The sequence below is a fragment of the Megalobrama amblycephala genome, linkage group LG11 (genome assembly GCF_018812025.1).
Source record: "Megalobrama amblycephala isolate DHTTF-2021 linkage group LG11, ASM1881202v1, whole genome shotgun sequence".
In the NCBI taxonomy this organism is placed as follows: Eukaryota; Metazoa; Chordata; class Actinopteri; order Cypriniformes; family Xenocyprididae; genus Megalobrama; species Megalobrama amblycephala.
Genome location: NC_063054.1, coordinates 3,795,373 through 3,916,907, shown reverse-complemented (window position 1 = coordinate 3,916,907; position 121,535 = coordinate 3,795,373). Strand labels below are relative to the sequence as shown.

Below are 121,535 nucleotides of genomic sequence, written 5' to 3'. Positions count from 1 at the left end.
GGTAAGAGCGCGTCGACTGAGTTAAACATTGATTACATAACTTGTTCAAACTTCACTTGTGCATTCGCGTCATTTTGTACAGATAAAACTTATTAATTTTATTAAGTATAAATATCTGATTATTCTCATAAAGGATGTGTTTCGTTGAGGTAAATAACCCACAGAGCTGATGATCATCTATAGCTTCAGTGCGAGCGCTCAAAAAGACAAAACATTAATATGATTGGGACTGTCTTCTTCTTATACATGATATTATAATCGTATATACTTGTAAAATAACGTTGTGAATTATTTGGGCTTATTTGCTGTGTTTCGGAGTTTCAATGAGGTTACTTCAAGTTCATCTGTGCGTGATTTTGTGCAAATACTAGTTGTAATATTATTTTATTTTGTATTAATATCTGGATTATTTTATATAGGATGTGTTCCGTTGATTAATTAAAAAGTTGAAAGTTAATTAACTTTCAGTTTATGGGTTTTTTTATTCTCTTCAGCTTCAGCGTGCGCAGCTCAAACAGCAGTGATTAAGTCATTAAAATGTTTAACGTTACTACACAGTATTATTAAAACTTTAATATTTCTTTTAGAAAACGAATGCATTATTTTTAATAACTAGCTCTTATATTCTAGTATTATTTTCATCAACACATAGTTTGATTAATAATAAGGATCATGAACAATAACAGATTTTTTTTTGTATACAATAACATCAATAACAGATTCATTTTGATAACAGTATTATTTGAGCTGCGCGCGCTGAATGAACACCCGTAAACTGAAGCGCTTTGCTAGAAGGTTAATTAACTCAACAGGACACATCCTATGGTAATTCATATATATTTATACAAGCTATACATAAAATTACAACTTATATTTGCACAAAATCATGCACGCATGTACTTGAACTAAGTAATGTAGTCAGCTGGTGTCGTGAATTTGTTCATCCTGTAACACGCCGAAACACAGCAACTAGAATTCATAATATTTTCAAATAAATCAAATAAATTTGAAGTTCTGACGACTGTTGAAACGGCTAACAGCACCACATATCCAAGATCTATTATAAACTTGTTGTGAACCTTCTGAGAGCGTTTTGTTGGCCTTCCTCTGGTAGTTGTAGCTGCTGTCACCATAGACTTAAACAGGGCGCGCAGCTGTGACCGGTCCCAAATATGGCGGCGGGCATAGCGGAAGTGACGTCTTTGAAACCCATGTATATGCACGGAGCGTTCTTTAGAACTTCCGCAATAATATAAGCCAGCTCGAGAACTTCCGGTGAGATGTCACTTGCTGGTGTGTTGAGCATCAGCAGTGTAATACTTAGTTTATAATCAGAATATAGTCACTTGAATAGTCAGGCATAGCATAAATTTAGTTATTCAAACGTAAAACGACAAAAAATAAATAAATAAATAAAGACGTAACACAGTGTTCCTCCTCAGCTAAATTTAATTCGACTATTTTCACACTTTCGTGTGAAAAAAAGCATCAAAAATTAAATATTTATTGTGCACTTTAGTTAGATTCATTGAATAAAATGTGTGTTTTTACAAGTGTGCTGAAATCAATGATCAGCTGCTGTGGTTATAAAGAGAGAGCAGTGCTCGCTTTCTGTGTCATTCATTCACAAGAAAAGTTATTGTTTTTCATGAGATTTTTTGAGTACTTCATACTTCACATTGACAAAATGTATTTTTAAACCTAGTTATTTTATGTTTAAGATTTCAAAAGCAAATATAATATATTTTAAAATATATTCCAAAGCGAAACTAAGTGAAAAACTATTACAGAAAATGGCTGATATATGCGCAAATAAATGCTACTTTGCCGCCACCTGCTTGTTAACGTGTTAATTATTGTTTTGTTTTTTTATTTTTAAATTAGTGTTTTCTATCAAATGTTGAATTTCCTACATTTTTAAACGTTCGGTTTTACAAATGGGGACAATCTCAAGTCATTCTGACCAAACATACAGTTTCATGAACTCTTGGGAGGCTAACAGCTATAGGGGTGTCGTAATATACCGGTATTGACGATAACCGTGATATTTAAAGCATGAAATATCGATATCGTGTTAATTTAGGGTGTGAAGATATACCGGTATTGACGATAACCGTGATATTTAAAGCATGAAATATCGATATCGTGTTAATTTAGGGTGTGAAGATATACCGGTATTGACGATAACCGTGATATTCAAAGCATGAAATATCGATATCGTGTTAATTTAGGGTTTGACGATATACCGGTATTGACGATAACCGTGATATTCAAAGCATGAAATATCGATATCGTGTTAATTTAGGGTGTGATGATATACCGGTATTGACGATAACTGTGATATTCAAAGCATGAAATATCGATATCGTGTTAATTTAGGGTTTGACGACATACCGGTATTGACGATAACCGTGATATTCAAAGCATGAAATATCGATATCGTGTTAATTTAGGGTTTGACGATATACCGGTATTGACGATAACCGTGATATTCAAAGCATGAAATATCGATATCGTGTTAATTTAGGGTTTGACGATATACCGGTATTGACGATAACCGTGATATTCAAAGCATGAAATATCGATATCGTGTTAATTTAGGGTTTGACGATATACCGGTATTGACGATAACCGTGATATTCAAAGCATGAAATATCGATATCGTGTTAATTTAGGGTTTGACGACATACCGGTATTGACGATAACCGTGATATTCAAAGCATGAAATATCGATATCGTGTTAATTTAGGGTGTGACGACATACCGGTATTGACGATAACCGTGATATTCAAAGCATGAAATATCGATATCGTGTTAATTTAGGGTTTGACGATATACCGGTATTGATGATAACTGTGATATTCAAAGCATGAAATATCGATATCGTGTTAATTTAGGGTTTGACGATATACCGGTATTGACGATAACTGTGATATTCAAAGCATGAAATATCGATATCGTGTTAATTTAGGGTTTGACGATATACCGGTATTGACGATAACCGTGATATTCAAAGCATGAAATATCGATATCGTGTTAATTTAGGGTGTGACGATATACCGGTATTGACGATAACTGTGATATTCAAAGCATGAAATATCGATATCGTGTTAATTTAGGGTTTGACGACATACCGGTATTGACGATAACCACAATATTTAAAATGAATAGGACCCTTATGATATCATGACATGTAAATACTCCAGCGCCAGTACCTGGTTGAGCTCTCAGGTGGCGGTATTGCACCTTAACGCTGACGTCTGTCAAACAAGAAGACGCAGCACGAACGGGAGAGTGAGAGGCTCTGTCCACACCCGAAAAAAGTTAAGTAAGCTCGACAGTATGGGATTTTTTCGGCTCCTTACACAGTCCAATCCGCAGGATTTGCCTGCCTACAGTCAGTGCGAAGGGTGGCAACACCATCAACCTCTTACCCACCTCCGTGTCCATCACCCTGCGGATTACGCCATTTTACAGAGAGTAAGTTCTGATTATTTTACTAGTCATGGAATGGGAGATGTTATATTAATCTGTTAACAGCGACTTTCTGTGTTCATATATTTAAATAAAGGGTGATTATTTTAAGTACCGCGTTTTCTTTACTCGTCTTATTCAGCGTGATATGCATACAGTTATATGCCCTCAAAATTCAACATTGCCCCGACAATTTTTTTGTCATTATATCATATTATAAGATGTAGTTGTTTTACAATATCACACGAGCAAAAGTGCCGTTTTCCCCAAATCAGCACAAATGTAATGTTCCTTCAACTTGTTGAATGAACAATGTGAGTTACATTTTAGACACAGTATTGTTAATATTGTTTTTTTTCTGATAAATTTTTCCCCCCAAGGATTCTATAAATATCGCGATATATCGATATTGTGATATTTTTTGGCCACATTAACCGTGTTGTGAAAAATCTAATATCGTGACAGCCCTACTAACAACAGCAAATTCTAAACTGTCCACCTGAAAAAAGCTAATATTGTTGTCCACTAGAGGGAGCCGTCGGATAAGGAATCTTTTAAACCTAATAATTTTCTTGCGATTTCCATCCCTTTAGATCCAGTTCATTTGTATAACTATGGTGTACTGACAGTATTGTTTTATATAATTAGTGTACACAGAAATCTGTGAAATGCTTATAGATCATTAAATATTTATTTACACATTATAAAACACATTTTTTTCAAGTTGTCAGACATGATTAAATATACTGCTGAAGACTAACTGTACATCATGTGTGTAAGACTCCAATAATATTATTAGGTAATTATTCCCTCACAAATAAATCTCTCAAGGAGTAAAACTGACTGTGTCTATACTGTGCATCATAATTAAATCATTATTATTATTTTAAATTATCATTGTCCCTGGTTCTCTTGTAAGAAAGTAGCAGTGACTGGGACAGACTTTAAGCATCACCTGCATTTTAAAAGACACAATCTAATCCTGTTTACATGAAATAAGCTTCTCCCGAGCAGGTTTGAGTTTACGGACCTGTTGCTATGACAGCAACTCTGGGATGAGCTTCAAAGAACCGAACAATCCGGGATCATGTCAAATCATCAACAATGAAATCCTGCTAATCGAGTAATCCATGTATGAAGAACGGACCCCTGGGAATTTGTTGCTTGGATGACTTGGTTAAATTTTGAATCTTTGACAAATACATGCAAAGCCAGTAGAAATAAGGAAATATCACGGTGTGAAATACAGATGCACTTTTCAAGGTCCAGAAGGGTACTAAAGACATCTTTAAAACAGTCATGTGACTGCAGTGGATCAACCTTAATGTTATGAAGAGACCAGAATACTTTTTGTGCACAAAAACAAAACAAAAATAACAACTATATTCAACAATCTCTACTGTTCCCTTCCCTATTTTTGTTTTGTTTTTGCGCACAAAAAGTATTCTGGTCAGGCGGGTGATGGGGGAACGGATTCTGACAGCTGGATTGTAGTCGTCAGATTCTGTCCCACCATGTTTCTTACACATGCAGGTTCTGATATCTATCAAACTGATTCTGGTTTAGCTAGGCGATACCAGGGGTATTCAATCTTTTAGATGCCACAGATGAATCTCATATGAATACTCAAATATGATCATCCTTGTGCCAGGCACCCCCATTTTAAAATGTAAAAGGCAGCTATATATTTTCATGTATAAAACCTCAATTTACACTGTGAAAAAACAATAAATATGTGTAAAATACTTATTATTCACTTATTATATTCACTATACTGTGCTGTTAGATGTATTATTTGTTTATTTAAATCAAATTTATATGATTTTTATTTGATTTGATTTTTAAACATGTTTTATTCTTCATTTTTCACATGTTTTACACATTTGCATACTCTTCCAGGGACCCCTTATCACTCTCTTGAGCCCCCCTGAGGGACCCCGGACCCCAGTTTGAAAACTTTTGGGGTATATCCACGGTATAGAATCCTAAATATTAGTATATAATTAAAACATAAAATCGCTTTTAGGATGTTAACATTCCTTTGACCACCAGAGGGCTCTGGAGTGCTTCGAAAAAACGCCGTAATTCATCCTTTTTCAGAATCAGTTTGCTAAAAAGAAGTGGTGTGAAGAAATGACACAGTGCGGAATCGGATAGGAGACAGGTTGAAAGCATCAATTATGCAACAGGTAAACTTTACAAATGTAAATGTTAATGTTAATGACTTTAAACACCTAACTTAGCTGCATTAACAGAGTTTATTTGCCTTTGGTTAAGTAGGTGTTCTTCACGTTTTGTCGTTTTAGTAATGTTTTGTGCATTAAAATAGTGTTGTTTGTGACTGTGTTTTTCATTAAGAATGTTTACTGTAAGTTACTGTAAAATCTTCATAAGTTATTCATATTTACAAGTTATTGATAATTTGTAAAGATTTTACAGCAAACATCCTTAATGGTATTTTAATACACCATTTAATTCACAATTAAATTCACAAACAACAATATTTTAAAGCCTAAAACGTTACTAAAAACGACAAATGCTGCTGTTACAATGTAATTACGGTGTTATTACTATTTACGTGATGACGCAAGATTGCAACGTATGTCAGGATGGCCGAGCGGTCTAAGGCGCTGCGTTCAGGTCGCAGTCTCCCCTGGAGGCGTGGGTTCGAATCCCACTTCTGACAACAACATTTTTTATTATTATTTATTTATTATATATAACATTATAAGAGCTTGTTGTTGCTGCTGTAAGCGAATGTGCTCTGTCTATTTAACCTTAAAAAAGGGTTTATCTCGTTTGAGAGGCTGTGGGGAGCGACAGTGAAAGTGTCTCATTTCTTGGTTTCATTTTTGAAAGGGAATATTTAGATCTGGTGACTTTGTTCATATATAATTTATTTAGCTCACAAGCAGTATTTTAAAACAACATGACCACCTGTAGTGGGAAATCTACTCAACTTCAGATATAAAGTTGATATATTTTACATAGCCTATTTACAATATTTGGAGGGGACTTATGTATAAAAAGTTGTTAAACATGATCTTATTACGTTAATTTTTACATTTTTCATAATCTGTCTGTAAATGTTTGTATCTCAGGGAATACGTTGGGTATAAAAATAGACTCTGTGGTGTATAGACGTTATACTTTGTGATTTTAGAAAATCAATTCAATACTTAATACTCTTAAATGAAAGTTTATATTCAATCATTTAGTCATTTAATCATTTAGTTAGCTACCTTAAATTCAGTTAAAATATCTTACTCAGGAGAGTACTAAATAAAAAATAACATGCATTTTGTATTATGTCCTTTATTTTGTTAAAATTATTCACATTTTCTGCAACTGTATATACTATATAAGTTGCATGAATGTGTGTATATATATATATATATATATATATATATATATATATATATATATATATATATATATATATATATATATATATATATATATACATACAGTACAGTCCAAAAGTTTGGAACCACTAAGACTTTTAATGTTTTTAAAAGAAGTTTCGTCTGCTCACCAAGGCTACATTTATTTAATTAAAAATACAGTAAAAAACAGTAATATTGTGAAATATTATTACAATTTAAAATAACTGTGTACTATTTAAATATATTTGACAATGTAATTTATTCCTGTGATGCAAAGCTGAATTTTCAGCATCATTACTCCAGTCTTCAGTGTCACATGATCCTTCAGAAATCATTCTAATATGCTGATCTGCTGCTCAATAAACATTTATGATTATTTTCAATGTTGAAAACAGTTGTGTACTTTTTTTTTCAGGATTATTTGATGAATAGAAAGTTCAAAAGAACAGCATTTATCTGAAATACAAAGCTTCTGTAGCATTATACACTACCGTTCAAAAGTTTTAAATTGTAATAATATTTCACAATATTACTGTTTTTTACTGTATTTTTAATTAAATAAATGTAGCCTTGGTTACATTTAACTTACATAGTGTTTATTGTAAAAAATAAATTAATAATGCACACATTCATACATTACACATATAAAGTCAGCTCACTCGTGTGAACCGCTAGAGGGCGGTGTAATTCCTCCCGACTGCTTTCCACATCAGATTACCAGCGACAAGTCACGAAGAAGTGAAACATGGCGGATTCGGAAGGCAGACAGGTTGACAGCATCAATCATGCTATAGGTAAAAAATACAGATTTGAGCTTTATTTGTACGTGTGCTGTTACTGAGTCAAACACGTTCATGAGCAGCGGTTTAAAGTGTTCACAGAGACTCGTGTGCGCGCTGGAGACGCGCGGATCGCCTCTGCCGTGACACTGCTGACTTCACATGAGCACTGGAAATTACATCATGCAGTGTTTGTCATTCTGAACATGTGTTAAAATCTGACTATAGAGACACGATCACGATGTTCCCTGTGGTTTGCATGTATTCCTACTGTGCGTTTGCAAGATTAACTGAATCTTGATGCGACATTAATTAGTTTGTATAAATCGAGTGAAGCAGCATGATGAAATAACACTGCAAATCTTCTAGCACTAGCTTCTGTGCAAATACAGGACAATTTTAACACTGGATCCGTTTTAAATCATAGGTGAAGATGGCAAGTTGCACGAAATTGTACGAGCGAAGGTAGGTCAAGTCTTTATTTTAATGTTATATAATTTCACAATATTCATAGCTGATTTGGCTGTGTCTCAAAACCTAGTGATCTGTCTACCTGGACAGCATTTTGTGCATCATAGCCACATTCTCAGTTTAGATGCTCAAGCTCAGCCCATGCAGACTGTGATTCCTCTCTGTTTTCATCTGTAGACTGAAGGTAAGGAACTGACCAAAGAAGAGAAGCAGCGTCTTAGGAAAGAGAAGAAGCAACATAAAAAGAGTAAAAAAGATGACAAAGGTCCTCCGGAGAAGAAGGAGAAGGAGAAGGAGAAAGAGAAAGCATCTGTTCAAGCTCCATCAAAGCCGGTCACTCAGAGCCCGACACATAAAGGTACTTCAGTCACTGCGCTTAAAACTGTTTAACTGCAGCATGAAGTTTATTAAAACTAATTTAAGTTATTTATTTACATTTATTTATGTTTGTATTGGTATTTTTCTCTCTGATTGAGACTAGATTAATATTTACAGTTGGCTATGGTTAAGTGAGGATGGAGTTAACAACAGGCAAATGCAAATTATTATTTTTTTATACTATATGCTTTACTGTCATTGTTTTTATTTCTTAGCTTAAAGGGTTATTTCACCCAAAAATGACAATTCTGTCATTTATTATTCACTCTCATGTCGTTCCACACCCATAAGACCTTCGTTCATCTTCAGAACACAAATTAAGATATTTTTGATGAAATCTGATGACTCAGTGAGGCCTGCATAGGGAGCAATGACATTTCCTCTCTCAAGATCCATTAATGTACTAAAAACATATTTAAATCAGTTCATGTGAGTACAGTGGTTCAATATTAATATTATAAAGCAACGAGAATATTTTTGGTGCGCCAACAAAACTAAATAACGACTAATTTAGTGATGGCCGATTTCAAAACACTGCTTCAGGAAGCTTCGGATCATAAATGAATCAGTGTATTGAATCATCTGTTCGGAGCGCCAAAGTCACGTGATTTCAGCTGACCTGAATCATGATTCGACACGCTGATGCTCCAAAGCTTCCTGAAGCAGTGTTTTGAATTCGGCCATCACTAAATAAGTCGTTATTTTGTTTTTTTGGTGCACCAAAAATATTCTCATTGCTTTATAATATTAATGTTGAACCACTGTACTCACATGAACTGATTTAAATATGTTTTTAGTACATTAATGGATCTTGAGAGAGGAAATGTCATTGCTCAGGCCTCACTGAGCCATCGAATTTCAACAAAAATATCTTAATTTGTGTTCTGAAGATTAATGAAGGTCTTACAGGTGTGGAACGACATGAGGGTGAGTAATAAATGACATTATTTTAATTTCTGGGTGAACTAACCCTTTAAATAGTCTTTAAAGGCACAATATGTAAGATTTTTGGATTAAAATATCCCCAAAACCACTAGAACAGTGTTATATATTTTGTTGACTTGTGTACTTACATTATCCCAGATGTTTCCTAGAATGTTTAAATCCAGAGAAATAAGCGATTTTAATCACGGACTATGTCCGTGCGTCTCCTATCAATGACATCATACCCGCGTTACCCTCGATTTCCAGTTTTATTTTGTAGAAACCATGGAAACACTAAAGACGCTTTAATATATTATGTGTTTTATTAGACAGGTGAGCAACTGTTAGGATACATTCATCGACAGAAAACTAGTCATGTTATATAGCTCAACACGTTTAGTCTTATTGTTTGAATATCATTTTCTCGATTTACCATGAGTACCATGCTTTACCCTGACTAATACCGATCTAGCTCACTGCAGATTGATGCAACAAGTGTCTTATAGCAGCTGCTGAACGAACACATTATAACATCATTTTCAACACTCTCAAATGTATCTAATATGATAAACAGTGCTGCGTTACCTCACATACGCTTGACCGGAAGAAGCAGAAGCGGTGACTGTGGCGTAATAAAAGTTCTGCCGCTCTCGAGGGCGTCGCACTCGTCTCTCATTAGCGATCGCTCCAGCGGCCTCGTTCTGCTCGGATTTCAGACACACCCTGCTTCATATTACAGTAATGTTAATAAATCTTTAATACATTAGTTCATCCATAAATATGATTTCTGCCCGAGTCCTGTCCGATTCTTTTTCACCGGTTGTAGATGTGAAGACGACACCTCCCATGATTCTGCCAAATCACGGCATCATCAAGCTACGCCTTTGTTTTGAATAAGTGATTTCTAGTGGCGAAAATTACATATTGTGCCTTTAATAGCCTTTTTAGTCTATTGTCTATTTTTGAGTGTTTTTAATTGTTGTGCCCTTTGACCTCAGCAGCGGCTCCTGTGCCTGTAAGCGCATCTGCGTCTGAATCTCTTGTGGCCGCAGAGAAGCCTGTGAAGACCAAAGCAGAGCTGCGAGCGGAGCGCCGGGCACGGCAGGACACAGAACGGGCATCAAAACAGGGCAAGAAGGAAGGGGGGCAGCAGTCCACCTCCAGCAAGCCTAAAGCTTCCCCCAATGAGCTCCAACCAGGTAATTCAGTGCTACGGAAAAGGATATTCCAGGCTTGTCAAGTTTGGGCATTGCCCAATTTTATCAGCCATTCCGAAAAAAAATGTTTGCATCTATTTTTCTTTTTTCCCATTTTAAATCTAAAAAATGTAGTGTTTATTTACATCAAGTGGAAGTATTTACTCCGCCCACCATTATCTGTCTCAGCCAGACAGAATTATAAAATTAACCCATTCGGTTGTTGTCGAGTTCGAATATGCCTTTTTCTGAGCTCATTCTTCTGCCTTTTTCCATCACGTTTCAGCTTTGAAAAGGTGTTTATTTTAAATAAAAATGCAGAAAATATTAAAAAAAGTGCGAACAAATTAGTTCTCTTCAGAATTAAGATTTCCTGATAATTTACTCACCTCCATGTCATCCAAGATGTTCATGTCTTTCTTTCTTCAGCTGAAAAGAAATTAAAGTTTTTGATGAAAACATTCCAGGATTTTTCTCCTTATAGTGGACTTCAATGGGCACCAAACAGTTGAAGGTCAAAATTAGTTTCACTGCAGCTTCAAATTGTTCTACATGATCCCAGATGAGGAATAAGAGTCTTATCTAGTGAAACCATCGCTCATTTTCTGAAAAAAATTGAAAATTATATAAGTTTTAACCTTAAATGCTCATCTTGAACTAGCTCTCTTCATCTTCTCTATTAGAATTCCAGCAGTGTAGATGCTGCTAAGCATATTACTGCCCTCCACAGGCCAAAGTTTGAACTATTTTTTTATATAAAATATGCTAGTTCAATAGTATATAACCATTCGTTCAAACTTTGGCCTGTGGAGGGCAGTATTTAAGCTTAGCAGCATCTACACTGCTGTAATTCAAATAGAGAAGAAGAAGAGAGCTAGTTCAAGATGAGCATTTAAGGTTAAAATGTATATAATTTTCCATTTTTTTCAGAAAATGAGCGATGGTTTCACTAGATAAGACCCTTATTCCTCATCTGGGATCATGTAGAACAATTTGAAGCTGCAGTGAAACTAATTTTGACCTTCAACTGTTTGGTGCCCATTGAAGTCTACTATGAGGAGAAAAATCCTGGAATGTTTTCATCAAAAACTTTAATTTCTTTTCAGCTGAAGAAAGAAAGACATGAACATCTTGGATGACATGGGGGTGAGTAAATTATTAGGAAATTTTAATTCTGAACTGAACTAATCCTTTAATATTGGGAATAAAGTGTTTAACTGTCCATATAACATCTTAGTGCAAATAGCATGACTGATCAGTTTTACTTGTTTTTATGTCCTTTCTCTATTTCCTGTTAGTAGTGAAAAGGTTACCGGAGCACGTTCAGGTGGACGACCCCGCTGCGTTGAAGAAGTTGGCCAAAAAGCTTGAGAGACAGCAGGTGAGACAGATCAACGCTGTCCCGCTTTGCCTCTTGATTACTGCCCGATGACGGATGACGGATTCATCCAGGTGTTTTCTGAGATCCATTTTGCAGCGTTTTTAACCCCGGTCCTTCCCATGTGTTACAGAAGTCAGGGCAGGGATGCGGTTTAAATATAACTGGAGTCCAGGTCTGGCTCCACACTTTTGTGTGCAGTGAATTGTTGAATTTTTCTTTTTCTTTTTGTAATTTTTATTCTTGGTGAAAGTCGTCGACTCTGATTTGCTTTTAATGTATGTTGGAGGTGATTTCATTGTGATCATCTTCATTGTGTTCATGTGATGAGCTAGATGTCATATGTGGGTGAACTTTCGAGTGCTTATTATTTTTTTCTTGATTAATTATAATTTTTCATTTGTTATTTGTTAGGTGTAGATCTATAACGCTAGTGTAAAGCTTTCTTAGTGGTCTGTGGAGCCGTTCTTCAGTTGTGCACGTCACGTATGTCTTCATGTGTTCTGTTGCAGCCTCAGCTCTTGACCTGAGGAGGGAGGATGTGACCTCCAGAACATCCGTCGCTGAAGGAACACAATATTCACATTGAATGCTGTTGTTTGCTCTTCTTTTAGGTTCCTTTGAGGTCCGATTATGGCTACAAGGTCAGCCTGTTTTCCCATCTACACCAGTACAGCCGAAAAAACCCTCCAACCCAGCAAATCAGGTACTGTAATGTATCACAAATGACCCTGAGCGCTTGTGGTGTGATCCACACAACTGTTTTGACGCGTGGTCCGGATGGAAACATGATCCGCCATTTGAATTTCAGTGGTTTGGTTTGAATCACGGTGCCAGCTCAATGTCAGCATCAGTGATGGATGATGGCATTGTCTATCGGCCCAACCCTATTTTCTACTTACTATAATTTCATATAAGGGGAAATCTCATTTTTATCCTTTGACAAAAGTCATTATTTTTAAAAAGTCTTTGAAAGAAGTGTCTTATGTTCACCAAGGCTGCATTTATTTGATTAAAAATACTATTATTACAATTTATTAAGAGTGTTTTCTATGTGAATATATAGTAAAGTGTAATTTATTCCTGTGATCAAAGCTGAATTTTCAGCATCATTACTCCAGTCTTCAGAGTCACATGATCCTTAAGCAATCATTCTAATATGATGATTTGATGCTCAAAAAACATTTCTGTTTATTATCAGTGTTAAAAACAGCTTCATATTTTTGTGTAAAATCATGATAAAATTTCTTTTCAGGATTATTTGATGAATTGAAAATGTTTTTGTTTTTTTATTAATTGAATCTAAGCTTCAAAAACAACTTTAGGACATTTAATTGTCGATCTCAGAGAGCGGTTGGAAATAGTCATGACACAATATGGCATAAAAACGTACTAACTTTATAAGTGGACCTCAGTCGAAAAAATACATGCATGCTTTTACAATTACATTTATTTATTTATTTTTGGGATAGACGTATTAGAAATTCAGCAGGGATGCTTTATATATCGGCCACCATATCGGTATCGGCCGATATGTTCATTTTAATGTTATCGTTATCGGCCAGATAAGACAATTTGGCCGATATATTGAAGCCGATAAATAATGGATTATTTCCTTCAGTTGAGACTCTTCAGATACGCACTGTCCACCATGATGGTTCTGAAATATGATTGAAATCACTTCAAAAAGGAAAACACAGTGAAGTTCAACATGTGCAGCGCAAGTCTGTCATATAAGCTATAAAATTATAAGGAGAACATTTAGGGCTGGGTATTGACACAGTTTTCACGATTCATTTCGATTACTATTCACATGCTTTCGATTCGATATTGATTATTTTGGATGTAGTATTTCAGTTACAGTACATGGAATATTTTCTAGAGGAAAAAAATCTCTCAACTAATGCAGTTGGTACTACTATAATAATACTGAAGGTTAAAATTAACGTATTTATATACAAACACTTAAATTATATTCAATTATGTTTTTATTATAAATAAAGTTTAGAATTACATAATCATAATTAGGGATGCAACAATACAGTTAGCCCACGGTTCAATACATACCTCGGTTTTTTAACCACGGTTTTCGGTTCGGTTCAGTTTGTTATTCTATGCTTAGGCAATAGGAACAGTAAGAGGTTAGTAGAAAAAGTAAAAACGATTTATTGCAATACTCCTTTATTTTATTTAAAAGCAAAGAAAAGTCCACTAGTTTCTAGTGTATTGTATAATATAAAATAATTTTTTATTTTAAAATTAACACTGACATCTCACAGCTGTTGGTAGCCCATGTACAAACTGTACAAACAAATTCTCCAAAGCTGTTTACCAAGCTTTCGATTAAATTTAATATTTGAAATCACCAATAAAATCTGACAACAACTGCCTCATTTTATTTTATTTTTTTTCTCAAACGCTGGAATCATGACAAAAAATCTGTACTTTTCAGGCTGGATCAAGCTAATGCGCATGCGCAGACCTAAATGCGCGTCTCTTGTGCCTCATTTCGGAGACACTCGTCTGGCTGTTTCTATAGAAACCGGTGCTTCTAACGGCCGCTGCAGTGACGCGATGACTTTATCAGTCAGCGATTGGCTCTTATTTAGAAGGCGGGACTTATTCCACCATATTGCGCGTTTCACTTTCTCCCATTCAAAACAATACGAGTGACGCGTCTTGTGTTATTCTATAGTCTTTGATTATACTCAACGGCAAAACCGAAATGTCTCCACACCACGGATTTGAAAGACGCTGGCGCTTCCTCGTACTGTAGCCTCACTTCCCCGCCGCTCGCCATGTTAAAGTGTGGAATGAAGGTTCAGCGCCCCCTAACTTTAGAGCATAGTGATTGAATATTTACTCACGGGGAGGAGTACTCGTAGACTTACAGGCACACACAAACAGTCAATTCGGAGAGAAATAAAACGCACATAAATTATTTAAACGTAAAACCGAAAAAAACGCAATTCACAAGCGCGTATTGAACTGTGGATGTCGTACCGAACGGTTCAATATTATATTGAGAATTGTGGCATCCCTAATCATAATCATACTCCAATTTGTTTTTTTGAAATATAAACATTTAAATCGTGGCTGTCATAACTGATTTATTCAAACATGCATTAAATATGGAAGAACATTAAAAATTATAATGAATATGTAACGGTGCATAACTATATTTATCAGAATGCTGCTTTCTAGAGCACTTTTCTATCTGACTAATGAGTTTATGGTCACTGAATATGTTTTTCTGAGGTAAATGTGACGTTACGTGACATTGTTTACAAGCTGTTTTATTGAGTCTTTCCGAAGTTGAAACACTGATTGAGCGATTTCACGAGACATGATATGGATTTCGGTAAGTTGAACTGTATATTTTAACATACCTTCAGATGTTCATGCATGTTTATTTCGCTGTAACTGGTATTAAAGCGGAGGAGAGGATGATCACATGATGATCTCTTTAACTGAGGCGCTAAAGCGATCTGTCACGCCACATTAAACAGCGGCATTTATTTTTTGAATCTCATAATAAGATGGACGTCATTTGAAATCTGAGACTTTACTTCATATCAAAAGTAGCAAAGCACAAAGATTATTTCGATTTATTGGATGGGAGGCGCTACATATTCTGCTCATTCATCAACTGAAAACAGACTAGACTAATCGATTCTTGGGATTTAAGAATCGATATCGGTTCGTAAAAATGAGAATCGATTATTTTTTTTATTTATTTATTTTTTTTTACCCAGCCCTAAGAACATTATAATTGTGTGCTTTGGACATTGATGGTGAAACTTTTGTTTTTGTAATCAGGCTCTCAAATATTATATAAACATTTGGATTTAGATTTATCGGCCAATATATCAGTTATCAAATATAAAGAATTATCAGTATCGGCCAAAATTTTAATACCGGTACATCCTTAAAATGAAGTATGTATAGCCTAAATGAAAGAGTAGTTTGACCTGTATTGTTTGATATGGTTTGTTTTGTAGCATCCCTGCCACGGTCATTCACCCATCCATTGTTCGGTTGGGTCTGCAGTACTCTCAGGGCATCATAGCAGGATCCAATGCTCGATCCGTGGCCCTACTACATGCCTTCAAACAGGTAATTCATAATAAAAACCCATACAATTGCTTAAAAGCTCTTAACGTTTGGATTTAATTAATCAGAAATCATTTAATAGGTTATTCAAGACTATAGCACACCTCCGAACGAGGAGTTGTCAAGGGACCTTGTGAACAAGCTGTCACCCTATATCAGGTTTACTTACTGAAAATTGATGTTCAGATGTAGATTATTTAATTTGAACTCTTACTTGGAAACGGATATTTGACAGACACTGCCAATCCTCCTACAGTTTTCTCAGCCAGTGTCGGCCTCTTTCAGCCAGCATGGGCAACGCCATCAAGTACATCAAGAAGGAAATTTCAAATATATCCAGTCAATGCAAAGAAGAGGAGGTAAGAGTGTTCAGAGTCACTTCAGAGACATTCATATTCAGTGCTGAGTTTCTAAAAGCAGCGTTTTCTCAACAGGCAAAAAGAAAACTGCAGGAATGTATTGATAGTTACGTAAATGAGAAGATCGTTTTGGCTTCTGAAGCCATTTCGAAGTATGCTATTGAGAAGATAAGTGATGGAGACGTCATTCTTGTTTATGGCTGGTAAGATTTTTAAGACTGAGTTGTCGTAATCCTGTAATAGTCTGGATTAATGCTTTCAGAAGTGCCTTTCTTGTCTTTTTCCAGCTCTTCACTCGTCAATCACATTCTGTGCAAAGCTTTTGAGAAAGAGAGAAAGTTCAGAGTCATAGTCGTGGATAGTCGGCCCAGGCTGGAGGGCCGAGAGGCGCTGAGGCGTCTGGTGAAGAAAGGCATCCGATGTACTTATGTGCTCATATCTGCCTTGTCCTACATCCTGCCTGAAGTGAGTCATTCCTTTCAGTAAAGCCTTTTATTTGCTGGGATTTTTATTTTTTTTGCAAGCACATTTTATTTTTAGCTCATTGTGAGGTGCTTTCTTTCCAAAGTGCTCGTACCTTCAAAGGATTGATTATGTGTGTGACATCAGCGGTAGCTAAAAATACAACTTGATTATGGTTTGGTACTTTCGTTCTTAAAGATGCACAGTGGTGCTAGTAGAGCAAAGGGGTGACAGAGATGACTACTCAGTATATATTTGATAATGACCCTGTTTAAACCTGGTGTTAAGATGCGTTTTGGTCGATCGGATCACAAGTGGAAGACACTTAATGCAGGGTCTAAAATGTTTTGATCTTGCAGAGGTAGTAAAACACATTCGGCAGGATTGCTTTCATAGTGTAAACGCTCATGTGGTCGAATGCATTTGAACAGTGCAAAACACCACCTACTCTCCTCCTGCTGACCTAACGCGTAAACATTACGGGAAGAGCTCTAGCCAGACGGGATTTAAACTTTATCGTCTGAAGACTCAAGTTTGGTTTAAAGACGGAAAACGTACCAAGCACAATGTTCTCTCACCATTCCTGATTTCTAACACACACTCACAGCGTTCGGCTTTTTATATTTGTAAATTGCATGAGCTAATGTCCATTAGATCAAAAGATCTAAAAAACAAAACAAAAAAAACCCCATAAATTTACCCACCCATAGACCCTCTCCTCAAAGAAATCAGGACAGAAGTGGTTGAAAGTGACGGATTTAAACAGCAGGTATAAACGGGAACGTGTCTCCCTCGTCTACTCGTGATCCGATCGACCAAAACGCATCTTAATACCAGGAGGAAACAGGGCCTTAGATTGCTAGTATGGTTTTATTTCAAATAATTATATGGTACTGTTGAGGTTCTGAATGTTTTTACGTTATATAATGTTAACCCTAAAAATGGCAAGACCATAAAGAGACATCAGAAAATTAATTTATTGCTATTTTCCATCTTATTGGGACAGCTTTATCATTTTTTTCAAAATATGACTTTTAATTTAACTTTTAATACGTTGCCAGTTTAGGGGTATAAATTGACTGAAAACAGTTTTTACAACATTTTAAACAATTTCAAAACATTTTATTCTCTAATAACTTATAATAAACATTCTTTGTAACATATTCTGATGAACAATAAGTGATAAACAATATTTATGAATAAGTGATAAATTAATTTATATTGAAAACTCATTTAAGTTAATGCAACAAAGATAAATTTCATACTAGCCCTAACAAGGGCAAAGAGAAATCAGAAAAAATAATGTATTGCTATTTTCCATCTAATTAGGACATACATAACACATTTTCATGATTTCTTTTTCTTTTTCATGAAAACTTTTTTATTTTATTTTAATATTTGTATCTCCAGGATACGTCACCCCTTTGGCTGTATAAATTAATTGAAAAAATAATGCTTATTTGGCAATGCAAATTTTAAAACATTTATTCTCTCATAACATTCTTTGTAAAATTCTGTTGAACAATAAGTATAATGCCTATTTATTAATATATTTATCTACTGTATCATATTTAATACGCAAAATTCTAGGGCAAATAAATTATCAATATGAACAAATCTTAGCTGAAAACCCTGTTATACACAATCTCCTTCATGCCTTCTGTACACTGTTTGATAGTTCTAATAAAGTAAATGTAAGACAAAAATTTACTGTGCTGAAGCAATTTGATTATTCATATCCATACACCATTTTTTAATGTTAAAAAATTACTATTTACAATACTAATAAACTACTCTTTACATTGTTACATGTTAATGTAAATGCCAAATATGACACAACAGGAACATTTATTTGTCCATCTCCCATTTATCATTGATTTGCAAAAAATTGCATATAGGCCTATGAGCTATAAAAGCATGACGTATAAATATGATGCTCAACAACAACACAACAAAAAACATGCACTATAGTTATATACAAGTTTTTTGTTTTTGTTTACATTTTGTTTTTATCTTACATTTACTTTATAAAAAATATTAAAGATTTATGAGTAAAAAATCTGTTTTCAGCTGATTTATACCCCTAAACTGGCAACGTATCCTGTGGGATACAAACATTTTCAGGCAGATTATGAAAAATGTATCAATTAAATTAATAAAATTTCAACATAAACGTAATAAGCTAACACTCAACAACAACTTTTTAAACATGGAAGTCCCCTCCAAATATTGTAAATATGTGAAATATATTAACTTTTATAAGAAGGTGAATAGATTTCCCACTACAGGGGGTCATGCTGTTTTTAAATGCTGCCTGTAAGGTAAACAAAAAAATTATGAACAAAGTCAATATCTAAATATTCATAACAAACACCCTTTCAACATGAAACCAAGAAATGAGACCTAAACTTTCCCTGACTCGCTGCACAGCCTCTCAAATGTTTGTATCCCACAGGATACGTTGCCAGTTTTAGGGTTAAACTAAATATACATTACCGTTAAAGTATTTGAAAATTTTTTTTATCAAATATACAGTAAAAACTGCAATATTGTCAAATATTCTTTACAATTTAAAAGAACTGTTTACTAATTTAATATTTTAAAATGTAATTTATTCCTGTGATCAAAGCTGAATTTTCAGCATCATTACTCCAGTCTTCAGTGTCACATGATCCTTCAGAAATCATTCTAATAAAAAGAATTTTCTTATTATCAGAAGCTGTTTCCATCCGCCTATTTTTATGCACATTTTGGGATTTTGCATAAAAAAATGCTGGATGGAAATGCCAAAAAGCGCAAAAAAACCGTATGCACTCAATTGAGATGGATACATTTTTTTATCCGACATGAAAACTTCAGAAGTTTTAAATCATCAACCCACACGTGTTCGGTGACAGTGAGCTGCATTACACACAGGACTGAAATGGTGACTAACAAAGACATCTCTAGTGTTAATTTTGATCACGGCTTGTAACAAAGACAATTTGACGTTTGTCGTAGGAGAAGTCACACTGCAGGACTGTGCACCAAATCTTCTGACACTGCCAAAATTTCGTCGGAAGTAAAATTTGATCGCAACGGCCATTAATCGGCTGTCGGTGAACGTCAAACTAGCGATCAAAGACTACAGATTTTTGCCTAGCATTATAGGAATCTTTTAGGATTCTCAAAATTAGACGACCAAATCGTTGCCAAAATCGCACAGTGTGCACCCGCCTTTAGAAATAAATCCCTCGAAGTGCAACACAAAATTAGTGTGACTTTGCCTTAACAGAGGATGTGATTGGATAACTGGACTAACCAGCGGACCAATCACATCACAGCATCTCAAATTATGGTTTGATCATTCTGAAACACCCGAGCCAAAGTCTGTCACCAAAATGATTGGGTATAAGAAATGTCTCGCATGATTGTGTTCGCAAACACCAGCATCCGAACGCAAGGGAACATGACAGCGATTATTTCATTTCATCTGCCGCTTTGAGACGCAACTCATTTATGATGTAGGAAAAAAAAGATCCCGATGGCAGCAACTTCCATTTTTATTACTGATATTTTGCACCAGTTACCCAGAAAGTGATGCTTTTGTTTTCATGAACACAAGATGGAAGCGCTGCTTTATTCGCAAAAGTTCCAATTTTGCACACAAAAGCACAACTTTAAATGGAAACAGCTAATGTTGAAATTTTACATTTTTTCAGGATTCTTTGAATATAAAGTTCAAAAGATCAGCATTTATTTAAAATAGAAATGTTTCTGTCTTACAGACCACTAACTTTTGAATAGTGTACTACAGTTAACTGGCTTTTATGTTGTTTCAGTGAATGCTGAATCAGTACTTGGACTCTGCACTCTTGTTTCCAGGTATCTAAGGTATTTCTTGGTGCCCATGCACTTCTTGCCAATGGATATGTGATGTCACGTGTGGGAACTTCCCAGATTGCTCTGGTAGCGAAGGCCTACAATGTACCAGTGCTGGTCTGCTGTGAGACCTACAAGTTCTGTGAACGAGTGCAGACGGACTCTTTTGTATCCAATGAATTAGGTATTTTTAAATTATTATTTTTGTTACTAACATTTAGAGTCATTTACAAAAAAAAAAAAAAAACGTAATGTATTTTTGCAGATGACCCTGATGACCTGATTGTGACCAGAAATGGGAAGACCCATCTAGAGAATTGGCAGACTGTTAAATCACTGGGGCTTCTGAACTTGGTGTATGACGTGACGCCACCAGACTTTGTGGACCTTGTGATTACTGACTTGGGCATGATCCCCTGCACCTCCGTGCCTGTGGTACTGCGAGTCAAGAACGTGGATCAGTGAAGAGCAGATGAACACGGTTCTGCTTCCCTCTCACATCTGCACATGAATAATGTGTGCTCACAGGACTTCTGGCACGAAATATACATATTTATGAAATGGAACAAGCTTTTCAAATAAAGCTACGGTTTATGTCCTCACTGCTGGGATCCTTTCAAATGTTTCATTTTGAATGTTACATCTGGTCCAATTCCAGTTTCTAAAAAAGAATTATGAGGTCCATTTCAACCCACCGAATGGAAAATTCAAATCTTTACTTCAAAGGATTAGTTCAGTTCAGAATTCAAATTTCCTGAAATTTACTCACCTTCATGTCATCCAAGATGTTCATGTCTTTCTTTCTTCAGTCGAAAAAAAATGAAGGTTTTTGAGGAAAACATTCCAGGATTTTTCTCCATATAGTGGACTTCACTGGGGTTCAACGGGTTGAAGGTCCAAATGTCAGTTTCAGTGCAGCTTCAAAGAGCTCTACATGATCCCAGACGAGGAATAAGAGTCTTATCTAGAGAAACCATCAGTTGTTTTCTGAAAAAAAAAAAAAATTATATAATTTTTAACCACAAATGCTCATCTTTCACTGCTCTGTGATGCTCCACGCATGACGTAATCATGTTGGAAAGATCACGCGTGACGTAGGCGGAAGTACCGATCCAGTGTCTACAAAGACTAAGTCAAACAGCCTTTACTAAAAAAGGTAAAACAACGATGTCGGATGATTTTGAAGTTGGAGGAGAAAATGAGATGGAGTTTTTCACCCTTTCCAACATGATTGTGTCATGCGTGGAGCATCACAGAGCAGTGCAAGACGAGCATTTGTGGTTAAAAATTATATAATTTTATTTATTTTTTTAGAAAATGTCCGATGGTTTCTCTAGATAAGACTCTTATTCCTCGTCTGGGATCATGTAGAGCTCTTTGAAGCTGCACTGAAACTGACATTTGGACCTTCAACCCGTTGAACCCCAGTGAAGTCCACTATATGGAGAAAAATCCTGGAATGTTTTCCTCAAAAACCTTCATTTTTTTTCGACTGAAGAAAGAAAGACACAAACATCTTGGATGACATGGGGGTGAGTAAATTATCAGGAAATCTTAATTCTGAACTGAACTAATCCTTTGAGTTGTTGTACACAAGATCATGAATGTCAGATTCTCTCGTTCTTGTGTCAGATCCACAAATCTCAAGAAAGTGTCTGTTGCTTTCAGTTTTGGCCCATCATGATGGTCAGTGCATAGACATAAACATTTATAATATCTATCATCCTTTTTGGATAGTTGCTGAAATCCTTTCATAGATGTGAAAAAAAAAAAAAAGGGAAAAAGAACATTGAGCAAATGTAAGACCGTGCAAAAGCCGAACATGTTGCATAAGGGGTTTTGTTTGTATTACCAAAACATGGGAAAGGCTACAGAAAAATAAATAATTTCGATATATAAAAAATCTGTTGTTTGCTGATTCTTTTGTGACCAATCTTTATTTTAGGTACTGAGGTACATGCTGAATTCCTTACCACAATACTACATTGACAAAACAGAGATTTGCATAAAGTAAAGCATGTCAGTATTATACTAACAGTGTTAATCTCATATTAGCAGATGAAACAGATTCCCTTTGACAAAAAATGAAAAGCATATAGTTTTAGTAGAGGTTGCATGGTCATTGGTTAGTATCGATCAGTATCTAATCTGTAAACAGCTGGATGTAGCAGAAACAATATACGTTTTTTTTTTTTTTTTTCACAAATCACAAGTGACATTCATTTCCCTCCTTTATAAAATGAAAACACTTCAAATATCTTTAAAATGAAGACAATTTTGTCTTAAAGCAACACAAAATATTTGTCCTTCATAGCCATTACTAAAATATCTCAGTTCTTAGAGTCAAAACATCGGTCAGAAATAATCAGCTAGGTCAGTCTGGTCAGTTTTCCCTTTACAAAGCAGTCTTTTCAAGGCTGTGAAAATATGTCAGTATTCATTTTATAAAATCTATAAATAAAAAGATTTAAGGGTCAAAACAAAGAGAAAGTTATTAAAAAAAGAAAGTCATGTAAACTTGCATTGTCATATTTAAAAACAAGAAACTAAAATGTTCATTAACCTTCCAGTGTATGAATCACATGATTTTCAGTAAACTCGATGCGTTTTGTGGCACTGTCACTCCAACAGCTGCTCCTCTGTTAAATTCAAGTGGTCTCAACCTTTCGTCTTTGTGTGAACCAGAGTAAAGATGAAACCACGACTGTGGATCCGGTGAGTATTCCAAGCACCATACCTATGGGGAACTCTCCCTAAAATTGAGAACAAATAATGAACGCGTGCAATAAAGGAGCAATGTTGAGGATGATTTGTCGGGAATCTCACCTGTCTCATGCACTTGTATCCGTGGAAATTATGGAGACAACTGCACTCAAAGAACCCTGGTCCGTATGGGCTGCAGAATGAGTTTTCAGGGCAATTCCAGGCTGAAGAGACAAACAATGTTCAAGAAGTGCATCCAAAGACATTTTCAAGACTGAGATCCAAGTTTATTGATAACTTACGCATCTGCACCGTCTGATTGCAAACATTTTTCTGTCCTTCGCAGATTCTGGCTTTGTTTTTCACTTCAACCTTCTCCCATGATGCATTGCCTCCCGGACACTCCAGTTTTGAGGGTAGTAAACTGAGTAAAGATTTGTCAAGTTACCTTTCTGTGTTAGCTAAGGAAAGCTTGTTCCCCCCACGGAATAAAACAATTAAAAAGATATTTGTGACTATTTATTCTTTTTTTCCTCAGAATTGCGAGATATAAAGTCAGAATTGCGAGTTATAAAGTAAGAATTGCGAGATATAAAGTCAGAATTGCGAGATATAAAGTCAGAATTGCGTGATATAAAGTCAGAATTGCGAGATATAAAGTCAGAATTGCGTGTTATAAAGTCAGAATTGCGTGTTATAAAGTCAGAATTGCGAGATATAAAGTCAGAATTGCGAGTTATAAAGTCAGAATTGCGTGTTATAAAGTCAGAATTGCGAGATATAAAGTCAGAATTGCGAGTTATAAAGTCAGAATTGCGAGATATAAAGTCAGAATTGCGTGTTATAAAGTCAGAATTGCGAGATATAAAGTCAGAATTGCGAGATATAAAGTCAGAATTGCGAGTTATAGTCAGAATTGCGAGTTATAAAGTCAGAATTGCGAGTTATAAAGTCAGAATTGCGAGATATAAAGTCAGAACTGCGAGATATAAAGTCAGAATTGCGAGATATAAAGTCAGAATTACGTGTTATAAAGTCAGAATTGCGAGATATAAAGTCAGAATTGCGTGTTATAAAGTCAGAATTGCGAGATATAAATTCAGATTTGCGAGATATAAAGTCAGAATTGCGAGTTCTAAAGTCAGAATTGCGAGATATAAAGTCAGAATTGCGAGATATAAAGTCAGAATTGCGAGTTATAGTCAGAATTGCGAGTTATAAAGTCAGAATTGCGAGTTATAAAGTCAGAATTGCGAGATATAAAGTCAGAATTACGTGTTATAAAGTCAGAATTGCGAGATATAAAGTCAGAATTGCGTTATAAAGTCAGAATTGCGAGATATAAAGTCAGAATTGCGAGATATAAAGTCAGAATTGCGAGATATAAAGTCAGAATTGCATTATCAGTTCTGACTTTATAATGCAGTTGTGACAATATTACTCAATTCTGAGTCTGACTTATAACACGCAATTGCAACTTCATGTCACACAATTCTGACTTTATAACGTAATTGTAACTTTATATCAAGCAATTGTGACTTTATAACACGCAATTCTGACTAGGGCTGTCAAACGATTAATCGCGATTAATCGCATACAAAATAAAAGTTTGAGTTTGCCTAATATATGTGTGAGTACTGTGTAATTATGTATATATAAATACACACAAATGTATGTATATGTTTAAGAGAAATTTGTTATTTATGTACAAAATATTTTTATTTATATATAATAAAAATGACATAAAAATATAAATAAATACATATACTTGTAAGTATTTCTCAAATATATGAATGTGTTTATATTTATTATACATAATAATTACACACAGTACTCACACATTAGGCAAACTCATACTTTTATTTTGTATGCGATTAATCGCGATTAATCATTTGACAGCCCTAATTCTGACTTTGTATCACACAATTCTGACTTTATAACACGCGATTCTGACTTTATAACACGCGATTCTGACTTTATAACACACAATTACAACTTTATATCATGCAATTCTGACTTCATAACACACAATTCTGACTTTATAACACGCAATTATGACTTTATAACACAATTGTAACTTTATATCACACAATTCTGACTTTATAACACACGATTCTGACTTTATAACACACAATTGCAACTTTATATCACGCAATTCTGACTTTATAACACGCAACTGTAACTTTATATCACACAATTCTGACTTTATAACTCGCAAATATGACTTTATAACACAATTGTAACTTTATATCACACAATTCTGACTTTATAACACACGATTCTGACTTTATAACACACAATTGTAACTTTATATCACACAATTCTGACTTTATATCACGCAATTCTGACTTAATATGCAATTCTGACTTTATAACTCACAATTTATGACTTAATATCTCACAATTCTGGAAAAAAGTCAGAATTGCAAGATGCAAACTCACAATTGCGATAAAATAAAAAGTCGCAATTACCTTTTTAATTTTTTTTATTCAGTGGTGGAAACAAGCTTCCATATTAGCTTAAATAAGGGTTTTCAATCTTTGAGATGCCATGGACCCCTAAATATCATCATCCTAATGTGAGGGACCTCCATCCCAAAATGTACATATTTTTCCACGTATAAAGACCTGATTTATGCTAGGGCTGGGCGATATATATCGCATGCAATTGTCACGCGCATTTCGTCAGTAAAGCCGGTTCCCTGATTACCGCTAAATCGCCATCACCTGCTTTCAAATGGAGCGGCATTTAATAAACAGAGCCGTAGTTCACTGATAAGCTACGCAATATCGCGTTCATTATCGAAGGCGATTCATCTGCGATATGAACGCGATATTGCGTAGCTTATCAGTGATCTACGGCTCTGTCTATTAAATGCCGCTCCATTTGAAAGCAGGTGATGGCGATTTAGCGGTAATCAGGGAACCGGCTTTACTGACGAAATGCGCGTGACAATCGCATGCGATATATCGCCCAGCCCTAATTTATGCTATGAAAATTTTTATATAAATGTGTAAAAAATTATTTGGAAAATATTTAGATAATACATGTTTTTCACTGACTATACTATAGCACTGTACTGTTAGATGTATTATGTATTTATTTAAAAATGTTATTATGTATTTACTTTAAGATTTGTAATTTATTTATTTTTATAATATATTTGTTTCTCTCGACTTGTCCACTGAACCCCTATCAATTGTGGCCCCTGGGGGTCCTCAGACCTCAGTTTGAAAACCCAAATGTCTTAAATGTTATGAACATCATATACTGTGCTCAGGCACAACTCACAGATGGGTCAGATGGCTGAAACCCTCAAATATGAAATCGCTCAGATTGGAGATGGGGTTGTTGGAGAGATCTCTGGGTAAAACAGTTTAGATATTGCATTTAGTGCTAAACAATGACAAGTGCACATGTATGTTATAGATAAATCCAGCTCTGGTACGTACATAATGACTGCTGTGAATGAATTATACAGGTGCTCCACATGACTGATAGAGCAGTTTGACAGGTCCAGCCTAAAGATAATGGTATACAGTTAGATTTATAAATACAGGAGGGAAAGTCACAGTTAAATATGTGGAATACTAGAAAGTTTCCTACCCTATAATGGTGTCTACATTGCTGGTATTATTTTCATAACAGCAGCGTCCTTTAAAATGGCCTTTAGTTAGGCAGAAATCCCAGACAGGGCTGTCTTGTCGCACAGTCCCTTCGCACATCTCACATAACTAACGAAAACAAAGATTTCAAAACATTGCGTGCGTGAAATATGCTTATAATGACAACAACAATGTAACACTGTAGCATGTTTATTGTAATCCTTTCGCTGTATAACTGTTAGATTTAGTCGATCGTCTCACCTGCGCATCAATATCCTGACTGTCGACATATACATTGAATAAAACAAATAAAACAGAATATAAATATACAGTAGATACCGCATATGTTGAAACGCCAGTTGTCATTTTCGCCAAAAACAAAGTCACGTGACACAATGATCATGTGACGTCCATGGGCCGCGACCCGACCCCTTCATGACAACCAGGCGGCGCAAATATTTTGCATTTCTCATTGTGAAATTTCGATACAGGTGTTTTTACACAATCGACTTTGTTTGTTTGATCTAGATAGTCGCAATACCTCCATTATATTAGTTCAGATACGTTTATTCAGTGAAAGGCACTATTCCACAAATACGGATTTTTTATTTTTAAACCAGTATAGGCATACATCATCTGTTAATTAATTTATGTTTAATTAAGTATTATATAACATAAAATAACCTAGTATAAAATGTAAGTAGTTTTAAATACATTAATACAATAAAAGTCTCCCCCTTAATTTTGGACTGTCCCACCTCAGAGGTAAAAGATAATGGACCCGATCTAAATGTTTTTCTTTAATTTATGGGAATTATAAGTTTATTCTTAACATGGTTCCAAACTATAGGACTAATTTGGGCTAATAAACAAATTAATTAATTTTCTAAATTAGTAACTTTATTTTATGTAACGTTTATTGCTAAAATAAACTGCAAAGAAAACAAAAAAAAAATGTGATTTTAAATACATAGCCTATAAACCCATATAAAATTGAAAACATAACGGCTAAAAAAATAAAATAAAATAATACAAAAATAAAAAAGTGACCTCCTAACAGACATTATCTGAAAGTAAAGCACCTAACTGAGAAGATTAACCTTAAAATGACAGTTTTCGTGGAATTACCTCAAGTGACCAATGTGTTTTAGCCATTATTTAGCAAATATTTAAATATATTAACTTTCTGTATCACAGAGCCATTTTGAGCCTGTTTAAATGTTAAACTTAATATTAAGTGTACAAACTTTCAACCAGAATTAAATACAAGTTTAAATCGTAATGAAGAATTAGTTTACGTTTGCAACACGTTCAAGCCAAAGCATCTCGAATGATCGTTTTTTACGCAATAACACCCCCGCAGAAGGAGAATGGTTTGATCCAGACTGTTGCAATGCTTCGGGAGAGCAGATACATATTGAATACATTACAGCAGAGTGCTGAAGCTTTCGCTATAATGTAGACTGATGTGTGTTCGTCTGAACGCCCGAACAAGCACGAGCACTGTATCGGTATCTCGAAATGCACGCTGCGACTAACAGTTTCTTCATTTGTTTCCTCTCCATACTCGTTCGTATGTACCAATGTAGGTTCAAACGGGCACCTTTACGGGGAGTAATCTGAAAGTTAATTGGATCGAGGGCCTTTGCGACGACACTTGTGTGTTCTGGAGACTCGCTTCCCACATTCTTTCACAGTGCGCGAGGAAGCGAGAGGACAGATTTGGCGATACATTGCCGACAATGAACGTGGAATTACCTCCAGTTGCAACATGGCTGCTGCTTAGATGTTTATTGGAAAAGTTCAGCCCTGAACATTAAGAAAGTTTTTAAAATTATCCACTTGGCAAAAAAATAACTTTACTGGCTGGACTGGACTGGACTACACAGAGCGCGTGCAGCTCGCCGTCATTCAGTTTGGTCCCTGCGAGACAGCAAACCAACACTTTACGTGAACCTTCTCGCTTTTAACAGCATTTTCAACTTCGTCAAAGACGTGTAATCTTACTGTAGAAAATGCATTTCTCCATCCCCGAGACGGAGGTCCGCTCCGATGAAAACGGATCTTCATATGTGGTAAGTGTACTGGAGGTCAAATAAACACTCGTCTAGCTTTTACATTTGGGGACATCGTTGCTTTAAATCGGTGTTTTGAACGAATCTTTTAAGCGAACGAATCTTCTGCTGACTGATTGAACGTGAGGAACCATAGTCACGTGAGTCAGTGTCGTAAACAACAACAAAAATTGTTATAAATACATTAAAACGAACTAAACTATACAAAATTAAACGAACAAGAAGTAAAATTTGCCTATTTAGGCTATTTGGTTTGTTAGCGTTTTTTCTAGTCATTCACAGGTGATAAAATACGGAGGAAGTTATAGATCTGCTTTGTTATCATTGGAAGGAAAAACGGATGTGATGCTTAAACACTCTAGATTTGTAGAAATGTAATTTTAAATAAAGTATAACAAGCTCTTTCAGTTGATAAACACTCAGTGTTTATAAGCGAATTGGTTGAGTACACGATTCAATGACTCATAACATTTGCCATCACATAACTTGCATAATGATAACCTGCATAAAAGTGCCACTGAATGAATCCGAATGAATCTTTATCGTGAACAGACAGATTAATAAAACTTTAAGTTTTAGTTAAAATAAAACTGTTGTGTTACTTAAAATGAAACTTTTAAGTAACTACTTTTAAGCGTATATGAATATTCATGTCTGTTATAGGAGTATGGCTAATTGATAAAAATATATGTAGTGCATGATGTGATTTGTAACATTTTCACTTTGAATTCCCTAAGTGAATATATAATATATATGAATCGAATGTGTGTACTGTGTATATTTATTATTTATAAATACACACATGCATGTAAATTTAACAAAAATATATTATATTTATATATAAAATATTTATATATAATATAAATTATATATAAATGCATAAATATACACTGCCCTCCAACGCCCTAGAAAAGTGGGGTTTTGAACAATATTGGCATGAGTCCTTTTTAATTTGTGATAATTTTGCACTGATAAGGGACAACACAAACTACAAAAACATTTATTTTTTTATATAAACAGTTTATACATAGAAAAAAAACTAAAATTTTCGATTAATCAAAATATCCACCATTAGCAGCTATCTGACCTAAACTGGGTTCTGATTGGTTCATTTTATTTTTAACATAATTGGCAATCAGTTGTTGAAGCTATTAAGGTGTGCTGACCCAAAAATCTTTTACAAACCTGGGCCAAGTTTAAACCAGTAACCAGCATCACAGCTGGCAAAGGGGCATGACTTTGACATGAATATATTTCCATTATTATGTAATCAAAATGAAAATTATTATTGCTGGTCTTCAATGATAATGTCGAGTTACTGTAATGTATTTGCACCAAAAAATAAGGAATTATGCTGATATCGTCCAAAAACACACTTTGCCAGGGGTGTTGGAGGGCAGTGGAGGGTTGGAGGGTTGTTGGAGGGCAGTGTACATGTACATATTTCTTAAAAACATGTATGTGTGTATTTATATATTTATAATATGTGTATTATTAGGTGTATGCGCATGTATGTATGAATTAGAAGACGCAGCATTCATAAGTTTAGCTTAAAACCGTGTCTGTGACACCATATGACCTACAAGGGCACAAAGACCAGGAATTATCGCATTGAAGGTGCAGTCAGTTGAGGAAGTTTGTCACTTTCAGTATTTCTATTTGAATGTTCGTTCAGACTCCAGCTAGCATCTTCTAGAGTTGTTGTTGTGTGAATTGGATTCACAATGTCTCAGTTCCTCTGGCTTCTCTCCCTCAGCCATATGCAGTGCAAGATTGCCGTTCTTTTCAGCATAACAGTGAAACGGTATAACAGGAATATCTGACTCACTACCTAAAGACACTTTATTTGTCTATAGCCTATCCATAACAGACCGCTTCATCTAGTGAGGTTGCGTCTGTATTGCACTGACTGTGTGGATTGATTACTAAGCGTATTCTGTTTAAGGACAAACATTGTGGTTCAGTCTTCTTGTATAGGTGTTTGCAGATGTAGTGCAGATGTGCAGCCAGTAAATAATGATTTGAATAAAAGCTGAGATTATTTATGAGCTCTACTGTGCACATGCTCTCAGTACACCTAAAACACCTCAATGGTTTTCATGCACTGACATGAAGATTAATTATGAATCATTCCTAACAGATTGACTGCAGAAGTTGTTTGTGTTCATCAGTTACAGTGATTCAGAGCGTTTCTCCGTCATAGAGACACTGACTGTCAGTGACGCTCTCCACAGACGAGTCTTTCAAGGCCACTGAGAGTTAAATTGGCCAGATGTGGGATTCACCTTTGACTGCGCTTATATTTTTGTTTCACTTTCTTAGTGACTCGATATTTGTCTTGTTTGGTACAATTTTAAGTGTCTTATAGATTAAGACACAATCTAAAAAATGCTGGGTTAAAAACAAACTAAGTTGGGTTAAATATGGACAAAACCAGCAGTTGGGTTGTTTTGACCCAGCAATTATTTAGAAATGACTATATGTCTGGCTTAAAATGAACCCAAAATAGTTTGGAAATTAAAAATCAGACACATAATTACTAGAGGAAACAATAATAAATAAAAGGTGAACATTTATTAATAAGCAGTTTAATAAATGTTTGTTTTATTATTATTCATTTATTACTCATTAATTAAATGTTCATTTATTAAACATATTAATAAATGTTAATTTCCAACATATTTTGGGTTTATTTTAAGCGAGCAATACAGTAATTTTTAAACAATAGTAGAGTTAAATAAAACCCAGCATGTTCAGCAAATATTTAACCCAACTGCTGGGTTAAAACATTTCCATTTGTCCATTTTCAACCCAGTTTGGGTTGTTTTTAACGCAATGTTTTTTAGAGTACAGGTTCAGTGCTCAATGTTATTTTATATATTTATACAGTATTATAGTTTTTATAAATACTTTGAATTCGCTTTTATTTACATATTTGATTTTTTTTATAATCTTTTAATTTTAGTTTAAATTTTTCTCCTTTTGTTATGTGTGCATATATAATGTAATATACATTATATAATATACATACATTATATGCATTATAATAATATAATTATTATAATATAATATATTTTATATAATATGTATGTGTGTGTGTGTGTTGTAATTAATTTTTTATTTCTACTTTAGTTTTATTTCAGTTAGTAATTTTAGTACTTAACCTTATTTCAGTTAGTTCAGTTATTTTTTTATTATTTATATATATTGTATACACACATTTATACACACACAGACATATAACACACTTATTTTAGATGTGATTATTTGTGATGAATCGATTTGAAAGCACACAAACAGATTTAAATCTTGAATGAGTGTTTGTTTCTCTCTCCATTCAGCTTTCACTCATGAATGGAGGTGGTTTTCTTCAGACATCTAAAGCGTAATGTTGTCTGGATCTGTATTAGGCAGGAAGTTGTGTACACTTTGGAGCCGTGCATGTCACAGAAAATGCATACTTTGCAGAAGAGCCACAAAAATGAGTGGGCTGCGATTTAAATGGCACACTTCCTGTTCAAACAAAAGGGCAAAAAAAGTAGGATGTTTTGTACATCCTGAAGACTTGCATACTCAATCTTACTTTTTTTTAATTAATTTTTTTTTAATTTGGAGACAAGTAAGGGCATGGCAGTTTCATTCTGCCACTGTCAGGCTCGTTCTAGCTTTGGTGACAGTAATGCTGTGCTGTCAATAATTGGGTCATAGCGTCTCGAACGCATCCGCCGGGGTGTTTTCAATGCGTGTGAATTCTGTGAGACCATTCTTATAGTTTGCCACAGTAAGATGAGAACGTTACACAGCATCAACTTCCTGTCCTGAAACAAACCAAAATGAAGTAAAATATTTTTGGGTCACAACCGCTCGGTATTGTGTGTCACTTGCTTGGTTTGATTGCAGATTCTAAAGGCCACAAGAATGCCCAAGAAATGTTTTTGCTGTACCTAAAACTTAGTGTCTTTGAAACAGCACCCTGTATATTGTTTTTCCATTCTGAAGTCTTTGTTTTGAAAGTTTCTGCACCTACAGATGTTTTGGTTTGTGTCTAGTTGATTCATTGCATGTTTTCTGTAATTTAAGTAGGCTAATTTACTACATAAAGAACAATGGACCAATATCTCAACACCTAAAGATATGCAAAATGTTGAGTACTCAAAACAACAACTAATCAGAAAGTCAGACAATAGTGCAAAAATGTGTTCCTCAACTTTAGACACATTTCTGTTTCAGATAAGACAAAAACCAGCAAGCTCACATTCCTTTGACAATAAATGGTGGCGAGAAGTCCGTGCATATTAAAATATGATTATTGTTCCTTCCTGATCGTATCTGTTGGCATGGACGCAATATCAGCAACAGCTGGAGAGCTTTTAGGGGGAAGAAGAAAAGGGTGAACTGGTTTCCAGGCTCAATAACACTTCAGATGCTTCTTGTAAAATAATACTAAGACGCCACCATTCAAACAAGCTGTTTTGATATAAAAGTTTCTCATTAACCAAGCGACTGTACATAATTGATGTTTTTTTTTTAATTATTATTATTTCAGCATCTAATTGTGTTTCACTTTAGAATTAATTTAATAATTTTATTATTTAATATTATTTAAATATTTTTTTTTTAAATAATGCACATGGTTTTAGTGTATATGAATATCTATTAAGTGTTTATTTTTATAATCTACACAAACATTCAAAAGTGGGGTCAGTAAGATTTAATTTCTTAAAAAAGCAAGAAATTAATACTTTTCTTCGGCTAGGATGCTTTAAATTGATCTAAAGTGGCAGTAAACATAATTTTACAAAAGATTTCTATTTCAAATAAATGCTGTTCTTTTGAACTTTCTGTTTGTCAAAGAATCCTGGAAAAATAATAATAATGTTTCTTGAACATCAAATCATCATATTAAGATGATTTCTGAAGGATCATGTGACACTGAAGACTGGAGTAATGATTCTGAAAATTCAGCTTTGATCACAGAAATAAATTACATTTTATTATATATTCACATAGAAAATAGTTTTTTTCAAATAGTTTTTTTTAATCAATTTATTTAATCAAATAAATGCAGCTTTGGTGAACATAAGAGACTTCTTTCAAAAACATAAAAAATAAAATAAATAAAAATTCTTACTGACTCCAAACTTTTGTTTGTAGTATCTATGAATAAAACCTTCCTGTAGTTATTGATGGGCTTTAAAGGGTTAGTTCACCCAAAAATGATGTTTCTGTCATTAATTATTCACCCTCATGTCGTTCCACACCCGTAAGACCTTCGTTCATCTTCTGAACACAAATTAAGATATTTTTGATTAAACACAAGAGGTTTATGACTTGTCCATAGACACCAATATAATCAACACTTTCAAGGTCCAGAAAGGTACTAAAGACATCGTTAAAACAGAGTCAGAGAGCTCTCTGATTTTGTCAAAAATATCTTAATTTGTGTTCTGAAGAAGAACAAAGGTCTTACGGGTTTTGAACGGCATGAGAGCGAGTAATTAATGACAGAAATTTCATTGCTGGGTGAACTAACCCTTTAAAGATAACTCATGAGTGTTTATTTTTATATTGTGTGTATATAAAGACTAACCAACTGTTCTTTCTTCTTCAGGCTTACAACATCCATGTCAACGGTGTGTTGCATTGTCGAGTACGTTACAGCCAGCTCCTGGGCCTCCATGAACAGGTGAACACACATCAGGAACTGCCTGGGAATACTGGCACAGTAAAAGCTGTTTGTGTCAAAACACAATATTTAGTCAACTAGTTACGAATCACTGGCTGTAAAATCATCCAGTTAACATCTCAGTGTTGTGAAATGCTGTCTGAGACCGTGAAATGTATTCTGAAAATGCACCGCTTCCCTGAAATTGAGGAAATGAAACATAATTAGAAATTACAGTAGACACAGTAGCTGTTATAGTATATTGGTTTTAACTTTAGTTAGTGTGTAATGCTGCTGTTTGAGCATAAACAACATCTGTGAAGTTACGACACTCAAAGTTCAATGCAAAGGGAGATATTTTCTTTTACAGAAATCGATTTACTACAACAAACGGCTGGTAGGGACTACAACATGCTTTTTCCTGGGTTGGTGAAATCACAAACCCCAAAATTTACATAAACCCCGCCCCCGAGAACACACAACAAAGGGGGCGGGGCCATGTTGGGCTGCTTTAGAGAAGAGGAAGAGTTGTTGTAGTAGAGTGTTGTTGACATGCCGTCATTTTACGCCGGACTGCTTCACAAACGAGGGTCAATTCAACACAAAAGATGAACATGACGGCACATGCTAGTGGACGAGTTGAATCAACTCCACAGCAACTACATAAATTTATCCACTAACCATTCAGAAACGTCCTAAAAGTTGTAACTTCTTCCTGAGTCTCTCCATCAGTGTCGACTCCGGTTTGAACAATGTAAGGCTGAACACCGTTACTGACAATCCTCATTTTGGCTGCGTGAGATTCTCCAGCTTTGTTGTTGTTGAGCTGTTAAAGCTCCGCCCTCTTCTGGAGCAGCAGCTCATTTGCATTTAAAGGGACACACACAAAAACGGTGTGTATTTCTCACACCCAAATAGGACAAATTTGACAAGCTATAATAAATGATCTGTGGGGTATAGGACCTTTTTAATTCAAATATATTCTTGTGTTCATTGGGATGGAGGGCCAGTGAAATACTTTGTGGATATTTAAATCTAAACTTCAAAGACCACAAAAACCACAGCTTATCATTATTGCATTAAGCATGAATTTAAAGTCACTAAAGTGAAATTATTGAATATGTAATGTTGAGCTTGATTCAAGAGGATTATTTTTGGTTATTATATACTTTGAAAATGGATTATCGTGATGTTAAATAAACATTTTTCTGTATTAAGTCAGTTTTAAATGACGGCAGAATACATTTCTGCTACTTCAGCACTATTCAGACTCTTTTTAAGATATTTTAATAGGATGTCTGTTAAAATTTGTCCTGATTTGGACATGATCAGACTCGCTCTAGTTTTTAGCCAAAAACACATCAGTAATTTGCTTCATAATATTTACTGAGGTTATGTGAGAAAAACACAGGAATGTTTGATTTGGACTGGATTAGAATCACAAAGTTCGCTTGTGAAACACGAATTTACTTTCTCGTCCAAATAGTAAAGCTGTGAGCGAATTCACCAGTGTTGAAGAGGTCAGACATACTCCAAATATTTGGAAGTGAAGCATCATTCTCATGAAAGGATCTGCCTGTTACCGTTCTCACACCTACCACTTTCATGAACTCTGTGTTTCCTCATGAATGAAAGAGAACTTCAGTGATCTCACCATTAAGAGCATGTTGTGTTGTTTCGAAGCCGCTGTTGCTAGGTAACAGGGCCCAGTCGGATCATACGTGGTCATATGATGCAATCCGTAGAGGCTGTCGTGGTGTGAGGATCGCAGTTAACCCTTAAAACGGACCTCTAAACACTTGTTTTAGTTAACGATAGCAACGTTGATATAGTTTCTATATATTTTTTTGTTATTGTGCCATTGAATAAAATGCCAGTGGCACAGACGGAGCAACAGCAGGCATAATTTCAGTAGATGCTGTGAAGTGTAAACAGATTTATTAGCGTGGGGCCTGAGAGACCCACAGTCAGCAGGCTCGAGTCCACCAAGGGCAGGCAGTGGTCAGTTCATTGTGTCCTCTCAGAATAACCAAATGTTTTACCTTATCAGTTTCAAATGAACTTTTCTTCCTGTGCTCTTTCAGATAAAAAAAGAATATGGAAATAATGTGGTGCCGGCTTTTCCGCCAAAGAAGATCTTCACTCTCACACCGGCTGAAGTCGATCAGAGGAGGGAACAGCTAGAGAAATACATGCAGGCTGGTGAGAAACGCTTTTTTACTTGAAAAGTTCACTATCAAAATGATCTGTGTGGCTGAGCTCGTCTATATGCTAGTGTCCTCCTAAAAATGAAATAATTCACTTTTAACAGATATTCACTACCATAAGTTTAGGGTTCGTAAGATTTTTTTTTTTATCTTTTGCTCACCAAGGCTGCATTTATTTGATCAAAAATACAGTTAAATTGTGACACATTGTTACAGTTTAAAAGAATTTTTCTCTTTTAATATATTTTTGAAGCTCCTGTGATCATAGTTGAATTTTCAGCATCATTACTCCAGTCTTCAGTGTCACATGATCCTTTAGAAATTATCCTAATATGATGATTTGATGTTCAAGAAACATTTTTTTATTATTGTTGATGTTAAAAACAGTTGTGCCATGGAATATATTGTGGAAAACACATGATGCATGATGCAAATGCAGTGCTTCCCACACATAGACTTTACTTGGGCGGGCCACCCATGTATAATAACGGCCGCCCAAGTATATTTGGAGACACATTTTTGCTTTTATTATTTTTATCCTCTTATACTTTTATATCCGCGCAAGATAATGAAACCATCCGCGATCGAATAACTAGTCGTTTTGTACCTGCTCGTTACGTGTGCGTCAGAACTGTTTACTCCCGCTGATATTCCCACGGGCGCTGCATGTTGCAAAGTCACAAGGTGGCGCTGTTGTGCTTTCTACAAGCTCGCGCAACAGTGCCTCAGACTGCTTCAAAGTGATTCTCAATCAATGAAAAGCACAGATTTATGCCAAGCGATTGCTAATGAACTCAAGTTAATGAATTATTACAAAGTCTACTTCATGGCCTTTATATAAAATGTTTTAGACGGTTGTAAGAATCTGAAGGATCAGCTTGCAATAGTACAGACATTTCAAAATAAGAGTCCCGGTGTATTTTGGGCTTGTTTATAATTAAAAGTCACACGCTAAGTTTTTTCTTTTTCTTTTGGGCATTAATGGTATTTTGGTTACACAATAAATTGTATTTAATTTGATTTCCATTGAATTCATAGTAAATTATTGTAGTCTCCCCCACAGGAAGAAAAGACTAAGAACATTATTTGACACATATATTATTCATTTTATAAATTTTACTAGTAAAATCTGTGTCCCATTCACTGAGAGAGACACTATATGACAGCAAGGAGAACAAAGGAAAAGGAGAACAATTTAAATGCTGTAATTTTGAATAATTTTCAATGCATAATAATGCATAATATTAGTATGTAATTAAATGTAATATGCTATGTAATTAAAATTAATTTTAATAAATAAAAATACTGTTAAAAATCACACATTATTTTTTTATCACATGCAGTAGACGACATGGCGACAAACACACTCTACAAACGCAACTCTTGTGTATTCCTGTGGGCGGAGGTTAGTCAAAAAACTGTTTTAGTGACGTCATTAAAGAAGGAAGTAGAGGGATGTAGTCCAAACTGGCCGTTCGATGTAGGCGACTTCTGTTAAATAAAATATCTCGCTTGGCATTGAACTTTGAGCTTTAAAATTTTACAGATTTTATTTATACTCTAACAACAACATTACACACTAACTAAAGTTTGAAACACGGGATCACGAAGAACGGGACCTTTAAAATGAACCCAAAATAGGTTGGAAATTAAAAATCAGACACATAATTACTAGAGGAAACAATAATAATCATCAAAAGGTGAACATTTATTAATAAGCAATTTAATAAATGTTTATTATTTAATTATTATATTTTAAACTTATTAATAAATATGTTGATTTCCAACCTATTTTGGGTTCATTTTAAAGGATTAGTTCAGTTCAGAATTAAAATTTCCTGATAATTTACTCACCCCCATGCCATCCAAGATGTTCATGTCTTTCTTTCTTCAGTCAAAAATAAATGAAGGTTTTTGAGGGAAACATTCCAGGATTTTTCTCCATATAGTGGACTTCACTGGGGTTCAACGGGTTGAAGGTCCAAATGTCAGTTTCAGTGCAGCTTCAAAGAGCTCTACATGATCCCAGACGAGGATCATGAGAGAGAAACCATCGCTCATTTTCTGAAAAAAAAATCTAAATTATATACTTTTTAATCACAAATGCTCGTCTTGCACTGTTCTGTGATGCGCCACGCATGACGTAATCGTGTTGGAAAGGTCACGCCTGACGTAGGCGAAAAAGAAACTTTTTAACACTAGTGAAGGCATTTAAAATTGAGAGTTTTCGGAGAAAATGGAGCAGAAACATTGATGACTCATCCTGCACCAGACAGATTTTTATCCAATCGAATGCTCTGTAGAATGAGAAAGCCCCTCCCTCTTTCACCACTTGCAACTGCAAGTAGCAAGTCATGGCTCATGGCTGTGACGTAAGCCTGTTGGCTATTTAAAAAAAACATGTGCACCCAGACTTCCTGTTTCAAAAGGAAATGTGTCAACAACACAGTATAGAAAATGTTTGTCAGCCTTAATCACTCATATGGGGTTTTATACGTCATTTCTGCTCTTCCTGAAGAGGACGAAGCTTGTTAATGTTCTACATTGTCATTCCTGAAAACATCAAGCTAGCGATATTGTACGGCGTTATGAGTTTTGCCATGCGTGTCATTTAACAGGTTATGGGTGAGGTTTCTGCACACAAAAGGAAATCAGCAGAGCTGGCAGCACCAAGAGCCGTTTGCTCTAATCCATTCCAGCACTGGCACTTTCCATCGAACAAGCTAAGCCTTGTTGAGCTTATTTGCTCACAGTCTGGAGCTGCTCTTGGCTTGGGCTCCCCTCAGTTACATCACTGAGAAACATGGTTATGGAAAATTAACCGACACAAACACACAAGCTGTTCAGAGTGAATATTTCGTTAGTTTGTGCAAATGTCTTGCGGTTGTTTGCGTGTGTGCTATATTGGAAGTAAAAGTAAACATTATAGTTTGTGTTGGTCAGTTTGCCTCCAGCGGCTTTTTTACACAACACTGAGGTTATTATCAGTCAGGAAGTCATGGTGGCACTTTTAAAGAAGAAGTCTGTATTGTATAACAGACGAGTTTGAGTTAACATGGTTTTGAGTAATAGGAAGTTCAAAAGAGCAGCATTTATGAATAAATTGAAATAGATATCTTCTGTAACAATAGCCTTTCCTGTCAACTTTGATCAATTTAATGCATCCTTGCTGAATACAAGTATTAATTTCTTTCAAAAATGACCTCAATGGTAGTATAAATGTTTAGCTGAATGTTTATTTTCTTCACTATGTATTGTATATGTTTGTGTGTTTCCACAAATAGCATGCTATTCTGATGTAAGAGTAAAACCAATTACCTCCATGAGTAGCTTCAGTTTATTTAACTACATTTTTATATTAACTCGAAACCTTTAACGATGAGCTTTTCTCCCCACAGTGCGTCAGGACCCCATCCTGGGATCCAGTGAGGTGTTCAACAGCTTTTTGAGAAAAGCTCAACAGGTAGAATTTCTATATTCTTTTTATTTTCTGAAAATGTTAAATATTTATTATAATTTGAAAATTAATTGTAAATATAGTAGTTTAACTGCTTTATTTGAAATATTGTAAACATGCATACAAAAGCTTTATTGTTTACAGTTGTTTTTGAAACTTTTATAGTTCACAGATTGAGAACCTATAATGAATAAAATTATATTGGTATTATCGCATGATTACCCACTTAACCCTTGTGCTGTGTTGAAAACCCTATCACACTCGTGGTGTTCCTGTTCAGAAATGACCGGCCTACAAAAAACTGTTTATAAATTATGCTACATTATCACCAAATATTGGATTTAACCTTTTTGTCAGCTTGTTTTCTTTCAATTAGGACAGGTTTTATATTTATTTTTGAAACTGGTTGATCGTTGGCCTCACTGATTTGAGGATAAAGTTTATCTCAAAATAGTTTGTTTGTGTACATAAACGTGTGTGTGTATCCGCACATGCAGAGGTCCGAGGCCTTTATTTTTGCTCACCCACATGTAGATATGTGAACACGAACACGCTCCTGAACACTGATTGTTTCTCTGATTTTCGACTCCCCCATTCATTTTCAATGGACGGTCATTTTTGACCAATATAAGCTCAGATCAATGAGGCCTACGATCAATCAGTTTCAAAAATGAATACAAAAACTGTCCTAATTGAAAGAAAACAAGCTGACAAAAAGATTGAATCCAATATTTGCTAATAAAATAGTATAACAAGTGATTTATAAGTTATTTTTCTGCAGGCCGCTCATTTTTGACCAGGAACACCACAAGTGTGATTTTGTGCCATTTTTAACAAAAACCACAATAAAAACATTTCAAAACAAATTTCCTGCTTAAATGTTAAAGCACACTAGTGTGATAAACAGTGCAAATACAAAAACTGTCCTAACTGAAAGAAAACAAGCTGACAAAAAGATTGAATCCAATGCATTTGGTGATAATGTAGCATAACGAGAGATTTATAAGCAATTTTTTGTTGGCCGGTCATTTTTGACTGGGAACACCTCAAGTGTTACAATGTGGAGAAAAACACATAAAAAAAATTACAAAAATTATCAAAAAAAAAAATTGGGAATTTGTTAGACTCAGGCTGAGTAAAGTCAGTAAATGTAGTGCAATGCAATAACATTAACTAGCATTTTCAGGTTCGGGAAAATCCTCTTCGGGTCAAAATGACCTGAACACAACATGAGGGTTTAAGGGTTAGTTCACCCAAAAATGAAAATGATGTCATTAATGACTCACCCTCATGTCGTTCCACACTTGTAAGACCGTCGTTCATCTTCAGAACACAAATTAAGATATTTTTGATGAAATTCGATGGCTCAGTGAGGCCTGAACAATGACATTTCCTCTCTCAAGATCCATTAATGTACTAAAAACATATTTAAATCAGTTCATGTGAGTACAGTGGTTCAATATTAATATTATAAAAGGACGAGAATATTTTTGGTGCGCCAAAAAACCCAAAATAACCCAAAATAACGAAATAACGACCGAATTCAAAACACTGCTTCAGGAAGCTTCGGAGCGTTATGAATCAGCGTGTCGAATCATGATTCGGATCGCGTGACAAACTGCTGAAATCACGTGACTTTGGTGCTCCGAACCGCTGATTCGATACACTGATTCATTTGTGCTCCGAAGCTTCCTGAAGCAGTGTTTTGAAATTTGGCGCACCAAAAATATTCTCGTCGTTTTATAATATTAATATTGAACCACTGTACTCACATGAACTGATTTAAATATGTTTTTAGTACCTTTATGGATCTTGAGAGAGGAAATGTCATTGCTGGCTATGCAGGCCTCACTGAGCCATCGGATTTCAACAAAAATATCTTAATTTGTGTTCTGAAGATTAATGAAGGTCTTACAGGTGTGGAACGACATGAGGGCGAGTAATAAATGACAGAATTTTCATTTTTGGTTGAACTAACCCTTTAAGCTTAATCAACATTTGCATAATTTCTAATATGTCTTCAACGTTTATGGTGTCTAACTACAGAAGTGACACAGTTGCTTGTCAAAGTTCAGCCAAAAATGAAAAAATTGTCATCAATTACTCACCCTACCTAATTTGGATCTCGCACATCAAGCAGACATGTTTGAGCTTCTGTTTACCACAGCTGTGTGTGTTGATGAAAAAGCCTAAATTAAATCTGTTCATCATATAAAGCGATCAAGTCTCTTCAGAAAATTGACTAAACCACTCAATTCATATGGATTAGTTTTACTTAGAGTTAAAGTGTTAGTTGTGTAGCTGTCGATGAAGGGACCCAAAGCTCTCAGATTTCATTTTTTCAATTGTTTTAAAGATGAACAAAAGGTTTGGAACAGCATGAGAGGGAGAAATGAATGACAGAATTTTCATTTTTGGGTGAAATAACCCTTTAATAACTTCCTCCACCTCTCCTATTAATGCTAAGCATTCAAAACACTGCAAAAAATGTGAGAAGAAAAATTAAGCCATGTTCCTAGCCATCCAGTAAAAGGGTTAAATATTGGTGGGTCTGATTTATCTCATTTCCTCCTCAAGATATTCTCATGTGTGATGAATGAAGAACCAGTTCATGTTTATCTCAGTTCACTTCCTTACATTCCAGTATCATCCTGTACTACATTTCTTGCCTGAATCACATTCATTCTTTGGGAATTTCACCCCCAGCCCACATTGATATTGGTAAATTTGCAGTCAGATCCCGTTCGTCCCCCAGCTGCCCATCAGAGAGCCGTCTGCAGGAACAGAATAAGAGATTAGACTTGGCCTTGCGTTTTCATTTTCCAATCTCTGTAAAGATCAGCTGCTGCTCTGAGACCCTCTGCCTCAGTGGGAGATGAAACATGCAGGAAGGGGGTGAAAAAGATGAGTTTGCAAAAAGTGAAATATAGGACAGTGAAGGAACAGTGACTCTGTCGTCAGCGCTCTAGTGTTTTGAGCCTTGTGGCTTTGTTTAGTTCCAATATCTTCTTACCAAATCACCAGTCCTATCTAAACACCTATATCTTGCAATAAGCCTGAATCTATACAGTAAATCACACAGAAATCAAAGCATGTTTAATCTAAAATAAAAATGTCCCTGTGACATGTAGGCTTGAATACACAGGAAATGAAACGTCTCAGTGTGAAAGGGTGTGATTAATAATACCAGTACTGCATGTTCATCAGAATACTCTAAGATCAGCTGAACAGGAAGCATCAGAAGTTGAATTAGAGTTCAGCACAAAGGTGCTTCCCCAAAACATTTAAAGGGGTATTTCACTGCTGGGCTTAAAAATAAAAGTTGGCTGCCTGTAGAATAGATAAGCAAAAAAAATTGAAATTGGTGCTACATGACTACAGAAAGCAGATAAAAGTAGGTAGGAAAACTTCAAAACCCATAATGCACTGGGCTTGTTGCCATCCAAGGCCACTCCCACCAGTCTGCTATAGATACAGAGTCTTAATACGCCATGCTTTAGTTGGAAATACTTCTTAGCAAACTTTTAGTCATAATGGTGTCGACTTATATTGTGCAAGAATTCAAAGCGTAAACGTTTAGTGGGAGTGAGTTAGTTTCGTTTTCCAGTGAAGAATCGTAAATACGGAGAGAACGCAGCGACGGACAATCTGAAAAACCTCCGTGTTTTTAGTCAGCATTTCAAACTGGATGATCTTGAACAGTGTTTTTGGCCAAACGGAGGGGAAAAAGTGAAATAAACTGACATTTAAAGGTGCCCTAGAATCAAAAATTGAATTTACCTTGGCATAGTTGAATAACAAGAGTTCAGTACATGGAAATGACATACAGTGAGTCTCAGACTCCATTCTTTCCTCCTGTAAATCTCATTTGTTTAAAAGACCTCCGACGAACAGGCGAATCTCAACATAACACCGACTGTTACGTAACAGTCGGGATCATTAATATGTACGCCCCCAATATTTGCATATGTCAGCTCATGTTCAAGCCATTAGACAAGCCAATATTAACGTCTGGATCTGTGCACAGCTGAATCATCAGACTAGGTAAGCAAGCAAGAACAATAGCGAAAAATGGCAGATGGAGCGATAATAACTGACATGATCCATGATAACATGATATTTTTAGTGATGTTTTTAAATTGTCTTTCTAAATGTTTCGTTAGCATGTACTGTTAAAGCGTGTGATTTAAAGGGGCCGCAGCCTGAATCGGTGCATATTTAATGATGCCCCAAAATAGGCAGTTAAAAAAAATAATTAAAAAAAATCTATGGGGTATTTTGAGCTGAAACTTCACAGACACATTCAGGGGACACCTTAGACTTATATTACATCTTTTGAAAGAATGTTCTAGGGCACCTTTAAATCTTCCCCTTTAAATCGTTTTGCTTGGCGTCACCACTGGATGGTACAATAAATGTAAAGGATATGTATGAAGTAGCAAAACGCTGTTGTGTACAGATAAGAAAGCTTTTGTCATAGTGTTTCATTTTTACCATAAAGCTGTTAAAAGAGTAGGCACAGTACAGTAAATTTTTCAGTGATAAACCTATCCTTACAATAACTGTTCTGTTAAAGGCGCTGTGTGTAAAATTTAGGAGGATCTATTGACAGAAATACAATATAATATACATAACTGTGTTTTGAGTGATGTATAAAGACCTTACATAATGAACCGTTAGGTTTTTATTACTTTAGAATGAGCCATTGACACTGCGGTCCCCTTACATGTTAAGGCGCCATTTTGTGTCGGCATGTTTCTACAGTAACCCCAAATGGACAAACTGCTCTACAGAGCGTGTTTCGTCACTATGTTCGTTGGTGTTTTTAGAGGCAGCTTGCATTGTCACTATTTTGAATACACACAAAGAAGTAGTAGTAATAGTAGTAGTTGTCGTATTGTTTATTAGGAGCAGAGACTGTTCTTTGTTAGAAGTAAGAAGAAACCTCATTGCTTGACTGGCTACTCTCTGCTGTCTCAGACGACGACATCTTTGTCTTTGTGACGGCCACCGTAGCTTCTCTAAAGTGCTTCGAAAGGTAGGGGTGAGTATTGCGCTGAGCCATTGGTTGCAATTCGCAACCTCACCATTAGATGCCGCTAAAATTTACACACTGCATCTTTTAATAACCCTCTGCTGATCCGACTGTGCGGGGATACAAAAATTCCGGAAGCATAATCTGTAGTTTTCACAAGTTGTCAAAAGTCTGCCGTCATCTGGACTTTTGCTGACACATAAATGTGAGGTTCTTGGTCTAGGTAACATGGAGAACAAGTAAAAATTTATAAAAATGTATTATCGAAATTGCTAATTTTCAATACGCTTTGTATTGTTACAAAGTTACACTTTAAAGAGGACCTATTATACCCTTTTAAAAAGTCTTGATTTTGGGCTCTAATAGAATATTTTCATGCATGAATGTTCAAAAAATACCTAATTTTCCTCATATTCTCCATTGTTGCAGCTCCTCTCTTCCCAGTCTGTCAGTAACGCTCTGTTTAGTTCCTGTCTCTATGAAGCCCCTCCTTCTGAAAAGCACAGTGTGTCCTGATTGGCCGGTTGGATCAGTGTGTTGTCAAGCATGTTTTGGAAATGTCACACACCCATTACCATAACTGCAGTAGATCTGGGGTGGATAAAACAGCATCTCTTGGACATGGCGACAACACACTACTAACTCACTCAACCAGGCCCTGTCCCCGTTATTTAGCGTATGCCTTGGGCGGGAATTATTTATGAGGAAAATTGTGACATGTATGTTCCCTGAACTACAATCGAGGCATTTCAGGGAGTTCAGAAACAGTGCTTACTGATACAGAGAAGAACTCCTTTTGGAGAGACTGTAACTTTTGCAACATTGCACACTAAAATGTAAAAAACGTACAATTGTACTTTTTAAAGCATTTCATCGTTTCACTCTGTCACAGGAGACCCAGCAGATCCCCACTGAGGAGGTGCAGCTGGAAATCTACCTGTCCAATGGCCAGAAGGTCAAAGTCAACATCCTCACATCTGACCAGACCGAAGATGTTCTGGAGGTGAGAACGTTGTTTTGTAACTGTTAACGGCTTCATGTTCTCAGAGCACATTATCACTGCCAGGCTTATGCTTATGTCATTTTGGATAGTAATATCTTTCCTGACACCTTTCATTGTAATTGTGAGCTACCATGAATCCTGTTCATTCATGTCTTGTTACATACAGTAAACTCATATGGCCAAGACCAGACATGCATAAAATCAAGACGGAGAGAATTTTCTGATTTAGGATTTGTATTAGTTAGGACTTTCAAAGTGAACACAAATTTGTTTATTGCTCAACAATGGGTAAAGTCTTATGATACAAACCAAGCTAATAATGTTCAATTACTTTCCTGTATATTTTCCAGCTATGATTGCAAATTTCTTTGCAAAGAAAATGTAACATTTTAATGAAAGAAATTAATTTATATGTGTGAAAAATGTATGATGATAAAAATATTTGAAATAATTTCAAAATAAATTATTTCAAATAATGTGTAAATGATACATTTAAAACAAATGTTTCAATTTTAAATGTAAATACAAAATTTTACTTAAAAAAACAGGCAAAAAGTTGTTTTATTATTCAGCTATTGCAGATTTGCATTTCTGCAAATGAGACCAGAAAAGAGCACCTTTGTGTCTTTATACACACCTCTGTTCACAAATTTGGGGTCATTAATATTAATTAATACTTTTATTCAGCAAGGACGCATTAAATTAAATGCAATAAAAAGAATTTCTCTTTGGAAAAAAAAAATATTTTAAACTTTCTATTCATCAGAATCCTGTAAAAAAAAAAAACAGTTTTTGGCAAGAAATGTTTGAGCAACAAATCATCATATTAGAATGATTTTTGAAAACAGCCATTTTAAATAGTAATATTTCACAATATTGCTATTTTTACTGTAATTTATCAGTTTATCATTCTCTGTGAATCAAAGCCATGACCTTTGCATATGCTTATTTTTTTTTCCATTCTTGGAATGGAATGCAATAAATAGAAGGGGAAAAATATGCAATTAATCAAATTTAAATTGATTGACAATTCTAATTTAAACTTTCTTTGTTGTTCCTTTTTAATGCAGTTAAATACAAATAATATCGTGCTGTACAAGTCTTAGTCTGTGCAACAAAAGAACATCTTGTATTTCTCCACTGATTCTTCACTTAGACCTGCTCTCCAATCAGCATGACACATATTAGAGCTTGAGTCTTAAGGGCTTTAAGAAGCTCTTTGAGGATCACAGCTTTCCCATGCGCACCACACAGAGCCAAAGCTGATCCGAGCTCTCATTAAAATGCACCCTGCACCCATATGCAGCACGCACTGCTTTCTGCTGTGCCATTCAACCTCAGTGACGGCCCAAAGCGCCCTTTAGCACCTGACGGAAGCGAGAAAGTCAAGTGTTACGCATAAAACATGGCTTAAATGTAGTGAAGAGTAACTTGATCATGGGACCTCATGGGTGTAATGTTTAACATTTGAGCACTCCTGTGAAGGAAAACACTTTAAAAAATGGCACACCATATAAAAAGGAATTATAAAATGTAATATGAAGCCTACAGTAGTAAAAAACATTAGGGAGGAGGAGATGTAAGATAATAATTTCTAATTCTCATAGTTTCGCTGGAGAGAAAATCTGTCCAATAAAACATAGCAAGGCGTTTACTCGTCTATTCTAAATTCACATTCACACATTATTTATCAAGTTTGTGTTTAATGCTTTGTCTATATGCATATCTTGTGAATTGGATTACAGTCATCTCTTGTGGGTCATCATAAGCGCCATGTAGATTAATGATGATTTAATGTCCTCATCAGGCTGTGGCCTCAAAGCTTGACCTTCCCGATGAGCTGGTGGGATATTTCAGCCTGTTCCTGGTTCAGGAGCGGGGGGATGGGGGCTGCACGTGTGAGTATAACATCTGACCCGTTTAATTTTCAGACCTTTTTAACAGAAATTTGCCATCATAAGATGTGGCCTGCTGGCTTCAGCTGGAAAGTGGCTTGGCTGTTATTAAATGGTATCTAAAAGTCAACACACTTCCTCTGGACTGGATCTAAATGCAGTCCTGGCAGCTCAAAAGAGGGTCTGTGTTCTGTTGAGATGGCCGCCCACACTTCTTAAAAGTAAACTGAGGTCAAGTAGATGAAACTTCGGTCAAGCTGTTGTTGGCATGGCACACGCAGCTCTGCTGTAGGCCTGTAATGCATGTTCGGCAAACATGGTTATTTTTATTTCTTATTCTTACAGGAATTGAATTAAACCCAAACCATAAGTATTAAACTTTTTGGTGTGTGTAACCCGTCTTGTACTCTTTTGGCTCCAGACCTGAATATGTCAATAATTTATCAACACATTGACATGTTCATGGTTTAGTTAATGGTCACATAACATGTGGTTAAATATTTTGATGAATGTTTAAGTGTTTATTTTGATATTTGCATCACACTGGTGTTTAAGGAACCCAATCATTTTCATTAATAAAGATAATTAAAAATGATTATTTTTTAGATTATAAATATTATTATTATTATTATTATTATGATTGTTACCTCTAATTACAAAAACTAGTTGTACTGTACAATAAAACATATATGATCATTATAATTAATTTATTTTACTTTAAAACTTAAAATGATAATATTTATGTCTTAAATTTGTTATTGCCAAATGTTAAAACCTCAAGCTTTTATTTTGGTGAAAACTGCAGGAAGGCCTCTAAAGCCGAGTTCAGACTGCACGATTTTCAAAGTAGTCGGGTCACTGTTCTTTTCACACTGCATGACTATCTTGGCCAGCATTCAGTCGCTGCTGTGTTCAAACTGCACGATGGATCGGCGACAGAAGGTTTCACACTGCATGACTTGACAATAGGAAGAATCGCCGACAACTCTGTCTGGCACGCGAACTACGTTTCACAACCAAAAACACGCGAGATGTGACAAGGAAACAACGCGATATCACGCGTGCAAGACCGGAGTTATTATTATTATTATTATTAAAAACGGTAGCCCGCAAGAAGCTTGCAATACGAATTGCCTGTGCGCTGATTTGCAGCGAAAACAAGAAAAAGAAAAGAAGAATATGGAGGAGGAAATGGTTGAGGAGACTGTGGATTGTGTGTTCTGCAATGAGTTGGAGGTAAATAAATAACTTTTCAATGTGCTGCTGTTGGATGGTCAAGCAAATGTTTGTGCTTTGGTTCTGTTTGATATAATTGTAATGTTTATGTGTACAAAGCCATGCTTGCTGATGTTGTGGTCTATAACTCCTCCCCGAACTCTCCGCTGCTCTGTATCTTGCTCTCTCATTGGCTGTCGGTCATCGCCGATGTAGTTTTCAGTCAGAACACTTTTCACACTGCAGGATTTTGAATCGCCGACAGGTCCAGATATTTAGCATGCCAAATATCTCACGGGTGTCGGCGATTCTCTCAGATCGCGTCTTTGCTCATTCACACTGTGTTATTGTCACTCACGTGAACGAGCACCGATTTGCCTGTGATTTCGGGCATTTGTCGGCGATTTCTCAAAACCTGTCGGCGAGCCAAAATCGGGGCTAAAATCGTGCAGTCTGAACTCGGCTTAAGGGGCCATTTTCTTTACAAAGTGACATCGCCATCTACTGGCCTGACAGCATAACACAGCATTTTTAGTCATTTTTGTGAGAACGGGGATTGTTTTGACAAGGTACCCTAAGTCTGTAGGCCCTATTTTAATGATCTAAGCACACGGCGCCAATCCACTTTTGCTAGTTTAACAACGGAAAAAATTACTGGTGTGCCAGGCACATGGTCCAAAAGGGTTGTACCTATTCTCTTAATGAGTCATGTGTGTGTTTTGGGCGTAACATGCAATAAACCAGTCAGGGTCTCATCTCCCGTTCCCTTTAAAAGGGATGTGCCCAGGTGTGCTTGCACCATTGTGGATTTGCTATTTACAAGGCGGAAAGACTGAACGCTTCTCCAGAGAGGAATCCTTTTATTTTTGATATTTGGCATGTTTGTGTGCTGGTGCGCGTCACTGTGTGTGTAACAAGCACCCGCCTATAGTCGCACCCTTTAAATAACAAAAAAATACTGCGGCATTGACTTTAGACCAGGTTTTTGTTGGTCAATGCATTCGTTTTCAGTTGCGCGCCAACAATGCGCCTGAACGCAGCACACCCATGGGCGAACAGATGGGCACACGTGCATTTGCTATTTAAACAACGTGGCCTCAAAGGCAGTCTTGGCACCGTGAACAAAGACACCGCGTGCCAATTTTCAAATTAATCAGACTTCGGGTTGCATAGTTATAGCTATTTTTATGCTTTTTCCCATGTTATAGCGCTACCAAGTGGCCGGTTGCTCTCTACTTTTTCACACGACCACAGAATGAGCTCTTTCATATGTGTGCCAAGTTTGGTGAAAATATCTCATTCCGTTCACAAGTTATAGCCATTTTAATAAAACTGGCTCCATCCACGTCTAATGTTTTGGTGGCCCTCAGAGACGTGAATTGAAATTTAAACTTTTCTTTTAGGATTATAAATGTTTCTCATTACAAGTCTGGTAAAATGCTGAAAACGTATGTCCACAAAAATGTTGGAAATCATGCAAATGTGAGAATTAAATGAGCTTGGTGATCCAAAAGTTCCTGCAGGAACCCCTGTTCCAAACAGTGACACATTGATTTTCATCTTGCGACAATCAAACAGACAAACAAAATCCCATAGGGGCCAATAAGCAACTACCCAGAACACCTCAGCAACGGCACAACAACGTACTGAAACCACAACTGCATAACAACACCCTGTCAACCACCCACAACACCTTTAGCTCATGATGAGTTTTGCACAGAGAAACTAATGTAAAGAAATATAAAATAAGAAATGTTACCAGCTTACCAAACATGTTGCCTTTATCAGCTTTTTTGTAAAACAACACAGTACATACTCTGAGAGGGGACAAAATACTGCATTATAGTTGCCTAGAGGTTGAAAGACAACATGAAACATTGCTTTAGTAGAAATAGATGTGTTTTCCTCATTAGTCTGTTATGAACAATGTTTGTCGAGACTATATTGGCAAGAGTAAATGCAACAGCAGCGGTATTCAAATTGCTTGTCACTGTTTTGATTGATTGTGTATGGGCTGAAATACCCTGTGTAGAGAAATATTACTTGCTCCATCTGAAATTAAACCGATTATACACGCACTGCGAGGAGTTGTTTGCTCTGGATCACATTTAATAATATTCTGGCTCCAAGCGGCCTTTCGAATGACCAAGAGTGCATCTATTATTTTTCTACGAACACCCCCTAGAGACAAAATAAATGAATTTCCTGAGTCCAGATTCTTTCATTTCTTTTGCAATACGTGTCATGGCGAATTCATTTGTAAAGAATAGGCTATTTTTTCCTTGATTGTTCTCTTTCCAGTTCTGCCGTCATTGTGTTACAGAACTGAAAATCTTTCAAAGGACGAATTCCTAGGAGAGCAGTAGCGTTATTGGAAGTGGAGTTGTTATTTTTCTTTAGACTTCACAGACTCGGTCCAGTTCTTGAAACTCGAGGGCATCTCTTTTCTGATTTTATGCAGATGTCTGGCAGCCGCTCTCCTTGTCTGCATGTAATGTTGTCGTTTTGTTTGTGGAAGTTTCCATGTCTACTTTTTTTATACGAGCTGTCATTGTTCGACTACTTTTAGTACGGAATCATCACGCATCCCTGAGGAATGACATGCTATGTGTCTCCCACTCGGTTGCTAGATCCCTACCTGAAACAGGCTTAATTCTGTCAGATATGAGGGAAAACAGCTCCCTTAAGAATCCTTCCCAAAAATGATTTTGGCGTCCTGCCCATACTTGGCAGAAATATGCATTGGAGAAAGTGTGAAAAATAAATGCCTGCAAACAGAACCTGATTTTCGATTGACTGATGGTGGAAGCCAAGATCAACAAATATGTGCCAAAGAATGTCAACAGAAAAAAAAAAATCCTACTTTATTATTATTGTTGTTGTTATAAATTCTGGAAATAAATCTGAATATAATTAATCAGTGTAATGTTTTAATTAGCAAGCCTGTAACCATTTCTATCATAGATGGGAAAAGATCATTTACAGCCAACACAGGCAATTTACCATAGGAAATATATGTTTTTTAAAGCTTTTTAACAGTTATCGAGGTTGAGCCAAAAACCTAGGACTAGTTCGCCAAAGTAGGTTTTTTAAATAATCTCCAATATTTAACGAATGATTCGTTGGACAGCGGCGGTCCTAAAGGCAAAGTTGCTCAGAATGAGAAGTTCTACCATGTGGTATGAATGTCGTGGGCGTGTGCAAAAAAATTGCATGATATACAATCCTTTACGCATGTGAAGTCAAACAGGCCCAGCGAGTGATAGCTGCTCAAACTTCGCCACCGACCACATTTTTCGAGATACGAGAATATCTACAAAGGCAGTCTTGGCACCTTGGACAAAGACACTGCGTACCAATTTTCAAGTCAATCAGACTTCGGGTTGCGTAGTTGTAGCCATTTTTTACTTTTTTTCTCCATGTTATAGCTCCACCAAGTGGCCAGTTGCTGCATCCTTTTTCATGTGACCACAGAATGAGCTCTTACATGTGTGTGCCAAATTTGGTGAAAATATCTCATTCTGTTCACAAGTTATAGCCATTTTAGTAAAAGTGGCTCCGCCCACTTTGAACGTTTTGGCGTCCCTTTGGGATTGTGAATCAAAATTTTAGCTTTTTTTTTTTTTTTTTTTTTTTTTTGGGGGGGATATTTGTTGACAATCAGACTCCAGAGAATCTTGCTGCACTGGTTTGGTTTCCGATTGGGCCAAAAACCTAGGACTGGTTTTTCAAAAAATACCCAAAAATTTCACCAGAGTGACGATCAAATCCGAGACATGCATTTTGTCCGTCTTGAGCTAAGGATTCCAACGATATAAGACACTTGAATCTACACTTAGGAGTTTTGATTGATTTTCATACTTTTGATCACTGTAGCGCCCCCGTCAGTCCGATCGGGGCGAGGTTTGAGTTTCAAGTCTCTACAACTTACGGTTTGGTCTGCCCGATTACTTTTAGGGCAGAATGTTGATCTTTGGAAAATGTAACAATTACAATAGGGTTTCTAATAATGACAGTGTTTAACAATAAAAGGTTTTTTTTATTATTATTTTACAACTTTTTTGTAGGTCTTTACAGTGACAACTATATGCAATAACCATACAAAGCAATTAGAAACGTGGTGATGATGTAGTACACATGTATTTATTAAGATACTCCCATCACATAATGCCGTTCTTGTCTTAACATGCTGTCTAATGTCAGACTACTGAAAGGGTAAGCCAAAGAGTAGAATGAACAGTTGTGACGGCATGCATTATGCTATCGATCTAACTGTCGTTTCTTCTTCTTTTCACACTCCTGTTTTTAATGTTTCTAAAAGCTCAATGCCCATTTCAGTTCAATCCCTGGCTTCCATCTCTCCCTCTTTCCAAACTCTAGAGGAAACGTCTTTTCTAACAGCTGCAGTATTTATTCTCCCTCCCTCCCTCCTTCCTTCCCTCTGTTCCTCCTTCTCTCTTGCACAAAGTGATAAACATGTTATTGTGCCCTCTACGGCTTTAGCCAGATGGATTCTCCCCCATCTCACTTTGTTTGTTGTCATTGTTATTACTCTCCAAATGTCCTTGAGTCTGAAGGCACTCACACATTTCATCTGGTCTCTCATTCCCTCATCCAAACCTCTCCGACCTCCCACGGTGTCCCAGACGTGAGAAAACTGCAAGAATTTGAGCTGCCCTACGTGTCCATCACCAGCCTGCATAGTCCCGACTACCATATCGTCCTCCGTAAAAGGTACAAAACTCATTTTGGAAGTGATTGTTGAGCATTATGTCTAATAGCAGAGTATATGTAACAAGAGTATATATTTATGTAGCTCAGAGATGAAGTGATTTGATGTTCTTGAAATACAAAAACATCTTGTTTAAAGGGATAGTTCACCAACAAAAATCTGTCATTTACTTACCCTAAACCTGTATGACTTTGTAACTTCTTCAGAACTTGAAAGAAGATATTTTGAAAACATATTAGTGTTTTAAAGCGGACCTATAATGCTCCGTTTCACAAGATGTAATATAAGTCTCTGGTGTCCCCAGAATGTGTGTGTGAAGTTTCAGCTCAAAATACCCCACAGATCATTTATTATAGTTTGTCAAATTTGCCTCTATTTGGGTGTGAGCAAAAACACACCGTTTTTGTGTGTGTCCCTTTAAATGCAAATGAGCTGCTGCTCCAGAAGAGGGCGGAGCTTTAACAGCTCAACAACAACAAAGCTGGAGAATCTCACGCAGCCAAAATGAGGATTGTCAGTAACGGTGTTCAGCCTTACATTGTTCAAACCGGAGTCGACACTGATGGAGAGACTCAGGAAGAAGTTACAACTTTTAGAATGAAACTGGACGTTTCTGAATGGTTAGTGGATAAATTTATGTAGTTGCTGTGGAGTTGATTCAAGCATGTGCCGTCATGTTAATCTTTTGTGTTGAATTGATCCTCGTTTGTGAAGCAGTCCGGCGTAAAATGACGGCATGACAACAACACTCTACTACAACAACTCTTCCTCTTCTCTAAAGCAGCCCAACATGGCCCCGCCCCCTTTGTTGTGTGTTCTAAGGGGTGGAGTTTATGTAAATTTTGGGGTTTGTGATGCCACTAACCCAGGAAGTAGCTTGTTGTAGTCCCTACCAGCCATTTGCTGTAGTCCTAAACAGTGATTTCTGTAACAGAAAATATCTCCCTTTGCATTGAACTTTGAGCGTTGTAACTTTGCAGATGTTGTTTATGATTTAACAGCAACATTACACACTAACTAAAGTTAAAAAAGTGAAATCATAATCAACCACCCCTTTTAAGTTTCAAAAAGGATGCAAAAGCACCATAAAAATATAATTTCATGTCTACGATTGCCATATGATAGCCGTACTGTGAAGAACGGATCAAAACCAAAACACCTTTTTATGAACTGAATCATCTGATTCATTGAAAAGATCATGAACTTTCATGAATGCTTTAAACAAAAAAGCTACAATATGAAGATTTTCAATGAATAATGTTAAATTTTGTTATTTTCCTCACACAAAGTTATCAGATATGCTGTAATATATCCCACAAGTCACACGGACTGTGTTCTTGATACTGTGTTTTTGAGCTTGACAGCTACAGTGCTTATTCGCTTTTATTAAATGGATAATTATAATGTCAAAGATATTCTTAAAAAAATAACCTTTTGTGTTTTACAGAATAAAGGAAGTCATACAGGTTTGTCATAACATGAGGTTAAATAAATGATGACAGAACTATAATTTTTGGTTGAACTACCCCTTTAATCAAGTGTTAAAATGTCTCTCAGAAACTTCATGCTTGCTTCCTGAAGTATAACATTAATGGTGAGATTGAAGTCGTCTCAAATGGCTTTTCAACACATGGATATTTGCTTTAGGAAGAGGCACCCCACAAGGCTCCATCTTCACCCTGTTTAAAATACTAGAGAGGCACTTTTTTTGTCTTCCTGTTGTAGAGGAGTGTATGATAGTCACCTCAGTGCTTCTGTGCAGCAGTCATTTTCCTATTTCCCACTTTACATTTTTTGGACTTGAAGATAGCTGGATTTAGACATCTCTTTCGTAACTGTGAACTGCTGTGCTTTACAGAATCTCTGAAGTAGTTTAAAGCAGTACAAACTTCATTATTTATTCACAGGAAAGTGCCAGTCTGCACACGGCTTATAAATGTTGATGTTCCTAGTGGTTTATGAACAGCAGTATATTCATTAAATGCCCTTTGGAGTGCACGATTTATGTAATGGCATAATTTGAGAGAATCAAGGGAGATTATTTATGTAAAAGCATGGGCATGGAGAACACCATGTGTTTCACCATGTGCTGTGGAAGCAGGTGTGAAGGTGTTATGTGAACATAAATTTCCCATTTAGCATATTAGCACAGCTTAGCAGGGATTATTTTGCTGAAATCGTTCCACTTTCACCTCTAACACATGCTTTTGGAAAAAGTGTATTTCTTTTCAGTCCCCTCAGGAGAACCGCAGGCCTCTTGACCTACTTTACAAGAGATTACAGACAGCCTTCAGCCAGATCCCACCTGTTCACTGCATCAGGAACGGGATGTCGATCTGGCTCTGGTGCGTTTCCCAAAAGCATCTTTAGCCAACTATGGTCGCAAGTTCCATTGATCTCTATTGGTAACGACGGAAGTTGTGACCGTATTTTCTTTGGGGAAACGCACCTCAGATTGGCTGCTAACAGAGAAGGGAAAGGGGTATAAAAACGCAGATATGCTTTTAATAGAGATAAATGAAAAGATGCACTACTGTAAATTAAGATGATGCATTAATTTGATCAAAAGTGACAGCACTTTCCACAAAATATGAAGCAGCAAAAATTGTTTTCAACATTGGTGATGATAAAAAATGTTTTTTTAAAATAGAGAATAGCTCCTCTAAAGCTGCAGTCTGTAACTTTTTTTGGTTAAAAATGATCCAAAATCAATTTATATTGTGTATTGTGTATAGAATATTGACACTTTGGGCCCAATTTGGACATTTTCACTTAGGGGTGTACTTACTTTTGTGGCCAGCGGTTTAGACATTAATGGCTGTGTGTTGAGTTATTTTGAGGGGACAGCTAATTTATACTGTTATACAAGCTGTACACTCACTACTTTACATTGTAGCAAAGTGTCATTTCTTGAGTGTTATCACATAAAAAGATATAATAAAATATTTACAAAAATGTGAGGGGTGTACTCCCTTCTGTGAGATACTGTATGTCATTTTGGTGATCAAAGATGAGTTAAAATTGACTACAGGGGGACTTTAATATGTCAAAAATGTTTATTTTTCCATTTACCTTGTATATGTTCATTATGAAAAGCTGAAATTATTCTTTTAAAAATGCAATTGTACTTTTTCTTAAACTAATTTAGATCTACTTTTGAGTATATTCCTTACTCCCCACATTTCTCACAGACCATGTGAATGATCTTTTCAGAGAGAGACAGAACCTTTCACATAAGATTTACACCTTTCTAGGCATTACTTTTGTGCAGAGTTTGCACCTTTCCTTTGTTTCCTTTAGCCTTTCTCTACTGCATCTAAAGTATGCATGTGTATAGTGTAAATAAAGTATTATCAAGCATGAATGTGTGTAGTATGAATGCGGTCTGAAAATACATTCAGTAGGAAATGAATACAGTTCAATTTGACCCCCTTTATGTATTCTTGGGGTAGTTATACAACAAAACAAAAAACAAATCAAATCTAAGAAATGACTAAGAAATATGAAAATGTACGGAAGAGGATTAGGGCCAAGCAATAGTAAAAAAATAAAACCATCTCGAGATTAAAGTTGTTAAATTTCGAGAAAAAACTCGTTAAATTATGAGAACAAATTCGTAATTTAACGAATTTGTTCTCGTAATTTAACGAGTTTTTTCTCGTAATTTAATGAGTTTATTCTCAACATTTTATCTCGACTTTTTTCTCAAAATTTAACGAGTTTTTTCTCGTAATTTAATGTTTATTCTCAACATTTTATCTCGACTTTTTTCTCGAAATTTAACGTGTTTTTTCTCGAAATTTAACGTGTTTTTTCTCGTAATTTAATGACTTTATTCTCAACATTTTATTTAGACTTTTTTCTCAAAATTTAACGAGTTTTTTCTCGTAATTGAACGACTTTATTCTCAACATTTTATCTCAACTTTTTTCTTGAAATTTAACAAGTTTTTTTTCTCGTAATTTAATGAGTTTATTCTCAACATTTTATCTCAACTTTTTTCTTGAAATTTAACGATTTTTTTTCTCGTAATTTAATGAGTTTATTCTCAACATTTTATCTCAACTTTTTTCTCGAAATTTAACGAGTTTTTTCTCGTAATTTAATGAGTTTATTCTCAACATTTTATCTCAACTTTTTTCTCGAAATTTAACGAGTTTTTTCTCGTAATTTAATGAGTTTATTCTCAACATTTTATCTCGACTTTTTTCTTGAAATTTAACGAGTTTTTTCTCATAATTTAATGTTTATTCTCAACATTTTATCTCGACTTTTTTCTCGAAATTTAACGAGTTTTTTTTTCTCGTAATTTAATGAGTTTATTCTCAACATTTTATCTCGACTTTTTTCTCGAAATTTAACGAGTTTTTTTTCTCGTAATTTAATGAGTTTATTCTCAACATTTTATCTCGACTTTTTTCTCGAAATTTAACGAGTTTTTTTTCTCGTAATTTAACGAGTTTTTTTTCTCGTAATTTAATGAGTTTATTCTCAACATTTTATCTCGACTTTTTTCTCGAAATTTAACGAGTTTTTTCTCGTAATTTAATGAGTTTATTCTCAACATTTTATCTCGACTTTTTTCTCGAAATTTAACAACTTTAATCTCGAGATGGTTTTATTTTTTTTATTATTGCTTGGCCCTAATCCTCTTCCGTAAAAATGACATTGAAGAGGGTTTTTTTTAAGAATACCTAGAATATCAAATAAATAAATGTTTTCATTAATAAAATATTTCAAAAATCACAGCATGCATTGGTCAAGTTGACCCTCTTTATGCATTCTAGGGTTAAAAATGTTCAAGCATCAACCACTAAAAGCTGTCAAATGAGGTTTAACGGTATCCAGTCTTGGCTGATATGTGGACAATATCTATTGTTATGCAGAATTGTATCTTTGTGCTCTTACAAACTCTGCTCAAACGTATTTACCATTTCTACCCACAGCGTGATGTGAATCGTTTTTGACATACTGAAGATTGCTTGTTTTGCCAGATTGTCATTTGCTTCTAGGCGAATGGAGAAATGCACCGCAGCAGCATTTGTTAAGACAGTATTTCCATATAGATATAGGCAGATGTTTTATAACAGGACAGAACTCTGTGTTTAACTTGATGGAGGATTTAATTGAAGGTTTTCTAGACAATTGGGTCAGATCCTCAGGCATGAGTGCATAAGGCTGTGATTATGCAGTAAAACTCAATGATTTAAAGTCACTGAATTGCTTAATGGTTTTAGATGATACATCAGACAACAGTTGTGATCAAAGAGCACGAAGGTAAATTATAGAATGTCCCTGAAATAACTTTCAAATCATCATTGTCTCCCGTCCTGTTCTCAGCTACTGGGACACCGCGTACGACAGTGATGTCATGGACGACCGCGTGGGACTCAACTTGTTATATGCTCAGGTAACAATCTCACTCTGTGTGTGGTCCATCGCACAAAAATGTGCATAATGGTTCTGGCAAATAATGTGGCTTGTGTTCTGATTGGTCATTTGTTTTCACTTTGTGGGAATCATCCAAAAATGGCTTAATTATAGTTGTCTCTGCCAGTGTTGTTGTTTTTATTGAAAGTAAGTTAATCATTTGAATTAACTGGAACAAAAAGACATAATAACCTGAGAAAAACTGGAACTAAACTAAAATACATTATCATACCTATAACACTAAAATAAAATAAAAATGGCCAAAAATAAATGTTATATTATAAAACAGACAACCCATCTGCATTTAGGCATTTTGCTGAAAAGTAACACTAGACTGTTGAGAAATTAAACAATTAAACACTTTAAAATAATACCAGTTGTTTTTTAACTTACAATGCCATAAAATACTGAAACGGTACAAATTTACAATAGTACTCAATTCGCAGGTATCATGAACTAACATTTATTAATCTATAATGTAAGTTTATGATCCCTGATACATTAAATAATAATTGATAATGGTCATTTTATATATACATTTTAAGTTATAAAATAAAAAAGTAACACCTTACAATAAGGTTTCATTAAGTAGCATTAGTTAACTACATTAGTTAACATGAACTAACAATGAAAAATATTTCTAAAGCATTTATTAATCTGGTAATGTTAATCTCAACATTTACTTAAGTATGATTAAAATCAAGTTGTATCAATATGATCATGAACTAACAATGAACAGTTGTATTTTTATTAATATTAACAAAGATTAAGTACTGTAACAAATGTATTGCTCATTGTTAGTTAATATTAGTCAATGCTTTAACTAATCTTAACTAAAGGAACATTATTGTAATGTGTTAGCAATAAAATTACTGTATTAAAATTAACAATGAACAACAGTAAGTTTAAGTAACACGTAAGGTTAAGTAACAAACTAAGATGTTAGTTCATTGTTAGTTCATGATACCAAATGCATTAACTATTGAATACTATTGTAAAGTGCTATCACTAAAACTAAATACTGAGACTAGAAAATTAAAAATGATTGCATGAAAACTAAACTTAAACTAGAAATAATAACTAAACTGACTGCATATTGAGTTGGGATTGAAGATTATTTTATCATCGAAAACTACACAAATCTCCTTTAAACACATAATTTATTCAAAAGTCAAGTTCAGAGTGAAAACAGCAATTTTTCCCCTCTTTTTCCACCCAGACGGTGTCTGACATAGAGCGAGGATGGATCCTTGTGAACAAAGAGCAGCACAGACAGCTGAAATCCCTGCAGGAAAAGGGCTCAAAGAAGGAGGTACGGCTGAGCTCCACCACACGTTATTTGATCTCCCTAGTGTCTATGAGCTGGAAAGAAGTTGACTGCTTCTATAAAAGCTGAAGTCCATTCTCAGACCTGAATGTGTAATGTTGAAGCTTCGTTAATCTCGTCATTTGTGTGTTAGATTACCATCTCTGTGTCTATGTTTTCTCCCACAGTTCATCAGATTGGCTCAGACACTCAAGTACTACGGCTACATCAAGTTTGATCCCTGCATCACAGATTTTCCAGAGAAGGGCTGTCATGTTATAGTCGGTGCCGGCAACAATGAACTCAACTTTCATGTCAAACTGCCCAGCGAACAGATGAAAGAGGGCAGCTTCAAAGTCACGCGCATGAGATGCTGGCGGGTCACTTCATCTGTAAGTTTGATAAAAGAAGTATTTAACAATACAAAGTCTAAAGGCGTGGTTGCATTAGCAAAATGTTCCATTGTCGATTGTGTAGTGATGTATTAAGTCTCTGGTGTCTCCAGAATGTGTCTGTGAAGTTTCGGCTCAAAATCCCCCACAGATCATTTATTATAGCTTGTCAAATTTGCCCCTATTTGGGTGTGAGCAAAAACACGCCGTTTTTGTGTGTGTCCCTTTAAATGCAAATGAGCTGCTGCTCCCGCCCCCTTTCCAGAAGAGGGTGGAGCTTTAACAGCTCAACAACAACAAAGCTGGAGAATCTCACGCAGCCAAAATGAGGATTGTCAGTAACGGTGTTCAGCCTTACATTGTTCAAACCGGAGTCGACACTGATGGAGAGACTCAGGAAAGAAGTTACAACTTTTAGACGTTTCTGAATGGTTAGTGGATACATTTATGCAGTTGCTGTGGAGTTGATTCAACTCATCCACTAGCATGTGCCGTCATGTTAATCTTTTGTGTTGAATTGACCCTCGTTTGTGAAGCAGTCCGGCGTAAAATGACGGTATGACAACAACACTCTACTACAACAACTCTTCCTCTTCTCTAAAGCAGCCCAACATGGCCTCAACCCCTTTGTTGTGTATTCCCATAAACTGACAAAAAAAGAGATTTTAAGTGTTATAATAGTGATTTTATAATGTCTAAATATGAAATAATAATAATAATAGTAATAGCAAAACTCCTGATCATGCAGATTCTAATTCAAGTGATTGGATTTTGCAAAGCAATGGTAAATGCATCCACACACACAGTAAAATCTCCAGAGTTAAATCATCTCTGCTCAGAGTACATATGGTTCCTCTCTAAATAGTGTTAAAGTAACACTATTTATCACTGTTTATCTCAAAGTTAATGAGATAATTAAGCAATTAATAAGGCTGTGACTGAAGTCAGTTGTAGTTCTTGTGTTTCTCCTTTCTTCAATGATTCTGCTTGTTAACAGCAGGTGTTCATCACTAATGCACAATCATCACTTAATTAATTGTTTAATTATCTCATTAATTTTAACTCTTCAGTGTAGGTAAAACCAATGTGTAAGTTGATATGTTTCTTGTCCATGACATGACAAGAATTTAAAGGATTAGTCCACTTTTAAATAAACTTTTCCTGATAATTTACTCACCCCCATGTCATCCAAGATGTTCATGTCTTTCTTTCTTCAGTCGAAAAGAAATTAAAGTTTTTGATGAAAACATTCCAGGATTTTTCTCCTTATAGTAGACTTCAATGGGCAAAGGTCAAAATTAGTTTCACTGCAGCTTCAAATTGTTCTACATGATCCCAGATGAGAAATAAGGGTCTTATCTAGTGAAACCATCGCTCATTTTCTGAAAAAAAAAAAAAAATTAAAATTATATACGTTTTAAACATAAATGCTCATCTTGAACTAGCTCTCTTCTTCTTCTCTATTAGAATTCCAGCAGTGTAGACACCGCTAAGTGTATTACTGCCCTCCACAGGTCAAAATTTGAACTAATTGTTATATACTATTGAACTAGCATATTGCATATAAAAATTAGTTCAAAACTTTGACCTGTGGAGGGCAGTAATACACTTAGCAGCGTCTACACTGCTGGAATTCTAATAGAGAAGAAGAAGAAGAGAGCTAGTTCAAGATGAGCATTTCTGGTTAAAACTTATCTAATTAAAAAAAAAAAAAAAAAAAATTCAGAAAATGAGCGATGGTTTCACTAGATCCTTATTTCTCATCTGGGATCATGTAGAACAATTTGAAGCTGCAGTGAAAATAATTTTGACCTTCAACCATTTGGTGCCCATTAAAGTCTACTATAAGGAGAAAAATCCTGGAATGTTTTCATCAAAAACCTTCATTTCTTTTCGACTGAAGAAAGAAAGACATGGACATCTTGGATGACATGGGGGTGAGTAAATTATCAGGAAAAGTTTATTTAAAAGTGGACTAATCCTTTAAAAGTCAAAATCGCATAATCTGACACAGTGACTATCGTAACAGACTGAACCCAGCAGAAGACAGCAAAATCATACAAGCTTAAGTTTAAAAACAACTGGCACTGTTTAGTATGCTGTTGTCAACACTAGACATTTCAAGTGTCTTGCAGAGTCTGGTTGGCTGAATTTGCACAAAAGCTTGTCATTTAGGAGTTCCACAGTTCCAGAGTCCATTCCTAAAGTATGTGGAGAGTTAAGAGAGGTTCTTGACCCTGTGAAGTCAAATAAGGTCATGTTTTTGAACAAATTTTTTTTTTTTTAGACATAATTAGTTTGTTTGTTTGCTTTAAATTAAACAGGCAAGCAATAGTTAATTTTATTTTAGCCTGGTTCATTGAAATCTTTATAAAACTACTTTTTATATTGTTCAAAATGCTCAAATTTAACCTGAAACCCCCTTATTTTTCCAAATTATCTGTACTGCTTTTCACAGTACGGATGTAGGAAAACTTCCTTTTACATCTCCAGACTCTTCTCCAAATTCTTTCTATGACTGTCCCTTCAGGCATGTCTGGTCGGTCTATTTCTGAAAATGGGAAGTTGCAACGAGGACGACCAAAAAGCACTTACAGCAGGAAAAGGACTGTGCTATTTGCTCACTTGCTGTATAACAGTCAGCTACCAGACACTCGTCTATCTATACATTCCTATTTATCTCATGGGACTCCCACAAAATGTATGCCTTCATGGTTTTCTGCAGCCATATTACTGTACTAGAATTGGGAAACAAAGGAAAGATTATCAAAATTCTGAATGCAGATTCTGGCGTTTCATTAGCGAGTGGAAGCTGCTGCACTCTGCAGTGGTCTTGGCTTGGTCTTTGCCCTAGAATAGCAGAGTTGTGTTACTAATGAGCTCAGAATGGCCGGACGCTGAGGATGCTGGGACTGCACAGCCACATCTTTATAATGGGAGTTTTCTGTGTCTGTGTAAAGAAGTTGACTGTTTTGTGTCATCTGAGGCAATTCTAAAGAGACACTTTTGTGATTTGTGGTCGTGATGCAATGTAATTATGAGGACGATGACATTTAGAGCAGAGCTAATGATGACTAATTGAGCTTTGAAGGTAATTGCCATGTAGAGGAGTTTAGAAATGGCTGCTGTAATTGCCTCGGCACAAATAACAATGATTATGATGATCGTATTTGTGATGACCCGGCTTGACTCTACAGCAGGTGCCAGTGGCGAACGGTACTGCGAACCCAAGCAGCTCCAGTAAATGTGACGTGAAACTAGAGCTGGCCTTCGAGTATTTGATGAGCAAAGACCGTCTGCAGTGGGTCACCATCACCAGTCCACAGGTCAGAGCCGAATCCATCGCAGAACGTGTTGGAATTCAATACTGTTATGTCTAAATAAATGAAAAATAAAATGCTAAAAATAAAATTTGTTTTTCCCCAGGCCATCATGATGAGTATCTGTCTGCAGTCTATGGTGGATGAGCTGATGGTGAAGAAATCTGGCGGAAGCATTAAAAAGGTCAGTAGGTCTATGTTTGCCGCCTTGTAAAGACGTGTCAAATATCTGGGAATATCTTTCAGTTGGTTGATGTGCGTTGAAGAGTTTGAGTCACAGTGAGCATGTTTTTGTTATATGGGACTGGCATGATAAAACTCTTTCAGGATAATAGGCTTAATGTGTCATAGTGTGGCATATGTGAAACTGGGATTTCTTCAGACTGTCAGAAGTGAGCGCTGCAAAAAAAAGGCCTTGAAAGTTGTTTCAGTGCAAAAACAACTATTGTTTTCAAGTTACTGCACTTTAATGAAAGACTATGAAACTTCTTTTTTTGCTGTAATAATATGCATCGATGAATCCTGCAAAATAAGACCAGGAATGTGTTTATGAGAATAAACGTGGTCATGTTTATTTGAGGAGCATTCTCTCTCTTTTTCTCTAAGTTTGTGATTTTGATGTGTTTCCAGCAGATGCAGAAGAAGCGACTGAACGGCTCGTTCCAGCGATCTGACAGTCAGCAAGCTGTGAAGTCTCCTCCATTACTGGTGGGCATGGAGGTTTTTGCTAATGGAAACTCTACTTTTGATATGGAAGATGAAGCATTGTTAACTTGCCATTTGCATGAATGTTTTTCAGGATTCCCCTGATCCCAGCCGTGAACAAGTAGTCAAACTCTCTGTGAGTTGTTTTTCATTTCCTTATAATCAACTTGCAGTGCAAATATTGTCTGTACTGTTTTGTACCTGTACCTTTTAGTATTATTTATAGATTATTATAGTATTAATTAATAAGAAGCCACATATTAGATGGTAAGCAAACAATCGCAATCAACATGTTGGATGCAGGAGAAATGGGCAGGAATAAAGATCTGAGCGACTTTGACAAGTGCGACTGGGTCAGAGTATCTCTGAAACGGCAAGGCTTGTGTGTCGCTCGCGGTCAGCAGTGGTGAGAATTTACCAACAGTAGTCCGAGGAGGGACAAACACAGACTGGTGACACGGTGTTGGGAGCCCAAGACTCACTGACGCACGAGGGCACTGAAGGCTGTCCCGTCTGATCCGAGCCGACAGAAGATCTACTGCGGCACAAGTCACACAAAATGTTATGGAAGCTTGTTTCCGCCACTAAATAAAAAAAAATAAAAAGGTAATTGCGACTTTTTGTCTCAAAATTTGGACTTTTGTTCTTGAAATTGCGAGTTTGTGTCTCACAGGTCTGACTTTATTTCTCAGAATTGTGAGATATAAACTTGCAATTCTGAGAAAAAGTCAGTCTTTTTTCCCTCACAATTGCACATTATATCACACAATTCTGACTTTATATCTCACAATTCTGACTTTATAACTCAATTCTGACTTTATAATTCAATTCTGACTTTATAACTCAATTCTGACTTTATATCACGCAATTCTGACTTTATAATTCAATTCTGACTTTATAATTCAATTCTGACTTTATATCACGCAATTCTGACTTTATAACTCAATTCTGAATTTATATCACGCAATTCTGACTTTATAATTCAATTCTGACTTTATAACTCAATTCTGACTTTATATCACGCAATTCTGACTTTATAACTCAATTCTGACTTTATAATTCAATTCTGACTTTATAACTCAATTCTGACTTTATATCACGCAATTCTGACTTTATAATTCAATTCTGACTTTATAACTCAATTCTGACTTTATATCACGCAATTCTGACTTTATAATTCAATTCTGACTTTATAACTCAATTCTGACTTTATATCACGCAATTCTGACTTTATAACTCAATTCTGACTTTATAACTCAATTCTGACTTTATATCTCACAATTCTGACTTATAACTCAATTCTGAATTTATATCACGCAATTCTGACTTTATAACTCAATTCTGAATTTATATCACGCAATTCTGACTTTATAATTCAATTCTGACTTTATAACTCAATTCTGACTTTATATCACGCAATTCTGACTTTATAACTCAATTCTGACTTTATAATTCAATTCTGACTTTATAACTCAATTCTGACTTTATATCACGCAATTCTGACTTTATAATTCAATTCTGACTTTATAACTCAATTCTGACTTTATATCACGCAATTCTGACTTTATAATTCAATTCTGACTTTATAATTCAATTCTGACTTTATATCACGCAATTCTGACTTTATAACTCAATTCTGAATTTATATCACGCAATTCTGACTTTATAATTCAATTCTGACTTTATAACTCAATTCTGACTTTATATCACGCAATTCTGACTTTATAACTCAATTCTGACTTTATAATTCAATTCTGACTTTATAACTCAATTCTGACTTTATATCACGCAATTCTGACTTTATAATTCAATTCTGACTTTATAACTCAATTCTGACTTTATATCACGCAATTCTGACTTTATAATTCAATTCTGACTTTATAACTCAATTCTGACTTTATATCACGCAATTCTGACTTTATAACTCAATTCTGACTTTATAACTCAATTCTGACTTTATATCTCACAATTCTGACTTTATAACTCAATTCTGAATTTATATCACGCAATTCTGACTTTATAACTCAATTCTGAATTTATATCACGCAATTCTGACTTTATAATTCAATTCTGACTTTATAACTCAATTCTGACTTTATATCACGCAATTCTGACTTTATAACTCAATTCTGACTTTATAATCTCAATTCTGACTTTATAACTCAATTCTGACTTTATATCACGCAATTCTGACTTTATAATTCAATTCTGACTTTATAACTCAATTCTGACTTTATATCACGCAATTCTGACTTTATAATTCAATTCTGACTTTATAACTCAATTCTGACTTTATATCACGCAATTCTGACTTTATAACTCAATTCTGACTTTATAACTCAATTCTGACTTTATATCTCACAATTCTGACTTTATAACTCAATTCTGAATTTATATCACGCAATTCTGACTTTATAACTCAATTCTGACTTTATATCACGCAATTCTGACTTTATAATTCAATTCTGACTTTATAACTCAATTCTGACTTTATATCTCGCAATTCTGACTTTATAACTCAATTCTGACTTTATATCTCGCAATTCTGACTTTATCACTCAATTCTGACTTTCTAACTCGCAATTCTGACTTTCTAACTCGCAATTCTGACTTTCTAACTCAATTCTGACTTTATATCTCGCAATTCTGACTTTATAACTCAATTCTGACTTTATAACTCAATTTTGACTTTATATCTCCCAATTCTGACTTTATATCTCGCAATTCTGACTTTTTAACTCAATTCTGACTTTATAACTCAATTTTGACTTTATATCTCCCAATTCTGACTTTATAACTCGCAATTCTGACTTTATAACTCAATTCTGACTTTATAACTCAATTTTGACTTTATATCTCGCAATTCTGACTTAACATCTCGCAATTCTGACTTTATAACTCAATTCTGACTTTATATCTCGCAATTCTGACTTTATAACTCAATTCTGACTTTATATCTCGCAATTCTGACTTTATATCTCGCAATTCTGACTTTATATCACGCAATTCTGACTTTCTAACTCAATTCTGACTTTATATCTCGCAATTCTGACTTTATATCTCGCAATTCTGACTTTACATCTCGCAATTCTGACTTTATAACTCAATTCTGACTTTATATCTCGCAATTCTGACTTTATAACTCAATTCTGACTTTATATCTCGCAATTCTGACTTTATATCTCGCAATTCTGACTTTATATCTCGCAATTCTGACTTTATAACTCACAATTCTGACTTTATATCTCGCAATTCTGACTTTATAACTCAATTCTGACTTTATATCTCGCAATTCTGACTTTATAACTCAATTCTGACTTTATATCACGCAATTCTGACTTTCTAACTCAATTCTGACTTTATATCTCGCAATTCTGACTTTATATCTTGCAATTCTGAGAAAAAAGTCAGAATTGTGAGATAAGAAGTTGCAATTACCTTTTTTATTTTTTTTATTTCATGGTGGAAACAAGCTTCCAAAATAACTCATCTGTGGTTGAGTATACTTTGAAAGCTGTACGGACACGACTGCATGTGAGACGCTTCCAGTGTCATGACAAATCGGATCCTCCGATGAAATCGGGTCTCCACAAACTGTCAGTTAATGATTATCCTAAATACATATAAATGATATTAATTTAAAATACGTATATAGCTTACTATATAATGCGTAAGAAAACAAATTAGTGCATAATAAAACCAATTGAACGTAATTTATTACACTTGATTAACTGTTAATTAATAACTATAAAAGCCTATTAAGTGAATAATTGAACATCATTAATTTGTTTTATTTATAACTGAAATATCTGGTCATTTAACACTTCATTTAACACATAATTGGCCTCCAAGTTCCCCAGATCTCAATCCAATTGAGCATGTGGGATGTGCTGGACCAACAAGTTCGATCCACTGTTGCTCAACCTCTAGCTATCTCTGAGAGTGTAGTTTTAGTTGACAAAAACATGAGTTTTACACTTATCTCCTGTTCCCTTTATTTATTTATTTATTTCCACAGACCAAGCTGTCTTCTGTCTCCCTGAGAGGACTAAGTTCTTCCAACTCAGCCAGTGACATCAGTGGCAATGATTTCCATGGAAACTACGCTTTTGAAGGAATCGGGGACGATGACCTGTGATGGAGTCGTCCTCATAGACTGGACTGAAGGAGTCGGATTCATTTAGCGGTTTCTCTGCGTCGAGTGTAGTTTAATAGATGCCCGGTTCTGCAATATTGTAACCCCTTTCTGAAAGAATTACATTAAGGGTCTCTGAAATGGCCTTTGAAGTCTCTCATTAGTTTTATGAGAGGCCTCAGATTCAGTCCTCGTGCAATTAAAGTAACAAAAATCGGATAATTTCAGATTTGAGGCATAATTGGAGATTTCAAAGGTTAAATTAATACAGGGTTACATAAGCACCTCAGGGCAAGTTACTGCATGTTAATTTAGGCTGTGATGAAAGTTTCTTCTGCAGATGGGCTTCATTGAATCGTACTTCCTTACTAGAGACACAAAACTGTGCTTTTCCTCTCATCATTTTGTAGGCACAAATTCCTGTCAACATAAAATCTATTATTTAACAGAGAAGTGTTCTGCTTCGTATCGTGCAGTGTGCCAATGTTGCTCAACCTCTTGTGTAGTAGCGACAAATTGACCTATAACTTGGTAGATCTCTGCAGATTCCTGTGTCTTCAGGAAAGGTAATCTCGCAGCTAACTCCACCTGATGCCTACTGCATATTCATTGCATATCCTCGATGAAAGTCACCCTCTCTATTGTGGCCTGTTTGTTCTCTGCCTTGCGCCGATTCAACCGCCTTACAGTTCAACTTCTCTAAATGTAGCGCCGGACACAAGTTCTCTCATTCTGGCCTCCGCTGTGTCCTGAATCTCGCTTTGTTTTCGGTGTGTTCGGCAGGCCCGCTTGCACTAGCTGAACCCATGATTTTTTGCACAGTATTAAGAAAGGTAGATGGCTTGGGTATTTATTGAGATATTAACTGTGGGAAAACATCCTGGAACATTCGCAAGAGGTTTGTAGGTCTGTCAGTTGATCTTTGTTTTTTTTTGTGCGTTTTGTCTGTGTTCTGTTATTCAAACCAATATATTAAAAAGGTTTCTCATAAATGCCAAAATTATAGTTCACTAAAGCATTTTGCACAAAAAAGTAAAACCATAGTAATGTCACTTTTATAAATGTACATGCAAATAAAAAAGTATTCTGAATATTTACTAATACCTGTATTATCTTTAGTATATTACAAACAAGTACAGTTGATCAAATATAATCCAGGCTGTATAAGAAAAATTAAAAACTTAACATTTATCAGTGTTTACAAAATTGTAGAAAATTGTGAAAAAGAAGTGTTTACAAATTTCACATTTAAATTTCAGTGATTGTCTTTGTACACTTTGTTTTGAAGAATATCATTCCAAACTTTCATTTTTCCTTTATATATACATGCATATGTGTGTGTGTTTGTGTAATACTGGTCAAAAGTTATTATTTTTAATGTTTTTGAAAGAAGTCTCTTACGCTCATCAAGCCTGCATTTATTTGATCAAAAAATATAGAAGAAAAAGTAATAATGTGAAATATTATTACAATTTAAAATAATGGTTTTCTGTTTTAATATTCTTTAAAATATAATTTATTTCTCTGATGCAAAGCTGAATTTTCAGCATCATTACTCCAGTTTTCAGTGTCACATGATCCTTCAGAAATCATTCTGATATGATGATTTATTATCAATGTTGGAAACAGTTGTGCTGCTGCTTAATATTTTTTTGGGAATCTGTGATACTTTTTCAGGATTCATTGATGAATTAAGTTAAAAAAAGAACAGTATTTATTCAAAATTCAAAATCTTTCTAACACTATAAATCTTTACTATCATTTTTTTTTTTTTATCAATTTAGCACATCTTTGCTGAATAAAAGTATTAATTTCTTTTAGGAAAAAAAAGGAAAAAATATACTGACCCCAGTAATTTTTTCAGTAACTTTGGAACTGATAGTGTATATTGTTAGAATAAATTTGGTTCTTTTTAAAACTTTATTCATTGAAGAATCTTGAAAAAGTATCACGTCATAAAAAAATATATTAAGCAGTACAACTGTTTCCAACATTGATAATAAATCATCATATTAGATTGATTTCTGAAGGATCATGTGACACTGAAGACTGGAGTAATGATGCTGAAAATTCAGCTTTGTAAAGTATATTAAAATAGAAAACCATTATTTTAAATTGTAATAATATTTCACAATATTACTGTTTTTTTTTCTGTATTTTTAATCAAATAAATGCAGACTTAATGAGCATAAGGATTTTCTTTTAAAAACATTAAAAATAGTAATGTGTCCAAACTTCTGACCAGTTCATTGTGGCAATCATCTCAGAGGATTGTGATCACATGGTGCTTGGGAAATGGCTGTATCTCACATTTATGCTGGGGTTTTGACTGCATTGATACTGAATACTGAATGAAATGCCCATATCCTTCATCCCAGATGATTCCTCCCATGTGCAGAATGTTTAATGCGAAGGTTGTTTTTGTGTTCTCATACTTTGTGCTGTATGGCTGACTATTTTACCTGATGACTGTAATTTGTGATTGCCATGTTCAGTATGTTCACCAGCATCATCATCATCTAGGATGAAAAGGGTAAACCAACTGTACTCTTAAATCTTATACATCTCTCATAAAGCGTATGAGCATGATTTATTTTTTAAATCGTCACTTCATTTTAAATCCAAGAATGGAAGTTAGAGCCTTCTGGGTTTCAATAAATTTAGGTGCCAAACAACGCTACTCTGTGTATGTGAATTGTTTTTTCTTCCTTGGTTTGATAACAATAGTATGATGGGTATTTCAGCATGTGAGATTATCATATACTGTATTTGTAAAATGGCAGAATAAGTCCCGCCTTCTAAATAAGAGCTAATCGCCGGCTGGTAAAGTCATCGCGTCAGCTGTTAAAAGCTCCGGTTCCTATAGAAACAGTGAGACGTGCAATTTTTTTTGTCATGATTCGAGTGTTTAGAAACAAAATTTATGAGACAGTAGTTGTCCGATTTCATTGGTGATTTCAAATATGAAATTTAAAGGTGCCCTAGAATCAAAAATTTAATTTACCTCGGCATAGTTAAATAACAAGAGTTCAGTACATGGAAATGACATACAGTGAGTCTCAAACTCCATTATTTCCTCCTCCTTATATAAATCTCATTTGTTTAAAAGACCTCCGAAGAACAGGCAAATCTCAACATAACACCGACTGTTACGTAACAGTCGGGATCATTAATATGTACGCCCCCAATATTTGCATATGCCAGCTCATGTTCAAGGCATTACACAAGGGCAGCCATTATTAACGTCTGGATCTGTGCACAGCTGAATCATCAGACTAGGTAAGCAAGCAAGAACAACAGCGAAAAATGGCAGATGGAGCAATAATAACTTACATGATCCATGATATCATGATATTTTTAGTGATATTTGTAAATTGTCTTTCTAAATGTTTTGTTAGCATGTTGCTAATGTACTGTTAAATGTGGTTAAAGTTACCATCGTTTCTTACTGTATTCACGGAGACGAGAGTCGTCGCTATTTTCATTTTTAAACACTTGCAGTCTGTATAATTCATAAACACAACTTCATTCTTTATAAATCTCTCCAACAGTGTAGCATTAGCCGTTAGCCACGGAGCACAGCCTCAAACTCATTCAGAATCAAATGTAAACATCCAATTAAAAACACTGTACTTACTCGATTAGACATGCTGCATGACGAACACTTTGTAAAGATCAATTTTGAGGGTTATATTAGCTGTGTAAACTTTGTTTATGCTGTTCAAGGCAAGCGAGCTCCGTGGGCAGGGAGCATGAGCATTTAAAGGGCCAGCAGCCCTGAATCGGTGCATAGTTAATGATGCCCCACAATAGGCAGTTAAAAAAATTTATAAAAAAATATCTAGGGGGTATTTTGAGCTAAACATTCACAGACACATTCAGGGGACACCTTAGACTTATATTACATCTTGTAAAAAAACGTTCGATGGCACCTTTAATCGAAAGCTTGGTGAACAGCTTTGGAGAATTTTATGTTTCCTCATCCAAAGAGATTGGAGCTGCACTTGCATCCCCGAGAGTCGTTTCAAAGATGGCCGCCGAGTGAAATGTCTTGTCTTAAAGGGACTTTGGTAAGATCCCACACAGGAAACCAACAGCAAATGATCCTGGATAAAAACACCATTAGCATGTAGTAGCTTTTTTTCCTCCTATAATTTGAATCATCATTCAAAGATTAGATTGTCAAATTTCCTTTTTTAAAGTAAGCTTTGGGCCCAAAACAGCACTTCAAAATCATTCTCACATGCATCTAACAGCATGAAGATCACTGCAAGAGTTGTTAGTGTTCTGGTGCTGCCCGGGGCTCTGTCTTCATTAGCATGTTTACTGGTGCTGTTCGCAGCAGAGCGCAGGGAGGATTAAAGCTCTCATTATGAAAGTGTGAGGATTACATACTGCCTGTCTCAGCATCTTCATCACATCCTGCTGGCAACTAGTAACTTAAGTTTTGTGACTGAAAGATGATGTGAGTTGAGATACAGAAGTTTCAACACAAACTGTTTTATTTGAGAATATTTAAGGCATTAATGAAACCACTGCATAATAACAAGAAAACACTCAAGCACCACACACCTACAAGATTTCAATGTTCAGTCATTTCTTGGCAACCTTAAGGTTTAACTGCATAATTGGGTTTACGTTTACTGTCGTCCTTCAGTATAGCTAAGGGTGGCAAATACCTGCCAAACATTCCTCAAGAGATAAAAAATAAAATCACATACAAAAATAAAAGCTCTATGTTCAGCATGACACAAAAATCCACTATGCAACATTTTGCTTCAAGTAAACTCAGACAAATGGCATTTTTCACAATCAATAAAATACACACAACAATAAAAGGCAACACAATCCCCCAGAATTATTGAGAGCAAAAACAATATGATCAAAGATCATCTTTGAAGGCATTTTCACTAGTATGGTTGAGAAGAATGAAAATGATCAATTACATAAAACCTCAAAACAGTCAACCAAGGTAAACTTAAGTGCATGCAACGTTGCGCCAGGCTTAAAGAACTTCCTATGGCAGTTGTGCAGTAGTGTCTGTTTGGCACTGATAAATGAACCACAATCAGGCTCAGAACGCTCTTAGAGAGCTTTGGGTAACACAAACATTTTGCCTTGTTCAAAGGCATTAATCAGGAATGTCCAATCATGCTCCTGGAGGACCACCTTCCTGCAGAGTTTAGCATCAACCAGCTCCCACAGATCTGTCATGAAGTTTTGAATAAGCCTGAAGACCTTGATTAGCTGCTTCAGCATGTTTATTTAGAGTCTCCTGGCCTTCCAGGAGCAGGATTTGACAACCCCTACATTAGGACATTCAGGTAACATTTAAGGGACAGTTCATCCGAAAATGAAAACTGACCCATGATTTACTCGCTCTCAAGCCATCCTAGGTGTTTAAGACTATCTTCTTTCAGACGAAGACAATTGAAATTGTATTATAAAATATCCTGGGCTCTTCTGAGCTTTATAATGGTAGTGAAAGGGGCTCCTTATTTTGAAGTCCAAAAAAGCTTTGCTCTATCCTCTGCGCTTCCACGTTCGTCAATACGTCATGCGTCGGATCAGAGGTTACGCTTTCGCCGTAAGTCGATTTACGTAGGCCATCTGCCAGAAGTTAGTTATTTTGGTTTATAAAATTTTAAATATGGATATTTTTCTTACAAAAACCGATCGCTTTGCTTCAGAAGTCCTTTATTAACCCCCTGGACTTCAAAATCAGGAGCGCCATCCACTACAATTATAAAGCTTGGAAGAGCCAGGATATTTTTTAATATAACTCTGATTGTGTTTGTCTGAAAGAAGATGGTCATATACACCTAGGATGGCTTGAGGGTGAGTAAATCATGGGATAATTTTCATTTTAGGGTGAACTATCCCTTTAAATTTGTGCATGACTTTATGTAGCAGCTTGTGAACAATTCTAAAAAATAATTCTGGGCACAAAAGAAAAGAAGGACAACCAACAATTCAGTAAAATCTCATATGGACGACTGTCTTGCAATAAGAGGCTACACCTCTTCCTCGTCCTCCACCTCTTCCTCATTTCCAGGCATCTGCACTTTAACCCAGCCATCTGTAGTCAGGCTGTGCTTCTTCTGATGTCGTTTGTAGTTGTCCCAGTGGCCAGTGGTGTAGCCACACTCTTGGCACTTATGGGGCTTCTCACCCGTGTGGCGCAACATGTGCCGCTTCAGGTTCATACTCTGATTGCAGCTGTAGTTGCAGATTGCACACTGAAAGGGTTTGGCACCCGAATGCACCCGTTGGTGCCTCTTGAGATTAGCCAGGTTGCCGCAGGCATAGTCACACAGGTGGCACTTGTAGGGTTTCTCCCCAGTGTGCACACGATGGTGCCGCTTGAGGTTGTCAAAGTGGGCGGAGGCGTAGTCGCACTGCGGGCACTTGTATGGCTTCTCTCCGCTGTGGGTCTTCATGTGGCGGGCCAGGTGGTTTGGGTAGTGGGTGAGAAAGGGGCAGGCAGCACAGGTGTAGACCTTGTCCCCTCGCTCAGCGGGGCAACCTGGTGTGTCCTTAGTCAGCATCTCCAGGGTGCACTTGGCGCAGATCTGGGCTGAGGATCCGTCCTCGTCATCCAGGGCCATGCCGCATAGACGACAAGTGAAGGGGAAGAACATGGGGGGTTCAGAAGGAGCCTGTCCTGACTGCAACACCCCTGTCGATGACTGCTGTGCAACCCTGAGGCCATCAAAGGTCTGCAAGTAGTTCCCATCTCTTCCCACGTGGGGACGTGAGACAGATTGCACAGCACCTGCAACTGAAGGATGCTGAATTACAACTCTTTGTAAAACTCTGTTCAATGTTCTTTCAAGGTGACAGAACCTTACTTACCTTCATCAGTGGGGGCAGGAGCCGCTTCCTTTTCCTTCTGACCCACAGTAGTGTGATTTAAACAGCTGCCACTGACAGGCTGAGTGGCACTCTGACCCGGGCTTACGGCTGCATGCATGCGCTGGTGCCTCTTCAGGTTCCCCAAGGAACTGCATGCAAATGTGCAGTGATTGCATTTATAGGGCTTTTCTCCGGTGTGTATGCGCAAGTGCCTTTGCAGGTTCACTAGTTGCGCCGACGCATAGGAGCACAGCGGACACCCGTATGGCTTTTCGCCGTTGTGAGTCTTCATGTGCCTCTTAACGTGGTTAGTGTAGCGCGAAGTAAAACCACAGAGCGTGCACGAGTGGAGCTTCAAGGTATCATCCTCGCCACCGGCGCCCTCATTCCCTCCCCCTCTAGACTCCGCTTGTAAGCCTAAGCCCGAGCAGAGCTTCCTGTCCACAACGCCGTCCGCATTCCCTTTGCAGCAGCGCATGCAGTAGGGCCCCACCAAGTCCATGCCGGGTCCCAGGGGGTCTTCCAGGAGCTGACCACAGCCCCTGCAAGAGAGGTAAGAGGGAAAGGCAGACTCAGAAACCCTCTCTTCACGCTCGCTTTCGGTTGCGCGGAGGTCGTCAGCGTCACTCTCCATACTGAGGCGGCTGAAGGGGGAGCTCTCCTCGTCTCCCAGGGGGAAGCCAGGCAGACTGATGTCAGCTGTACAGGACCACAGCAGGACACTGCATTACATTATGCAGCTGTACAGATATGTTTTCTGCAATCTGAGACAGTGTGCAGGCATTCAAATACAACAGAAAATTAAAAAGAAAAAGACACTATTTCAGTATCTGTAGCAGGGCTGTAACCACCATAGACATTGAGGAGGACATTAGGTCCCCCCTAATAATTAGAAATGGCCAAATTGCCCACCCCCCCTATTTCAAAGACACTATTTGAGTATCTGTAGTATGTAAAGTTGACAGTCAGTAACACTAGTATCTTAGTATTATGAGTTACTAAGAACAAATGCACACAAAAAGGTTTAGGAAAACCTCTCATGCAAGAATCTATAATTGTCTCAAAAGTACAAAAACTACAATGAGAGTACAAAGTCTGCACAAAATATCAACAGCTTAAGTTGATATTTTGAAAAATACTTTTTTGCATTTATACTTACCTGCTAAGCCAGTAGACAAATCTTAAGTAAATTCTGACAAATAAAAGGTGGTACTCCAGCAAAACACAAGGCTACAGTGTTTCTGCTCTTTGTCTTTCTGTGAAACGGCGGCTTCCTTCTGCAAGCGGTGTCCTCATGCACATGCAATGTGTAGAAATGTGTGAGTCTGAAGTCTGAACGGGCCTTTATATCACCCGTTTCGGAAACCCCAGGTGGATGATTACCCAGCCTAATGATAATGATGATGACTATAATGGTCCTGCTGATGATGATGAGGGGGAGATGATGATGATGATGATGATGATGATGATGATGATGATGATGATCATGACAACTATGATAAAGACCCTGAGAGAAGATGATGATGATGACGACTAAATGCCTTATTATAATGTGTCCTTGATGGTGATGACTATCTTGATGACCCTTATATAATAGTTGTGGCACTGTATTTTTTCCTGATTTGCCATTTTGAAATTGTATGTTCTGTCAGAATGCCAAAACCAGAGAAATTTTCCAGGGTGGTAGGCTCTCTTCTCCCATCTGTACATGAAAGCTCACACTGCTCGCTGACAGACAAAATGCAGCACGTTTGCATAATAGCGCTAACATTACACGTCAGTCTTTGCAGTTAATGTCCTTACCCATATTGAGCACATATGGCCCTTCATGAATGCCAGCAATTCATCACATAAAGCATACAGTATGTTTTAAATCCTCAAGATTTGTCAGTAGCCATCATATACAGTGCCTATAGAAAATCATCATACCCCTTTGAAATAGTTACTTTATTTGTCGTACAGCCTGAAATCAAAACATCAAAGTAATGAAAGAAAAAGCAACAGTTATGAAAATTATTTTTATAAAAATTGAAAAACTAGAATAACAGGGTTGGGAAAATCATCAGTCCCCTGATTTAATACTTTGTAGAGCCACCTTTTGCTTTAATTACAGCCATTGATCTTTTCGGATATGTCTGTACTAGCTTTGCACACCTAGATTGGGCTTGGCAGCATCCATTTTCCCTTCAATCCTGACCAATCGCCCAGTCCCTGCTGATTGAAGGGAAAATGGATGCTGCCAAGTACATTCAAATTCTTGAGTAAAACCTGCGTCCCTCTGCTAGACAGCTGAAGATGGGCATTCACAATGATCCTAAACATACCGGCAAAAGAGCAACGCAACGGCTTAAGGATAGGAAGGTCCTTGAGTCCTAAATCTGATAGAAAATCTGTGGATGGATTGAAGAGAGCAGAATTTGACTGAACTTGAGCAATTCTACAAGGAAGAATGAGCAAATATTCCCCCTAGGTGTGCAAAGCAAGTACAGACATATCCAAAAGGATTAGTGGTTGTAAGTAAACACTGTTAAACATTTTAGTGTGAAATTACAGTATATTCCAGGGGCCCATTTCAATAAGGAGGTTCAACCAACTCCGAGTTAAAACTTGAACTCTGAGTTGACTTACCCTGAAATGGGAAACTCTGAGTTTTCAGTTTCAGAAAAGCTGAACTGAGTTAGTTCAATCGAAGTTAAGCACATAAACCACGACTATGAAAAGCCATCATCAATGGAGCTCAATGGAGCTCTTCACCATGGCAACAGCATGTGACAAAATGAGTCTGCATACTTCTGAATCAATGCAAGTTTAATTCTTATCACTGTTAAAATATCAATGGTGAAAACTGGTAGAATGGTAAGTTATTGAACTAATATTCATTTTCATGGTATTCCATAGGCAAAAAAAGAAGAAAAAAATAATACCTGTTAAAATAATAACAGGATGCAATATCAGAGGGTAAATTATTTTATCATTATTAAACACTCGTTAGGCAATTTACTTCCACTTTTAGAACATTTTCTTCATTTTTATTGAAAATAAATGCCTTTCTGATGAGATATGTGATGGGAAAAGGGAGAATAGCGAGCTTGGCAGAAGGCAGATTTGAACCCAGTCATTCACATCACAAGTTAATTCTCCGCACCCAACGCATTACTGCCTACAGCACTGCAGCCACAAGAATGTGTGTCAGTTTTAACCTGGTCTGACACTGGGGGGTGGAGCTACTGTAAATTTGCACTTAGTAATAGACACTCTGAATAATCTTGTTTTCCATTTTGCATTAAGATTATTTTTATTACCACATTGGCAGATATTTTACTAAATGCTCTTAATTTAGATCCCCCCGGGAAACAAGACTAAATATCTTATATCATTTTCTTATATGCAAAATCCATCTCGATTTAAGAATTTTTAGATATTTGTACTTGAAATAGGACAAAAAATACTCGGTACGAAAAGCATTTTTGCAGCATGAACGAATGAATGAACTATTTAAACATCACTAGCACTTTAAAAAGGGGGAGGTGACCGATAGAAACTCTGGGTTTACCGAAGAAAACCTGCTCCTGACTAGGTTAGGTTCACAGATTAAGTTACCATGGTAACTGACTCTGAGTATAAGTTACCTCTCTTTCAGAAACGGGCTTGACTTAACCTGCTTTCTCGGGTTTGACAAACCTCCCATTCTGAAACGGAAAACTCAGAGTTTCCCTCATTTCAGGGTTAACATACTCAGAGTTTTCACTTAACCTCCTTTCTGAAACTGGCCCCAGGTTAATAATTGCATTACTTTCACAGTAATTTCACTTGTTTCCAGCTGCACTCTCAAAAATTTACTGTATTTAATTTTACAGTACTTTACTGTCAATTTCATGTTTTTACAATTGTACTGTAAAAAAAAAAAAACTTGGTTTTACTGAGTTTACAGTATTGGAAAACAAAAATGACTGTAAACAAACAATATCATATTGTATTTCTATAGTGCATATGTACTAAGAAGGTACCCAGCATGCAATGCTGCATGAATAGATTCGTTTTTATCTGTGCTGCGAAACTTATTTTTGGTTCACTTTTAGCAGTTTGTGTTGTTGGTTTATTTTGCAATCTTCAGAGTTTATATTTTTATTATTATTTGTTGAATGTCGCCATTGCTGTGTTTTGTAGTTTTGATGTATTGATGTCTGTTCATCATTAGGTGATGCTTATAAGAACAAAGATGATGTCACACCTTTCAAAGATAAATCTCAGCAGTTTCTTCACTATTGTGAAAGATCAATCTACAAACAGTTATGAATTTGAAATAAGATATTGGAAAATCTTCATGCTGAAATAACACTAAAACTAAATCATCATATTCAATAGTTAAAATCAGCCTATTAACTTATTTTATATTCTAGCTTGTCATAGTTTTATTGAATGTATTTTTTTGTCACTTCTGACTTGGCTAGATCAGAAATTTGAATGTAACTATACAAGGTCCAAGATCCCAATCAAACTGAACACTGATCACCATAATGGTGACTTCAAAACAAATACAGTGGTAAAGAATAGCATTTCTTACAGTGGCATGGTTAAAGACTTTATAATGCGAATTTCACAGCAAAACAAGAGCAGTAAATGACTGTAATGTTAGCATCATGCTGCTGTTGATTAACAGTAATTTGTAAGAAAATGACCCAACATGCATTCATTTCACTGTCAACTGAAATTTATTGTAAAATAATACTCTTTAATTCCTGGCAATTTTTACAGTGAAGCAAACTACAAAGTATTAAATCAGAGGACTGATGACTTTTCCAACCCTGTTATTCTAGTTTTTCAGTTTTTTATTAATTTTCCGAATTTGCCTTTTTCTTTCATTACTTTGATGTTGTAAGATAATATTTGTAAATACAGCTGGAGAAGGTTTTTTTTGGGGGGAATGGGTTTTGATTTAAGGCTGTACAACAAATAAAGTACCTATTTCAATGGGGTATGATGATTTTCTATAGGCACTGTAATAGTCTTAGTCAAGACAATTAATTGCTTTCACAAATAAAAAAGTGGTTTGAAATTTCTCTGTTAATTTCTAACTGTTATACAATTTTACAATTCCTCCAGATTTTCAGTAGCAGTGGGAACCCTGTAATAAGAGCTAGTTTCCAAAATCTGAATTAAATTTGGTCTTTGTAATAAACAAAAATATGATTTTCTTAGCATGAGACTGGTTTGTACCAAGGGAACTGGCACAATTCTCATTCAAACAGTGCCACTAGATTAGCATTTGGATGACAGGAACACGTCCCAACCAAAGTCAGCCTCGGAAACTCATACAGTAACTCACCTGAGAACTTTTCAAGGCCTATGATCTTGCTGTCATTGTCAGGATCTGAGAACTCGAGTTCTTGTCCCAGGAGAAAGTCGCTCTCAAAGGTAAGGCTTGCTGGACGTACAGTGCCTAAACCATCTTCAGAATCCACTGAAAGCAAAGGCTCATGGTTAAAGACAGCAGCAATGGCGTCCACTGGAAGAAGATCATGCAACTTGACCTATGTATGTATATTTGTATGTGAGCCATTTCTGCCCTTACCTCCTGTTGATATTAATGTGTGTATATACTACTATTGCATTTACTTTTTTATGGCTTATTTTTTGTTATGATATATTTTATTCTTTATTTTATTAATAGGCAACTAATATTTTTTGTTGTTTCAAAGTATGTAAAACTACTAAAGCCACATGAAACTCATTCATCAGATGCAAACTTCATATAAACTTCCATTTATCATACAAACAAAGATTGAGAAGTAAACTGCACACCATCTTGTGGGATCATGTTCATTTGTAACAATTAATCAACAAGAAATCAATCAATCAATCAACTATCATCATTTGTGGAATCTTTGAAAAATATGTTTTTTTTCCACATTCTGATTAGTTTATTTCATTTCTCATTTCAACCAAGTCACTATTTATGTATTGTGTTTAACAGCATTCTGTCATTTTAAACATTTTCTGAAGAAAATGATTGGCTCCAATTAAATTATATTTTAATCATTTTTGCATTATTATTAGAAATACAATAACATAATTTGTGACATATTTTTTTTCCTTTACACATCACATGTATCATATTTCATATACACTTTTTTAAAAGATTATATCTATATATATAAAACATTTTTTATAGTTTGTTTTATCTTTACTATATCCTTCTGGGACCTGGGAATAGACTTCTGTCCTCTGTAGTGGACATTATATTTGAGTGATTTTCTGAAGTCTGGATGTCCTGTAAAGAGCACATTCAGAGCTTTGCAGAGATAACACATTTTTGAAAACAACAACTTCTTGGTCATTAAATATGACTGAAAATGAAAATTAGCACTCTTATGGAAATATGATATTTTGTAATTATCATTTAAATCGGATTAATTTTCAAATTGTTTGTTATAATCAACATCTCAGGAAAATATGGGGTTTCAAATCAAAATATGACTTTCTGTTATGAAACAGGACATTGATTTCATACATGACATCTGTGGAGGACACCAGGACTTAAATCATGTTTATCAGGCATTTTAGGAGATGCAACAAGTGAATAGGGAAAGAAATTATATATAAATATTCCTATTAATTATTAGATATTATCATGAAAATGTTGCCAACTATTACTCCCATTATTACACTTCTTTTTTCATTGCATATTGCTCCAAGAACACATTAATATGCAAATTAGATGCATTGTATTGAATGGGAAAATTCCATGTATGACTATTTTACCCACATATTGCATAAAGTAAAATGGTATATCAATTAATTCCATTATATCTTTCATAACATAGTTGAGAATCATCTTTATACAAAGTTTGGTTAAAAACAATCCTGAAGCTTAAAAATTAATTGGTGATTTAAAAAAAAAAAATCCCATTGTTTTTGCCTATACATGTCATTTCATGCAATGTTATTTTTTAAACAGCTTAGTGAAATGGCGTCCACTACAGAGGTCATAGCATAACATATGAATAAAATAGAATTTTTCAAAAATGTTATTTTTTAATTTGTTTCTTATGCTCTAAACAATATAATGATGTAAAAAACTTTTTTTCTGGGTCTCAGGAGGATATAAAAAATCATTTTTATAGTTTGTTTTATCTTTACTATATTAAAAAAAAAAATCATTTTTATAGTTCATTTTATCTCTACTAGTAGCAAAACTGCTGGTCATGGTGAAAATGACCACAACAGCAAGATTTTCTTAACTTTTAAAACTATAATAACATTTTTTTATAATGAATTTTCATATTTTAAGATGTCCAAGTGTAAAAAATAGCTACTATACATGAAAAGTTATAGTAAAGATAAATAAAGAAGGCAATGTAAAATGTTTCCAAGACTTTAATGTGACCTTCATATAACAAAAAGGGAAAATAAGCAGCCCATTATGCAGTATGAACAGGCTCTGGCTTTACTGCAGATTTACTGACATCTACTGGAGGAGACTGAGAATAATGACCACTTTTGGAGAAGAAAAGAACAAACAATGAACAACCAAATACTTCAGCAGTTTATATTATTTGTTTATATTATTCAATTATTTACCATGACAGTCACCATCTACGACTGAAAATCTAAAATTACTTCCTATGAAGTGAATTGCACAGCTAAATTCAGCTCGAGCACTCAAGTTTTGTTAGCCACATGATACATGTCATTACAGCGGATACATTTATAATCATCAGAAGAATCTTGTCTGACACCTGGAAGTACAATTCAAAATCAAGATGATCAAAACAGTGCAATTATTATGTTTCTGTGAGACCTGTCAATCACAATTCAATATAATTCTATATAGCTTATAATATAAGCACACAGTCTAACTGTCCCTGCTATTACTGTATCAACATTCAGGTGACTTTAGGACAGATGTGTGCAAGTTTAAATGGCTCAAGACCAGTTTTAATCATCTTTCTGTGAATTAGTCAAGCAAAACTTATGAAACAAATCGAGATGAAAAAGCAGCTTACACTTGACAGGTTGTGGATTCTGCTGTTTTCTTCTTGGCATCTTCCAGTCAGCCTTTTTATTTGCAGCCTCCTCTGGATTCCCTCGCCAATAATCCACTCATTCTCCTTTGAAACAATGAAACAGCAGTCGTTACTGCACTGACAAGCCCTCTAACAGATGCATGGCGCATTTAGGGGCGAACATGCTCACCTCACAGTGTCATTTAACATAAATAAGACTGGCGTTATTTATAGCTCATACAGGATATGTTGAACTCGTAGTGCGACAGAATGCAGTCTGTATTCATGTACACGCACTGAATGCGTGCGTTTATCCTGTCGCTGTGTAACACAGATCTAAACCCTGAACTCAGCTGTGTGTCCAGCTCAGCAGATGTCAGAAATATACCTGCTCTTTCTGCTTGACGCGACCGATCCGAGCTGCGAACCCGCGGGTGTGACGCTGCGCTGCTGCTCTCAGTCCGCCATTCCACAACACAGCGACCGCAAAGAAAGGCAATTAATGCTCTTTTTTCAGAACTTAATTGATTTCTAAATTGCCATTGTATACATTTTTCTTCCGCTACGTTGCGTATATCCGTTTCCCCGGTTACGCGTTTCCGGGTACGTGCTGCTGCCTTTCTATTTTTACATTTCTCTTTTTATGGAATGTTTTTAATAGAGCTAAAATAAAGGAAGGCCTTGTGTTAGATTTACGGTATTATTTATACATATTTAGCGCTTTTGATTCATTTTTATGGGCGTAATAATAGGCCTAACTAATAATTATTTTGTTATTATAACAATAGCACCAGCAACATTATATTATATTATATTATATTATATTATATTATATTATATTATATTATATTATATTATATTATATTATATTATATTATAGTTACGCATTTCTGGGTACGTTTTTGCCTTTCTATTTTTACATTTATCTTTTTATGGAATGTTTATGGAATGTTTTTAATATAGCCTAGCTAAAAGCTAAGAAAGCCTTGGGTTAGATTTAGTTTTCATCTTCTTCTTCTTCTTCTTCTTCTTCTTCTTATTATTATTATTATTATTATTATTCAGTTTTAGCGCATTTCATTCATTTTTATAGGCGTAATAATAATTATTCTTATTGCTTATATTATAACAACAGCAGCAGAAATGATTATATTATATTATATTACAGCCTATTATAATATATTATAGACTATTATATTATATTACATTATATTATATTATATTATAGCCTATTATATTATATTATATTATATTATAGCCTATTATAGCCTATTATATTATAGCCTATTATATTATATTATATTATATTATATTATATATAGTTACGCATTTCTGGGTACGTTTTTGCCTTTCTATTTTTACATTTATCTTTTTATGGAATGTTTATGGAATGTTTTAATATAGCCTAGCTAAAAGCTAAGAAAGCCTTGGGTTAGATTTAGTTTTCATCTTCTTCTTCTTCTTCTTCTTCTTTCTTATTATTATTATTATTATTATTCAGTTTTAGCGCATTTCATTCATTTTTATAGGCGTAATAATAATTATTCTTATTGCTTATATTATAACAACAGCAGCAGAAATGATTATATTATATTATATTACAGCCTATTATAATATATTATAGACTATTATATTATATTACATTATATTATATTATATTATAGCCTATTATATTATATTATATTATATTATAGCCTATTATATTATAGCCTATTATATTATAGCCTATTATATTATATTATAGTTACGCATTTCTGGGTACGTTTTTGCCTTTCTATTTTTACATTTATCTTTTTATGGAATGTTTATGGAATGTTTTTAATATAGCCTAGCTAAAAGCTAAGAAAGCCTTGTGTTAGATTTAGTTTTCTTATTATTATTATTATTATTATTATTATTATTCAGTTTTAGCGCATTTCATTCATTTTTATAGGCGTAATAATAATTATTCTTATTGCTTATTATATTATAACAACAGCAGCAGAAATGATTATATTATATTATATTATATTACAGCCTATTATAATATATTATAGACTATTATATTATATTACATTATATTATATTATATTATATTATAGCCTATTATATTATATTATATTATAGCCTATTATATTATATTATATTATAACCTATTATATTAGTAATGTGTTTCCAGGTACGTTTTTGCCTTTCTGTTTTTACATTTCTCTTTTTATGGAATGTTTATGGAATGTTTTTAGCTAAAATAAAGGAAAGCCTTTTGTTAGATTTAGGTTTTTTTTTATTCATTTTTAGCGCATTTAATTAATTGTTATGGGCGTAATAATTACTAATAATTATTCTTAATTTGCTTATTACATTATAACAACAGCCTCAACAATATTATATTTTATTTTATTTTATTATTTTATTTTATTTTATTTTATTTTATTTTATTTTATTTTATTATGCATTTCCGGGTACATTTTTGCCTTTCTATTTTTACATTTCTCTTTTCATGGAATGTTTATGGAATGTTTTTAATATAGCTAAAATAAAGGAAGGCCTTGTGTTAGATTTAGGGTATTTTTTTATTCATTTTTAGTGCTTTTGATTAATTTTTATAGGCATATTAACTAATAATTATTAGCTTTATTTGCTCATATTATAACAACAGCAGCAGTAGCAACATTATATTATATTATATTATATTATATTATATTATATTATATTATATTATATTATATTATATTAGGCAATATTATATTATAGCCTTACGCGTTTCCGAGTATATTTTGCCTTTCTGTTTCTCCATTTCTCTTTTTATTAAATGTTTTTAATATAGTCTAGCTAAAATAAAGGAAAGCCTTGTGTTAGATTTAGAAGTCCATATCAAAACCATGTACAGTCCATAATAATACACAGACGTCATCCTATGTTAGTTATATATATAACTAATATATTAATATCGTTGTCTTGTTATGTAATAGGCACATTTATATTTGCTAAATTACTGAACAGACAACAGATCAAGCCTTTTGTAGCTTTTTTATATAGCCTTTTGTTGTAGTTTTCAGGGGAAGAGATCGTTATCAGGTTCTGTTTCATTAACAAATGGCATATTGAGTGATTCAGCTCTCTCTCTCTCTCTCTCTCTCTCTCTCTCTCTCTCTCTCTCTCTCTCTCTCTCTCTCCGGTGTGCAGAGGAGGGAACCTCGAGGTTCAAGGGGATCTCCTCGCCAACGTCATGCGGCGAATCTCGGACCAGCGTCCAGCAGAACGCTCAAAGAAACCAAATAGGCGACGTTTTACAGCAGTGGGAGGAGCCTCGAGAGCTCGCGCGTCCTCAGCCGCTCGGTGGGAGGAGCCAACAGCCGATGGTGCTGAGCTGATAACGCACTGAGCGGAGGTAAGAGGCGATTTCTTTACATTATTGTGCGCTATCTTTTGCTCGGAAGACGATTTTGTCTCTGCTTTTGAGTATCATAAGCTGCATTTACGCGTAAAAGTGTATTATTTGGCAGGGGTGGACAGTAATACGTAATAACCTTGCCACTCCCTGCAGTGCTGTGATGCCCTGGTCAGACCTTCTGATTAATTAATAACACACATTCTGTTCGCAGACAACGAACCGCAGTGAAGGATTTAAAGGAGCGATAAACAGACATATTCCTGCACAGTTCAGAGTGCATGTTATTCTGTGCGCGATACAATGTATCATTAAAGTAACAGTTGGTGTAAATGTCGGATCCGCGATGCTCTCTTGGCCCTCAGTGTGGAGGTGTGTCCTCATATAACATCCTGAACCGATGCTTTCCCGATCACTGTTATTAGTCAGGGTGTTAATGGGTCCCCTCCCTCTTCATCAGAGCCTGATATCACTGTAAACAGAGCTATGATAGCATTGCTTCGGCTTTTGATATTTTAGGTTTTCCAAGTTGTTGCCCAACTTTGCTTAATGTGGTTAAACACGAGAGCCGTTGAGTGCATGTCCAGGAATAGTCCAGGGAAAAGAAAACACACCGAAGTCAATCCAAAGATCTCAGCCACAGGATTCTGCTCTATGGCCAGAGAAGCTATAAAACACATTTGAGCTTTGTCTCATCGCTGAGGTCCACTGCATTATGCATGATGAAACTATTTCTTTTCCATGCATTGATGGAAATGATCTATGCATTAGAATGCCTGAAGGCACGCTTGTGATAATTTAATATATCATGTGGCCTCCATTACAACTGTATAACCTTTTTTATTCACGCTTCAAGCTGGATCCAGTGCGTTTCAAACCCGGCTTGAGTGTTGAGTGACCTTGATATCAAGGGTCTGTGGTGTTTATTGGTTTGTGTTGAGTGATGGAGCCGTAAAGACACAGAGCCTTACGCTCATTACGTAATGCTGCTGATCTGAGATCAAAATATTGATCTTTTGAGGCCCATGCACTCTAAAAAATGCTGGGTTAAAAACAACCCAAGTTGGGTTAAATATGGACAAACTCAGTGGTTGGGTTAAATGTTTGACCAACGTGCTGGGCAGTTTTATTTAACTCAACTATTGTTTAAAAATGACTATATGTCTGGCTTAAAATGAACCCAAAATAGGTTGGAAATTAAAAATCAGACATAATTACTAGAGGCAATAATAATCAAAAGGTGAACAAGTTTTTAAATAAATGTTTATTGTTTAATTATTAGTCATTAAACTTATTATTAAATTTTAATTGATTAAACAGATTAATAAAGGTTAATTTCCCACCTATTTTGGGTTCATTTTAAGCAAGCAATATAGTATTTTTTAAACAATAGTTGAGTTAAATAAAACTACCAGCAGGTTAGGCAAACATTTAACCCAACCACTGGTTGTTTTTTGGAGTGTGGGATTTATGTTTTTCTCATTTAACAAACCATGATTTTCTTGTTTTAAAAGTGTAGTTGTTTTACTATTAAGACTCATTACCACTAGAATAATTCATTGATTTTCTTGTTATCTTTAATGACCATAAAGTACAGTTTTTAGGCCATATCTCTGAATTTAATCAGATTTAATGTGAGACCACATCATAATGTTTATCTGTAAAGCTCTGAATATGTTTTATCTAGGGCTGCAACGATTAATCGCGATTAATCGTTTGCAAAATAAAAGTCTGTGTTTACGTAATATATATGTGTGTGTTCTGTGTATAATAATTATGTATATATAAATACACACACATACAGGTATAAACTTTAGAAATATATGCATGTATTATAAATATATATATTTATATATATTTTATATTACATATGAACATAAATATTTTATATATAAATATAACATTTTTCTTAAATATATACCTGAATGTGTGTGTATTTATATATACATAATTATTATACACAGAACACACACATATATATTACGTAAACACAGACTTTTATTTTGCAAACGATTAATGCAGCCCTAGTTTTATATTATTATTGAATCATTTAGTTTGTATTCTTATTAGATAGCAAAAGAATTATGAACAATATGTCAAATGGAGTGTTATTTATTTTAGTCTTATGCATGTACTATTTTAGTGTTCATTAGGTTAATATTCTAAATTAGTTTGTGTTTATTTTTGTTAGCTTTTAATTTTAGTTTACGTTTTAGTAAATTTGTTGTGTGCTTTTGTCATTTTATTATTATTTTTTAAAAACATTTCAATTTAGTTTCATTTTTTCAGCTTAAGTTTTAGTAATTTTTGTAGTTTAAAGGATTAGTTCAGTTCAGAATTCAAATTTCCTGATAATTACTCACCCCCATGTCATCCAAGATGTTTATGTCTTTCTTTCTTCAGTCGAAAAGAAATGAAGGTTTTTTGAGGAAAACCTTACAAAGACTAAGTCAAACGACTTAATTGGAAGAGAAAATAAGATGTTTTTTTTTTGCCCTACCGCGGTACTTCTGCCTACGTCACGCGTGACCTTTCCAACTTGATTACGTAATGCGTGGAGCATCACAGAGCAGAGATGAGCATTTGTGGTTAAAAAGTATTTAATTTGCATTTTTTTCGAAAATGACAGATGGTTTCTCTAGATAAGACTCTTATTCCTCGTCTGGGATCATGTAGAGCTCTTTGAAGCTGCACTGAAACTGACATTTGGACCTTCAACCCGTTGAACCCCAGTGAAGTAAATTATCAGGACATTTTTATACTGAAGTGAACTAATCCTTTAACTTCAACTATATTTTTTTCAGTTAGTTGCCAAGACAACATTTCTCAGTTTTGAAGCCAGATATGTCTGCTCAATGCTTGAACATGATGTTCTGAAGTAATGTGTTTATCTGATGTGGAGTCAGGTGGAGGAGAGTAGCATTAACAAGTGAAAGTAAACCCCATCCTCCACATCAGAGCCTCTGAATCCTTCAGGGAACACAGAAGTCAGTCTCTGCCATTTTTTGTCTGTCTGGCATCTCCTTCTCCATTACATGTTGACTGTTGATATGAATGTACCAGACTGTGGTCCAGTTGGGAGATTAATTTCACAAGATGTTTTCTACAACAATCTAACTTTCACAATGTACTGATACTGTTCATATGTTTGTTTGTTTTTTCAGTTATGAACATCTGTGGTTTGTTTGGATAACTAAAGGAGCATAAAACATTTAATGTGAGAAGAAAACAAGGATGACCTTGATCAGGAAACGCTGCTGTGGATGATTTTCGTACTTCCTCACAATGGTCTGTTTGCCAGTGTTCAGCATCAGACCGTAAAGCAACAAACAGAGACACACAAACAAAAGGAGCTCGATCCGCTCATGCTGTTTTGGCTGGACGGTCCAGCTCTGAACAATGAAGAGACCCAAGCAGCAGTCCCAGTCCCTCAGTTTCCTCAGCTTCTTCAGCCGAAAGCCCAAATCTGATCCCAGGATTGAGAAGCCCGTCGGGAATTTGAACAAGGAGGAAGTGGCCATCACTCTCACACCCAATGAGCATGAACATGTGGAACAAGTAAGATGACATCTGTAACTCTTAAATATGTTTCAATTTAATCTCTGTATTCTGTAAGCAGTTGCTGTAATAGTTTTACCTGGTAGACACTTTATCGACTCACTTCCTTTCAGAACCATCATGCACAATTAGACTTGTGCCGATATTCGGTAATGCGATATATCGCGATAATGAATATGCACGGTATAGTTATCGTGGGCATTTCAAAATACCATAAATAATAATTTATTACCAATTATTTCATAAAATGCACAACACCGCTGTATTCAGCGTCAAAAGAACACGTGCTCAGATGTAAACAAGCCCAACGAGAAGCACATGGCGGAACGAGTGAAGGAGACGCGCTGAATGAAAGTGTGCGTTCACTCTCTGACAGCAGAGGGCGCTGATGGAACAGCAGAATGCAGCGGTTACCTCGGAAACCCCATAAACAAAGCAACTGCCCTGGTGAAGTTTTTAAAATGCCTCAAACATATACTTTAATATGGACTACAACATGCCCTAATGATTAGAAATGTTCTGATTATTTGTTATTGTTCAGTAAAACTTAAAAACATACGGCTTCATTAGTTAACATGTTAATTCATTATTACCAAACTGACAATGAAAAATAGGCTAATTATAAAGCATTAATTATTCTTAGTTAATGTTAATTTCTTAGTTACTGTTCAATAACATTACTAAAATCAAAAGGACTTATTTAATGGACCTTTTTATATATATATATATATATATATATATATATATATATATATATATATCAAATTAATCGCACATCAAATTTATCTGAGAAATTACCCCAAAAATATAATTTAAAGTCATTATTGTGTTAAATGTGAAAAGCATCAAACAGACAAAAAGTAGCTTTAGAAAGAAATGTTTTATTTGATTCAACATAGCATTTATTGCACATAACTTTTTAGGCTACAACGGCCATGAGAATGAGTAAATGATGACAGAATTTCTTATTTTTGGGTGAAATATACCTTAAATGTTTTTTTTTTGTTATTAAAATGGAAAATGAAATTATATATTTTTTTAATGAAATAATACTCTAAATAAGAAACCAAAACTGCCTTCATTCATTTGATTCGTTCAAATGGCTGATTCAATCAGGAATGAAGTAAATGGCTCTCTTTATGAATGGGCCGTTGAATCATTATTGGTTCACCCGATTGATTGGCTCAAAACGAGAATTAATTCAGAAACATTGCTGTGTTGCTCGGAGATGCACAATCGTTCTTATAGAAGCTTGTTTCCGCCACTAAAAAAAAATATAAAAGCTAATTGTGACTTTTTATCTCACATTTCTGACTTTTTTTCTCAGAATTGTGAAATTTAAACTCGCAATTGTGAGATATAAAGTCAGAATTGCATGTTATAAAGGCAGTGACTTTATATCTCGCAAATTCTGTCTTTATAACTCGCAATTGCGTTAAATGCGTTGATAATTTTAGCGCGTTATTTTTTGCGTAACTAATTAATTAAATTAACACGTTAAATCGACAGCCCAAATATATATATAATTAATGCCTTCACATGCTCTCTGAATTATCTTAAATACAAGTTTCCTAGGTAAAAATTGCACATGAACGCCCTTCCATTTCGATGAGCTTGTAATCACGACTTCAGAAGTGGGAATTATCAAATTTCCGATAGCACATGAAGGCAGCATATGGCATAATTATTGTAAATAAAAAGAGTGTGTCTACAACGATGTGGCAGAAATCTCACAAGTCTAAAATTCGTTCAAGTCGCACCTTCATTCACTTTAAACTGTCATCGTCTGTCAAAAACATGACTTTAGCGTCTTGGAACACAAAAGGAAATGTTATCAATGAAAATAAAACTGTACTCACACTGGACATTCGGGTGCCATTTGAACCACTTCCAGTGGGGCACCTCCATGCTCACACCCAATGAAAAATTAGATGCATGACATCCCTCAAACCATTTTATCTCATTTCTTTTATTAGGAGCATCTCATTTTTCCTGTTGCCAAGAAACAGAGTGTCATTTTCTTATTTAAAGATGCCATCAAACGTTTTTTTACAAGATGTAATATAAGTCTAAGGTGTCCCCTGAATGTGTCTGTGAAGTTTCAGCTCAAAATACCCCATAGATTTTTTTTAATTAATTTTTTTAACTGCCTATTTTGGGGCATCATTAGAAATGCACCGATTCAGGCTGTGGCCCCTTTAAATGCTCGCGCTCTCTGCCCCCTCCTGAGCTCTCGACTCTATCATTGCATAAACAAAGTTTACACAGCTAATATAACCCTCAAAATGGATCTTTACAAAGTGTTCATCATGCATACTGCATGCATGTGTCGGATTATGTGAGTATAGTATTTATTTGGATGTTTACATTTGATTCTGAATGAGATTGAGGCTGTGCTCTGTGGCTAACGGCTAATGCTACACTGTTGGAGAGATTTATAAAGAATGAAGTTGTGTTTATGAATTATACAGAGTGCAAGTGTTTAATAATGAAAATAACGACAGTCTTGTCTCTGTGAATACAGTAAGAAATGATGATAACTTTAACCACATTTAACAGTACATTAGCAAAATGCTAACGAAACATTTAGAAAGACAATTCACAAATATCACTAAAAATATCATGATATCATGGATCATGTCAGTTATTATTGCTCCATCTGCCATTTTTCGCTGTTGTTCTTGCTTGCTTACCTAGTCTGATGATTCAGCTGTGCACAGATCCAGACGTTAATACTGGCTGCCCTTGTGTAATGCCTTGAACATGAGCTGGCATATGCAAATATTGGGGGCGTACATATTAATGATCCTGACTGTTACGTAACAGTCGGTGTTATGTTGAGATTCGCCTGTTCTTCGGAGGTCTTTTAAACAAATGAGATTTATATAAGAAGGAGGAAACAATGGAGTTTGAGACTCACTGTATGTCATTTCCATTTACTGAACTCTTGTTATTTAACTATGCCAAGGTAAATTCAATTTTTAATTCTAGGGCACCTTTAATATAACACAAGTGAGAAAAAGTCATAACTTTCATTACTGCCCTCAGTCATTTTGTCTTTCCTCTCAGGACCGGGCTCACAGTGAAGCTGGATTAGAGGGCGGTAGGGATGGAGGAGACCCTGGGAAAGGGGACGGAGGTGGAGTGGGAGAGGACGAGGGAGGAGTGGAGTGTGGGAGCAGCGGCTCAATGGGTGTCCTGTCCTTGTCCTCCTCCAGTCAGGATCAGCTGCTCGAGCACCTGGTCGAGTGCCCGCTTTGCCTCCTGAGTCAACCACGCGGACACTTCCCTCGCCTGTCCTCCTGCCAGCACCGTGCCTGCACCGACTGTCTGCGCCAATACCTACGCATCGAGATTTCGGAGAGCCGTGTGGGTATCGCCTGCCCGCAGTGCCCTGAAGTGCTGGCTCTGCCCGATGTCCGTGCCATCCTGGATGACGGTGCACTGCTGGAGCGATTCGAAGAGTTTCAGCTGCGCCGCTTTCTGGCTGCTGACCCGGACACACGCTGGTGCCCGGCGCCAGACTGCAGGTTAGCACAGAAATGTGAACAGGGCTTGACATGAACACCCGCCAAACCGCCAAATGTGGGTGTATTTCAGCAGCTCCTACTAGACACTTTTGTGGGTTGAATTTTCTATATAATATATACTTTTTTCAGTTGTAGTCTTTTAAAAAGGCTTATGAAATAATAAACTAAGTGCAATGTAGTGTTGTCAAAAATATAGATTTTCGATACTGAAATATCTGAAACTCTCATTTTCTGCAGAATAGACACACGATACCAGCTGCTCTTTCTCTCTCTCTCTCATCTCTCTGACAGCGAGTCGACACACAAACCCTCCTCCCCTCACTCACTCGTTTCATTTGCTTCGGATGAATATTGTTGGTGTTACAGGGCTTGAATTTCGCCGTGGGATTGCTCGTATTGAGCATCATTTTTCTCATTCCTGCAGATTTTGGTGTGCCACATAAAGTCGCCTCTCAGTACTAAATTGAGTTTTTTTCACTGCTTATTGCGCTTAAACTGTCAAATACGCACAAAATAATGTCAAAATTCTGGTGAGTATTCATGTAAACACAGTGATGTTTGAAGTGAACATAAACAGTTGAGAAAGAAAACGCATGTGTAACAGTATAATGGATCAGTGCATCAGGTCTTAAAGTGACAGCAGCCTAATAAACCTGCTGCCAAATTATGAGATAATATTAAAAATATCTATATGGCAGTTTTCCCCATGGTACCAATGTCAAAATTGTGGCCAGTGAAAATGCTGAGTGGCTAGAAACTTTGGAAAAGCACTAGGATGAATGTGTTTGCTGAAGCACAGCAATTGTCCAATCCTCCATTATAGAGGGAGATTGTTCCAACATTTGATTGACTTGACATATTATAATACTCTGATTTCCTTTCATTAATATCTACAAAAGGTTTTAGATGTTTGTGCAATTTTTTTTTTTTTTTAATCTATAATTTATATTCATAGTGCTATAAAAAAGTGCAATGAATTTATCTTGGCAGTTTGTAACTTTGATTTTAAATATAAAGCAGAAATTTAACTTAAGATTATAATATTCATACTCTAGCTGATACTGGCAGATAGTTGTTTTTACATTATGGCTGATAAACGATAAATGACCGCTTTTAAAATTCTGTAGTATTTTATATACTGTATATATTTTTGTATTTAATAAATAAATAGAATTTTAAAAAATACAATTTTAACATTATTTTAATTAAAGACACTAAAACTAAAATCAGCAATGAAATGCTACGGAATTTACAGATCACAACATTATAAAGTATGAAAAATGGATATTCATTTTGAGATTCGCTAAAGTTTACATTTAGCAATGTCATTATTAATGTCTTAAAATATTAACTTTATATAATACATAAAAACCGGATCCCCTTTAAATTTTGCATGCATTTTAAATTTAGTTGCAACAAGTTAGATAAAAAACAAACTTTCTGACATAAAGGCACCACATAATATTATTACTCAGTGGAATTGCTTGTGAGAAGAAACTTTTTTTTCCAGTTCTTCTGGGGGAAAAAAATCTCTCAAAAAAGATTAATGTGGTCAAACTGTTTTTTTTTTTTTTTTTTTTTGGTTTGTTGCTGGTAGTTAGTTAGACCATGGGTTCTCCACCAGCTTAGCCAAGGTGGTCTATCAGCTCTAACCAGCCTGACTGAAATGGTCATCCTCAGTCTCAACCCAACTTTTACCAACTAAAAACCAAGTGAAGTTGGTTTTAGCTGGATTTTCAATGATCAAGAGTATAAGAAAGTGTCAGATCATTGTGTCACACACGCTGCAGCGTGAAGCACATTCTCCGCTGCATTATGGATAGTTCTGGAGGCTGGCTTTAGGTTTCGTAATGGTTACCGGATCGGGGTAGTGATGGGAATCTGTGGCTGTTTGGCATTTCTTGTCAACAAGACGGTATTAGGTGTCACCTGCAGTCGCTCCGCATGGGACTGAGAGAATCCTCTCTCTTTACTACTGAGACTGAAGCACACAGAATCAATGATGATAGCGGTAACCACCGGCGTCTATGGTGGCTTATGTTCACATATCAAATGATGTGTGTTTAAAATATTGATTAACAAAGCTGCATATTATTCTCATTTTAAATATCATTTGTAAGGCTGGGTATCGATACAGATGTCCCGATTCGATTCCGATTCACAAGATCTCGTTTCGATTCTATTCATTTAATTCAATGATTCAATTTTCACTGGCTTTCTGTACACAAAACTTGTGCGAGTTTTCTTTAGCGTCTCCTGAAAGGCGCATTAATGTCAAGATTAATGGCAATCAGATATTGGACCCTATCATAATCCCGGTGCAATGCAGCACCAGGCACGACACAAGTGTTTTTTGCTAGTTTCAGCCTGATGCAGTTATCATTTTCACATCCTGCACCACATTATTTAAATAGCAAATGCACTCGCCCCCATCTGTTCACCCATGAATGTGCTGGTCTGAAAACGAGGAGTGTTCAGGTGCATTGTTGGCGTGTAGCTATTTTGAGGAAACTGAATAGACTGTGACATTGACCAACAAAAACCTGCTCTAAAGTATTTTTTTTGTTATTTAAAGATTGTGTTAGTAATATACGCCTATAGGCGGGTGCACAAAGCTCGTACACTTTGCTTATTACACACACAGGGATGCGCAGCAGCACACAAACATGCCAAATATTAAAAATGTCTTTAAACTGACTCGTCAGGTTGAGGGTGTCTATATTCCGCCATGTAAATAGCGAATCCACCATGGTGCAAGTGCATCTGGCTTTTAAAGGGAATGGGTGAGGAGACTCTGATTGGTTTATTGCACGTTACGCCCAAAACACACTCATTAAGAGAATAGGGACAACCCTTTTAGACCATGCCCCTGGCACGCTGACCATTTTTTCTGTGGTTCAGACCATGCACTTAGATGGTTAAAGTAGGGCCCATTATATTCAATCTTTGTAGAAATAAATACAGAAAAAAGATCAATTTGTGGCTTTCGAGAATCAATATTGAATCGACCACGTTTTAAAAAAACGATTAATTGAAAAATCTATTTTTTTTTTGCCCAGCCCTAATAATTTACTTAATCACTAATGTTTTATTGTGTTGTTTCTGTCATTGATTAGCTATGCAGTGATAGCTTACGGCTGTGCGGAGTGTCCCAAGCTAAGCTGTGGTCGGGAGGGCTGTGAAACCGAGTTTTGCTACCACTGCCGCCAGCTGTGGCACCCAGACCAGACTTGCGACCAAGCCAGACGTCAGCGCGCTCGCCACACGTCAGGAGCCAATGATGTTTCCACGCTCTACGTGTTCAACGAGGAGCCCGGCGGTATGATTCAAATATTGAGGGAATAACCTAATATCCATCTGGTGTCCCAGCTAAGATGTTTGTTTCCGCCCTCGCTCTTTAAGATGCAGAGGAGATCAAGCCCTGTCCGCGGTGCGGCGCCTACATCATGAAGACTAACGATGGCAGCTGCAACAGAATGAACTGTACAGTGTGTGCCTGTCAGTTCTGTTGGCTGTGCATGCAGGAGATCACTGATGTGCATTACCTCAGGTACACACTTACACAACACACGCTCATCAGGTTACAGTAAGAGTAGTCGCACGTAGCCAGATCTTTGACTAATGGCTAACAGCTAAGGTCTCGTCTGCATTGTAGCAGCCCATTTAGACAGGAAGATATGGTCTGATTGACATGTGAAGCAACCAACCACGGTTCAGTTTAGATTTTATGCACTTTAAAGCTGGATTTATCTGAAATACTGTACACTACCGTTTGGGGTCAGATTTTTTAAAATAAATTAATGCTTTTATTCAGTTAGGACACGATCATTATGGAAGCTGGTTTCCGCCATGGAATAAAACAATTTAACGGTAATTTCGACTTTTTATCTCACAATTGCGAGTTTATATCTCACAATTCTGTCAGAATTGTGAGATATAAACTTGCAATTGTGAATTATAAAGTCCAATTCTGAAGAAAAAAAGACTTGACTTTTTTCTCAGAATTGCGAGTTTATATCCCACAATTCTGACTTTAACACTAACAATTGTGAGTTTATATCACAATTTTGACTTTATAACTCACAATTGCAACTTTATATTGCACAATTCTGACTTTAACACTAACAATTGTGAGTTTATATCACAATTTTGACTTTATAACTCACAATTGCGACTTTATATTGCACAATTCTGACTTTAACACTAACAATTGTGAGTTTATATCTCACAATTTTGACTTTAAAACTCACAATTGCGACTTTATATTGCACAATTCTGACCTCATAACTCGCAATTGCGAGTTTATATCCCACAATTCTGACTTTAACACTAACAATTGTGAGTTTATATCACAATTTTGACTTTATAACTCACAATTGCAACTTTATATTGCACAATTCTGACTTTAACACTAACAATTGTGAGTTTATATCACAATTTTGACTTTATAACTCACAATTGCAACTTTATATTGCACAATTCTGACTTTAACACTAACAATTGTGAGTTTATATCACAATTTTGACTTTATAACTCACAATTGCGACTTTATATTGCACAATTCTGACTTTAACACTAACAATTGTGAGTTTATATCTCACAATTTTGACTTTAAAACTCACAATTGTGACTTTATATTGCACAATTCTGACCTCATAACTCGCAATTGCGAGTTTATATCCCACAATTCTGACTTTAACACTAACAATTGTGAGTTTATATCACAATTTTGACTTTATAACTCACAATTGCAACTTTATATTGCACAATTCTGACTTTAACACTAACAATTGTGAGTTTATATCACAATTTTGACTTTATAACTCACAATTGCGACTTTATATTGCACAATTCTGACTTTAACACTAACAATTGTGAGTGTATATCACAATTTTGACTTTATAACTCACAATTGCGACTTTATATTGCACAATTCTGACTTTAACACTAACAATTGTGAGTTTATATCACAATTTTGACTTTAAAACTCACAATTGCGACTTTATATTGCACAATTCTGACCTCATAACTCGCAATTGCGAGTTTATATCCCACAATTCTGACTTTAACACTAACAATTGTGAGTTTATATCACAATTTTGACTTTATAACTCACAATTGCAACTTTATATTGCACAATTCTGACTTTAACACTAACAATTGTGAGTTTATATCACAATTTTGACTTTATAACTCACAATTGCGACTTTATATTGCACAATTCTGACTTTAACAATTGTGAGTTTATATCACAATTTTGACTTTATAACTCACAATTGCGACTTTATATTGCACAATTCTGACCTTATAACTCGCAATTGCGAGTTTATATCCCACAATTCTGACTTTAACACTAACAATTGTGAGTTTATATCACAATTTTGACTTTATAACTCACAATTGCGACTTTATATTGCACAATTCTGACTTTAACACTAACAATTGTGAGTTTATATCACAATTTTGACTTTATTACTCACAATTGCGACTTTATATTGCACAATTCTGACTTTAACACTAACAATTGTGAGTTTATATCACAATTTTGACTTTAAAACTCACAATTGCGACTTTATATTGCACAATTCTGACCTCATAACTCGCAATTGCGAGTTTATATCCCACAATTCTGACTTTAACACTAACAATTGTGAGTTTATATCACAATTTTGACTTTATAACTCACAATTGCGACTTTATATTGCACAATTCTGACCTCATAACTCGCAATTGCGAGTTTATATCCCACAATTCTGACTTTAACACTAACAATTGTGAGTTTATATCACAATTTTGACTTTATAACTCACAATTGCAACTTTATATTGCACAATTCTGACTTTAACACTAACAATTGTGAGTTTATATCACAATTTTGACTTTATTACTCACAATTGCGACTTTATATCATGCAATTCTGACTTTATAACTTGCAATTGACTCTTCACAAAGACCCGCCCCCTTAGTTACTGTTGCCTTGTCCGACAAGCCGTGGCTCTGTCACGCCACACACAGAGTGAAAAATACTTCGCAGAGCAAAGAGGACACTGACAACACGTCGACAGACAAGACAAAGCAGGTTAATTATGATATTAAACAAAGTCCCAGCTTTCAAACTGTGTAATTTGTTAAGAAATTTGAACAATAAAAAGCGTTTTGTGGCTCTTTAATGTGTCGTGACAGATCGCTGTAGCGCCTCAGCTCAAGCGGCTCGTGAACCGATCATCTCTTCCTACTAATTACTTAATAGCATCAAATAAACATGAATGAACATCAGGAGGAATGTTGTTTCAACCGCGGAAAGACGTAAATACACACCATTTTTCAAGTTCAAGTCCAACGAGGTTAATCTTCTAACTCCTGACTGCTTTGTCGGACAAAATGGCGGATTCGGCGTTATGATTGGTTAGATCGCTTGTCAATCAAACTCCCGACAAAGGGTCAATTGCGACTTTTTCACACAATTGCGAGTTTATATCCCACAATTCTGACTTTATAACTCACAATTGCGACTTTGTCAGGCAATTCTGACTTTATAACTTGCAATTGTGAGAAAAAGTCATAATTACCTTTTTTTTTATTTTGTATTCAGTGGCAGAAACAAGCTTCCATATTAAATTGATCAAAAGTGACAGTAAAGACATTTATAATGTTACAAAAGATTTCAAATAAATGATGTGTTCTAAACATCAAAGAATCCTGAATAAAAATGAAAAATCTACACATTATTAAAAGGGGTGAATATACAGTTTTGATCATAAATATCTCATTTACTTGCAGACTCAAATTGTTCTGGAGATTCGATGCATCTAACATTGAAAACTCTTCCTCTCAAATGCTCGTTGTATCAATTCTGTACATTCTAAAGACTGATTAAAAAAAGTGCTACCCTTGGAAGTCACATTAACCATGAGCATAGTTTCATAGAGGTGATTTTCTGAATGTGCCTGCGGTTTTGTATGCAAAATTTGGTCTATAGATGTGTGTTAGAGAATCTCATACTGTTAATACATGCATTCATTAATCGATTAAGCCACTGTAGGCTATTGTACACTTTCTAATTAACATTTACAGAATATTTATCCAGTGTGCAGAGCTTTCACAGCCAAATACAGGACATTTGTCTGCAAGCACATATCCCACATTCATCACCAGCAGTCACCAGAGTTTGTGATCTGTTATTAAGCTACTCTCCGACACATTCGGTCCAAGCTAAACAGGGGTAATTCTGCTGCACAAGAATGTCAAATATGTTTTTCTGGCCCTAGTATACTGAGTTTGTGCCGAGCTGCTTTTGTAGCCGACTTCATGAACGTTGCAGATTATCAGATTTGCTTAATTACTCTTAATCAACACAAGTCTTGCAGAAGCTGAGGCGTTTTAGAGGTCTGATCTTTAAAATAGCGACTTTGCTGCTACCAGTTTCAGTACGCTATCTCTGCACCAAAGCTGATTTCAAATAGATTTTTCCGCTCTTGGATGTCGGCCAGCACTGAATTTTGTCAATTAATCAGTACAAATCTTGCTTCATATTTCCCTGTCCACGCAACCCAACCCCCATGATTTGCCAGAAGCAGGTTTCTTAATTTAATGAACACCCCATTCGGCTCCAGCTGGCCGGAGAAAGATTTTTATGAAATGACAGAATACATTCATAACTCTGTAATCATTTACTCACCTTCATGTCATTCCAAACCTTTCTTTCATTGGTGGTTTGATGCGTTACATTACTAGTTACTTGAAAAAAAGTAATCTGATTGCAGAACTCATGTTACTTGTAATTCGTTACCCCCAACACTGGTTATGAGCATTCATCAATAATAAAGTGTTGTCTTCAAATATTTACTTCAAAATGGCTTTCAAGCTAGTAACACTTTGCACACAGAACAAAACAGGAAGTGACACTGACCATAGAGGATTGTAATTCACCCAGGCAGTGCATGAGACTAATCGAGGATGAGATCATAAAATATTGATCCAATGAGACAGTGTGTGTCTAGCTTTTATTGGCTAATATTCCTCGTCTTATCTTTAACCTCATGTCATGTCTATGCCAGTGTGGTTATGATACTGTAAATGAAAAATACACTTCCACTTACTTTCCTTACAGTCCCTCAGGCTGCACTTTCTGGGGAAAGAAGCCGTGGTCGCAGACCCGAAAGGTTTTGTGGCAGGTCGGCATGCTGCTCGGGGCTCCGGTGGTGATCTCACTCATAGCAGGCATTGCCATACCAGTCATCATTGTGGGCATCCCGATTTATATGGGCCGCAAGGTAAAGACTGCATTATTTGTCTCAAAGTGAGCTGCTATGTCTGTCCTCTCTGTGGAGAAATGGATCCAGTGAGCGTTTAATAGCTCTAGGAGGGTGAAAAGACAAGGTCAGCCCCTGGCTGTATGCTCATCATAAGAAAAGTGCTGCCGAATGTATATGTAAATTTATGTAAATCCACCAGACCTGTCCTCTTCACACAGCAGGTAAATGTGATATAGAAAATGTTTGCAAAGAAAGTAGAGAGTGTCATTGATTTATAGAGTTAATTTTGCTCTTTGGGACGTCATGAAAAAAACAGGATATTTTACAGTAATCAGATTAATCAGAAAACTCTCATTTGATTACTTCCTTTCCTTTGTTATGCTTCATTTTAAAGGTGCCCTAGAATCAAAAATTGAATTTACCTCGGCATAGTTAAATAACAAGAGTTCAGTACATGGAAATGACATACAGTGAGTCTCAAACTCCATTGTTTCCTCCTTCTTATATAAATCTCATTTGTTTAAAAGACCTCTGAAGAACAGGCGAATCTCAACATAACACCGACTGTTACGTAACAGTCGGATCATTAATATGTACGCCCCCAATATTTGCATATGCCAGCCCATGTTCAAGGCATCAGACAAGGGCAGCCAGTATTAACGTCTGGATCTGTGCACAGCTGAATCATCAGACTAGGTAAGCAAGCAAGAACAATAGCGAAAAATGGCAGATGGAGCAATAATAACTGACATGATCCATGATATTTTTAGTGATATTTGTGAATTGTCTTTCTAAATGTTTTGTTAGCATGTTGCTAATGTACTGTTAAATGTGGTTAAAGTTACCATCGGTTATTACTGTATTCACGGAGACAAGAGCCGTCGTTATTTTCATTTTTAAACACTTGCAGTCTGTATAATTCATAAACACAACTTCATTCTTTATAAATCTCTCCAACAGTGTGTAATGTTAGCTTTAGCCACAGAGCACTATCAAACTCATTCAGAATCAAATATAAACATCCAAATAAATACTGTACTCGCATGATCTGAAGCATGCATGCAGTATGCATGACGAACACTTTGTAAAGATCCATTTGAGGGTTATATTAGCTGTGTGAACTTTGTAAATACACTGTATTATAGTCGAGAGCTCGGGGGGGGCAGGGAGCGTGCGATTTAAAGGGGCCGCAGCCTGAATCGGTGCATAGTTAATGATGCCCCAAAATAGGCAGTTAAAAAAATTAATTTAAAAAAATCTATGGGGTATTTTGAGTTGAAACTTCACAGACACGTTCAGGGGACACCTTAGACTTATATTACATCTTGTAAAAACTGGTTCTAGGGCACCTTTACGTCTCTTAAAAACTTTGCAGTTTATATTATAAATTATTTATCCATGCATATCGTTATTTTTTTTTTAAATCCATGTGCCCTTGTAATCTTTAATCACAAGAAACCTGTCACTAACATGAGATCGCAGCAATTAGCAAACCACAATGAACAAATCAATTCCCAATAAACAAAATCAAGCCTCGCACTACTTTTCGGTTTCACTTGGATGTATGTCACAAAAAAGAAAGGATGATCACGATTTCCATTTCTGTTTGCTTGCCTTTCAGGTCCATGGTCGCTGTAAGAAAAACAATATCTCAGGAAGTAAGCATTATCTGACAGTGGCCAGTGGGGTCATGATGTCTGTTTTTGTGTCTCCAGTCATAGCGGCCATTACTGTGGGTAAGAAACTCATCCATACACTTTGCTGGTTGCATATAAAACGATGAATGTGAAATATTGTGGGAATTTATAATGTGCAGTGCTTATTTTTATGAATACTTTACAAGCTATGCATTGTGTAAAATATATTTGAGAGGTCATTTTATGTTATATGTTTTGTTTTATATTATATACATTAACGTTTAAAAGTTTGGGCCAGTAACAATTTTTTTAAATAAAATTATTACTTTTATTTAGCAAAGATACATTAAATTGGTCAAAAGTGACTGTAAAGAAGAGAAATAATGTTATAAAAGTAGGGATGCATCAATATGAAAATTTTGGCTGATACAGATAACTGATAATTTTCTTTTTTTAAGTGATTTCAATCATATCTTAAACAATTCAAATCCATCATGGCGAACCATGTGCATCTGAAGTGTCTCAGTTGAAGGAAATAGTCCATTATTATCAGCTTTAATATATTGCACAAAAAATCGTCATTAAAAATGAACATATATAACTGATACCGACATGGTGGCCGATATATCATGCATCACTATACAAAAGATTTATATTTTAAATAAATGCTGTTCTTTTGAATGATGCTGAAAATTCAGCTTTGATCACAGGAATAAATTAAAATATATTCAAATAGAAAACATTTTAAATTGTAGTAATGTTTCACAATATTACTGTTTTTACTGTATTCTTGATCAAATAAATGCAGCTTTGATGAGCATAAGAGACTACTTTCAAAAACATGAAAACATCTTACTGAACCCAAACTGTTAAACAGTATTGTTTGTGTTTTTTTTATGTTATTGAATGTGAATATGAGGAATGGGGATATTAAGAAGGCAATGAGCACTTCAGTGGTTGTATTGTTGGGTTACGGCGATGTAAAGGTGCTGACTTCAGTGTTATTTCTTTGTATTGATTGTTCTGCCATGAGTTCAGACAAATGAAGCTACTTTAAGGTGCAGTAAGTGATTTCTGAGAATCATTGTTGAACACTGCTGTGTTAGAGTGGATATCTCTTTATCATAGCAAAAATGAAGCAAAATAAAGCTTCGCAAAAAATAAAGTGAAGATGACAAGCGACAAAAAATAAACACACAGTACAGAAGAGTATATACAAGCAAGAGTTGGTTGTTAGTCGGCAGCAGCACACACTCAAAACCACTGTTACTCACGTATGGAGCAGAAAGGACCTCGCATCCGTTTTCAAGCCTTTTCTAATAATAACGAGGGTCCTAAAGCTCTTGCTTGATCATAACCCTTCATTTTCCAGTGATATTCCTCTGAGCTTTTCTCTTTTGTAATGTCTCTCAGCCACATCTCTTTCTACAGTCTTTCTTCAAATCTCCCTCTTGCTTTCTCTCTCTCCTCCCCCATCATGAGTGGACACGCCCCCTATTGCTGATTGGCTACAAGTTGTTGTGGCGCTCGGTCCGATCCACTTTCAACAGCGTTTCTCAGAAATCGCTTACTGCACCTTTAAGACACACAAGTCTGCCTCTCAGCTGAGACCTTGAGTGAGAAAGGCAGAAATGAAAACAAACACAGTTAAAGGGATAGTTCAACTAAAATCATTTCATGTCATTCCAAACCTGTACGACTTTCTTATGTGGAGCCCAAAAGGGGAATTGAAGAACATCCTGACCATTCTTTGAAATGCAAAAGCCATCTGAAACTGAGGCCATTAATTACTGAAATGTTGTGAATAGTTCTTTTAAACCAGATCTTTTCAGTAAATCAGTTGATTTAGATGAATAACAGCTTATGCATAAATCTGTTCATCAAGGAAAGCTATTACATGACTCTGGAAGACCACTTTTATGATGTTTTACTGATATTTTTATGGTGCTTTTGCATCTGTTATGAAGCTTAAATGTTCCAGTCTCAATCGTAATTGTATGGAAAAGTATGGCAGCTTGTTTCCGCCTCTAAATAAAAAATGAAAAAGTTAATTGCAAATTTTTATCTCAAAATTCAGATTTTTTTTTCTTCAATTGCGAGAAATAAAGTCAGAATTGTGAGATATAAAGTCAGAATTGCAAGTTATAAACTCACAATTGCGCATTATAAACTCGCAATTCTGACTTTATATCACGCATTATAAACTTGCAATTCTGACTTTATAACTCACAACTCTGACTTTATATCACGCAATTCTGACTTTATATCTCGCAATTCTGACTTTATAACACGCAATTCTGACTTTATATCACGCAATTCTGACTTTATATCTCGCAATTCTGACTTTATAACACGCAATTCTGACTTTATAACTCACAACTCTGACTTTATATCACACAATTCTGACTTTATATCTCGCAATTCTGACTTTATAACTCACAACTCTGACTTTATATCAGGCAATTCTGACTTTATATCTCGCAATTCTGACTTTATAACACGCAATTCTGACTTTATATCTCGCAATTCTGACTTTATAACACGCAATTCTGACTTTATAACTCACAACTCTGACTTTATATCACGCAATTCTGACTTTATATCTCGCAATTCTGACTTTATATCACACAATTCTGACTTTATATCACGCAATTCTGACTTTGTATCTCGCAATTCTGACTTTATATCTCGCAATTCTGACTTTATATCTCGCAATTCTGACTTTATATCACACAATTCTGACTTTATATCACACAATTCTGACTTTATATCTCGCAATTCTGACTTTATAACACGCAATTCTGACTTTATAACTCACAACTCTGACTTTATATCACGCAATTCTGACTTTATATCTCGCAATTCTGACTTTATAACTCACAACTCTGACTTTATATCACGCAATTCTGACTTTGTATCTCGCAATTCTGACTTTATAACACGCAATTCTGACTTTATAACTCACAACTCTGACTTTATATCACGCAATTCTGACTTTATATCTCGCAATTCTGACTTTATATCTCGCAATTCTGACTTTATAACACGCAATTCTGACTTTATATCTCGCAATTCTGACTTTATAACACGCAATTCTGAGTTTATAACTCACAACTCTGACTTTATATCACGCAATTCTGACTTTATATCTCGCAATTCTGACTTTATAACACGCAATTCTGACTTTATATCTCGCAATTCTGACTTTATAACTCACAACTCTGACTTTATATCACGCAATTCTGACTTTATATCTCGCAATTCTGACTTTATATCTCGCAATTCTGACTTATAACACGCAATTCTGACTTTATATCTCGCAATTCTGACTTTATAACACGCAATTCTGAGTTTATAACTCACAACTCTGACTTTATATCACGCAATTCTGACTTTATATCTCGCAATTCTGACTTTATATCACACAATTCTGACTTTATATCACGCAATTCTGACTTTGTATCTCGCAATTCTGACTTTATATCTCGCAATTCTGACTTTATATCTCGCAATTCTGACTTTATATCACACAATTCTGACTTTATATCACGCAATTCTGACTTTATATCTCGCAATTCTGACTTTATAACACGCAATTCTGAGTTTATAACTCACAACTCTGACTTTATATCTCGCAATTCTGACTTTATATCTCGCAATTCTGACTTTATAACACGCAATTCTGAGTTTATAACTCACAACTCTGACTTTATATCTCGCAATTCTGACTTTATAACACGCAATTCTGAGTTTATAACTCACAACTCTGACTTTATATCACGCAATTCTGACTTTATATCTCGCAATTCTGACTTTATAACACGCAATTCTGACTTTATATCTCGCAATTCTGACTTTATAACTCACAACTCTGACTTTATATCACGCAATTCTGACTTTATATCTCGCAATTCTGACTTTATATCTCGCAATTCTGACTTTATAACACGCAATTCTGACTTTATATCTCGCAATTCTGACTTTATAACACGCAATTCTGAGTTTATAACTCACAACTCTGACTTTATATCACGCAATTCTGACTTTATATCTCGCAATTCTGACTTTATATCACACAATTCTGACTTTATATCACGCAATTCTGACTTTGTATCTCGCAATTCTGACTTTATATCTCGCAATTCTGACTTTATATCTCGCAATTCTGACTTTATATCACACAATTCTGACTTTATATCACGCAATTCTGACTTTGTATCTCGCAATTCTGACTTTATAACACGCAATTCTGACTTTATAACTCACAACTCTGACTTTATATCACGCAATTCTGACTTTATATCTCGCAATTCTGACTTTATAACACGCAATTCTGAGTTTATAACTCACAACTCTGACTTTATATCACGCAATTCTGACTTTATATCTCGCAATTCTGACTTTATAACACGCAATTCTGACTTTATATCTCGCAATTCTGACTTTATAACACGCAATTCTGACTTTATAACTCACAACTCTGACTTTATATCACGCAATTCTGACTTTATATCTCGCAATTCTGACTTTATATCTCGCAATTCTGACTTTATAACACGCAATTCTGACTTTATATCTCGCAATTCTGACTTTATAACACGTAATTCTGAGTTTATAACTCACAACTCTGACTTTATATCACGCAATTCTGACTTTATATCTCGCAATTCTGACTTTATATCACACAATTCTGACTTTATATCACGCAATTCTGACTTTGTATCTCGCAATTCTGACTTTATATCTCGCAATTCTGACTTTATATCTCGCAATTCTGACTTTATATCACACAATTCTGACTTTATATCACACAATTCTGACTTTATATCTCGCAATTCTGACTTTATAACACGCAATTCTGAGTTTATAACTCACAACTCTGACTTTATATCACGCAATTCTGACTTTATATCTCGCAATTCTGACTTTATAACTCACAACTCTGACTTTATATCACGCAATTCTGACTTTGTATCTCGCAATTCTGACTTTATAACACGCAATTCTGACTTTATAACTCACAACTCTGACTTTATATCACGCAATTCTGACTTTATATCTCGCAATTCTGACTTTATAACACGCAATTCTGACTTTATAACTCACAACTCTGACTTTATATCACGCAATTCTGACTTTATATCTCGCAATTCTGACTTTATAACTCACAACTCTGACTTTATATCACGCAATTCTGACTTTGTATCTCGCAATTCTGACTTTATAACACGCAATTCTGACTTTATAACTCACAACTCTGACTTTATATCACGCAATTCTGACTTTATATCTCGCAATTCTGACTTTATAACACGCAATTCTGACTTTATAACTCACAACTCTGACTTTATATCACGCAATTCTGACTTTATATCTCGCAATTCTGACTTTATAACTCGCAACTCTGACTTTATAACTCACAACTCTGACTTTATATCACGCAATTCTGACTTTATAACTCACAACTCTGACTTTATATCACGCAATTCTGACTTTATATCTCGCAATTCTGACTTTATAACACGCAATTCTGACTTTATAACTCGCAACTGACTTTATATCTCGCAATTCTGACTTTATATCTCGCAATTCTGACTTTATATCTCGCAATTCTGACTTTATATCTCACAACTCTGACTTTATATCACGCAATTCTGACTTTATAACACGCAATTCTGACTTTATATCTCGCAATTCTGACTTTATATCTCGCAATTCTGACTTTATAACTCGCAATTCTGACTTTATATCTCGCAATTCAGACTTTATATCTCACAATTCTGACTTTATATCTCGCAATTCTGACTTTATATCTCGCAATTCTGACTTTATAACTCGCAATTCTGACTTTATATCTCGTAATTCAGACTTTATATCTCGCAATTCTGACTTTATATCTCGCAATTCTGACTTTATATCTCGCAATTCTGACTTTATATCTCGCAATTCTGACTTTATAACTCGCAATTCTGACTTTATATCTCGCAATTCAGACTTTATATCTCGCAATTCAGACTTTATATCTCGCAATTCTGACTTTATATCTCGCAATTCTGACTTTATAACTCGCAATTCTGACTTTATATCTCGCAATTCAGACTTTATATCTCGCAATTCTGACTTTATATCTCGCAATTCAGACTTTATATCTCGCAATTCAGACTTTATATCTCGCAATTCTGACTTTATATCTCACAATTCTGACAATTATACCTTTTTTATGTTTTATTCAGTGGCGGAAACAAGCTTCCATAGAAAAGAGCAACTGGCACATTATTAAAGATTTCTCAATTTGTGTTTTACAAAAACAAGAATATCATATGGCTTTGGAATGACTTCAGGGTAAATAACCTTTTTTTTGAGTGGGGGGTAGGTGAACTAATCCTTTAACACCCATATTGCACACATTTTAGCCTACATATGTGCATACAGCTGTTTCATTCATACGCGCGCACACACACACACACACATACACAAACACACACACACACACACACACACACAGCGACTGCCCCGGTCGTCTCTGATGACTCATCTATCTTCTGCTTTGGCACTCCTGTGAGAGTTGGAGCGGGGAGGGGAAGATTACAGCAGCCGGCTGCAACTAAAATGTCAGAGCAATCTCCATGGCGTAGCGTGAAGACCTGAGCGCAGCACATTCACCACTCTGTGCTCTCCTCGCAAGCCCAGAGCTTGTGTTCCCTCTCATTCTCCCCTCTGAATAGCCCTGTCTGTTCTGCAGCTCTGACCTCTCTTCAGGAGAGCCACAGAGGGGCCTTGTCCCCTACAATGTCCCCGTCAACAATGCCACACTGTTCTCATCCAGAACCGGGAGGATCATGGCCTTTTGTCTCCTTTATTGCGTGTTGTCCTTGTCTTTGCTGCTAGCATTATGCTTCTGTGTATTTACGCTGCCATTATGTGAATTACTGCCCTTTTCCTTCAGATTCATCTGAAAATAAGTGCACTTTTGAGGTAAATATGTCTGTGATTTGATGTATTCGTTTGCACACAGTAGGGACTTGTACACTTATACAACATTTTCTGTAATTAATAATAATACTCTTTTGGAATAACTTCATAATTAATTCTAACTGAGTAAATCTCCTGTGTTTCAAGGTGTGGGGGTGCCTCTCATGTTGACGTATGTCTACGGGGTCGTGCCCATGTCGTTGTGCCGTAATGGCTGGTGCCGGCCACAAACTGAACCTCCTGAAGTACGGAACATACAGCTGGAAGATCTGGCCAATTGTAAGTCCAGTTAACGAATTAAAAGTTGAGCCGCTACTAAATTAAATAATTGTTCAGTAACCTGAGAGGAGCTCAGCTGCAGCTGCCTCCGTTAACCATGTTTCACTCAGATATAGATTTTTGTGTAGCTGTATTAGTTGAAATTAATGTAAATTTAGCTGTTCAAATTAAGAACTGAGATTCTTGTTGTTTTTGAGCCAGATAATGGCTATATTTAACTACCTTTAAAGGGGACCTATTATGCAAAAATCACTTTTATAAGGTGTTTGAATGTATAGAGAAAACCCCGCTCATAGCTGGTGACGATCTGCCCTGTTATCATAGTCACAGCCCTGAGTCCTGAGCTACTTTAAATAAAATGTTTTCCACGGGTTGATTTCCACCCCCATACATATGATTTTGGTGCTCAAACACCCCTAAAACATCCCCCAGACGTACAAATTCAGTGGAGAATTCAGCCGCCCAGTGGAGAAAATTGCATTGGGCTATTTTTGGGCCACTTACCAATGAACATAAGAGCCTCCATAGACTCCTGCCATCACTGAAGACACTGTAGATAAATTTCATTTTTGTACTTGTACATTTTACACACGTGCATATGAGCTGGTATCACAATCTAAACATTTTTCACTATTGAGTTGTTCTACTGATTTAAAGGGAGGTAGCAAAATCTGAGCGGGTATCAGAAATCATCAGAACTGCTTCACAACGCTGGATTTTCACAAAGGTTGACTCTGAAAGATGGGTCAATACCAACGCTTGGTGCTCAAACTTTATATTCAGAACTGATGCTGCCCTCACGTGCTATCAGAATTATCGTAAACAAGAGATCTTAGTTAAAAATTGCACATGATTGCTTTTTCTGATATTTTTTGGTGCATGAGATTGTCCTGTTTTGTTGTTGTCGGTATGCCGGAGCATGAGCTTTTGAAGCTCCGCCCTCTTCTGGAAAGGGGGCCGGGAGCAGCAGCTCATTTGCATTTAAAGGGACACACACAAAAATGCCGTTTTTTTGCTCACACCCAAATAGGGGCAAATTTAACAAGCTATAATAAATGATCTGTGGGGGATTTGAGCTGAAACTTCACAGACACATTCTGGAGACACCAGAGACGCATATTACATCTTGTAAAAAGGGGCATAATAGGTCCCCTTTAATAGTTTCCTAGCTAGCAAAACATTTTGCAGTTATGAAAACATTATTTTCTGAAAGTTTTCTGAACGTTCAACAGGTCAAGTTTTTTTAATGGTTTAAAAACGTTTTCTTGGTTATACGAACATTAAGAGAACATTCCATCTTATAATTTTGCAAACATTATGGGAACGTTACTTTTTCTCTAAACATTCTGAAACAAGTAATAACATTTAAAAAATGTTAGTTAGACAAACTAATGAAAAATATTCCATGAACGATGTATAAATAATGTTTCTATGCTATCGTTTTGAGAACATTATTAACGACCAGATAACTTTGAACGAACATTCTATTAATGTAAATGGAAAAAGGTTTGTTTATAACTTTTAGAACATTAGCCAAAGTTCCGAGAACGTTCCCTGTTAGATGGGTTCACTGTAGATAGATACTTTTTACTAGGAGCTTTTAAGAGTATCTTTGCTGTAGTTTAACCATCTTAAAGAGCCTATCCATTGTAATTACCTACTTGTTCATTTATATAGCTAACTTCTCTTTTAAAAGAGGTTTAGCTTCAGATTATGAACATTTTTTTAGCTTGGGAATCTACAGTTAAAAAGTTGCTTGCCCAGCACTATACTGTACATAACCCATGGCACTGTTTGCTCGAACATGATCCTGCTTTATTATAAACTGCTTGTCTTTATGTATGAGTTTGTATTTGATTATGCAAACATTGTAACTGCAGTGCAGAAAGATTAGTTTTGCAATGTTAAGCTCTCCGTTTGGCCTGATCTCATGACATTTAAACTTCTCTTGAAGATCTTCTATTTTCTCATGTAGTCAGTGATCATTGGACCGGCCAGTCCAACCCAGCTCTGACCGACGGAAGCGTACAGGAAGTGAGTGTGAATGTGGAGGAAGTGATGCCGCTTCCCAGCACCAGTGTGGTCCTGTCTGGAACAAAGGGCTCTGTTGAACTCGCTCATGATGGACGTGATGACAGCACTGAGCAGGTGCTTCAGTCAGACGGTGTGGATGGAGCTGAGGAGTGTGCCTTCAGCAGCACACAAACATTCGCTCTGAGGTCAGGAAATGGCTTGATTTTGCAGGCAATCAGGACTGTTAAAATATATACACTACTGTTTTAAAGTTTGGGGTCAGTAAGATTTTTTAATGTTTTAAAAAAAAGTATCTTATGCAATAAAATACAAAATTGAATACAATAAAAACAGTAATATTGTGAAATACTATTACAATTTAAAATAACTGTTTTCTATGTGAATATGTTGTCAAATGTAATTTATTTCTGTGATCAAAGCTGAATTTTCAGTCTTCAGTGTCACATGATCCTTCAGAAATCATTCTAATATGATGATTTGATGCTCAAGAAACATCTCTGATTATTATCAATGTTGAAAACAGTTGTACTGCTTCAGATTTTTGTAGAAAACATGATACATTTCTTTTCAGGATTCTTTGATGAATAGAAAGTTTTGTATCATGAATCAAAATCTTAACATTATAAAGGTTTTTATTGTCACTTTTGATCAGTTTAATGTAATCATCATAATAGTATTAATTTCTTTAAAAAAATTACTGACTCCAAACTTTTGTATATTTTTTTTTATACTTTTTGTCTATTTTTCGATTTTTTTTTCCAATTATTTAGTCTTTTTTTTTTACTCAAAATTTTTTTCTTCATTATAATATCACCACTGTTGTATTACTCTGACATTTTTGACTTTATACTTCCTCAAAATGAATTTTAATTTAGATATTAAAACATGATCATCATAAAAGACATGTATTTAAAACATTGTATGCAAGATTTTACTTTTAATGTATTTGTGTAAAAATTATTAGATAGGATTAAAGGCACAATACGTAATATTTTTAGATGAAAATATCCAAAAACCACTAGAGCAGTGTTATATATGTTGTTGACTTGTGTACTTACATTATCCTAAACATTTCCAACAGTGTCTAAATCCAGAGAAATCAGCAATTTTAACCGTTTCATTTTGTCACCTGTCAATAACGTCATATCCGCGTTACCCTCGATTTCCAGTTTTACTAATATCGATCTAGATTACTGCAAAGTGCAACAATTAAATGCACAGAGTAGCGTAATGACATAACTTTCAACACACTCAAATGTATTTAGTATGATTGTTTTAACCATATATAACCAGCGGCCTCGTTCCGCTCCCGCGGCTCTCGACCCGCCCTGTGTCATACCATCATAACGTTAAACTTTAATACATTATCTTATCGGTGAACATGATTTCTGCTGAGTCCGTCGGATTCCTTTCCATCGGCTGTGGAGGTGAAGGCGACATCTCCCATGATTCCACGTTCATTGACGGCATAATCAAGCTACGCCTTTGTTTTGAATAAGCGACCTCTAGTGGTGAAAATTACAAATTGTGCCTTTAAAAAAAATAAGCTTCACATTATCGACTCCTAAAGCGCTGTTTTGTTGTTTCCAGCAGGGAAGGGACCAATATTGAGGTGCGTGTGGAGATCGAGGCTCAGCCACGGGGCGGCCGGAAGCCGAGTCTCAGCAGTATTCTGTCGAGCAAGAGCCTGTCGGCAGAGTCGCTCAGCCAGCCCTGCGAACCTCTGTGTGCCTCTCAGCAGCCAGGGAGCGCCGACCCCGTGCCAGTTCCTGAGATAGACAGCGTCTGAGCCGCTCCTGGAAAACCACTGCTTCCACGGCCCACCTGCACTCCCGCGAGGGGCTTCCAGCCTCGGCCTGCAAACGCAGAGAGTCAGCGAGCGTCAAAGAAAAGAGAGATGGAGCATCCAGGGCAGCTGCCAAAACGCCACGGACGGGATTAAAGATGATCATAAAAACTCCAACGACCAAGCGCATGTTTGTCAACAAGTATGAGGAGTGCTAACCAATTTTATAGAAAACATTGCCTATTTGGATGCTGGTCTGTTTAATTTATTCAACTCGCTTTCCTTTTAGCTATACCCTTTTATCTAATGACCATATGGTTCATGTCCGCTGACTGATCCGTAGGGGAAAAAAGAAACCGTACTAAGCTACGGACTAATAGCATGGTTATTTCTGATGCAGTTGCCCTGTGACCAACAACATGGTGAAATGGAGGCTGAAGATAAGTGTGCTGTGGGCTAATGCTATGGGCTTTTCCCTCATGGTATTCATTCATTTGAATTATGCAATTTTTTTACATAACTGTTGCATTTTCATGAAGGAGCAGAAAATATGTGGGATTTAGGTCTAGAATTAGCCCTCAGCGTCATGCTGTTTCTGTTATGTCCTAAATATGATAATCTGAGGTCAAAACCGATGATCTTATGGAACATAAACGTTGTGAGAATGACGAGTGCTGCTTAGAAAACTGATGACCTTGTTTTTCTCTCTTCACTTCCGCAGTAAAGGCATTTGTTTGTTTTTTTCTGCTGTTATTGAGTACTTAATAAATTAAAAGTTTTAATTGCCCATTAACTAAAGAGAACATCTAATCTCAAACATCTGCATTTACAGTTTCAGCTTGCTAAGTAATACATTGTACTGATAGCCCAGAGCCAACAGTTGCATAATGTCTAGACTTTCTTTACTGGTATTTTTGACACTTTGCATCAATGAAGGAACTGCTAGATCAGGCCTCTACCCCTGTCCTATTCAAAATCGACAGCGGACAGCCCTGTTTAAAGTGTAAAAGATCTCCAGGAGTTCCCAAAACTCAACCTTCATAGCTTCACTGCAGACTGGGAACAATGAATGGAACAGTGTGTCAGTAAAATGATTTGTATTGAATGGTGTCATGTTTTTCTTCTCGTTTATATATACATATATATAGTATGGGGAATTTACAGTATAATGATTAGTTCACTTTAAAATAAAAAGTTACCCCAAGCTTTACTCACCCTCAAGCCATCCTAGATGTATATGACTTTCTTCTTTCTAATGAACACAATCGGAGATATATTAATAAATATCCTGACGCATCTGAGCTTTATAATGGCAGTGAAACAACGAGTATGAGCTGAAGAAAGTGTCTCCATCCACATCCATCCATCATAAACGTACTCCACACGGCTACAGGGGGTTAATAAAGGTCTTCTGAAGTGAACCGATGCTTTTGTGTAAGAAAAATATCCATATTTAACAAGTTATGAAATAAAATATCTAGCTTCCGCCCGACCGCCTTCTGTATTCAGCTTAGGAAGAAAGTGTAAAACTTTAAGTTCAAAAAGCTTATGCAACGTCCTATACCTCCCCTATTTAACTTACGAAAAAAACGTAACTGATGCGACGACAGTTACACTTTTTATTAAGTTGAATACGGAAGGCGGTCTGGCGGAAGCTAGTTATTTTTTTTTTTTAAATAAATTGACGAAAATTTTACTGAAGAATAAATTCATGCATCGCTCTGTGTACACATTTAATACAGAAGCAATTATTATACCCATGTCATTACCTCAGGATGAATGACTCTGACTGGAAATAGATCAAATTGAAAATTATCCACACAACATAAGCATGTCTCCATAGAATACAGATGACAACAAAACACTGGTTTAGGCACAGAGGGACCTCCGAGATCATTTAACTACTCTTCTAGGTGACAGTTTGTCAGGAAAAACAAGTCATGCATCATTCAGGGTGCAAGTTGTTCATTTCACCAATACTGATCTATAATAAATGATAGCGCAGATACACAGCTTCTTCAAGGTTGAAGTTGGCTGAACAGAACACTTCCCCAAAACATACTTATAACATGATCTCAACACTCACAGAGGTACAGACACTCCAGTGACTGAAGATGGACAAGTAAAATAAATGCTTTAACATACGCTGAAGATGTCATTCAAATATTTTAATATTTAGAAAGAAAATTAGGTGTATTCCAGAATCCACCCCTTCAATATATATATATATATATATATATATATATATATATATATATATATATATATATATAAATGTCTTTACTGTCACTTTTGATTGATTTAATGCATCCTTGCTGAAAAAAAAAAAAAAATTTCTTTAAATTCTTCTAAAAAAAATAAAAATAAAAATTCTTACTGACCCCAAACTTTTGAACGGTAGTGCAAAATGTTACAAAAGCTTTGTATTTCAGATAAATGCTGTTCTTCTGAACTCTCTATTCATCAAATAATCCTGAAAAAAAAGTACACAACTGTTTTTAACATTGATAATAATAATAAATGTTTCTTGAGCAGCAAATCATCATATTAGAATGATTTCTGAAGGATCATGTGACACTGACGACTGGAGTAACGATGCTGAAAATTCAGCTTTGCATCACAGAAATAAATTACATTTTATATTATATTCCAATAGAAAACAGTTATTTTAAATTGTAATAATATTTCACAATATTACTGTTTTTACTGTATTTTTAATTAAATAAATGCAATCTTGGTGAGCAGATGAAACTTCTTTTAAAAATATTAAAAATCTTACCGATCCCAAACTTTTGAACGGTAGTGTATATATATTTTTCATTAATCTAATGTAAGTAAATTCTATTTTATCTATTTTTTCAGCATTTCTATAAGGCACCGACAGAGGGCGCTAGAGCTCCAAAAACAGATTAGATCGATAAACTAGTCCAATAGGAAATCCAAGCAGTACAGAGTCAATACAGAATCTCAGTCTTTATGTTGAACTTTAACAAAGGCTGTTATCTTACTAACGAACTAAACCTGAAACTTATTTTGGTCCAGGGACATAATATAAAGATTCTCTGTTTGTTTTTGGTAACATTTTTATATTTCTATTGTCATTTGAGTGGAACAGAACAGTAGCAACATCCAAAAAAAGCAACCATTAGATATATATACATATACACCGATCAGGCATAACATTATGACCACCTTCCTAATATTGTGTTGGTCCCTCATTTGCTGCCAAAACAGCCCTGATCCGTCGAGGCATGGACTCCTCTAGACCCCTGAAGGTGTGCTGTGGTATCTGACACCAAGATGTTAGCAGCAGATCCTTTAAGTCCTGTAATTTGTGAGCCGGAGCCTCCATGGATCGGACTTGTTTGTTCAGCACATCCCACAGATGCTCGATTGGATTGAGATCTGGGGAATTTGGAGGTCAAGTCAACACCTCAAACTCGTTGTGCTCCTCAAACCATTCCTGAACCATTTTTGCTTTGTGGCAGGAGCATTATCCTGCTGAAAGAGGCCACAGCCACCAGGGAATACCGTTTCCAAAGGGTGTACATGGTCTGCAACAGTGTTTAGGTGTCAAAGTAACATCCACATGGATGGCAGGACCCAAGGTTTCCCAGCAGAACATTGTCCAAAGCATCACACTGCCTCCGCCGGCTCACCTTCTTCCCATAGTGCATCCTGGTGCCATGTGTTCCCCAGGTAAGAGACGCACACGGCCATCCACGTGGGATTCAAAAATTTTCAGATAATTTTTGTGTGTACAATCTACAAATCAGCCACAATTCTGAAAAAAGTACACAGCAGTAAAGGAGTGACGCTCTAAAACATCAAGAGTGTGATTTAGACACACCCACTCGCACACACACACACACTTACGCACACACACACCCTTTAAACCACTGTCTGTAACACAGAGCAAGTTTTGATAATATGTGAAATCCATTCAATAATTCAGTCATAATGCAGGAAAAGCTCACAGCAGTGGAGAAGTGACACTCTAAAACATCAAGAGTGGAATAAACACACCCATTCTCACGCACACACACACACACACACACACACACACACACACACACACGCACACACACACATTATACACACACCTATGAAGTGCAGACTTGTTCCTTCGCATCGTTCTGAGCATTTTATTTATTTATTTTTTTGCTGGAGCTCTGTCAAGAGCACAGAAAGTCAGGTGGCATTTTTTATGAATTCTAAATAAAAATGGGTAACAAAATGCTTCCTTGCATTCTCTTTCTAACACAATGTTTAGGTTTGACTGTAATCATAAATCAAAAACTAACACTTCAAATCAATATTTCTTACAAAAATATATCTAAAACTTGATAAGAAATAGTCTTTGAGAATGTCTAAATATATATTCATATCCTCAACCTAAAAAATTAGATAAATATGTCCAAAAACAACTAGGGAATTCACTTCATAGAGAGCTGTACAAGTATCTAGTGGTTACACCATGGTATTACGCATTTTTCTTTTTATACTCTCACCAGATGGCACTAATCTGCCTTCAAAAAAATAGATATTTTTAAAGGCATAGACTCTATTTTAACCTGAAATACTGCATTAATTGAAAAATAGTGAAAAAATATTAGATTTTTTTTTTTATATTATTTATCATAATTATTGCATAAATATTAATTAGTATCATGAAATTCTCACAAAATGCAAAATAACAAATTTAATTTTAGGGGTCCGGTCACTTTTGACCGTGAAGAGCACAAAGTGTGACTCCCAAATGAGGAGCACCAGATTAAATGTTCCTTAAAGTATACATCATGTTAATAAGAGGTAATTATGATGGTTAATTACAGGGTTGACACCTAATGTACATGGGGACAAAACTTCAAGTACAAATATTTTATTCAAATATTTAAAAATAAAATACTAGCTATTATATGGAATTATAAATAGGAAAAATAATTACAAAAACTTAAGTTATTTGTTTAAAATTAATAAAATGATTGTCAAAATTTGTAGGAAGATTATTACTCACTGCAAAAAATGCTGTTCTTACTTATCTTAGTCCAAACTGAAAACAAGATTATATATCTTATTCTTGGTTTGAAATAAGATTATTTTGCTTACCCCATTGGCAGATTATTTTGCTTGTTTTAAGGAAAAACTGACTTAATTTTGACTTATTTTTCCTGAAAACAAGAAAATAATTTTTACTTGTCAAGAAAATGCTTCTTGATTTAAGAACTTTAAGATATTTTGACTAAAAAAAAGACAAAAATTCTAAGTAAGAACAGCATTTTTTGCAGTGCTGAAATAGTTAAATCATTAATCCTCTACAAATGTCCACATTTTAATGGTGAAAAGTCCTTTACTGTACAAAATCAAGGTAACAGGGTTGACTATGTAAAGGGATAGTTCACCCAAAAATGAAAATTTGATGTTTATCTGTTTACCCCCAGGGCATCCAAGATATAGGTGACTTTGTTTCTTCAGTTGAACACAAATGATTTTTAACTCCAACTGTTGCTGTCTGTCAGTCATATAATGCATGTCAATGGGAACAAAATCTATGAGAGTACAAAAAACATGCACAGACAAATCCAAATGAAA

At 35.6% G+C, this 121,535-nt stretch overlaps 5 protein-coding genes and 1 non-coding gene across 14 annotated transcripts; 4 read left to right on the top strand and 2 right to left on the bottom strand.

Annotated features, from left to right (window-relative positions):
* Positions 1 to 6,077: 6,077 nt before the first annotated feature.
* Positions 6,078 to 6,160, top strand: trnal-cag. The gene has a single exon. It is a non-coding gene; the product is annotated as a tRNA-Leu (tRNA).
* Positions 6,161 to 7,530: 1,370 nt separating this feature from the next.
* eif2b4 (eukaryotic translation initiation factor 2B, subunit 4 delta) lies at positions 7,531 to 21,384 on the top strand. 3 transcript variants are annotated; one of them, XM_048208385.1, is made up of 13 exons: positions 7,531 to 7,654; positions 8,067 to 8,104; positions 8,288 to 8,468; positions 10,414 to 10,611; positions 11,907 to 11,989; positions 12,601 to 12,692; positions 15,988 to 16,102; positions 16,182 to 16,258; positions 16,356 to 16,458; positions 16,534 to 16,661; positions 16,746 to 16,923; positions 20,785 to 20,965; positions 21,047 to 21,384. In XM_048208385.1, the coding sequence occupies exons 1-13, from the start codon at positions 7,606 to 7,608 to the stop codon at positions 21,244 to 21,246; spliced, it is 1,623 nt and encodes a 540-aa protein (XP_048064342.1). In that variant the 5' UTR covers positions 7,531 to 7,605; the 3' UTR covers positions 21,247 to 21,384. The 3 variants fall into 3 exon arrangements, with proteins under 3 accessions (XP_048064342.1, XP_048064343.1, XP_048064341.1); XM_048208386.1 differs by having other exon boundaries at positions 10,411 to 10,611; positions 11,910 to 11,989; XM_048208384.1 differs by having other exon boundaries at positions 7,532 to 7,654; positions 10,411 to 10,611.
* Positions 21,385 to 22,699: 1,315 nt separating this feature from the next.
* On the bottom strand, positions 22,700 to 27,510 carry atraid (all-trans retinoic acid-induced differentiation factor). Its single transcript, XM_048208383.1, has 7 exons — positions 27,351 to 27,510; positions 27,091 to 27,218; positions 26,937 to 27,005; positions 26,776 to 26,847; positions 23,787 to 23,908; positions 23,608 to 23,708; positions 22,700 to 23,534 (listed from the first exon to the last, which is right to left on the bottom strand). The coding sequence occupies exons 1-7, from the start codon at positions 27,453 to 27,455 to the stop codon at positions 23,430 to 23,432; spliced, it is 702 nt and encodes a 233-aa protein (XP_048064340.1). The 5' UTR covers positions 27,456 to 27,510; the 3' UTR covers positions 22,700 to 23,429.
* A 968-nt stretch (positions 27,511 to 28,478) lies between these two features.
* On the top strand, positions 28,479 to 70,828 carry snx17 (sorting nexin 17). 2 transcript variants are annotated; one of them, XM_048208382.1, is made up of 15 exons: positions 28,479 to 29,164; positions 34,776 to 34,850; positions 36,914 to 37,031; positions 40,435 to 40,499; positions 46,421 to 46,531; positions 48,339 to 48,429; positions 54,288 to 54,375; positions 59,714 to 59,783; positions 61,023 to 61,115; positions 61,298 to 61,501; positions 64,699 to 64,827; positions 64,928 to 65,005; positions 65,455 to 65,529; positions 65,621 to 65,662; positions 69,545 to 70,828. In XM_048208382.1, the coding sequence occupies exons 1-15, from the start codon at positions 29,105 to 29,107 to the stop codon at positions 69,662 to 69,664; spliced, it is 1,419 nt and encodes a 472-aa protein (XP_048064339.1). In that variant the 5' UTR covers positions 28,479 to 29,104; the 3' UTR covers positions 69,665 to 70,828. The 2 variants fall into 2 exon arrangements, with proteins under 2 accessions (XP_048064339.1, XP_048064337.1); XM_048208380.1 differs by having other exon boundaries at positions 65,452 to 65,529.
* A 4,634-nt stretch (positions 70,829 to 75,462) lies between these two features.
* On the bottom strand, positions 75,463 to 85,134 carry znf513a (zinc finger protein 513a). Of its 3 annotated transcripts, none has more exons than XM_048208379.1 (5): positions 84,911 to 85,134; positions 84,523 to 84,627; positions 81,843 to 81,977; positions 76,517 to 77,215; positions 75,463 to 76,436 (listed from the first exon to the last, which is right to left on the bottom strand). In XM_048208379.1, the coding sequence occupies exons 2-5, from the start codon at positions 84,560 to 84,562 to the stop codon at positions 75,676 to 75,678; spliced, it is 1,635 nt and encodes a 544-aa protein (XP_048064336.1). In that variant the 5' UTR covers positions 84,563 to 84,627; positions 84,911 to 85,134; the 3' UTR covers positions 75,463 to 75,675. The 3 variants fall into 3 exon arrangements, with proteins under 3 accessions (XP_048064336.1, XP_048064335.1, XP_048064334.1); XM_048208378.1 differs by having other exon boundaries at positions 75,465 to 76,442; positions 84,713 to 85,133; XM_048208377.1 differs by having other exon boundaries at positions 75,466 to 76,442; positions 84,911 to 85,133.
* A 2,535-nt stretch (positions 85,135 to 87,669) lies between these two features.
* On the top strand, positions 87,670 to 117,048 carry si:ch211-278j3.3 (E3 ubiquitin-protein ligase RNF19B). 4 transcript variants are annotated; one of them, XM_048208375.1, is made up of 10 exons: positions 87,670 to 87,892; positions 91,057 to 91,450; positions 94,520 to 94,980; positions 98,097 to 98,299; positions 98,383 to 98,530; positions 103,091 to 103,253; positions 104,857 to 104,971; positions 111,992 to 112,123; positions 114,099 to 114,342; positions 115,748 to 117,048. In XM_048208375.1, exons 2-10 carry the CDS (start codon positions 91,292 to 91,294, stop codon positions 115,944 to 115,946), a joined length of 1,824 nt encoding a protein of 607 aa, XP_048064332.1. In that variant the 5' UTR covers positions 87,670 to 87,892; positions 91,057 to 91,291; the 3' UTR covers positions 115,947 to 117,048. The 4 variants fall into 4 exon arrangements, with proteins under 4 accessions (XP_048064332.1, XP_048064330.1, XP_048064333.1 ...); XM_048208373.1 differs by having other exon boundaries at positions 87,672 to 87,892; positions 114,078 to 114,342; XM_048208376.1 differs by having other exon boundaries at positions 87,674 to 87,892; positions 115,751 to 117,048.
* The last annotated feature ends 4,487 nt before the right edge of the window (positions 117,049 to 121,535 follow it).

Bases quoted from the DNA above. Each gene is read 5' to 3' on its own strand.
- eif2b4 (XM_048208384.1), top strand. From the start codon at position 7,606: ATGGCGGATTCGGAAGGCAGACAGGTTGACAGCATCAATCATGCTATA. The intron at 16,259-16,355 runs GTTTACTTACTG...ATCCTCCTACAG, and splicing joins AAGCTGTCACCCTATATCAG to TTTTCTCAGCCAGTGTCGGC. The intron at 20,966-21,046 runs GTATTTTTAAAT...GTATTTTTGCAG, and splicing joins TTTTGTATCCAATGAATTAG to ATGACCCTGATGACCTGATT.
- si:ch211-278j3.3 (XM_048208373.1), top strand. From the start codon at position 91,292: ATGAAGAGACCCAAGCAGCAGTCCCAGTCCCTCAGTTTCCTCAGCTTC. The intron at 98,531-103,090 runs GTACACACTTAC...CTTTCCTTACAG, and splicing joins ACTGATGTGCATTACCTCAG to TCCCTCAGGCTGCACTTTCT. The intron at 103,254-104,856 runs GTAAAGACTGCA...CTTGCCTTTCAG, and splicing joins CGATTTATATGGGCCGCAAG to GTCCATGGTCGCTGTAAGAA.
- znf513a (XM_048208378.1), bottom strand. From the start codon at position 84,562: ATGCCAAGAAGAAAACAGCAGAATCCACAACCTGTCAAGT. The intron at 81,978-84,522 runs GTAAGCTGCTTT...CTTTGCTTTCAG, and splicing joins GAATCCACAACCTGTCAAGT to TGGATTCTGAAGATGGTTTA. The intron at 77,216-81,842 runs GTGAGTTACTGT...GGTCCTGTACAG, and splicing joins AGGCCTTGAAAAGTTCTCAG to CTGACATCAGTCTGCCTGGC.
- snx17 (XM_048208380.1), top strand. From the start codon at position 29,105: ATGCATTTCTCCATCCCCGAGACGGAGGTCCGCTCCGATGAAAACGGA. The intron at 46,532-48,338 runs GTGAGAACGTTG...TGTCCTCATCAG, and splicing joins AGACCGAAGATGTTCTGGAG to GCTGTGGCCTCAAAGCTTGA. The intron at 64,828-64,927 runs GTCAGAGCCGAA...GTTTTTCCCCAG, and splicing joins TCACCATCACCAGTCCACAG to GCCATCATGATGAGTATCTG.
- atraid (XM_048208383.1), bottom strand. From the start codon at position 27,455: ATGACAACTGGCGTTTCAACATATGCGGTATCTACTGTATATTTATAT. The intron at 27,006-27,090 runs GTAGGAAACTTT...CATTATCTTTAG, and splicing joins AATGTAGACACCATTATAGG to GCTGGACCTGTCAAACTGCT. The intron at 23,535-23,607 runs GTGAGATTCCCG...TCTCAATTTTAG, and splicing joins GATACAAGTGCATGAGACAG to GGAGAGTTCCCCATAGGTAT.